Source organism: Rhinoraja longicauda, chromosome 3, assembly GCF_053455715.1.
Source record: "Rhinoraja longicauda isolate Sanriku21f chromosome 3, sRhiLon1.1, whole genome shotgun sequence".
Classification (NCBI taxonomy): Eukaryota; Metazoa; Chordata; class Chondrichthyes; order Rajiformes; family Arhynchobatidae; genus Rhinoraja; species Rhinoraja longicauda.
In genome coordinates, this window is record NC_135955.1 from 36,923,020 (window position 1) to 37,044,915 (window position 121,896).

A 121,896-nucleotide genomic window follows, 5' to 3' on the forward strand; every position below is an offset into this window, starting at 1 on the left:
ATTCTGCACAGTGCAGGCCAAAGGGTTTGTTCCTGTACTGTTCTATGTTTTTCAGGTTACAGTACCTTCATCTCAGTGCCATCCAAATTAGACACACCAATACAATGAAGTTTTCCATCTGCCCAAAACAGTTTCCAATCAAGCAGGTCAAGTGTCAAGCTTGTTGGCCATCCAAGACCTTCCTCGATGATTACTTTTCTGTTTGTTCCATCCATACCTGCTCTCTCAATGTGCGGTTTGCTCCCAATCTCAGACCAGTACATTAATCTATACATAGAAATAAATAGTTACATAAAGTGATTATTCATTAAAACACTTCATTTAAATCTTTTCATTTCCAGAAGTTAGTGACCAAAAGTTGATCGGCATATACCAAAGGAAAGATCAATCATTGAGTAATCTGAGTGATTACTTCAGTGATCATCCTGGCAACTTTAATGGAATGAAGACCCCTACCCCTTCCTTTCAGGCAGCAAATAACTGTTCTACACTGGAGTGGTGGGACCAGGTATCTCTTATCCCATTAGGATGTTACAATCGTCAACCACCCTGCCATAGTCCAGTTCTATTTGCAGAAGCCAATTAACCTACAAACCTGCAGGTCTCTGGGATGTTGGCGAAAACCCAGGTGGTCACAGGAATAACGTACAAATGGCACCCGCAATCAGGATCTAACCTGGGCCTCTGGTGCTGTAAGGCAGCAATACTACCACTGTGCCTCTGCCACCTTTTGCATCCACTCACTCCTCAATGGAAGCAATTTAGAGGCCAATGAACCTACAAACCTGTAAGTCTTTGAGCTGTGGGAGGAACCCGAGCACGCAGAGGAAACCCATGTAGACATAGGAGGAATAAGCAAACTTCACACAGCAGCCGAGATCAAATCTGGCACTCTGGCATTGAGGCAGCAGGTCTACTAGCTGCACCACTATCACTGTGCCACCCCAAATGAGACAAAAGACAAGATAAAAGATGAGATGAGCACAAAGTAGCCATGGATCGAATTTCATTTGTTATGTTCCTAGACAGTGTCCTCATCAGCCACCTCTATTTTTGACATCACCAGTAAGCAACCTAGTACCAAACTTTAAGACTATGCTAGTCCTCCAATCATGGAGCTCTTTTAATACCAAACTCTACAAGACCTTCTGCCAGTCCTCCAGTCAGTAGGCTGTTTTAGCACATTTACCACAATCAAGAACTAGCTACCAAAAGATCCCCAGCTTTTCAGATCCACTGATCAAAATTTCATAAATGTCAACATTTCATAAATGTCAACATAGATGTCAATCTCTGAACTTAATTACCACTATATTTATAGCCAGTTTTTGTGAAAGAGTTCTAGCCATTGAATTTGCTTGGTAGTGACTGTTCTCCCTAGGGTTTTCTTGATGCAACTGGAAGTGTCAGTTGAATATGCATTGTTTTTTAGTAATCCAGTTTAAACTTCCAGAGAACAGAATTTCCAATCCCATTTCAAATTTAGCACTTACCCACTCAGTGGCTGCAAAACTAAAGAGCAAGGTTGATCTATACCAGTGTCAATGACAACCACACGTTCTTCGATTTCATGCCATGTGGAGTTCAAGCTCACTGCCAGAATACGACCAGCAGCTCCTTCAGTCCAGTAAAGATTTCTGCCCACCCAGTCCACAGCTAAACATTCAGACTGGATTCCTGTAGAGTTGGGGGTTAAACAACTTCAATCGCAGGATTAAAAAATCAAATTCATGAATTCTGTTAAGGTTAGTTTAAGTTTAGTTTAAGTTTAGACTTACAGCGTCGAAACAGGCCCTTCGTCCCACCGAGTCCTCACCCACCCGCACACTTACACTATCCTACACACACTAGGGACAATTTAACATTTACACCAAGCCAATTAACCTTCAAACACCTACATCTTGTGCGGAAGGAAACTGAAAGTCTTGGAGAAAACCCATGCAGGTTATGGGGAGAATGTACAAACGCCGTACAGACAAGCACCTGTAGTCAGGATCGAACCTGGGTCTCTGTAGCTGCATAGGTGCAAGGAAAAATGAGGGGGTGGTGTTTGCAGTTTGAATTCTCCAGTCTTGGGTAACTAATGTTCATACCATTCATTTTTAAATGACTCACAGAACAAGGTGCTGTTCCTCCATTTTACAAGTGGCCTCACTCCAACAATGGACATGGCCCAGGCCAGAAAGGTCAGTATGGGAATGGTTCGCAACCAAGAAATCCAGCACGCCTTACAGACCTCATCTATCATATGCTGGCTCCCTACAGTATACAATTCTTTCAAATAATCACCTTCTTCATCTTAAATAATGATGTCTGCCACCATTCTGAGGGGTAGAATTCTTTAGAGATCTGTTGCATAAAAGTTGTTGAAGCTGATTATAACAAGCTAAAGATAAACAATGTCTGCTGGAGAAGGGAACAGTTAAAAGAAAGGCCACTGAAGCATAGTGATTTTTTGCTAATGTTATTTGATGCAAATATTTCCAATTACTTTTGCAAAAAAATGAGAATAGTTCAATGTTGCACTATAACACAGCTTGACATTAAATTATAGAGCTCAAGATAACTAAGAGTACTCGTTGCAAACTAACCTTTGATCAGCATCCCCTGATCGTTCTGGTCCATTTTCATCCAGTTTATACTTTCAGAATAAGTGTCAGACCAAAAAATTACTTGTTCCTTCCAATCATAATCCAGAGGGAACATGATGCTCTTTGCAACAGCAGAAATAATGTCCTTTTTACCACTGTGTAACCTATACAAAAGGACATCGTGGTAATCAGAAGCAAGAAGAACTGGCTCAGCACCTACAAGTGAAAGCAAATTGTTAAGTTAGCCATTAATTTTGATCTTGCATGGAAGTGATTAGAATATTCCACTAGCTCCAATTATTCATTAAACTACCAAAATAAGTTAAATTGCACTATTACAGCTTTGTAATAGGCAAACTACAGCCATTGCATTGTATGAACAGCTCCAACCTTTCACTTTAGAGTGTCTCTATTACAGCAGTCATGTACCATTGGCATGAAACAATAGGGCACGACAGAAGAATGGGAGAAATTTGATCATTCAACTTAAAAACATTTAGTTTCAGTATAACAAATCACAATTAAAAAAATCAGACCTCAATATAAAGGGAAATTGCTCCAAGATTGAGATGTGATCAACAACATTGCTGCTGCTTATTGTAATTTTATAAAGTATATTGAGAGTTAATAGAAGCCGACCTAAACTGGCCCTTAGACCATTGGGTGAAGCATCAGGATCAATCCCCAACTATTCACAGAGTCATCTGAGGGAAACAATCAATATTTCCATGTTTGTGATTAAATTGAAGTGGGTGTGCAAGCATATGCGAGGTCTTCAAGGGGAAGCAGGCAACTGAACATATGGACAACAAAACAGCATACGGAGGAAAATGGAACAAAGTGAATTTATGTACTTGTGCCAGGTGTTATATAAAATGGAGATTTTGGGAAGTGTAGATGCATTGGTACTCGTGTACAAGTCTACATTAACATGCAGATGTTGCAGACAGTACAGAGTTATGATATCTTACAATTATAGTAGTTAATTGCCAAAATTCCCTCAAAATTGACAAGTTGCACAGGGCCTTGGTGAGAATACTTTATATACAAGGAATGCAGTGACAGTTCAGACTGGTTCCTATGATAGCTTGCCTGTAGACATAAAATGCTGGAGTAACTCAATAGGCCAGGCAGCATTTCTGAAGAGATGGAATGGGTGACGTTTTGGGTTGAGACCCTTCTTCAGACTGATGTCAGGGGAGGGGGCAGGACAAAGATAGAATGTAGTCAGACAGAAAGACTAGTGGAGAACTGGGAAGGGGAGGGGATAGACAGGAAAAGCAGGGACTATCTGAAGTTAGAGAAGTCAATGTTCATACCACTGGGGTGTAAACTACCCAAGCGAAATATGAGATGCTGTTCCTCCAATTTGTGAGGTGCTGGGCCTTTCTGACAATGGAGGCCCAGGACAGAAAGGTCAGATTGGGAATGGGAGGGGGAGTTGAAGTGCTGAGCCACCGGGAGATCAGGTAGGTTAAGACAGACTGAGTGGAGGTGTTCAGCAAAACGATCGCTGAGCCTGCGCTTGGTCTTGCCGTAGTTTGTCTGTAATTGACAACACATCTATTCAATGGTGATGTCACTGGAAATACAACATTCTTCAAGAGTTTACAGAAAACTTATTATCTGCTTTGCTACTGCACAAACGATGACAAAGTAAACTACTGTTATGAGGATGGTCTTACCTGTTACTTTACAGCTCTTTCCATCATTGTTTAGTAGATAATGAGGGTAACAGCTGCAGCTGTAGGTTCCATTCTTATTTACACACATTTGGCTGCAAGGTCTGGTTGCTAGTTCTTTACATTCATCAATATCAACACAGGTGTGTGAGTCAGGCATGAGTTTAAAACCATTTGCACAGCCACAGCTCTGCAATAAAAAGTTACTCTTGGATCAGATGTCCTTCTGCAGCAAGTTTCAAATTATCAGGATAATGTTCTCCACAATCTTCAAGCATAATGGCTGGCTTGGTAAACAAGTGCTTTGAGGCTTGGGAGTGGGTAAAAACTGCGTGTGTATTCAATCGAGTACAAAGATGAACCCAATTGCCTTCTAAGATATCAGCATTGGTTTGTACTAAGATAGTGAAAATATTTGTTTGCACACTATCCAGTTAAATTGTACTGATTATACACAAGTATAATAAAGTCATTCACAAGTACATCAGGTAGTGCAGAGAGAAAATTTCCAGAATGCAAAATAGTATTGCAGCATTGTGGCATTACAGTTTACAGAGTAAAAAGACCAAGGTCTGCAGTGAGTTCGGTTGGAAGATGGTTATGGGAGGGCTTTTTTACTAGACTGATAAAAGGAAAGTTGTTATTGAATCTGGTGGTATGCGCTTCTATGCTTTTATATCTTCCGACAGGAGACGAAAGGTGAAACTGGAGTGAAGTCATGTTGGCTGCTTTTCAAGGTAGTGCAAGTGTCAATGGAATGGGGAGGCTGGACTGTATGATGGACAGGGCTATATATATCCACAAGTTTGCAATTTTAGATTCTTGGAAAGAGGTGATGGCAAGTTCCTGAACCTCAAGTCCGGAGAGTCCTCACTAATGTTGGGCACAATTTGGCACTCTGGAATATTTTGCATTGCTGAACTTTCACATGGCTTGATTTAACTCCTGCACAGTACAATTTTAATAGCATGCAAACAAATCTTCGCTATCTTGGTACATATGACATAAGGCAATTGGTTGATCCTCAAATACTCACCTGCATGTGTACACAATGGAATACATTGTTTCCCTTTCTTCTCCCTCCCCCCCCCCCCCCCCCACTGCTCCCAAGCCTCAAACATTTAAACTGAAACCAGTGTATTTCACCACAAAATGATTGTATGAAACTTGGAGAAACTAACAACTGGTGCCCCACGCATCTGCTTCTCTTCCCTTTTGTCACCCTCCACCTGTGATAGAGGCCACCATTTGGGAGGTACAGTTCAAAACAATTTCAGAGTGAAATATCTACTTTTGTCTAGTGGGTCCCAATAAACAATATTAACATCCTTCACCATTCCATTGGCCAAATTTCACATGGAATTCAGCCAATAAGAAGTCTTGCACCCAGTTTTACAGCTGCTCAAATCTGGAATTTGATTAGAATCCCTTTTTGCATGGAAGGGATAATAATTTCCAATTTGGAAACTAGGAAGTGCAAATACTTTTAGATGCTGGGGATTGGAGGAAATCACAAATTAGTTTAAAATCTCTTTACAATTAAAATAATTTTGTTCTGGATATTTTAGCAGTGGGTGAAGTGCATACACACCAATATTCTACTGCCCCAGAAAACACCTAATATGAATGATTGAAGACAAGGGAAACATTTTGCCACGTATTCCCCTTCCACCCTTTCCCCTTTCACAATGTGCTCAGAACAAACTGAAGACAAGGTTGGTGTCACCTTCCAACTACTCAAGCATCAGACAGAAAACAGATCAGGTAGAAACTCAGAAGTATACCCCAACTACAATACATTTATCAAGTTTTTCCATAGTCTCCATGTTTTCAGAAACTTACCGGCCCCTTCGGTGTGTTGTAACATATATTAGTACAGTTTATGCATTCTTGCAAGTTACAATCTCCACCCTCATCGGAAATATCTGAACAGTCAGGGTTTCCATTGCAAACCAAATTCATGTTGATACACTCCAATGAGGTACATTTTAGCTCGGAACTCTGGCATTGTCTTGGCTGGCCTTTTTTGCAGGGAGGGAGCAAGAGGGAAGAATTATTTAAAGTTCAAGCTTAATCACCAAGCAATAAAACTAAACTCCTCTGGATTAGAAAAGTCCACATGGGTTAAAACTCACATGTTGTCTCATCACTACCATCCTTGCAGTCTTTCAGCCCATCACAATACCAAAAGTTAGGAATACACTGAGTATTAGTGCACATCCATTGAAATTCCCTGCACTGGATTTCTGAAGATTCACAACTCTAGAAAATAGTTTCAGCAACTTAATGTTGGCAGTGGAGTTTTGGCATTAATCAATTCTGATTCATTAAAACAAAGTTGATATTTGGCAAATAAAGACTGAACCAACTCAAATCCAGAATAATAAATGCTGAATGAACTCAACAGGTGAATGGATTGGATGCAGAGCCTGATGATGTGAAAGACAAGAACCAAAGGAAGTTTAATGCTCTTTGGCCTGCAGGGGGAGCGGTCAGGAGAGATACGTGGGAAATGGTGGAAATACATGCAAGGGCTCCATCTATGGAAGAGGGGAAGTCATTCTTAAAGAGAAGGCAGTTCAGAAGCTCCAGGGCAGAAGCTCTCGTCTTGAGAACAGGTGTGCGAGAGCAGAAAGCAACCAAAACCCAACCAATTCCTCACTAACCACTTGTCAGTACTCAACTTTCAATTTTTCTCCACTTTTGCAGATCAAAGGCACTCCTAGATCCCAACTACACAGCCTTCTGTTGGCCACACTGAACAGTCTTATTCTGCACACCTTCCCCTCAGCTCTGTTACATTCCCAACTGCAGAGATGCTTCCTGCACTTAAACTGTCTCCTCTAAATTATTCTTTACACCCAACATATGTTCTGCTATCTCCAACAGGAGATAATTGCTAGTCACAGCTTTCTTCCTTCCCAATGCCCCATTTCTTCCCTTCCCCCAGCCTCTTTCTGCTGGGACTTTAAACTGCCTTTACATTGACTAAACAAAATTTAGTTTAGAAATACAGCGTGGAAACAGCCTTTCAGCCCAACAGGTCTGCACTGGCCCATATCTGAAGGGTCGACCCGAAACGCCACCCATTCCTATTCTCCAGGGGTGCTGCCTGTCCTGCTGAATTATTCCAACTTTGTGTCCATCTGCACTGACCCATGATCAGCAATACACTAGTTAGACACTCGTGATAATTTACAGCAGCCAATTAACCTACAAATCTTTGAAACTAAGCACCCGGAGAAAACCCATGTGGTCACAGGGAGAATGTCCAAACAGCACCCATAGCCAGGTTTGAACCTGGGTCTCTGGCACTGTAAGGCAGCAACTCTGCTACTGTGCCACCTCACTGCATCCAGGTTGTGATCGTTTTGGAGCATTGGCTGCAATGGCTAGCAAGCTCTCTGCTGCATGTTATTTTAACTCTCCTTCACACACTCACCAAGTTTGTAGAGCTCAGAAGATTAAAATTTTTGTTTCAGGGTGCAAAAGCCTCTAGTGGTTCGTGAATGGCAGGCATTAGTGGAACAGAAGTATTTAAGGCATGTGGGGTAATTTAGATAGGTGCTGAGATTTGGGCTCACGCAGTTTCAGCATGGAGGTTGAGTTTTCCCCTTAACTTAGTGCAGTCAGGATGACAGTTACGGCAATGGTGTGTTTTCCATGCAGAATGCAGAGATTGGGGAACCATCATGCCCTTGGTGACTCCACCAGTGGGGAAGTGTCCAGCTGTAGCTCTGAGTCCGCATGCAGCAACTAGAGCTGGATGAAGCCAGGATCATGCAGGATGCTGACAGCATCACAGATAGGACTTTTAGTGTGGTGGTATATACCCAAGATGCTGACAGAAAATAGCTGGGTGAAAACTAGGAAAAGTCAAGGGAGTGGGCAGAGCTTTGGAATCCCTGCGGCTAATCCCCTCAAACTCTATTTTGGATCCTGTTAGAGGATAACTCTAGAGGAGAAAGCAGGGCTTGGAGGCACAGCAGGGGAATTGCTTCTGCTGACCAAAAAGCCCCATCTACATTAGTATTGTGCATGCATGTGTTTTAGAAGGGGCGAGCACCAATTTTGACAATTAGACAGGAGCTTGCAAAAGTTGATTGGAGTCAGCTGTTTGCAGGCATAGAATGTAATGAACATAAGATTGGTAATCACAAGTCTACAACTCTGCTACTAAGATTGCTTGGTTGCTCCCACATCTACAAACTCATGGAAACACCAAATTCAAGTTGCAACTTTTCTTCAAAAAGCCATTATGCTATTTTACATTTGAGTTATTACAACATTGAACTATACCTGCTCGTCCATTCCATCTCCACAGTCCACATAATCATCACACCACCACTCCTTTATTATGCATTCTTTGCTGACAGGACACATTTTCTCTTCAGGTTTACAGATAACTTTCTTTGGTTTGACACAATTGCGCTCATCTGATTTATCCCTGCAGTCATACTTCAAATCACAGTGGAAAGCTAAAGAAATACATTGACCATCATCACACGTGAAGTCATCGTTGCTGCACCCTGTAGAGAAAAAAAATAGGTCACTTTCATGTGCAATAGAAGATGAGGATTTGCAAAGGAAGCCCACATCTGTGGATATTTTTGTGCAAAAAGCCATGTATTTGGATTTCAAAATATTTTTGACAATCAACTTTATATCCAAATATTGGAACAGGTAGTTTGAAAACAGTTTACCAATTTTGAAATGCGATTTTGCAAGTAATCCATTGACCATTCAGCCCACTCCTTTAAGCAATACAATATGCAAATCAGGTCACATGGTTTGACCTCATCTTCCAATGGCAATAAGCAGTTGAGGTAGTCTCATCACCCAAATACCATTTAACTCGGCCATTACATTAACAATCATAGATGGCAATTAGCTGGCTACTACAAATTAGAGATACACCCACATTGACAAAATAATTTTCTGGCAAGAGATTAGCATGGAGACAAAAGATGGTCGGCAATGCACTGGGAGGGGATGGGGCAGAGAAGCAATAGGAGAAAAGTGGGGGAAAGGGTGTGACTGAGCAGCCAATTTTAACAGCTTTCAGTGTCAAATGCACCTTAGTATTCCAGCAACTTTCACATATAATTGCAGTGTACAAACCACTACATGGTCTGCAAATTAGATATAGGGAAATGTCAATTTTGAAACAGATACAATGAAAACCTGAAACAATGCAGAGGAAAGTATTAACAGCTTGCTTTTGAAGTTAGCTTCTGCTTGGAGTCAACTGTTAAAATTTATCATCCAATTAGTCATGTTGTTGATCCCTTATCTTGCACTTAATTGGAGATGAAGCATCGGCTGCTAATGAATATGAGAGCAAGGTCGAAAAGGTACAGCAAATTGATTTACACAAAAAATTGCGCCATTGCCAGCAAGTGGAAAATGTATATAGTTAGCATGCCAATTAAAATGAAAGTAAAAAGCCCCTTCACTGGAATTAGACCCACATGTGTGCATAGTAATTTAAAGTCAGTCTCAGCAAGAACCAAAAATTAAACCAGTTTCAGCCAGGAATGGTATTAACTAAAAGTAAAAGGAACTGCAGAAGCTAGTTTACAGAAAATGTGCTGGAGTAGCAGAGGGTAGGCAGCATCTCAGGAGAACATGGATAGGCAATGTTTCAGGCATAACCTAAAATGTTGCCTATCCATGTTCTCCTGAGATGCTGCTTGACCAACTGAGCTACTCCAGCACTTTAAAAGTGGAACAAACCATGATTAATCAAGATCAAATTATATTAACAAATGTGTCATGTTAGTTAAGACCAAGATTGCTCAATGTTGTCAAATTATAATTTTATGAGAGAAGCCAATTTAATTCCAAGCGAGTATCTGCAGATAACCATTAAATCCAGATTAAATTGCTGGGTTTGAATCCCGATCAGTTGGTTTCCAGTAAAGGACAATCACAAAACAGAAAGCGAGAAAAGCAGAACTCAAAATTTGAACACCCAGAAACAGTGACAAGTCCTGGGAATAGAGAAAGCAGGAGAGAATGAATGCAAGACAATTCAAACTTGGAATTTCCTTGAGAACATTGTTATTCCTGTGAATTAGCAAGGAAATGCAAATGTTTGGTTTACAAAAGACAAATTACTGGTATAATTCAGCAGGTCAGGCAGGATTTCTGGAGAACATGATTCAGTAATGTTTTGGTTCTGGACCCTTTGGACAGATTTGGGGGGCTGAGAGGGGCATGACAATTCCTGTATAGGAGACAGGGGAGGTGGTTGTTGATAAGCAGATGGTTGGACAAAATCCAGAGATAAAAGGCAAAAAGGTGTGAGATAAGGATAGAAGAGTAAATGTGGAGAACAGGCAAGTGTGTTAAAGGGGAACCGGTTGGGCCTCTGCTTCAGGAAGAATGCTCTGCAGCACACTCCATCTGCTCTCATTCACTCACGGATCAATAATCCTCATACAGTTTACCCCAAAGTCACCCATAGTCAGCATGTCGAAAGCAAAGTACCGTATTCCAAGAGTATATTCCAAGAGTTTTCTTCAATTATTACTAGCTTCTCATAATTACCTGCAAGGTTACTCAGGAGTAGATTTGTATGGTGTCGGGGTCCAATTTGTATGCAAAATAAGAGTCTGCCAGATCCTCTGCTGCTGAAACCACAGCTAGTCAAGTTCAGAATAGCAAGTGCATGTGGTCCATTAATTTGTTCCATGGCAAGAGTCAAATATTAATGCACACAGCACAATTTAGGGTGAAGAAACTTACTCTAGATTTTTGCAGTTCACTTGCGATTATAAAAGGCATATCCACAGCCTGGTAGCTGGTGGGATAATACAGTGTGTCTAGCTGTTAAATAGTTGACATCTTACCACATTCATGTTCATCAGTCTTATCATTACAATCTTCACTGCCATCACATATCCAGTCGGATGGAATACATCTCTGGTGATTGTCACACCAGAGACCACACGAGTCAGATTCTTCAAAACAATTAATTTCATCAGATTTATCTTGACATTGAGCAACACCATCACAGCGTAGATGACCTTGAATACAAGTGGTCCCTTCTTGGCATTTATATGCATCTAGAGGAAAGAAAGTCAATATTCCATAAACATTAGAATAAGGAATAATGGATTACCATGGTTCCAGGAAGATCTTGTTTGGGGAAAGTACCAGGGATTGATGGCAACTGACCAGAAAGCAGGTGTCAAAGTTGTAAAAATTCAAAGCAGAGTAAACATTTCAGATCGTAGCTATGATACACCACTTCAAATCTCCCAAGCAAAGCAGTTTCTCCTCAATACTCAAGCCAAGCCCTGCAAATCATTTTACAGGCAGGCGAGCACAACCCTAGACTTGCCAGACTAAATATTGATACCATTTTCCCCAGCCAATAGGAAATATTATGCAAACCATAGGTTCAGCTCAACTCCCAGCATGTTGGTCACAAGTGATGGAATAATTGTAGTAATAGCTAGAGATTAAGACTGGGCAAGATAAAGTGTAGGAAGGAACTGCAGATGTTGGTTTACACTGAAGATTGTATCTAGATGGGTACTTGAGTAGCTAAGGCACAAAAAAACTGTAGACCAATTGCTGGCAAATAGACAAGCATAGATGGGTACTTAGTTGACATGAGAATGGTAGACCAAAGACCTGTTCTTGTTTAGTTCAGAGAAACAGCATAGAAACCAGCCTATCGACCCAGAGTTCATGCTCAGCATCTATTACCCGTTCACAGTAGTTCTGTAGTATCCCACTTTCACATCCACTCCTTACACATTGGAGACGATTTACAGCATCCAATTAGTCTTCAAAGCTACATATTTTTTGGATGTGGAAGAAAGCCTATGTGGTCATAGCGAGAACATGCAAACTCCACACAGACAGCACAGAGGTCAGAATTGAACCCAGGTCTCAGGGCAGTGATGCAACAGCTCTACCAGCTGTGCTCTATGACAATAAAATGCTGGAGTGTTCTTAAAATTGGTCACACTGTGCAGCTTATGGCCTTTTCATAAATCTGCAATTGGGTTATTTCAATGAAGGTATATGAACAGATACCTGGTTCGTCACACACTTCAGAACAGTCCATCTCATCAGACCCATCAAGACAGTCTTTATCACCATCACACAGGTATTCAAAGCTGACACATTCCTTTCCATCTTTACAAAGGAAGAATGTTCGATCACACTCCAGCGTAGACTCAGAGTCCTGCTGGACCTCCCACGTTTCTACAGTACAGACCAAACAAGGCAATGATCATATGCTTCCAAGCTCAAATTGTGGTTATATAATTAATATGAACAACATTTTGAAAGCAAAAATATAAGGAAATTGTTACTAAATGCAAGAGAAGAGGTCAATTTTAAAAGGGGATATGCCAGCCACTATGGACATCCCACAAAGGAAGCTGGACCCTCCAATTGAGTGGTCCCATCTGCACCAGAGGTTTCACTTTCTGGACACAAGTCCAAGGGCAAATTATATTACTTTGACCATGGGAACAATTAGAACAGACGTTTTGTCTACTATTCTTTTACATCCCATCCTGGATGATTCAACACATCTAATTAAATACTGGAGACTACAAAATGGTCCCACAAATTTTCTATCTTTGCTGGATGCCATTCCCCAAATAGTGGCAGGTTGTTTTAACTCTAGTTCATTATCTCTGCACTGTTTCCAAGTCTAAATTGCCTAATAAAATGGAGGCTCATTTCAACCTAAAATTAAAGTTACTTTTCCAGAAAGATTTGCCCACCTATAACTTCAGCTCATATGTACATTTCCCAACCCACATACCAGACTTCCAACATTTGTTCCTCCATTATCTAGGTACCAAATCTAGGTATTGCTGCCCAATCACTGCTCTCTTTTACAGCAACCTTCCCACTTGCATTTCATTGCTTGGATCTTCTAAAATTGCTCCATCTCTGTAGGTCCCCTTTAGCTCATGTTGATTCTTCAGTTAAAGATCACCCACCTCCCTGTTGCTTAGTTTTTTTTAGTTTTTTTTTTTTTTTAAGTACAAGGCAACAGGGAGGTAGGTAGCCTTTCCCACATCATTGATATGTTAAGACAGGTTTTTGCCATTAACCACAACTGTAAACATACTTTAAGAGTCCAGTTAACTAAATGCTTTCCATTTTAACTGGGAAATGGAAAGTCCTTTTTCACATGAAATAGATAATCCAGGGAATTATAGGTTAATGAGTCTCATATTAATGTTGGGGAAGCTATTGAATTTATTCCCATTTGGAAGGGAATGGTTCATTCAGGAAAGGTCAGCATGGCATTGGAGGCAGCAGGTCATATCAAAAGATAGAGTTTATTTGAGGAGGTGACCAAGGTAATTGAGGGCAGGGATATGGATGTTCACTGTAGAGGATGTTATTCAGGCCCAAGTTATGTGACTAGTGGCATTCCGCAGGGATAGAGTCAGAGTGCACAGAAACTGGCCCTTCAGCCCATGTCAACTAAGATGCCCCATCCACACTAGACCCACACCCTCTAAACCTGTCCAAATGCCTTTAAATACTTTTATAGTACCAGCCTCAGCTAACTGGCAGTTCATTCCATATATCCACCATCTTCCAAGGGATAAAATTACCCCTCAAGTTCACAATAATCTTGCCCCTCTCACCTTAAACCCATGTCTTCTGGTTCTTGATTACCCTACTCTGGGTGAAAGACTGCATTCGCACTACCTATTCTCCCCATGATTTTGAGGGGGCATACTTCTAAGATCACCACTCATACTCCTAAGCTCCAAGGCATACAGTCCTAGCCTGGCCAAACTCTTCCTATAACTGAGGTCCTCAAGTCCTGGAAACATGCTCGTAAATCTTCTTTGCACTCTTTCCAGATCAACATCCCTCCATTGCAGGGTGGCCAAAACTAAACAAAACACCAAATGCATCCTCAACAACATCTTGCACATTAACATAACATTCCAATATACTCAATATTGTGACTGATGAAGGCCAATGCACCAAACGTCTTCTTGGCCATCTTAATTACCCGTGTGTCATTTTCAAGGAACATGTACCCGAATTCCTGGATACATCTGCTCTACTTGTTGGTAAGGTTACAAATGACACTAAGATTGCTGGAGTTGCAGATAGCGATGGAGTTTACTCCAAGCAAATGCGAGACATTGCACTTTGGGAAGTCCAATACTAGGGGAAGTATACAGTTAATGGCAAAACCCTTAACAGCTTTGAAGTACAGAATGATCCAGATTCATAGCTCCTGATAAGTGACAAAGGAAGTAGATAGAGTGGTAAAAGCAGCTTATGGTATGCTCAGAATATACAGTACAAGAGTTAGGAAGTCATGATGCAAATTTATAGGCTTTCCGTTAGACCATATTTGGTTTATTGAGCGCATTTCTGGTCATCCCATTACAGGACAAATGGAGCCTTGAGAGCAGGTGGTTTTCCATAACACTGTCCATATTAGTTATATTGAAAGATTAGACAAACTTGGATGGTTTCCAGTAATAGAGATCAAGGCAAGTCCTGATAGAAGTATATAAAAAGACAAGAACAATAAACATTCAGAACCTTTTACCCAGGGTGGAAAAGTCAAAGGCTAGAGGGCATAGCTTTAAAGGTGAGAGAGGAAAAGTTTAAAGATGTGCAGAGCAAAAGTTTTTAAGTGATGGTGCCCAGCTTCCATTGTCAGGTGCGGTAGTGGAGGCAGATAAGTGGCCGTGTGGATTTTAAATAGGTACAGAGAGATGTAGAGAATGGAGGGATCATGCCGACAGATGAGATATTCTCATGTTCAACACAGACATTGTGAACCAATGGACTTGTTCCTGTGCTGTTTCATGTTCTCAAATTAACATCCACCAGTGCTCAAATCTCCTACAATCAGGTACACCTCAAAGCTATCACTAAGCCTTTTGCACACCAGGGGATTTGGCACAGAAGTGAGACTTTGGCAGAATATGATGGCACCATTGTAAATACAGTGGTGGCACCATGATGGCACCATTGTAAATACAGTGTCAGGGAATAAGAAATGGGATTCAATGTGCAGAAATCACTGCAAGTGGCAGAGAAAACATGACAGTTGCAAAGCACATGGGCTTCAGAATGGATATCAAAGTAGGGAAATTGCAACATATTTGCAACATAGGTTAAACCATTAACCTAATTCTAATCACTGCACTTTAAGGAAATTGGCATTTGAGAGTATAAGGGAAATTTAACAGCATTATTCAAGTATTTTAGTTTTTAGTTGAAAAGCTGGTCTCCTGAGAACAAATAAGTCAAGGCAAACTTAATAGATATGTACAAATTATGACAAGTTTGGACAAAATGGCTAGCAAGCCAATCTTGGGAAGTCCATAAAAGCTCACCCAGGCAACACAATTCTTGTGATTTGTTTGTTTCATACTCTGGACACACGACACGTTAATTGCAGTATCCACAGCATTGTTGGGGTTTTTTGGTGAACAAGTCGTTCCATCACCCCTGCAAAGGTTTATAATGTCTTCCTCTAGCTCCAGGCCGTTATTTCAAAACAGCAGCCACTCTCGACCTCACAGAAGCCGGATTCTGACTACTGACCCCATGTGAGACTGCCAACATTAACCAGACACACGAGGAATATCGTTACAGTTTCTCGTTTTCCTATGCGGTTCCTGGACAAAGTCAAAGTTTCCAGCCAGCTTCATGAAACTCACCGCACAGTTCATCACTTCCGTCTGGACAGTCTCCTTTGCCATCGCACAGCCAAGAGAGCGGGGCGCAGCCGCTCCCACAGGGGAACTGGCCAAATAACCGGCACCGGTCCGGGCCTACCGGGAGAGTGGAGTTTAACGCAGGTAAACCAAAGAACAATAGACCACTTTGTCCCGCCCCCCTGACATCAGTCTGAAGAAGGGTCTCGGCCCGAAACGTCACCCATTCCTTCTCTCCCGAGATGCTGCCTGACCTGCTGAGTTACTCCAGCATTTTGTGAATAAATCGATTTGTATCAGCATCTGCAGTTATTTTCTTAGACCACGTAGTAATATTGGATGCGTTAGAATAAAAGCTACCAGAAATAAAATACCCTCCCTCCCTTTAGCAACCACCTCTTCCAAACTGTCAACCCCATCGAGAACCTTCCAACGAAAACCAATGGCTGCGCAAACGGGGGTACTGGCTGTTACACGCTGATAACAAACATCACAGTGACTTACCTACAACAGCACTTTCAGCAAGAATCAAATAGTTCGTAAATATCCCGAGGAGCAGCCGCTTCAAAATGCACCACCCCATTCTTTTTTTTAAACCGGTACCGCGGTTACTGAAAAACTAGTTCAAACGTCCCTCCAGCTCATACATATAGGCCCAGTCATTGGCGCCAATTAGCGTGGAAATCAGCCATTTGTCATATTCACGGAACGCCTTGTAAAACAATTAACGCCAATTAAATGTCATCCCTTTATCTCCTACCTTCCACGTTGAATAATCACCGACAAGTGAACACCGGGTAACTTGAAAACAGTGTTATGTTCCGATTTCACGGTCAGTTAAAGACAGGCCCCCAACCCCAATTGAAACCAAGGTTATTATAATCACGCATAATGAGATTATGCCAGGTATGTGGGTATACCCCAACATAATGTAACTGAATAGTGACATATATAATAAACTGAAACTACAATTAAATCATAAATTACCTCAAAGAATGTAAATTTAATTAAGCCATATTTAATGGCTTAAATGAAAATTTAATTAAGCCATAAATAAACTTCGAGAAAGTGGTTTCACCAATTTTTGATGCACTGAACTGTTATTGCTCAGACTTTGAATGCCCGTATTTTTCACCTGCAAAGAAGTTGGACAAAATAAAGTCAGCCATGATCACATTGAATGGCGGTGCTGACTTGAAGGGACGAATGGCCAACTCCTGCACCTATTGTCTATTGTCTATTGTTTAAACTAGCCCTGATAACTATGCCTCACTGTGACAATGGAGGAGACCTAGGACCGAAATGTGTAGGAAGGAACTGCAGATGCTGGTTTAAACCGAAGATAGACCTAAATGTTGGAGAAACTCAGCAGATCAGGCAGCATCTCTGGAGAGAAGGAATGAGTGACGTTTCGGGTCAAGGCCTTTCTTCAGACTGGGTCTCAAACGGAAACATCACCCATTCCTTCTCTCCAGAGTTGCTGCCTGTCCCACTGAGTTACTCCAGCTTTTTGTGCCAACCTAGGACATAAAGGTCTGTGTGGGAATGGGAAGGAGAATTAGTGTTTAGCGACCGGGAGATCAGCTCACCACCAATTTACTTGGACCATATTTGACACCTCCCTCCTTTTTCTTGATCTCACAGTCTCCAACACAGAAAATAGACTATCGACTGATGTCTATTACAAACCCACTGACTCCTACAACTATCTTGACTCCACTTTTTCTCACCCTGCTTCCTGCAAAGACTCTATCCCTTACTCCCAATTCCTCCGTCTATGCCGCATCTAGGCACAAATTGAGGTGTTCCATACCAGGACATCCGAGATGTCCTCATTCTTTAGGGAACAGCAGTTCCCCATTCCTAATATAGATGAGGCCCTCACTTGTGTCTCCTTGGAGCCCCGCAGCACCGCCCTTGGTCCCCCTCCCCCTAATCGCAACAGAGACATAGTCCCCATCGTCCTTTCCTTTCATCCCGTCAGCCGTTGCACGCAAAACATAATCCTCCGAAATTTTCGCCACCTCCAACGGGATCCCAACACGGGTCACATCTTACCATCTCCATGTTCTGCCTTCCGCAGAGATCGTTCCCTCCGCAACTCCCTGGTTAACTCATCCCTTCCCACCCAAACCATCCCCTCCCCAGGTATCTTCCCCTGCAACCGCAGAAGATGCAACACCTGTTCCTATACCTCCTCCCTCGACTCTATCCAGGCCTTTCAGGTTAGGCAGTTCACTTGCACCTCCTCCAACCTCATCTACTGTATCCATTGTTCAAGATGTGGACTCATACATCGGCGAGACCAATCGTAGACTGGGTAATTGTTTCGCTGAACTCCTTATTTCTCAGTCCATCTGAACCCACCTGATCTCCCGATTGCTAAACACTTTAATTCTCCTTCCCATTCCCACACAGACCTTTCTGTCCTCGGTCTCCTCCATTGTCAGAGTGAGGCTAAATGCAAATTGGAGGAACAGCATCTCATATTTTGCTTGGGCAGCTTACAGCCCAGTGGTATGAATATTGATTTCTCTCACTTCAGGTAGCCCCGGCATTCCCTCTCTCTCTATCCCTCCCCCACACAAGTCACACTAGCTTCTCATTTTCACCCTACAAACAGCTAACAATGGCCTGTTTCCTTTATCATCGTTACTTTTTTTGCATATCTTTCATTCACTGTTCTTTCTCTACATCTTAGTCTATAAGGGTCTCGACCCGAAACGTCACCCATTCCTTCTCTCCCGAGATGCTGCCTGACCTGCTGAGTTACTCCAGCATTTTGTGAATAAATCGATTTCTCATTTCCCTTATCTGAAGAAGGATCTCAACCTAAAAAGTCACCCATTCCTTCTCTCCAGAGATGCTGAGTTACTCCAGCTATTTGTGTCTATCTTCGGTTTAAACCAACATCTGCAGTTCCTTCCTACACACTGCGTTCTCAGCCCCCTTCTTTACTCTTTGTACACCCATGACTGTGCAGCAATGTACAAATCTAATTCAATTTACAAATTCGCAGACGACACCACCATTGTGGACCGGATATCAAATAATGACAAGTACAGGATTGAGAACCTCGTGACCTGGTGTGGAGACAATAATCTTTCCCTCAATGTCAGCAAGACAAAGGAGATTGTGATCGACTCCAGGAAGTGATGTGGTACACATACCCCAGTTTGTATTGATGGTGCCGAAACAGAGATGGTTGAAAACTTCAAATTCCTTGGAATCAATATCACCAACAACTTCTCCTGGACCACCCATATTGAAGCAACAAACAAGAAAGCACACCAACGCCTCTACTTCCTTAGAAGGCTTAGTTTGGCATATCCCCTACAACACTCACCGACCTCTACAGATGCACCATAGAAAGCATTTTATCAGGATGCATCACAGCTTGGTTTGGGAACAGCTCCATTCAAGAGATTGCAGCGAATTGTGGACGCAGCCCAGACCATCATTAGAAGAATGTGGTTGGACCTTATTGAAACGTACAGAATAGTAAAAGGCTTGGATAGAGTGGATATGGAGAGGATGTTTCCACTAGTGGGAGAGTCTAGGACTAGAGGTCACAGCCTCAGAATTAAAGGACGTTCTTTTAGGAAGATGAGGAGGAATTTCTTTAGTCAGAGGGTGGTGAATCTGTGGAATTCTTTGCTGCAGAAGGCTGTGGAGGCCAAGTCAGTGGATATATTTAAGGCAGAGATAGATAGATTCTTGTTTAGTACAGGTATGTAGGTTAATTGGCTGGGTAAATGTAAAAATTGTCCCTAGTGGGTGTAGGATAGTGTTAATGTACGGGGATCGCTGGGCGGCACGGACTTGGTGGGCCGAAAAGGCCTGTTTCCGGCTGTATATATATGATGATGATATGATATGATGATAGGTGTCAGAGGTTATGGGAAGGCAAGAGAATGGGGTTAGGAGGGAGAGATAGATCAGCCATGATTGAATGGCGGAGTAGACTTGATGGGCCAAATGGCCTAATTCTGCTCCTATCACTTATGATTTTATGATCACACAAACCAACCTCTCTTCTATTGACTCCATTTATACTTCAAGATGTCTCGGCAAGGCCAGCAGCATAATCAAGGACGAGTCGCACCCTGGCCACTCCCACTTCTCCCCTCTCCCATCAGGCAAAAGGTATAGAAGTGTGAAAAAGCACACCTACAGATGAGAGGACTTTCCTTCCAGGTGTTATCAGGCAATTGAATCATCCTACCACAACCAGAGGGCAGTGCTGAACTACTATCTACCTCTGATGACCCTCGGACTATCCTTGATCGGACTTGATGGCTTTCCTTGAACTAAACGTTATTCCCTTATCATGTATCTATACACTGTAAATGCATTGATTGTAATCATGTACAGTATTGTCTTTCTGCTGACTGGTTAGCACGCAATAAAAAGCTTTTCACTGTACCTCGGTACACGTGACAATAAATTAAACTGAAACTGAACTGAGTGTGTAAGAAGGAACTGCAAATGCTGGTTTATACCGAAGATAGCCACAAAAAGCTGGAGTAACTCCAGAGGTACAGGTAGCATCTCTAGAGAGAAGGAATGGGTGATGTTTCGGGTCGAGATTCTTCTTCAGCTTTTTGTGAAACTGAACTGAACTGGTTTTAGGTAACACTGATACCGTGAAAGCTGCTACATAAATATAAGTATTTACAGTAGGATCTTCATCGGTTGGGGAAGTGGGCAGAGGAATGGTTAATGGAGCTTAATGCAGATAAATGTGACCTGTTGCATCTTGGGAACTCTCACCAGGGATGACCTTCATAGTAACTGGTGGGGCACAAGGGAGTGTTGTAGAGCCGAGGGAACTAGGAGTGCAGGTACATAGATACTTGTAAGTGTCGTCGCAGGTAGAGAAGGTGGTCAAGAAGGCTTTTGGCACATTGACCTTCATCAGTCAGCATTTTCCATTTTGGTCACCCTATTGTCAGAAAGATGTTGTTAAGCTGGAAAGAGGGCAGAGAAAATTTACAAGGATGTTGCCAGGACTTGAGGATCTGAGCTACAGGGAGAGGTTGGGCTAGCTAGGGATCATAGGAGGAAGAGAGATGATCTTAAAGTGTATAAGATCGTGGGGGAAATAGAAAGGGTGGATGCACAGTCTCTTACCCAGCGTAGGGGAATCGAGAACCAGATGATGTAGGCTGAAGGTGAGAGTGGAAAGACTTAATAGGAACCTAAGGGGCAACATTTTCAGACTGAGGGTGGTGGATATATGAAATGAGGTGCTGGTGGAGGTAGTGGAAGCAGAAGCTATAACAACATTTAAAAGACATTTGGACAGGTACACGGATAGGAAAGGTTTAGAGGGATATTTGCCAAACGTAGGCAGGTGGGACTAGTGTAGATGGGTCATCTTGTTTGGCATGGGGCCTGTTTACCTGCTGTATGACTCTATGACTATCACTCTATTTGGAGTATTGCGTGCAGTTTTGATCTCCCCATAATAGGAAATATGTGGAGAGGGTGTAGAGGAGGTTTACTAGAATGCTGCCTGGATTAGAGGGTTTCAGCAATCTGGAGTGGTTGGGTAGACTTGGATTGTTTTCTCTGCTACTTTGTAGTTTGAGGGGTGATTTGATAGCAGTATATAAAATTATGAGAGGCATTTAGGGCGGTACAGCGGTAGAGCTGTTGCCTCACAGCGCCAGAGACCTGGGTTCGATCCTGACCTTGGGTGCTAGCTGTGTGGAGTTGTATGCTCTCCTTGTGACCATGTGTGTTTTCTCCAGAGGGCTCCAGTTTCTTCCCACATTCTAAAGATGTGCAGATTTATAAGTAAATTGACTTCTATAAATTACCCGTAGTGTGGAGGATGCGAAAGAGGAATAACATAGAACTAGTATATAGAAACATAGAAAATAGGTGCAGGAGTAGGCCATTCGGCCCTTCGAGCCTACACCGCCATTCAATATGATCATGGCTGATCATCCAACTCAGTATTCTGTACCTGCCTTCTCTCCATACCCCCTGATCCCTTTAGCCACAAGGGCCACATCTAGCTCCCTCTTAAATATAGCCAATGAACTGGCCTCAACTACCTTCTGTGGCAGAGAATTCCACAGATTCACCACTCTGTGTGAAATAAAAAAGGTTTTCATCTCGGTCCTAAAAGACTTCCCCCTTATCCTTAAACTGTGACCCCTTGTTCTGGACTTCCCCAACATCGGGAACAATCTTCCTGCATCTAGCCTGTCCAACCCCTTTAGAATTTTGTAAGTTTCTATAAGATCCCCCCTCAATCTTCTAAATTCTAGCGAGTACAAGCCGAGTCTATCCAGTCTTTCTTCATATGAAAGTCCTGCCATCCCAGGAATCAATCTGGTGAACCTTCTCTGTACTCCCTCTATGGCAAGAATGTCTTTCCTCAGATTAGGAGACCAAAACTGTACGCAATACTCCAGGTGTGGTCTCACCAATGCCCTGTACAACTGCAGCAGAACCTCCCTGCTCCTATACTCAAATCCCCTCGCTATGAATGCCAACATACCATTCGCTTTCTTCACTGCCTGCTGCACCTGCATGCCTACTTTCAATGACTGGTGTACCACGACACCCAGGTCTCGTTGCATCTCCCCTATTCCTAATCGGCTACCATTCAGATAATAGTCTGCTTTTCTGTTCTTGCCACCAAAGTGGATAACCTCACATTTATCCACATTATACTGCATCTGCCATGCATTTGCCCACTCACCTAACCTATCCAAGTCACCTTGCAGCCTCCTAGCATCTTCCTCACAGCTAACACTGCCCCCCAGCTTCGTGTCATCCGCAAACTTGGAGATGTTGCATTCAATTCCTTCGTCCAAATCATTAATATATATTGTAAATAGCTGAGGTCCCAGCACTGAGCCTTGCGGTACCCCACTAGTCACTGCCTGACATTCTGAAAAGGACCCGTTTATTCCTACTCTTTGCTTCCTGTCTGCCAGCCAGTTCTCTATCCACATCAATACTGAACCCACAATACCGTGTGCTTTAATTTTGCATACTAATCTCTTATGTGGGACCTTGTCGAAAGCCTTCTGGAAGTCCAGATATAAGGGTGAGCGATGCTCAGCGTGGACTCATTGGGCCAAAGGATCGGTTTCCTTTCTGTATCTCTGAAACTAAAACTGAGCATAGATTTTCAGACCTAGGCAATGAGTGATGTATGGAGAGTGAAGAAGCTGAAATTGTTCTTCTTAAAACAAAGAGAGATTTAGTACAGATATACTACATTATAAGGGTTTGGATGGAGTAATTTTCATTATCTGTTGTTTGGCATCTAGAGGGAAAAATAATTGTTGAAGATGACTTGAGGAAAACCTTTTTCATGGCATATATTTGAATGCATTGGCTGAAAGGCTGGTTATTAACAACTTTCAAAGGTAAATGGATTTACTCGGCCTTTCGGAGATCTGCCTTGCGGATGACCATACTGCTGGAAGTCCCATTCGTAACAAGGATAGAGTCCCCATTCGTAACAAGGATAGAGTTCCCCTTGTCCTCACTTTCCACCCCATCAGCCAGCGTATACAACAAATTATCCTCCAACATTTCCGTCACCTCCAACGGGATCCCACTACTGGCCACATTTTCCCATCTCCTCCCCTTTCTGCTTTCTGCAGAGACCGTTCCTTCCGTAACTCCCTGCTCCACTCGTCCCTCCCTACCCAAACCACCCCCTCCCCAGGCACTTTATCATGCAACCGCAGGAGATGCAACACCTGTCCCTTTACCTCCCCCCTCGACTCCATCCATGAACCCAAACAGTCTTTCCAGGTGAGACAGAGGTTCACCTGCACCTCCTCCAACCTCATCTATTGTATCCGCTGTTCCAGATGTCAACTTCTCTGCATCAGCGAGACCAAACGCAGGCTCGGCGATCGTTTCGTTCAACACCTTCGCTCAGTTCGTCTTAACCAACCTGATCTCCCAGTGGCCGAGCACTTCAACTCCTCCTCCCACTTCCAGTCTGACCTTAATGTCATGGGCCTCCTCCAGTGTCATAGTGAGGCCCACCGGAAATTGGAGAAACAGCACCTCATTTCGCTTGGGCAGCTTACAGCCCAGCGGTATGAACATTGACTTCTCTATCTTTAGATAGCTCCTCTGTCCGTCTCTTCCCCTCCCCCTTCCCAGATCTCCCACTGTCTTCCTGTCTCCACCTATATCCTTTCTTTGTCCCGGCCCCCCTGACATCAGTCTGAAGAAGGGTCTCGACCTGAAACTTCACCCATTCCTTCTCCCCAGAGATGCTGGATGACCCGCTGAGTTACTCCAGCATTTTGTGATACCTTCGATTTGTACCAGCATCTGCACAATTTCCTACACTACTGCTGGAAGTAATCTCCTAATCCCAGCTGACTCCAGCAAGCGGTTGTGACTCCTTTTTATCCTGTACAAGCTCTCAGCACCCATCAACCACCTAACCCACATCCATCATCGTACATGCAATAGGAGGGTTTGTACAGAGAGTTGGAAGGCTTGTAATTCTAGGAACATTCCACTCCAGGCATTTGTCAACATTTACAGGATCTTTATATTACCATATACTGAACAAGCTGGTTATCATTGGAGGTATGGAACAAGGACAAATGCAAGCTCCAATTCAGAAAGAGTATTAATGTCTTCAATGGTAAAAAAAATGAAAACGCAAAGCAATTGCAGATATTTAAGATGAGCAACATCTAAAATCCACCCATGCTGCAGATATTGTTGAGTTACAATCTATATGAAGAAGTATTCAGAGAACTCTCCATGACAACTGAGCTTATACAAGATTGTATCGGATATATTAAATAAAAACATGTACATGGATAAGAAAGGTTTAGAGGGATATGGGTCAGGTGTGGGCAAATGGGACGAGCTTAGATGGGGCATCTTGTTTGGCATAGGCAAATTGGGCCGAAGCGCCTGTTTCAATGCTGTTTGATTCTATGACTCTACAGAAACAGGATTTACTCATTATCCATCTGAATGTTTCTGCTCTATATGAACTCCCTCCTTCATTTCCTCCTCTAAATCTATCAGCACAGCACATCAGTTCCTTCTCAATCAGAAGTAGTAGGGGTCCGGATCCTGAGGTTTGTGGGAGGCTGAAAATCAATACAGAAGTCAACGACATTAAGATCAGTGGACAGGATAGGCATTAGCATGGCAGGGAACGAGGAAAGACAGTTGAATTAAATTGCATTTGTTTCAATGTACTTGCCAGGTAACGTGTATGAACTCAGAACGTGGATAGAGGCATGTGCCCGGCACATTGTAGTCATTACAGAAATCTGGGTAAGGGAGGGAAAGGATTAGCAGATTAATGTTTCAGAGTATAGCTACAAGCGAGGTGGAAGTATGGGTTATAGAGGAGCGGGAGCACAATAACAACATTTGAAAGACATTTGAACAAGTACATGGATAGGAAAGGTTTAGAGGGATACAGGCCAGGAGTGGGCAAATAGAGTCATAGAGTGATACAGTGTGGAAACAGGCCCTTCAGCCCAACTTGCCCACACCAGCCAACATGTCCCAGCTACACTCGTCCTTCCTACCTGCATTTGGTCCATATCCCTCCAAACCTGTCCTATCCATGGACCTGTCCAGATGTATCTTATACGTTGCAATAGTCCCAGCCTCAACTACCTCCTCTGGCGGCTCGTTCCATACACTTACCACCCTTTGTGTGAAAAAGTTACCCCTCAGATTCCTATTAAATCATTTCCCCTTCACCTTAAACCTATGTCCTCTGGTCCTCGATTCCCCCACTCTGGGCAAGAGACTCTGTGCATCTAATAAGACTCACTTGCTTGACTTGGTCAACATGGATGAGATGGGCTGGAAGACCTGTTTCTGTGCTGTATGACTGTAGGACTCTAGGACGTTGTTCAGTGACCGTAATTGTGCTTTTTTGTTACTGTAGAACAATTCTTTAGATTGTATAAGAAGATAACTGCAGATGCTGGTACAAATCGAAGGTATTTATTCACAAAATGCTGGAGTAACTCAGCAGGTCAGGCAGCATCTCGGGAGAGAAGGAATGGGTGACGTTTCGGGTCGAGACCCTTCTTCAGACTGATGTCAGGGGGGCAGGGTAAAGGAAGGATATTGGTGGAGACAGGAAGATAGAGGGAGATCTGGGAAGGAGGAGGGGACGGGAGGAACAGAGGAACTATCTAAAGTTGAAAATTCTTTAGATTGATCAGACTTCAACTTTTGACCTCTCATCAGATACTTTGAGATGCAGCAGTAATCTTCCATTCTGTATATTGTTACTTCACTACAGCTTGGGAATGGCATTTTGGGGAAATGCTGACTTGTGGAAGCAAGCAGAGGCTTGCTGGTTTCTTATTTTCAGAAGAGTGAGTTGCTGACATGGGCCTCTGAGGCATTGCTGCAAATGATTTCCCTGATCTGGATACCATGGTGATTTTGTTTTTAAAAGCAGAACAAACCACTGAGGTTCATCAGTTTTTGCTGGCTCAATCCTCTTGTAGCTGCTCCCATGACTGGGATTGACCTGTTTTTTGCTCTTTATGCATAATTTTTCCTTTGCTGGGACGGTATATCTTATAAATTGGAAGGGCAGCGAAAGCCAAGAATATAATAGAATCTATTCACATCTGACGTACCTTGTGCATGTGACACCGTGAAGCTATCTGCAATATACCAGGTAAGTTATGTGCAGACACAAACGACTGCAGATGGTTGAATTCTTAAGCAAAAAACTAAGTACTGGAGGGACTCACCAGGTCAGGCAGTATCTGTGAAAGGAAATGAACTGACAATATTTCAGATTGGGATCCTCCTTCAGACAGTGGTAGTTGTTGGTTGTGGAGGCTGGTGGAGTGAATGGTGAGGACAAGGGGAACTCTATCCGTCTTGTTGGGGGGTGGGGGGGTGGTTGGGGTGGTGGGGGGGGGGGGGGGGGTGGGGGGGGGGGTAGGTGGGGGGGGGGGGGGGAGAACTGTGAGGATGCAGGAAAATATGGGCAAGGGCTCCATCCACAACAGCAAATTCATGTTTACTGAAGAAAGATAATATCTCAGATATCCTGGAGCAGAAAGCCTCATCTTGAGAGCAATGCAAAAACAGAGTAAGAGATGGGGTCCTTGCAAGAGATGGTGTCCGTCCACTGATTCTGAAGGATTGTGACCCAAATCGTTGTCTGTCCATTTCCTTCTCCAGATACTACCTGACCCACTGAGTTTCTTCAGCACTCAGTATTTTTTTGCTTTAGATAAATTATGCGTTATCAGTAATTGTAATGGGTCAGCGAAAATTGAAAAAAAACCCGCTGAAATTAGAAATCTGAAGCAAAAACTTAAAATGTTGGAAATGTTCAACTTGTCAGGCAGTAGCTATGGAAAGGGAAACAGAGTTAATGTTTTAGGTTCAAGGCCAGCTGAGTTATTTTACCATTTCTGTCGCAATGGGCTAATGAGTTATTTGGGGTTCAAAGTGCCTCCAAGAGGGCCATGTTCAGTGTTTGGGTTAGGAAAGGGCAACTTGATATTTGATATTTGATATTTTGATAGGCAGGTTGAGAGAGCGGGCAACTTTGTTGACTTTTTCTTGATGTGCAAATGAAGAACATATGTCAAAGGTATGTTCACCTCATTTACTCTATCAGCGATGCTGGTGCACGTGTATTAGAGTCATAGAGTGATAACAGTGTACATTCTCCCTGTGACCGCGCGAGTTTTCTCCGGGTACTCCGGTTTCCTCCCACACTCCAAAGATGTGCAGGTTTGTGGGTTCATTGGTTTTGGTAAAATTGTAAATTGTCCTTAGTGTGTAGGATTGTGTTAGTGTACAGGGTGATCGATAGTTGGTGTGGACACGGTGGGCCGAAGGGCCTGTTTTCGCACTGTATCTCTAAAGTCTGAAGACTAAAGTAAACAACAATCTTAAACGTAATCACCAGACCATAACTAGTAATCTGCCACATTCAGAAAAGGCAAACAATAAATGATCTTAACCCCATGTGTCATGTGACAGAAAGAGAGTACAAATAGATCAACATAAACACATCTTGACTTTGCTGTTGTGAGTTAATACCAACCACAGCTTAGCATCTTCTACAGATCTGATGGCAAGTGATCTTCTGCAATTTTCCTATTGCCAGGATTCAATGTACTTAATCATTGCAAGTGTGTACATCTCTGTCCCACTGAAGAGTGTTATAAATTGGCCACACACAAGACTGCTCTTCGTAGAAATCAGCTGGACTGAAGGTTTTGTACTCATATACCTATAGTTCAAAAATTACATCCAGTATGGAAAAGGCATCTTAAAAAAAACTTTTACATGTTCTGTGTATCTTTGTCGCCAGCTCTATCTTATGTTCCTCCAGCTCCTTTATATCACCAGTTTTGTCCCCTGTGCCTCCGGCTCTATCATTTGTACTTCCAGTACCTTTAAATCGCCAGCTGGTGCCAAATGCCCGTAGCTCTATTTGTCTGATGATTTTGCTTTTAAATCCTGTGTTACTTTAAATGCTAAATCAATTCATTTCTTTAAAGACTGCTTGATTCACGGAGCAATTATTTTGCTGTTGTTGTGATCTTGGACAGCAAATAATAGTGTTTGCTGTCCAACAGGAAGATGGCACAGATGAATGTGTGGCTGAGAAATTAGTGCAGGCGCAGGAAATCATATTTTTGGAATATTGGGATCCCTTCTGGAGCAGAGGTGACCTGTACAAGAGAGATGGGTTGCACCTGAACTGGAGGGGAACCAATATCCTGGCAGGCAGATTTGCTTGTACTACGCAGGTGGGTTTAAATTAGAACAAAACAGGACTGAGGCAGGTGTGGGGCCAGAAGTCGGTATAGATGGTGATGAAGAACGTTCAATGGACAGGATGGGCAGGAGCACGTCAGGGAGTGAGGAAGGACTGCTGCATGGAATTTCACCTATTTCAATGCAAAAGGCCTGATGGGTAAGGAGGGTAATCTCAGGGCGTGGATAGTTGGTGCAACTGAGATATTATAGCTATTGCGGAAACCTGCCTAAGAGAGGGACAGGAAAGGTAGCTTAAAGTTCCAGGATATAGGTGCTACTAGGAGAGATAGACATGGGGATAGAAGAGGAGGGGGTGTTGCTTTATTAATCAAGAGAATGTCACAGCAGTAGTCCGAGATTACATTACTAATGGTTTGTCCAGGAAAGCTTTATGGGGGACGGGGGACGGACTGAGAAATAAAAAGGGGATAATCACCATGTTGAGAATGTACTACTGGCCCCCAAATAGACAACAAGAAAGAGAAGAGCAAATATGCCAGGAGATTCTCAGAGGACTAATAGAGTGTCATTGTTGGGGATTTTAAATTCCCCTATATAGACTGGACGGTCATAGTGCAAAAGGTTTAGATAGGCTGGAATTTGTCAAATGTGTTCAGGAATGTTTCTCAGGAAATATGTGGAGATCCCCACAAGGGAGAGGGCAAAGCTTGATCGACTCGTCAGGAATTGGAAAGGACAAGTGACTGATGTGTTGGATCAAGTGGATGTGGAGAGGATGTTTCCACTAGGGGGGAGTCTAGGACTAGAGATTATAGCCTCAGAATTAAAGGATTTTCTTTTAGGAAGGAGATGAAGATAAATGTATTTAGTCAAAGGGTGGTGAATCTGTGGAATTCTTTGCCACAGAAGACTGAGGAGGCCTAGTCAGTGGATATTTTTAAGGGACAGATAGATAGATTCTTGATTGGTACATGTGTCAGAGGTTATGAGGAGAAGGCAGGAGAATGGGGTTAGGAAGGAGAGATAGATCAGCCATGATTGAATGGCAGAGTAGACTTGATGGGCTGAAAGGCCTAATTCTACTCCTATTCCTTATGGCCTTATGTGTTCCTGGGTGAGCCTTTTGGGACCAGCGACACTGTTCTATTAGCTTGAAGATGGTTATTGATAAAGACGAGGCGAGCCCACACGATAATATTCTGAATTGGGGCAAGGCCAGCTTTGACGGTATTAGACAGGAACTAGCTCAAGTTGATTGAAGTAGGTGGTTTGCTGGCGAAGGAATGTCTGGAAGCTTTTAAAATTGGAATGACTCACTTTCAGAGCATACCCTGTATGTTCCTGTTAGAGTGAAGGGCAAGGTTGATTGGTTTAAGGACAGGTAGTCTCTGTGGTTTTAGCATGGCATTTGATATGGTTCCACATGGTAAACTGTTCTGAAAGGTTAGATTGCATGGGATCCAAAGAGCTAGCTGACTGGAGGCCTTTGACTAATGGTGTGGCTCAGGGATCAGTGCTGGGCCCTTTGCCATTTGTGGTTTATATCAACAATTTGGATGAGGATGCATGCAGTTCTGGTTGCCCCATTATGGGAAAGATGTGGAGGCTTTGGATAGAATGCAGAGGAGGTTTACCAAATTTCTGCCTGGATTAGAATGTTTCAGCTTCAAAGAGAGGTTGGGTAGACCTGGATTGTTTTCTCTAGAACTTTGGAGGTTGATGGGAGACGATAGAATATATGAGAGGCATAGATAGGGTAGACAGTCAAAACCTTTTTCCTGGGGTGGAAAAAATCCAACACTAGTTGCATGGTGAGTTGCGGGGGCCTGGAACGCATTGTCAGGGATGATGGCAGAGGCAGATATGATAGTGAGGGTTTTAGTTGGGCACATGGAAGTGAAGGGAATAGAGGGATGTTGATCATGTACAGGCAGATGAGATAAGTTTAACTAGGCATTATGAACGGCACGAACTTCGTGGTCCAAAGGCCCTGATCCTCTTTGATGTCCCTCGGACAATCCTTGACCAGACTTTGCTGGCTTTACCTTGCACTAAACGTTATTCCCTTATCATGTATCTATACACTGGAAATGGATTGATTGTCATCATGCGTTATCTTTCTGCTGACTGGTTAGCACGCATCAAAAAGCTTTTCACTGTACCTTGGTACATGTGATAATAAACTAAACTGAACTGATCATGTGTTGTGTAAGAAGGAACTGCAGATGCTGGTTTAAACCAAAGATAGACACAAAAAGCTGGAGTAACTCAGCGGGCCAGGCAGCATCTCTGGAGAGAAGGAATGGGTGCCCTTCTCTCCAGAGATGCTGCCAGTCCCGCTGAGTTACTCCAGCTTTTTGTGTCTACGATCATGTGTTGTACTGTTCCATGTTCTTTGTTCTATGTACAAGGCAGGATGAGTAAGTTTGTAGCTGATACTAAGGTGGGTGGTATTGAAGATAGCGAAGATGGCTATCAAAGATTACAGCAGGATCTTGATCAGTTGGGCAAGTGGGCTAAGGAATGGTTAATGCAATTTAATGGAGATAAGTGTGAGGTGTTACATTTTAGGAAGTCAAACGGGGGCAGGGTCTTCACAGTGAATGGTAGGGCTCTTGGGAGTGTTGCAGAACAGAGGGAATGAGGAGTGCAGGTACATAGTTCCTTGAAAGTGACGTCACATGGTGGTCAAGAAGCATTTCAGCACATTGACCTTCATCAGTCAGGGTTTTGAGTATAGAAGTTGGGATGTAATGTCACAGCTGTCCAAGACACTGGTGAGGCCACATGTGGAGTATTGTATTCAGTCTTGGTCACCCTGCTATAGGAAAGATATTGTTAAGCTGGAAAGAGTGCTGTGAAAATCTACGAGGACATGAGGCCATGAGCAGAGGTTGAACAGGCTAGGACATTCCTTGAATCGCAGGAGGATGTGTAAAGATCATGAGGGGGGGGGGTAGATAAGGTAGATCCAGAGTAGGGGAATCAAGAACCAGCAGACATAGGTTTCAGGTAAGAAGGGAAAGATTTAATAGGAATCTGAGGCGCAACATTTTCACACAGGGGGTGGTGGGTATATGGAATGAGCTGCCAGAGGAGAAGTTGAAGCAGGTACTATAAAAACATTTCTGAGACATTTTATTCATGTACAAGGATTGGAAAGGTTTAGTTGGATATGGGCCAAACATGGGCAGGTGGGACGAGTGTAGGTGGGGCAACTTGGTTGGCTTGGGCTAGTTGGGCTGAAGGGCCTGTCTGTGCTGTATTACCTACGACTTAATGACTCTATGATCAATAGTAATAACAGATTCAGCAATGCAAAGCTGCGTTGCAAAGTTTATCCAAGGATCATCTTTCACTTAGAGGTTCTGTGTAGTCCGATACAATTTCAAGTAGATGTGAGAGAATTAAAGACTCATGGTCATGTAGCATAGAAACTGGCCTTTCAACCCACCATCTACAGTAATCACATTTACTGGCACTTGGTTGACGGCCTTCTATGCCCTGGCAATTCATGTGCTTGTCCAGATTTTAAAAAATGCAGTGAGAATACCTATCTCCATAACCTTCTCAGATCCCGCTTACCGTCTGGGTATCCTGAGATACTCAAATCCTCAAATATTCCTTGATCTCCTTGTTTTAGACATCTTTGATATGAGGGAACGTTTCTCACTCTCCACTGTATCCATGGCTGACTAGATTTTGTATATCTCAATCAGCTGCTTCCTCCAGCCTCTCCACTCCCAAGGTATACAAACCCAGCCTCTCCTCACAACAGAAATGTCTTGTCACAGGTGACGGCCTGGTGAATCTCCTCTGCATCCTTCCTTTCATATGGCAAGCAGAATGGGAGGGCAATAGAGCAGAGATTATGACACTGACAGGAGAATGTCAGCTCAATAGATATTGCCTGTCAGACATACTCTCTGGTAATTTAAAGAACTGGTACAGCTGCAATGCACACACTGTAGAAACCAATGTTGCTTCAAATGATAGACTCCAAATGCTGGAGTAATTCAGCGGGTCAGGCAGCATCTCTGGATAAAAGGAATAGGTTCCTTTTTGAGGTCGGTACCCTTCAGACTGAGTGTTAGGGAAGAGAGAAGCTAGAGGAATGAAAAGGTACAAAGAACTTTCACGATGCATCAAATGATGTGCTCTTGTGCAGAATGTAGAAGAGAAGTAAGAAGTAGGCGAGGCCCAAATATTTGAGGTAGATGCAGGAGAGGCAGCCTTTGCAAATGATTCCCTGGTTACAACTAAACAGACACAGGAAAGTGGGTCCTGGTGCTTGTGGACTCTTTCCAAATGGTTGACATTAGGATTAACTCAGAGTTTGGATTGAAATTGGTAATAATTTACTGCTTATTAGCCCAAAGAACTGGTGTTTAGAATGTTTTTTTAAACCATATCTTTGTTCAGGTACGAGGAGACCATGGGTACCAGCGCTAGTACCAACCAGCAATCAGCATCACCTGTCCAAGCACAACCCGAGAAGGATGTCAAACAACCTGTTGCTGACAGTCACTCTGAGGTTATCAACACCCCGGCAGGGTTGGCCAAATCCTTTGTCACCAACAAAGTGGCACGTGTTGTGATAACGTGAGTAAAAGCATCAGTAACCGTGTGGATTTCCTTTGGGTGCTTGGTTTCCTCCCAACATAAGGGAGTTGCGGAGGGAGCGGTCCCTGCGGATGGCGGAAAAGGGTAGAGATGAGAAGACATGATGAGTGGTGGGATCCCTTAGGAGGTGATGGAAATGTCAGAGATGTGTTAGATGTGGAAGCTGGTGGGGTGAAAGGTGAGGACCTGGGGAACTCTGTCCTTTTTGCATCTGGGGGAAGGGGGAGTGAGAGCAGAACTACAGGGAACAGAAGAGACATGTGTTAAGAACTCATTTGTGACAGAAAGGAGAACCCACGTTCCCTGAAGAATGAAGACATCTTGGATGTCCTGTTATTGGACTCCTCATCTTGGAAGCAGATGCAACAGGGACGAATGAATTGAGAGTAAGGCAATATCCATTAATGTATCTGAATGCACAGATGTTTCTTGAAATATCATTGCATTCACTGCTCATGATCCCAATAATACAGGAGAAAACAAATGAAGTAAGGCTCTATTGACCATTTGTTTGCTCCAGTGTCAGCCATTGGTCTAATAAAGCAACAATTCTGTGATTACGTCCGTTCAGAAGTACCCTCATGTCTCCTGGAACTTACATTTGGAATTAATCAGAAAATGTTGTAAGCTACACATATCCAGCAAGGGAGGCAATGTCTGGGATGGGAGAAACAAATTTGATGTTACTAGTTCTGCTTTAGTTAGCTTTACACATTTATGTATGGTTTCCTCGCACAAGGCTTCTATTTTGTCTTAAAATATTTCTATGAAGATTGCCTACTAATCAGATATTGTTGCATAATTGAAAAGAACTACTATATAAGCAAACATAATTGTTTATCTCAGAAAAAGGTCATCAGGTTATGTCATGTGATAGGAGCAGAATTAGGCCATTCGGCCCATCGTCTACTCCGCCATTCAATCATGGCTGTTTTATTCCTCCTAACCCCATTCTCCTGCCTTCTCCCTATAACCTTTGACACTAATCAAGAATCTAATCAAGAATCTATCTATCTCTGCCTTAAACATATCCATTGACTTAGCCTGCACAGCCTTCATATGTTACAGTAAAAGCTACCGTAAGGTTCCCGGGATGTGCCACGGAGCAGAACGACCGGTGGGCCGCGCCACCGAGAATAAAGAGGGACCCTGTGGGGGGCCACTGAGAATAAAGAGGGACCTGGCAGGCTGCACTGCCAAGAACAAGGAGGGGCCCAGTATAGGGCCACTGAGAGGAAAGAGGGGCTCAGTAGAGGGCCACTGAAAACAAAGAAGGACCCAGTGGGGGGGCCGCTGAGAACAAAGAGGGACCTGGCATGCGGTGGCTGGCCTGATTCACTGCTACGAGATGATAAGACTGTACTGAGATCTTCTGAAACTTTGTTGGCGCCGGAAACATGGCAACTCTTTGTTTACAGCCTAGGTGAAGTCTGCTGTATGATTTTACTCGATTGTATGCAACAAAAAAAGAATTTCACTCCCTTGGTACATGTGACCATAAAGTATCATTAATTCATTGAATCATTGAAGTGCAATGAACCCAAATTAATTAATTCAAATATAAGGTTGTTGCCATTCTGTTATTGCACAACTTATTATTTTTGTGCACAAAGCCTCCAGCAACACTTGGGGACTCTCCCTGGCATAGATAGGGTGGCTCTGGAAGACACAGAAAGCAGCAGGAATCAGGCCCAGCCAGAAAGGTTTTCTACCAGGTCAGCGATTGACAAGAAGTAGCCATTGCTCTCAGCTGGTTGTGCAGTCCTGGAGGCCTTCAGCTGCACAACCAGCTGAGGGCATTGGCTACTTCTTGTCAATCGCTGACCTGGTAGAAAACTTTTCTGGCTGGGCCTGATTCCTGCTGCTGAATTCTCATGTTTTTTGCTTGATTCTAAGGCACAATCTGAAGGAAGAATTTCAAGTTCACGATAACTTTCTTCAGGCCCACTACGTCATTGGCAGCATGAATGACAGTTTACCCGAGCATTACCTCGTGCAGGTAAGTCATTTCCTTTTCTGAAACTTGTTTCAGCATGAGGCTATTAATATGTATCATCTAAAAAGTGCATTTTGAAAAAGACACCATGTTGTGTTTGAAGCTCCAACTGATAGTTCTGAAAACAATTAAGCACAAACATGTCCATAAACAGAAGCCAAAACATTTATTTGGAAAACTGAACAACAGACTGGTTCCCCCAAGATTCTGCACAGAACGCCACAGGAGATCCTTTTTCCCTGTGGCTATCAAACTGTACGACTCCTCCCCCTTCTGTCATGGGGGTAAACTGACTGACTCCCCTTCCCCCTCCCCCCCTCCTCCCCAATCTTTGCATTTCCCCAATACTGGACTTCCCACTCGTCACTTTAACTTCATGTTTCATGTATCTTGTTGTGTTTTATGACTGTTGGCAAACTAATTTCCCTCCTGAGATAAATAAAATTCTATCGTATCGTATTGTGTTATCATATCGTAAAAACATTGTGAAAATCACCCTCTCTGCAATCAGGCAAATGCCCATCAGGAAATTTGAATCCTAATTTGCCCAGGAATTTTGTTCTTTTCATTTTGCCATTGTGAGTAGGAGGCACAATGTGTTAGCAGGTGGTAGAGGTCATAGAGCCACTGCCTCCATGCACTGGACTCCTGGGTTCAATCCACACATCGGGTACATGTGGAGGTTGCATGTTCTCTCTGTGACTGCATGGGCTTCCTCCCACATCCCAAGCGTTCGTATTAATATAGGATTGGTGTAAATGGGTGGATGATGGTCAGCACAGGTCTGAAAGACCTGTTATTTAGCTACATCTTTGACTCTGTGACATCAATGGAAATACAACTTTTATTTTTTAATCTAGTTTATTGTCACATGTACTGAGGTACTGTGAAAAGCTTTCATTGCGTGCTAACCAGTTACCGGAAAAATAATACGTGGTGACAATCAAGCCATCCATAGTGTACATATCTGCATAATAAGGGAATGACGTTAGTGCAAGATAAAGTCCATTTGTCCGATTAAAGTTAATCCAAGGGTCTCCAATGAGGTAAATAGTAGCTCAGGACTGCTCTTTAGTTGTTAGTAGGAAGATTCAGTTGCCTAATAATGGTGGGAAGACACTGGCCCGTTTTTACGCTTCTATACCTCTTGCCCTAGAGGAAAGCGGAGAAGAAGGAGTGACCAGGGTGAGACTTGTCCTTGACAATTCCACAATTCTCTACAATTCCTTATGGTCTTGGATGGCACTGATTCCAAACCATGCTGTGATACATCCTGATAAAATGCTTTCTGCAGCACATTTGTAGAAGTTGGTGAGAGTTGTTGGGGACATGCCAAACCTCCTAAACCTTTGAAGGAAGTAGAGGCATTGGTGTGTTTTCTTGGCCATTGCTTCAATATGGGTGGTCCAGGACAAGTTGCTGGTGATATTTACTCCTAGAGATTTGAAGCATTCAACCATTTCTATTTCGGCATAGTGAATACAAACTGGGGTATGTATACCGCTTCGCTTCCTGAAGTCGATCACCAGCTCCTTTGTCTTGCAGACATTGAGAGAATGTTTGTTGTCTCGACACCAGGTCACGAGGTTCTCAATCTCCTTCGTTTCATCATTATTTGATATCTGGCCCACAATGTTGGCATTGTCTGCGAATTTGTGGGGAATACCAAAAGTCCACAAATAAATAATATTTATTTCCCATTGAGCTAATTGAATGTATAATTGGAAATTCATAAGCTCACCCAATTATTTTTTGTTCCTTTAATGATAGAGATCTAACAATCCTTTCATGTTGTAGCCATTAATTTGACAGTGAACAATTCCGTGAGTGATATCTACTGATACAATATTTCATTCTACATTCCTTCAGGGGAAATACTTTATGATTAATGATCTCGGTGACAAAATGGACATCCTTCTCACTCTGAATAAATACGGAGCACCCAATTTTCGACAGGTTCAACTCGGCTACCCAGTATATGGCATGGGGCAAGCAACAATGAATGGCTTTCACATGGTATTACAAAAACTAAAGGAGGAAGGAAATCAGGTGAGAAATGTGTTTAGTGCTGACTAATGATTCGCACTCTTGCGGTAGATAGAAGGAAACAATATCATATATGTTTAGTTTAATTTAGAAATACAACTTCGAAACGTCCTTCGGTCCATCAAGTCCACGCTGACCATCGAGATGTGAATCTAACCCATTCACATTAAATCTATGTTATGCCACTTTCACTCCCACTCCCAGCACATTAGGGTAACTGGGTCTCTAATGCTGTGAGGCAGCAGCTCTACCAGTTACTCCACTGTGCTGCATGTTGAGGAGTTTGGTATGTTGCCAGCCTTTCAAAGTACATGGCTGCAATAGGTTAGCTGTGGTGGAATTTCTAGCAGACAGTTAGCAGTGCTGCCAACCTTCTCATGTCTGTCTCATGTAGCAGCGAGTCCAGCCACCAAACTGAAGTCTGAGTGCTATCTCGTTCTTGCCCAGAGATTCCATCACTTGTCTCAACATGTGTCTTAATTTATTTTTATCTGCCACATCTCTCCATTTCATCAGGTGCTAGTAAAAGTTGAAGATGTTCCTGAGAACCTTTACATAGAACACAGAAGAGCACAGCACAAGAACAGGTTCTTCAGTTCATGATGTCAGTGCCAAACATGATGCCAAGGCCATCTCTTATTCTAACTAATCCATATTCCTCCCTACTCTGTGTATCCATATGGCTAACCAAAAGCGTAAATGCCACTATCATATCTGCTTCATTCACCAACCCTGCCAGCATGTTCTAGGCACTCACCACCCTCTGTGTAAAAAGGTTGCCCCAAACATCTCCTTTAAGCTTTATCCCTCTCACCTTAAAGCTATTCCCTCTAGTATTTGATTTTTCCATCCTTGGAAAAAGGTTCTGACTGTCTACCCTGTAACTAATACCCCCAAATCGAAGTAACATTCTGGTAAACCTCCTCTGCACCTTTTCCAAAGTGTTCACATCTTTCCTATTATGGGGAAACCAAATCTGCATGTAATATACCAAATATGACCTAACCAATGTCCTATAAAGCTGCATCATGACATCCTGAGTCTTATACTTCATGCCCTGACCAGTGAAGGCAAGCATACCACATGCCATCTTTACCACTCTATCCACTTGTGTTGCCAATTTCAGGGTGTTATGGATATGGACTCCATTGTCCCTCTGTATATCAATGTCATTGAGGGTCATGCATATAGCATATTTTCCCCTTAAATTTGACCTCCCAAAATGGAACACCTCACACTTGCTCGGATCAAACTCCATTTCATGTTTCTCTGCAAAATTTCTGCTGCTGATCTATATCCCGCTGTGTACTTTGACAGCTTTCCTCATACTTTCCTCACAGATTCCTCACAGATTTAGCTTTTAGGGCTCAAGGAATCAAGGGATTTGGGGAAAAAACAGGAATAGAGAACTGATTTTAGATGATCAGCCATGCTCATATTAAATGGTGGCTCGAAGGAGTGAATGGCCTACTCCTGCACCTATTTTTCTATGTTTTTAGTCCGCAACCCTCAGTAATCTCGTTGTCATCTACAAACTTAATAACCAACCCATCTGCATTTATGGCCAAGTCATTTATATATATCACAAAGAGCAGAGGTCCCAGCACAGATCCCTGCAGAACTCCTTCAGTCAAATACAATCTCCAGCATGAAGTGACTCCTTGAACATTGCGAATTAACTAATTATATGGCAGGTATATTTTCAGAAATTGGAAGAAGATAAATATGAGTGGTCAGAAGGAGGAGATACAACAAAATTTACTTTTAATTATGAGGATATCACAGGCATCCTTTTTTTGTACAGAGAGTGGTGCATCACTGAAACATGCTGCCGGGGTGATGGTGGAGGCAGATGATGGCATTTAAGATGCTTTTAGATAGATACATGGAGATGCAGAAAATGGAGGCATAAGGATCACGTGAAGGCACAGGAGATTAGTTTAACCTGACATCATGTTCGGTACGGACATTGCAGGCCAAAGGGCCTGTTACTGTGCTGTACTGTTCTATGTTCATTCTTAATTTAAAAAAATTAAGGAAAAGATTCAAGGAGGAACAACCAGAAACCTGGTCTGGAAGGTTACTTTTAAGGAAAAGGAAACTAGGGATTTATGACAGTGTAGGAAAATAACTGCAGATGCTGGTACAAATCGAAGGTATTTATTCACAAAATGCTGGAGTAACTCAGCAGGTCAGGCAGCATCTCAGGAGAGAAGGAATGGGTGACGTTTCGGGTCAAGACCCTTCTTCAGACTGATGTCAGGGGGGCGGGACAAAGGAAGGATATAGGTGGAGACAGGAAGATAGAGGGAGAACTGGGATGGGGAGGGGAAGAGAGGGGCAGAGGAACTATCTAAAGTTGGAGAAGTCAATGTTCATACTGCTGGGCTGCAAGCTGCCCAAGCGAAATATGAGGTGCCGTTCCTCCAATTTCCGGTGGGCCTCACTATGGCACTGGAGGAGGCCCATGACAGACTGGGAGTGGGAGGAGGAGTTGAAGTGCTCAGCCACTGGGAGATCAGGTTGGTTAAGGCGGACTGAGCGAAGGTGTTGAGCGAAACGATCGCTGAGCCTGCGTTTGGTTTAGCCGATGTAAAGAAGTTGACATCTAGAGCAGCGGATACAATAGATGAGGGTGGAGGATGTGCAGGTGAACCTCTGTCTCACCTGGAAAGACTGTGTAGGAGCCATTTTGCAGTTATTAGTTATTTTTGCTTATTAATATCACTACCTTGTATTCTGCTGTAGTTTGGACACTATAGAGTTAATGCAATGCTTACGTATGGGCTGGGCGGAGCCAGATTACGGGCAGTTGGGTACGTGCTGGCTTAGTGGGTGAGCTGGGAGGTGCTGACAGAGGGTCAGCTAGAAGCTCCGCCAAAAGATTTATCAGCCATGATGTAATCGCCTGTAAGTTTTATTAACTAGAAGATTAATACAAACTGTGTCGAAGTTATATCTGGCAATTCGTAACGATCGCATAGACTGTGGTAAGATATGGAATTTTACCTAGCAATTAATAACCAGTCGATGACAAGAGATATGCCAATATGCTTATTGCACCTTCAAATAAAGAAGACTAACTATTAAACGTCTGGGAGGATCTCTGTTATTAGTTGTTCGAGTTATTACGCTTATCGCTGACCCGGTCTATGCAAGTGGCAGCTTGGGAGCTAATTGAGATAGACGAGAAGCTGGCCGCTACAGACTGTTTGGGTCCTTGGATGGAGTTGAGGGGGGAGGTAAAGGGACAGGTGTTGCATCTCCTGCGGTTGCCGGGGAAAGTGCCCGGGGATGGGGTGGTTTGGGTAGGAAGGGACGAGTGGACCAGGGATTTACGGAGGGAACGGTCTCTGCGGAACGCAGAAAGGGGAGGGGATGGGAAGATGTGGCCAGTAGTGGGGTCCTGTTGGAGGTGACGGAAATGTTGGAGGATGATTTGTTGGATATGCTGGCTGATGGGGTGGATGGTGAGAACGAGGGGGATTCTGTCCTTGTTATGAATGGGGGGAGGGGGAGCAAGAGCAGAGCTGTGGGATATAGAAGAGGCCCTAGTGAGAGCCTCATCTATAATGGAAGAGCGGAAGCCCCGTTTCCTGAAGAATGAGGACATCTCTGATGCCCTAGTGTGAAACACCTCATCCCGGGCGCAGATGCAGCGTAGTCGGAGGAATTGGGAGTAGGGGATAGACTTTTTGCAGGAGACAGGGTGGGAAGAAGTGTAGTCCAGATAGCTGTGCGAGTCAGTGGGTTTATAGTAGATGTCAGTCACTAGTCTGTCTCCTGTGATGGAGATGGTGAGGTCCAGAAACGGTAGGGAGATGTCGGAGATAGTCGGATATTTAAGAGCAGGATGGAAATTGGTAGTGAAGTGTATGAAGTCAGTGAGTTCTGCATGGGTACAAGAGGTAGCACCAATGCAGTCGTTGATGTAGCGGAGGTAGAGTTCGGGGATGGGGCCAGTGTACGTCCGGATCAGGGATTGTTCGACATACCCGACAAAGAGGCAGGCATAGCTATGGGCCCATGCGAGTGCCCATAGCTACGCCTCTTGTTTGGAGGAAGTGGGAGGAGTCAAAGGAGAAGTTGTTAAGGGTAAGAACCAGCTCTGCTAGGCTCTGTTAGTAGATGGGGATTGGCTGGTTCTACAGTCAAGGAAGAAATGAAGGGCTTCAAGACCATCCTTGTGGGGGATGGAAGTGTAGAGTGACTGGACATCCATGGTAAAGATGAGGGAGTGGGGGCCTGGAAACCGGAAGTTATTGAGGAGACGGAGAGCATGTGAGGTGTCTTGGACGTAGGTGGGGAGGGATTTGACCGGGGGGATAGGATGGAGTCGAGGTAGGTAGAAATAACTGTCCCGGCAGACCCATTGTTTCTACCTGTTCATGTCCCACCGTACTTATTTCCACCTACCTCGACTCCATCCTATCCCCCCTAGTGTGTGTAGGATAGTGTTAGTGTGCAGGAATTGCTGGACGGCGCGGACCCAGTGGGCATCAGGGTATCTCTAAACTAAACTAAACTAAAATAGCTTTACTAATGATGAAGTTCCACAACGTCCAAGAAATGTGACTTCATATCCGGAAGAAGTTATGAGAAGAATTGTTCAACATTAATCATCCACTATGACTGGAATTAAGTTCTCAGCTAATTTATTGGCAGCTGTGAGCATTCAGTAATGGCCGTGGGCCTCACAATGTCAGGAAGAGAGCTCAGTTTATGTTATTTACCTTCGGATATTTTAAAATGCTGTGATTCTTGACATTATATCAACAGACTGTAACACCCTGATCAAAAGATCTGCCACCAGCAATGATGATTGATACAAGGAGTAAAATACAGCAATTAGCAGTTAGATGGAGCTGTTAACAAAGAAGAGCATCTCAATGCAGTTCACGGGAACAATATCAGACATTGAAGTGCACAGAGATATTAGCATAAATGTTTAAAAGAGGTTATATCTGAGTGGAATAAGTAGAAATTCTGCATTCTTTAAAAGAAACTTTGAGCAGATTCTTGAATATTATTTCCCTAGGGAATTTCTTCCAATGACAGAACTTAGAATAGAGTGTCTGTTGCAAGAGTCATTAGTTATTGGTAATATTGCTTTCTGTGTTAGTCCATGAGTGTAGTGTCATTATTAACCACATACTAACTGGCATCCAGAGGATGAGGTGATAAGGTTATTGACAAATTGGGTAATTGACAATTTTGGGGGCCTGGAACACATTGCCAGGGGAGGCGGATACGATAGTGGCATTTAATAGGCTTTTGGATAGGCACATGGAAATGTAAGGAATAGTGGGATATGGAGCATTTGCAGGCAGAAAGAATCAGTTCAGCTAGACATCATGTTCGACATAAACAATCTGGGCCAAAGGGTCCATTCTTGTGCTGTACTGTTCTATGTTTTATGTTCTAAAAGAGCAAAGAAGAGATGGAGAGGCTTTTTCAAATGTAGCCATGATCATATTAACAGGCTCAAGGGACCAAGTCACTTATTGCTGTTCCTAATGTTGATGATTGTAACTTGCACTGATCTGGAAAGAGGGCTGGTAAAAGATATGATGATAACTTTGATTAACTTTTATAGCAGAAAATAGTTCTCAGCATTGTAGCGCAGCAGTATCATAGATAAAATCCAATGTCCACAATGGGGTAGAGGTGAATTGGACAGTACCCTAGCTTGTGGAAGGACCGTTCAGAAACTTGATAACAGAGGCAAAGAAGATGTTCCTGAGTCTGGTTTTGTGGGCATTTAAGCTTTTGTAACTTCTGCCAGATGGGAGCAGGGAGAAGAAGGAATGACCAGAGTGGGTCAAGTTTTTGATTATGCTGGCTGCTTTTCTGAGGCAATGTGAAGTGTATTTCGAGTTAATGGTTGGAAGTTTGGTCTGCGTAATGGACTGGGCCACATCGACAACTCTCTGAGTAGTTGTTGGTAGCAAATGGGAGGAACTGACAGAGGTGTGTGAAGAGTAATTGGGACCAATGTAAGATTAATATAGAAATGGGCACTTGATGGTTTCTGTGCTACAGAATTCTATCTTTACCCATGAAATGATTGGTTATGCCTATCTCACTTGATAAAATGTAAAATTTATGACGTCTGTAGTTATTTTTGATTTTCATGAATTGTCTTATGTTTGAAATCTGACCATTTATCTAAAACGTGTTTTGCCACAATCTCAATTTAATAGGAAATCATATACTTCAATGTGCGTGAGGAGCCTGTCATTTTTCTTCATCAAGATGATGACTTTATCCCTTACACCCCACGTGATCGCAATGACCTTCAAGAAAACCTCTATAACCTGACTTCGAGAGATCAGGTGGAAAATCTGGAATTAATTATTAAAAAGGAGGTATATGAATTTACAGAGTTTTACAAATGACACTTGTTACCTATTACACAGCTGTACTAGAGGACAGAGGATCTAGGGAGATAGAGGAACTGAAAGAAATTTGCATTAGGCGAGAAATAGTATTGGGTAGACTGATGGGACTGAAGGTTGATAAATCCCCAGGGCCTGATGGTCTGCATCACAGGGTACTCAGGGAGGTGGCTCTAAAAATAGTGGTGATCATTTTCCAATGTTCAATGGATTCAGGATCAGTTCCTGTGGATTGGAGGATCGCTAGTGTTATCCCACTGTTCAAGAAAGGAGCAAGAGAGAAAACAGGGAATTACAGACCAGTTAGCCTGACATCGGTGGTGGGGAAGATGCTGGAGTCAATTATTAAAGAGGTAATAACGGTGCATTTGGATAGCAGTAAAAGGATAAGTCTAAGTCAGCATGGATTTATGAAAGGGAAATCATGCTTGACTAATCTTCTGGAATTTTTTGAGGATATGACAAGTAAAATGGATGAAGGGGAGCCAGTGGATGTAGTGCATCTAGACTTTCCGAAAGCCTTTGATAAGATCCTGCACGGGTGAGCAAAATAAGAACACATAGTATTGGGGGTAGAGTGTTGACATGGATAGAGAATTGGTTGGCAGATAGGAAGCAAAGAGTAGGAGTAAACGGGTCCTTTTCAGAATGGCAGGCAGTGGCGAGTGGAGTGCCGCAAGGCTCGGTGTTGGGGCCGCAACTATTTACCATATATATTAATGATTTGGATGAAGGAATTAGAAGTAACTCTAGCAAGTTTGCAGATGACACAAAGCTGGATAGCAGTGTGAACTGCGAAGAGGATGTTAGGCGGTTGTAGGGTGACCTGGACAGGTTGAGTGAGTGGGCAGATGCATGGCAGATGCAGTATAATGTAGATAAATGTGAGGTTATCCACTTTGGTGGCAAAAATAAGGAGGAAGATTATTATCTCAATGGTGTCAGGTTAGGTAAGGGGGAAGTGCAGCTGGACCTGGGTGTCCTTGTACACCAGTCACTGAAAGTTGGCGTGCAGGTACAGCAGGCAGTGAAGAAAGCTAATGGCATGTTGGCTTTCATAATGAGAGGATTTCAATATAGGAATAAAGAGGTTCTTCTGCAGTTGTATAAGGGCCTGGTAAGACCTGGAGTATTGTGTACAGTTTTGGTCTCCTAATTTGAGGAAGGACATCCTTGTAATTGAGGCAGTGCAGTGTAGGTTCACGAGATTGATCCCTGAGATGGCGGGACTGTTATATGAGGAAAGATTGAAAAGACTAGGCTTGTATTCACTGGAGTTTAGAAGGATGAGAGGGCATCTTATAGAGACATATAAAATTATAAAAGGACTGGACAAGCTAGATGCAGGAAAAATGTTCCCAATGTTGGGCGAGTCCAGAACCAGGGGCCACAGTCTTAGTTTTAAATGGCCTCCCCTTTATTCTAAGGTGAGAAGGAACTTTTTCACCCAGAGAGTTGTGAATTTGTGGAATTCTCTGCCACAGAGGGCAGTGGAGGCCAAATCATTGGATGAATTTAAGAGAGAGTTAGATCTGAGAGCTCTGGGGGCTAGTGGAATCAAGGGATATGGGGAGAAGTTGGGCACAGGTTACTGATTGTGGATGATCAGCCATGATCACTATGAATGGCGGTGCTGGCTCAAAGGGCCGAATGGCCTCCTCCTGCACCTGTTTTCTATGTTTCTATTGAAATAGAATGACCAGTTCATATATATGAGTAAAATAGTCAGTTGACTTTGCATTGGGTACAAATAAACAAACATGCTGTCAGCAAAGTTTGGTGAGGTGCTTTGTAAATCTTTGCCTCTTATGGATCTCTTTAGATTTTAGATTTAGAGATACAGCGTGGAAACAAGCCCTTCGGCTCACCGAGTCCGCGACGCCCAGCGATCCCCGCACATTAACACTATCCTACACACACTAGGGACAATTTTTACATTTTACCCAGCCAATTAACCTACATACCTGTACGTCTTTGGAGTGTGGGAGGAAACCGAAGATCTCGGAGAAAACCCACGCAGGTCACGGGGAGAACGTACAAACTCCGTACAGACGGCGCCCGTAGTCAGGATCGAACCTGAGTCTCCGGCGCTGCATTCGCTGTAAGGCAGCAACTCTGCCGCTACGCCACCGTGCTGCCCAACTTTCAGTTGCAGTGGCAGACATCTGCTGAATGATTACTTGGTTCAAACACTGATGATCACTGGGCAGGGACATTTTTCGTTGCCCATACATAATTGTCATCAAGCAGCCAATTTGATTTACATAGAACATACAGTGCAGGAGCAGTCCCTTTGTCCCACGATGTCTGTGCCAGACATGATGCCAAGCCCAACCTATATTTGCCTGTACATAATTAATATCCTATCATTCTTCCCTGTATATCCATGTGTCTGTCCAAAAGTCTCTGATATCCCACTGTCATATCTGCCTCCACCACCAATGCGTTCCAAGCACTCACCTTCCTCTGTGTGGAAAAACCCGCCTCACACATTTCCTTTAACCTTTACACCTCTTACCTTAATACCATCTAGTATTTGATTTTTCCATCCTGGAAAAATGTTCTGTTCTATCTATGCCTCTCATAATTTTATATACTTCTATCAGGTCTCCCCTCAACCTACAGCATTTCAGAGAAACACAATCCAAGTCTGTCTAACTTATACCCCCTAAACCAGACTTCATTCGGGTAAACCTCCTCTGCAGCTTTTCCAAAACCTCCATATCCTTCCTCCAATGAGGCAACCAGAACTACATGCAATTCTCCAAATGTGGCTTAACCAAAGTCCTTCAAAGCTACATCATGGGTTCCTATTCTTAAAGCCCCAATCTCTGAAATCAAGCATATCGTATGCCTTCTTTATCACTGTATCTACTTGTGCTGCCACTTTCAGGGAGCTGTAGACTTGGACCCAAAGATCCATCTGCAACTAAATGCTGTTAAGGGTCTTGCGAATTTTATATTACAGTAATTGTATATTTTCCCCTTACATTCGACCTCCCAAAATACAACACCTCCATTGCTTAAATAAACTCCATCCGCCATTTCTTCTCCCATTTCAGTAGCTGATCCATATCCCACTATAAACTTTGACAGCCTTTGATAGAGTCTGCAACCCCCGCAACCTTAGTGTCATTTGCACACTTGCAGGCCATGCAGAGGCACCTGATACAAGGAATATTGCAGCATTGTTACATACAGTGCATTCAGAAAGTATTTAGCCCCTTCACCTTTTCCACATTTTGTTATGTTACAGCCTTATTTTAAAATGGATTAAATTCTTTTTTTTTAATCATCAACCTACACACAATACCCCAGAATGAAGAAGCGAAAATAGTTGTTTAGAAATGTTTGCAAAGTAATTCAAAATAAATAACTGAAATAAAACATTTACATAAGTATTCAGACCCTTTGGTATGACACTCAAAATCGTGCTTAGGTTCATCCTGTTTCCATTGATTATCCTTGGGATGTTTCTACAACTTGATTGGAGTCCACCAGTGGTAAATTAAATTGATTGGACATGAATTGGAAAGGCACACACCTGTCTATATAAGGTCCCACAGTTGACAGTGCATGTCAGAGCAAAAACCAAGATGTGAAGACGAAGGAATTGTCCTTAGACCTCCGAGACAGGATTGTGTCGAGACACAGATCTGGGGAAGGGTGTAAAACAATTTCTGCAGCATTGCAGGTCCTGAATAGCACAGTGGCCTCCATCATTCTTAAATGGAAGAACTGTGGAACCACCAGGACTTTTCATAGAGCTGGCCGCCCGTCCAAACTGAGCAATTGGGGGAGAAGGGCCTTGGTCAGGGAGATGACCAAGAACCCGATGGTCACTCTGACAGAGCACCGGAGTTCCTCTGAAGATGGGAAAATCTTCCAGAACGACAACTATAATCTGCAACACCACCAAACAGGCCTTTATGGTAAAGTGGCCAGATGGAAGCCACTCAGTAAAAGGCACATGACAGCCTGCTTGGAGTTTGCCAAAAGGCACATAAAGGACTCTCAGACCATGAGAAACAAGATTCTCTGGTCTGATGAAACGAAGATTGAACTCTTTGGCCTGAATGCCAAGCGTCATGTCTGGAGGAAACCAGGCACCGCTCATCACCTGGCCAATACCATACCTATGGTGAAGCATGGTGGCGGCAGCATCATGCTGTGGGGATGTTTTTCAATGGCAGGAACTGGGAGACTAGTCAGGATTGAGGGAAAGATGAACGGAGAGGTCCAGAGAGATCCTTGATGAAAACCTGCTCCAGAGTGTTCTGGACCTCAGACTGGGGCGGAGGTTCACCTCCCAACAGGACAATGACCCTAAGCACACAGCCAAGACAACGCAGGAGTGGCTTCGTGACGTCTGTGAATGTTCTTGAGTGGCCCAGCCAGAGCCGGGACTTGAACCCGATTGAACATCTCTGGAGGGACCTGAAAATAGCTGTGGATCGATGCTCCCCATCCAACCTGACAGAGCTTGAGGATCTGCAGAGAAGAATGGGAGAAATGACCCAAATACAGGTGTGCCAAGCTTGTAGCATAATACCCAAGAAGACGAGGCTGCAATCGCTGCTAAAGGTGCCTCAACAAAGTACTGAGTAAAGGGTCCGAATACTTATGTAAATGTGGTATTTCAGTTATTTCTTTTTAATTACTTTGCAAAAATTTCTAAACACATGTTTTCGCTTTTTTATTATGGGTTATTGTGTGTAGATTGATGATAAAAAATGAATTTAATCCATTTTAAAATAAGGCTGTAACGTAACAAAATGTGGAAAAACTGAAGGGGTCTGAATACTTTCTGAATGCACTGTATGCTGTCACTGAGTGGTTAGCCTCACCCCACGCCCAAAGGTTTGTTGATATCAGAGTGCATTGCACATCTGAAGCAACTGCATATCAGATATAATCAGAAGTATTCACCATTTGGGCCAGTTAATGTACTCCCCCCAGATGCCTTACGGCTAAAATATGAGAAGGTCTTCCTTTCATATTTTGACTGTCATAGCAAGTGGAAAGGTCAGATAATGATTCAGAACCTGGGAAAGACAGGCATTTGTGGGATCTGAAAGTTGAGGAAAAATCAATTACTTCCTTCCACAATAAAACTGAAGAGGAAGTCTAGATAATTGGCCTACATTTGATTGAATAATTGAGTTGGCATGATTACTGATGTCAAACAGAAACAAGTTTTAATAGTGAGCCAGTGCTGCAGGATTATCACAACAATTTACAAATATAAATTGACAACCTGTTCATAAGGGATTGGGGGAAAAGGCATGAAGGATAGAGCATTGAAGTTATTCCACTGAACTGGTACATTTATTTTAATATTTGAATCTGAGATCCTATAAGCTGATAAAATGGTATAGTGTTTAAGTATCCTTCACAAGCTCAATTATTCATTAAAGGTCTTTCTCAAGGACGATTATAGCTATAAAACCATGCATGCTTGACAAGGGTCATTTGGGCATTTATGCATTTAGCTCAGAGTAGAGAATATCTCTCAATTTACACTTCAGTGGATGATGATGATATTGTGCTTGTTGCATTTGGAGAAATGTTCAATTAAATTGGGATAACTGTGTTGAATGTCTCAAAGCGAGATTTAGCCTCAGGCTGATTACTTGCTTATGACAGTAGTGAGAAATAAACCTGATGTGTATATGTTAAGTAGAAGCCCAGAGATCTAAACTGAAATATTCTGCTACTGCAGAAAGGTACCATAAGAATCTATTGCTCAATATTTGACTTACTCCATCGATGTGGAATATTGACCAGATAAGCATGTCAGGGAATTCAGATACTGAGATTACATACATCCAAGATGCAAGATGACCTCCTTCAGTCAGTTGAAACCAATCTAGAAGGGTTGCAGGTAAATTCAGTGTTGTCACAGTGTTGTGCAGGAAAGAACAGGAGACTGAAGTTGCTAAATTATAGGCACCCTAAACCTGTGCACGGCCAAAATGATGGACAAAGCAGCAAGGATGATAACCTGGTTGTATAGTGTGTTTGATGAGGCACTGTGTGTGCTATGTGGATGTATTAAGATTTGACCTCTCATATGAGAGAATAGTGACCAGTGCATTCTGGACAAGGACAGCACTTACTTCAGAATCACCCTTACCATCGCAATGACCAAGTAAGCAAAAATGGATCACAGCCGAGCACATCCTTTGCATACTTTGAATGGATATTTCTGTCGGTAAATGTTCTTAACCTCTTGGAAAAAGCCACTTCTTGAACCTTCAATTAAACTACAGAGCATCTTGATGAACTTGAATGATCAATGGGGCTTCTGCACTAAATCAAAACTATTTCCCTGAAACTGTTGGCATTGAGGTGTGATCTGCTAAGCCCCAGTTTCTCCAAAAGGCTATGTTAAAAGATAACAGAAACAGAGTCATTTGACAAATTAAAAACCCCATCTGCGAGAAAACTTTCAGGTTAAAACTTAAGGTTGATGTTGAACCCTGGCAGCATCCAAATTTAATGCAATGATTTAATCAATAAAGCAGGAGGTATCCTTCAACTGTTGTTACAGCAAACCTGAAATAAAAGCTCCTGACGCTGAAGAAACCTCCAGCAGAGCCACTAAGGAAATGAAACGTCTGTCCATAGCACCTCACCACTGTGGTCAAATCAATGATTTTGAATTTTTGTATTAAATCACATGTTAATTGTTTCTGCTCTCAGTTATGTAAATGTGGATGGTATTTCTGTTTTAATTTTGTTATACCAATAAAGGGAATATATCAGTCTGCATTGTCTTGTACCAAAGGGGATCTGAAGGCCACGAGGAGCCTGCCAAGTCCTAATAATTGTTTCCTTTCCGTTGCATTTAGCTGCTGGATTTTGCTGTTTTGAGCAACAAAACTTATTTTGTTTATCACGGCACGGAGCAATTTGTTGCTAAGCCTCTCCCAAAGAAAATTGAGAATGTGGAAGACGTTCGTATTTCAGAAGAGGTCTACAGAGGCCATGTCTTTACAATGCCATACTTCAGGTACTTTTATTAATGCGAGTTTTAAAATAGTGGCTTGGATTCCTTCCAAACATTGACCACAATTCCCTCTTTCAATTGGCCAATCAGCTATCAATTTCAGTGAAATGTCCTTTATCAAAATAGTTGCAAACCTGTTTGAACATTTTGAGGAGGTAACAAAACTGATTGATGAGGGTTGGGCAGTAGATGTTGGCTACATCAACATTAGTAAGACATTTGATGAGGTTCCCCATGATAGGCTGATCCAGAAGTTTAAAATGTATGGGATCCCTGGTGACTTGGTTCTGCCTGCTTCTATGCCATATGACTCTCTGACTTGCTTGAGTTCCCAGCTAAAAGTGGTTTGATCAAGCTGCCCTCAAAGACTTGCGGACATAATCTCTGGTGATGCTCATGTTGGGAGATCTGGACTGTCAAATAACTTTCCTTTTGTATGAAATCTTAAACCTCAGCTCTGCTTGCCCTTTTAAGTTTTTCAGAGGAATGACGAAGATCCAGGACAATATGAGCACAGAGTTCCCCTTGGAAACTCAGCTACTTTTCCTTTTCTCATCACCAAAATTCAGAGCAATTTCTTGCTGCTGCATTTGGAACTTTGCTGAGCACAAAATGGTGGTGCAACTATTAATTTTAAATAAACTATTAGCACGTCAGTTACGAAAAATGGAAGGGGAAAAAATAATTCATAAAGTTAGAACAGAGACAGGAGAATTATTAAAAATGCCCAAGGACATAAATGATAGATTTCTCCAATATTATCAGAGCCTTTATTCAACTAAAACCGTAGCACAATCAGAAGGAATAGCAGACTTTTTAAAAAAATGTAATTTAAAAGGTTTAGATTCAAATGATAGAGAAGTATTAGAAAGGGAGATTACGACAAAGGATATTGAGGAGTCTATTGGTTCTTTAAAAAATGGTAAAGCAGTAGGACCAGATGGTTTAGGCTCCGAATTTTATAAAAAATTTTATGATTTGCTTAGCCCACGTTTACATAGACTGTATGAGTATATATATACTCAACAGAAACTTCCAGACACTCTAAATGAATCTATAATAACACTTATTCCTAAAGCTGATAAAGATCCGGAAGACCCGGGATCATACAGAGCAATTGCACTTTTAAATACAGATCAAAAAATTTTAACTAAAATACTAGCGTATAGATTAAGTACAGTGATGAATAAATTAATACACCCTGACCAAACAGGCTTCATTCAGAAACGATACTCATACTATAATCTAAGAAGATTATTTAATATTATATATTCCAAGAGAATTATTAATGAAGATCTAGCAATAATCTCACTTGATGCTGAAAAAGCATTTGATCAGGTTGAATGGTCTTATTTATTTTCGGTGATGGAAAATATGCAGCTAGGGGAGAAATTCTGTACATGGATAAAACTGTTATATACAAATCCCACGGCCAGAATATCTACAAACCAAAGGTTGTCATCGAAATTTAGCCTATCTAGAGGCTGTAGACAAGGATGCCCGTTATCCCCATTATTATTTGCGCTTGCTATTGAGCCACTGGCAGAAAGAGTTAGGGGGCATCCGGAAATACATGGATATAACACAAAGGACACAGTGAATAAAATTTCTCTATACGCAGATGACGTATTAATTTACATTACAAAACCAGAAATTAGTATTCCAAACTTATTAAAGCTAATAACCCAATTTGGTTCACTTTCAGGATACAGAATAAATTGGAATAAAAGCGAAATTATGCCAATAAGGGAACATAATAAACAGATAATACAACAATTTCCATTTAAAATAGTAAATGAAAAATTTAAATATCTAGGTAGCTATGTAACTAAGATATATACATCATTATTTAAAGCAAATTTCCCCCCATTACTGAACAAACTACATAAGAATATTCAATATTGGAAAACACTCCCTATCTCAATGGTTGGCAAAATTAATGCCATAAAAATGATTTTTTTACCGCAAATATTATACCTTTTTCAGACAATTCCGATATATCTGACAAAAAACTTTAAAAAAAAATTGGACTCTATTGTTAATGATTTTATCTGGGATTATAAGAATCATAGGATAAACAAAAGACACTTGTGTAAATCAAAAATAAATGGAGGCCTGGCTTTACCCAATTTTTTGTTTTATTTCTGGGCAGTTAATATTAAAAATATGAATTTCTGGTTGGAAGAAATAGATCATCAACCAGACTGGTTAAAAATGGAAAAGGAAGATTGTTTACCTTTTGATATTGGTTCGATATTATTTGCTACGTCTAAATTAAACAAAAAAATTTATAGGGAAAACCCTATAATATTTAGTGCTATACGAATTTGGAAACAATTAAAAAAGACATTAAAATTAGATAATTTATCACTTTTTCTTCCAATTGTGAATAATCCTTTGTTTAAGCCTTCATGGGTAGACGGGGGTTTTACACAATGGAAGGATTATGGAATTAAAAATATGGGACAACTTTATAAGGAAGGCACCTTTCTGACATTTCAGGAGTTGCAACAGACTTATGGTCTTCGTGGAAATGATTATTTCAGATATCTTCAACTTAGAGATTATGTAAAATCGAACTCCCAAAATTTTCGAATTAGAAATTCAGAAATTCTTGATGAATGTTGGAACAAACATCCTAATACAGAAAAATTAATATCTTATATATATAATATCTTATTAGACAGTGACATTCCCTCCACGGACTTATACAGACAAAAATGGGAAAAAGAATTAAACCAAGTAATAACGAAAGATACTTGGGAAGAAAGTTTGCAACATATACATCAGTGTTCACTAAACGCCAGACATTCTCTAATACAATTTAAAGTAATACATAGGTTACACTATTCAAAAACAAAACTACATAAAATTTTCCAACATATCTCACCTAAATGTGATAAATGTCAACATTTAGAAGCTACATTATTTCATATGTTTGCAAACTGTATAAAAATTAAAAAATTCTGGGTAAATATTTTTAGCATAATATCTAAAGTAACCAGCACACAATTGGACCCAGATCCAAAATTAATTATACTCGGAATATTAGAATTAAATCAAACATTTAGAACAACACAAAGAAACTTTATTAATTATAGTTTAATAACAGGAAAAAAATTAATTCTAAAATTTTGGAAAGGCACTACGGCCCCCACAATCAAAATGTGGATTATAGAAATGACGGAGACCTTAAACGTGGAAAGAATCAGATTTTCCCTGTTGGACAAACAGGAATTATTCATTGGAACATGGTCTCCTTTTATTGATTACTTAAAGGGTCAGAATACACTCCACCTGCATGTGGATAAATAGCTTCCTGTCAGCTCGCAGCCAGAGAGTCAGAGTGGGCCATCACACATCCACGGCCCTCAGCCTCAGTACCGGCTCTCCACAGGGCTGCGTGCTGAGCCCCCTGCTCTACACCATCTATACACATGACTGCACCCCCGCCCACCACAGCAACACCATTGTCAAATTTGCGGATGACACTACGGTGGTGGGACTCATCACCGGGGGGGACGAGTACGCCTACCGGGATGAGGCGGAGCAGCTGACAGTGTGGTGTGGAGAAAATAACCTGCTCCTCAACACCTTAAAGACAAAGGAAATAATAATAGACTTCAGAAAGAATAAAACGGACATGGTACCATTAACTATCAGAGGGGACTGTGTGGAGAGGGTGGCGGATTTCCGCTTCCTGGGAATCCATATTGAGGAGGACCTGACGTGGAGCGTGAACACCTCTGCGCTGCTGAAAAAGGTCCAGCAGAGACTGCACTTCCTGAGGGTGCTCAGGAAGAATAACATCACTCAGAGACTGCTGTTGTCCTTTTATCGGTGCTACATTGAGAGCATCCTAACATACTGTGTATGCGTATGGTACACCAGCTGCACAGCGGCTCAGAGGAAAGCGCTCCAGAGGGCCATTGACAACGCCCAGAGGATTGTCGGCTGCCCTCTACTTACCTTGGAGGACTTACACAGTTCCCGCTGCATCAAAAAATCCCAGAGTATTATAAAGGACATTTCCCACCCCGGACACTCCCTGTTTGAACTGTTACCGTCAGGCAGACGGTACAGATCTACAAGGACAAGGACAAACAGACTTAAAAATAGTTTTTACCCCACTGCTATAAAGGCACTAAATGTAGCCGCCAAGGAACGCAGGGGCGATACATAATAAGAGACTGTGAAATCGACAGAAGGATGTAGGGTTGGGTGTTTATGCGTGCTATTTTCATGATATTTATTTTAGTTGTTTATCTTTTTTAAAATATTTTACCTTGTATGTATCGTTAGCTTTTAGAAATGTTTGAATGGTGCACTGACTGGCTGACATTTTTACAATTTCGTTGTACATGGCTCATGTTACAATGACAATAAAGGAACTATTCTAGTTCAGCACAGGAACCTGACTAGCACTCGGACTAAAGAATGGATGAAATGCTATACTTTGAAATGTACGAATATATCTCGAATGAAGTTTTTGTTATTTTAATAAATTTTTCCATTCTTCTTTAACTAACTTTTTCCTTATCTTTTTTTTTTTTTTTTTTTTTTTTTTTCTTTTTTTTTTTTCTTCTCTCTCTTTTCTTTCTTTACTTCATCTATTTCTTTAGTTCTATCTAGTTTAAAAAAAAAAAAAAAAGGGGCAAAAGGTATTGGAGACAATATAATAATAATTGACAATATTATCAATTTAAAATTGTATGACTGTAAAGATGTAAACAGGTTATGTACCTATCTCCAATAAAAATTTATCTTATAAAAATTTTTTAAAAAAAATAAACAGAGCATTACAATATGTTTAAATTCAATCTCGTTTTGGCACACAGAAAACAGCATGTGCCAGAATGTAGTTCATTGGATGAATAATAAATAGAAACAGATTGTTGGGTGGACCCAGCAGGCAGGCAGCATTAGTGGAAAGAGAAACAGACTATGTCCCAGGTTGAAAACCCTTTGTCAGAACTTTGTAAGATAGAAAACAAGATAGTTACAAACTGGAGAGAAGGTGGAGGGAGAAGGGATAGGACGAAGTGAATATCTCTGACAGGGTATGGTCAGGGTTGCCAAAAGTGGGCATGTTAGATTAATAACCTGCAATGCTTGCTGTTTCTCAGGTATAAACGACTACCTCTGCCTGTTGCTGCCACTCTGGAAGAAGCAGACTTTGATTCCTTCATTAGTACTGTCAAGGTAATTTCTCGGAATATGAGAGGTGTAACTGATTCCCAAGTGTGAAGAGGTAAATGTATCTCATGCCACTGGTACAAAGAGGATAGAAATTTGCCAGATGTTGAAAGATTAAATCGCACCACATGTTTGTTTTCAAAATATTTAAAAACTGCAACAGATGTTTCAGCCTGAAAGGGAGATTAAAAGCCTACATGATGTTGTAGGTGGTAAAAGGATTGATATCCGTCCAGATGTACCTGGCAGAAGGAGACTGAAACCAATCTGCAGACTGAAATGTGAAATCTCACCAGTTGTCCTAGGATGTAAGAAAGGAAACTGTTCAAAATGTTGCTGACTGAAAAAGTTGGTGTTACCAGCTGCTCCAAACTGAAAGAGATTGATGTTCAGGTGCTTTGGAAATGTGGATCACCAGGTAATTTACCTTCTGTGAGGTAGAAAAAATTCAGGAGAGCTACTGATATTGAAATCCAAAAATGCAATTTGCCTGACATGTTTTTTTATCCCAAAAGAATAATATCAGTATTAAAAAGTTATTTCAGCACAGCAAGAGAGGAGGAGAAAGTTAAGGATGTGATCAATAGAGGCATGTTTAAATGCAGCAGCATAAATTGCCAATGTGAACACCATTCTCACTGTATACATGAGAGTTGTATCACTGTATACAACTCTCGTGTATTCTCTGTGGTCCGGAATGTAACTGAATACAAATCAGGAGCACACTGTCTCAATGACATTATAATTGCAGTTTCGCCTCTGCCTGATTGAGAAAGTCAGTGTACCTGATGCCCAGAATAATGAAGAGGCTTTAAACATTTAGTAAGCTCTTTACAGCCTTCCTATATCCTTCCTTTGTCCCGCCCCCCTGACATCAGTCTGAAGAAGGGTCTCGACCTGAAACGTCGCCCATTCCTTCTCTCCCGAGATGCTACCTGACCTGCTGAGTTACTCCAGCATTTTGTGAATAAATCGATTTGTACCAGCATCTGCAGTTATTTTCTTATATTATATAACCTTTGGCACATTCACTTTGAGTCTTATTACTAATTCTGACTTTGGCATATGTGGTACAACAGAATATTATTGTGATATCATTTAAATACCTCTCGATTTTAATTTCTACTTGACCAAGTGGGCCCAAACCTCTCCTGCATTGGTGCTGCCCCCCCCCCCCCCACCTCATGTTTGTTCCTTTTCCTGCAAACAACCTGCTCCAATCAACTTGTGTAAGTTCCTGCCTAATGCCATCAAAGTTGCGTGCAGGTCTGGTCTCCACATTGCAGGAATGCTGCAATTATACTGTGGAAGGAATGCAGAGGAGATTCACCAGGAAATTGCCTGGATTGAAGAGTTTATGAGGAGAGATTGGATAGGCTGGGCTTGTTTTCCTTAGGGTGAAGGGCCTTCATTGGTGATCTGTTATAAGGGGCATAGTTAGAATAGAGAGTCAGAATCTTTTTTTCTGAGGGTAGGTGTATCAAAAACATGGGCACAGGGTTACAGAGAGCGGAAGGAGTTTTAAAGGGGATCTAATGAGAACATTTTTCTCTTTTACCATCAGAGAGTGATTGATGTCAGGAACTCACTGCGGAGGAGCTGGTGGATCAGATACAATTTTTACATTTTATATGAGATACTTAGACAGGCGCTTGACTAGAAAAGGGATAGAGGGGTACAGACTTAAACTGAGCAAATACAATTAGTATTGATGAGCAAATGTTTTGCCATGGACACTTTGGGTTGAAAGACCCGTTAGTGTACAACTCAATGATTTTTAGTAGGGTTCAAAGAGCTTACACTAGCAAAATGGGATGAATGGCCTTAATCTGGTTGTAATATTCTGTCATTTTAAAATAACAGAATTTTATTTATGATAATTAAGGTGGCTCATTAATTTAAATGGGCTCTGTGCTCCACTAAAACACTGATTTAAAAAAAAAAATACATGCTATGTATTTTTGGAGCTTAATTTACCAATTGATAACTAACTGATCTCAGTTTGAATGAATAGGTGGCCTCTGGAGGTTTGGCCCTTGTATTAAACGATGCACGTTCAACCCATGTTACGTATACAGCAGGCAAATTTATCACTTGCAAGCTTTGGCACTGTTCAATCTTATCCCCTGTTACGATTTTCCAGGACAGTCCAAACATGATTTTCAGGACCAGTCCTAAACCACCTCCTGCTCTACTCTTTAGTTGTCAAACAGGAGTTGGACGTTCCAATCTTGGAATGATAATAGGTGCGCTGATCATTGCACACAGGACGCAATTTCCTCCGATAAAAAGGTAAGACATTTGAAACAACTCAAAATGATATCCAAGCCAGGAAGTGATGATGTTTCTGTTCATGTTAATCAAAGGTCACAAAGCTTTTGGAACATCATCAACAAAGCAGGACAAGAACAGTAAGTACAAACATTTTTTTGAATTGGAGAAGAGATCTTTCCTGCCAAAATTCTCCTAAATATAATACTACCCAGAGAAGAGACTTGACTCAAACGCCAGGCATCTATTGAGTTCCCAATATTGTCCAACCACAATTAAACCCACAGCCCAAACAAGAATTTGCATTTCAGACGTGTAAATGGCTAAGTCGAAGAATAAGGTGAACTTTTTTATTTTGTGAGATACAAGGAACTGCAGATGCTGGTGTACAAAAAAGACACATAGTGCTGGAGTAAATCAGCAGGTCAGGCAGCATCTATGGGTTAACATGGAGAGGTGGCATTTCAGATCGGGACCCTTCAGACTAATTGTGGTGGGTGGGGAGAAAGCTGAGAGGATGGCAGGACAAAGCCCAGTAAGTGGAATTAGGTGGTGTATCTGTGTGTCTCTGTGGAAAGCAGAAAGAGGTGGAGCTGGGAAGATGTGACCCGTAGTGGGATCCCGTTGGAGGTGGCGAAAGTGTTGGAGAATTATATGCTCCAACACTTTCGCCACAGCATATAATCCTCCAACACTTTCTCCACCTCCAACGGGATCCCACTAGTGGCACATCTTCCCATCTCCACTCCTTTCAGCTTTCCGTAGAGACCGTTCCCTCTGCAACTCCCTGGTCAACTCGTCCCTTCCCACCCAAACCACCCCCTCCTCAGGTACTTTCCCCTGCAACTGCAGGAGATGCATCACCTGTCCCTTTACCTCCCCCCTCGAATCCATCCAAGGACCCCGACAGTCTTTTCAGGTATGGCAGAGGTTCACTTGCACCTTCTCCAACCTCATCTACTGTATCCGCTGTTCCAGGTGTCAACTTCTGTACATCGGCGAGACCAAGCGCAGGCTCGGCGATCGTTTTGCTGAACACCTCCGCTCAGTCCGCCTTAACCTACCTGATCTCCTGGTTGCTCAGCACTTTAACACCCCCTCCCATTTCCAACCTGACCTTTCTATCCTGGGCCTCCTCTATTATCAGAGTGACGCCCAGCACAAATTGGAGGAACAGCACGTCATATTTTGCTTTGGTAGCTTACACCCCAACGGTATGAATATTGACTTCTCTAACTTCAAATAGCCCTTGCATTCCCACTCTCTCCATCCCCTTCCCCTTCCCAGTTCTCCCACCAGTCTTACTGTCTCTGACTGCATTCTATCTCTGTCCCACCTACTCCCCTGACATCAGTCTGAAGAAGGGTCTCGACCCGAAACGTCACTCATTCTTTCTCTCCAGAGATGCTGCCTGTCTCTCTGAGTTACTCTAGCATTTTGTGTCTACCTTCGATTTAAACCAGCATCTGCAGTTCTTTCCTACACATTTCATTATTGTTTGATCTCAACTGTGAAAATGTAATTATTTAAATTTAAAAATAAACAAAATAATAGGAATAAAATTAAATAATATAAGAAACAAAATAATGATAATAATGAATTTAATTATTTTATTACATGGCTAATAATGTCCAACAGAGAATTTTATTGAGCAGCCATTGTAAATTCATAACAAATGATTAATTGTTCAGGAATATTTAATAATCAGATGCATTTTTATATATGTAGATCTGAGGAAGAAAATATTTCTCGTCCAGAAAAGCAGTATCAGCTTGTTGAAAAATATATCACCTCCTTTCCCAATGGCCAGAGAATTGTTGAGGAAGTGAGTACTATGCCCTGTGTACTTTTTGTGAGATTACTTCATATTCTGTATCATAGGATAAATCTTATATGTTCCATCACCTTGGGAGGTTCAAATATACTCTTATTCCCCTTCCTACTTTCTCAGCTCAAATAAAAAATGAACTAAAGTTATTATTTAACAAATAATCAATGTTTGCAAACTGAAATTCAATCAGGAATAGATCGGATAAACGCACAGTCTTTTGCCGAGAGTAGAGGAATTGAGAACCAGTGGGCATAGGTTTAAGGTGAGGGGAGAAAGATTTGATGGGAACCTGAGGGATAACTTTTTTACACAAGGGTGGTGGGTGCATGGAACGAGCTGCCAGAGGAGATAGCTGAGGCAGGTACTATTGTAATATTTACTGTAAGAAACATTTAGACAGGTACGTGGATAGGATAGGTTTAGAGGGATATGGGCCAAACACAGGCAGGTGGGACTAGTATAGATGGGGCATGATGGTTGGCAAGGGCAAGTTGGGCTAAAGGGTCTGTTTCCATGCTGTATGACTCTATGACTCTATGACTTTAAATCTCCCTCTGAGTTGTGTTTCAATGCTACAAAGGCATTTACCTTCCCCAAGAAGCTGGTCTAAACTAGCATTAAAATATAGAACATACAACATAGAACAGTACAGCACAGGAATGATCCCTTGAGCTCACAATGTTTGTGCTGAACATAATGCCAAATTAAATTAATCTCATCTGCCTGTACATGAACCAAATCCACCTATTCCTTGCACATCTGTGTGCCTATCTAAAAGCCTCTTAAAAACCCCTATTGTATCTGCCTCCACCGTCATTTCTGGCAATGTGTTCCAGGCCCCCATCGCTTTCTGTGTAAAAAAATAAATTAAAAAAATAATTTAAAAAATTTAAAAACCGTGCCCCACACATCTTCATTAAACTTTTCCCTCTCACTTTATAGTTTGTGCACTAGTGTTGGACATTTCCATGGTTCAGACTGTTTGTCCCATCTATGCCTCCCATAAATGTATATACCTCTATCAAGCTTCCCCTCAACATCCAATATTCCAGAGAAAACAATCCACGTTTATCCAACTTCTCCTTGTAGCTGAAATCCTGTAATCCGGGCAGCATTCAGGTAAACCTCCTCTGCACCCTCTCCAAAGCCTCCACATCCTTCCTAAAATGGGGCAACCAGAAGGAATACTTCAAATGTGGTCCAACCAAAGTTGGAGAGAGCTGCATGATAACTACCTGACTCTTATACTTAATGCCCCAGCAATGAAGGCAAGCATACCATATGCCTTCTTTACTACCCTATGTACTTGTGCTGCCACCTTCTGTGAGCTATGAAAGTGGACTCCAAGATCCCTCTGCACATTAATCAGTTGCACGAATGTTAACACTGAAGCAAGCTTAATACCCAATTCCATGTCTGATTCCTGACATCTATGCTTCCCATCTCTTTATTGGGGAATCTCTGCCCAATCTTAAAAGATCAGTAAGGTTTTATACTCTCTAGGCACAAAAATAATGATAGGTGCTTAAATAGAGTAAAATAGATCAAGTTCTGTGCCTGCAAAGAATGAGGCGAAGACACACAGATGAAGTGAGGTGGGTAGGGGGAATGAGGAAGGGATGGAGTGGTTATGCTGGTGTGGGGAGCCATGTTCTCAGCTTCCTGCTGCATTTTTCTCTTCATAAGATGCCTATTTTCCATGTGTTTATAAAATCTGTAATTAGGGCTCATGGCTGGGTTTGGCTTCTACTGGAGGAGGATTTGGATACTTGTATATTTGGGCAAGGGCTTTGTTGTTTCAGTGTTGTTTGAACTATTCCAGCGAACATTGGACAGATGTTGGGGCACCCGCCTCTTGATATTCTCGGATTTAAAAATCCACACACAGGCTAGAACCAATACAATATCTTTATTGTCATTGTACAAGTACAACGAAATTTAGAATGCCACTTCCATATCGATGCTATAAAATATATAAATAAATCACGGCGAGAACAAAAACAACAAGGGGGGGGGGCGAAGGGAAACAAGGTAAAGTGCAAAAAAGATTCATGCAGGGGTCAGTCAAGCCAGATGACCCTGGTGGCAGAGACAGATCATGGTGGGCTCTCAGCAGGTCCAATTCAGAGCAGCTATAGCTCTAGGGATAAAGCTGTTCCTTAGTCTGGAGGTGAGGGCGTAGAAGGCCTTGTAACGTCTGCCAGATGGAAGTAGTTCAAACAGACGGTGGCATGGGGTTGTGGAGTCCTTGTAGATGCTGGTGGCTTTCCTGAGGCAGCGTCGATGTCCTCCAGGGCTGGTAGCAGTGTCCCAATGATCCTCTGCGCTCTGCTGAAGACCTGCTGAAGAGCTTTCCTATCCGCTGCCGTGCAGCTGAGATACCACACATAGATGCCATATGTCAGTATGCTCTCTGTGGTGCAGTGGTAGAAGGTCATTAGTAACTGTTGGGGCAGACCAACCTTTTTTAGCTTTCTCAGGAAAAACAGCCGTTGCAGTGCTTTCTTGACTAGCACAGCGGTATTGGTGGACCATGTGAGGTCCTCTGAGATGTGTGTGCCCAGAAACCTGAAGCTGGACACTCTCACCACTTCGTCCCTGTGATGAGGACTGGAGCGTATTCCGCACTCTGTGACCTTCTAAAGTTGATAATTAGCTCCTTGGTTTTTGATGTGTTTAGGGACAGGTAGTTCTCTGAGCACCAGCTCGCCAGGTTCTGCACCTCCTCTCTGTAGGCTGATTCATCGCAGTTGGAGATCGGCCCGATCACCGTTGTGTCATCCGCAAATTTGACGATGGTGTTGGTGGCGAATGCAGGGACACAGTCATGTGTGAAGAGGGAGTACAGGATGGGGCTCAATACACAACCCTGTGGTGTGCCTGTACAGAGTGGTAGTGGAGGACAGGTGGAGGCCCATTTTCACTGCCTGAGGGCATTCCATCAGGAAATTCAGGATCCAGTTGCATATAGACGAGCTGAGGCCTAGCTGGTGGAGTTTGGAAGTGAGCTTGGTGGGGATGACAGTATTGAAGTCTGTAAATAGCATCCTCACATATGTGCCCTGACTCTCCAGGTGAGTCAGGACGGTATGAAGAGCCAGAGAGATGGCGTCCTCTGTGGATCTATTTGTTCTGTGGAGAGGAGTGGGAGAGTCTTCCTTCAATATTAAAGACAACATATGTTCCAATGCAAATTCAATGTAATAACTGTCAAAAGAGTTTCTTATTTAAATTTGCAGGTGAATAGCATAGTGAATATCTGTTCAGAAACGCCCAATCTGAAGGAGCACATTTTTCTTTACAAAGATGAAGTCCTGAAATCTGCTGAAGGGTATCAGAAACCGGTAAGTTTTTATGCATTTCTTGGACTTCAAATTATGCACTCCAAACAAGTTGGTGAGATCATTTAAAAAATAATTGGGAATGGAATCTAATCCTTGGTGAATTGTTAAGTTTTAAATTCGTGGTCACAAAACACAAGCACTGAAAAATTGAAGGGGATGGGAAGCCGAATTAAGGAAATCTTGAGTTCAAATCAGAAAGACGCTCTCATGCTAAATAATAGAAAGTATCTTGCTCTGTAATATTGACAAATTTAATGTTTGTCTTTAATTGCCTTGCACTACTCAGCAAAAGGATTCAAGAGAAACATCAATCAGCAAATCCTTTCAGTCCCTTCAAAGGTACTTCTACCTCATTGCTTTCAACAGCTATCTTCATGAACAGGTTTGAAACTTTAATACCCATGTGAAATTTACTGTATGTTATTTGTACAAAACTGAAAATCCAGATTAATTCACAAACAAAAGACACAGTGGGCAACAACTCATCTTGCTTGATATTGGGTGGCATTATGAAGGAGAATGGCAGAAAGCAGGATTGAGAGATAAATTTGGAACCATTCATTTCAACTTGTAAAATGGTAGTGTGTTGTGCACCCACATTTTTCCAAGTGCCCCAAATGAGTGAGGTTCTGTTTTGGGCTGGGGAAGGAAAGTAATTTATAAAGTACTTTTCATGAAACCCACTGAAATGCTGTACCAACCTGTTAAAATGCTTTACTTTTGAAATTAAAATCAGAAAATGCTGGAAATACTTAATAGTTCAAGGAGTATCGACGAAGAGAGAGAAACAAATAATATTATGGGTCAATGGTCTTTCATCAGCATGAAGACAAATTTGAGATGAAACATATTTTAGGTTGCTTCAAAAAGGAATCCTTTCTCATCCTGAATGTTCAAGTTGTTGAACCAGGACATGAAATAACCAGTCAGCGCACTCGCTACTGTACACGTATAGAAGTTCAATAGAATATTAACATACCGAATCTCCTCAAATGTCTAAGCAAGTGGAGATGTTGATGAGCTTTCTTTGTGATTGCATCAATGTGTTGGGCCCAGGACAGATCTTCAGAGATATGCACAGCTAGAAACATAAACCATAATAAGGACAGTACAGGAACAGGCCCTGTGGCACACAATGTCTGTGTGGAACATGATGCAAAGTTAAACTATTCTGATATTCTGATCTGCCTGCACATGATCCATATTCCTCCATTTCCTGCATACCCATGTGCCTATCTAATAGTCTCTTGAATGTCACTATTGTGTTTGCCTCGATCACCATCCTAACAAGAGGTTTCAAGCCCCAACCACTCTGCCCAAAAAATCCTACCCTCGGCTTTAAACTTTGCTCATTTCCTCATAAAGCCATGCCCTCTAATCTTAGATATTTCCAACCCAAGAAAAAGGTTCTGACTGTCTACCATATCTATGCCACTCATAATTGTCTATCGGGTCTCTCCACCATCTCCAGCATTCCAAAGAAAATATTTCTTCCAAAGATAGGGCTCAGAAGAGGTTTATATTCTTCCTGTAATGGGGCAACTAGTATTGCACACAATACTCCAAATGCAGCGTATTCGCAGTCTTATAGTGCTGCATCATGACTTCCTGACTCATATACCCAATGCCCTGACAAATGATCTCAAGCATACCATATGCCTTCTTTTGCTATCTCTTGCTATCCACTTTGCTGCCGTAACACTGTAAATTTCCCCGTGTGGGACGAATAAAGGAATATATTATTATTATTATTATTATTTATCACTTTATCTACTTGTGTGCCGCTTTCTGTGATCTAGGTTCATAAGTCATTGGAGCAGAAGTAGGCCATTCGGCCCATCACGTCTACTCCGCCATTCAATCATGGTCAGACCACATTTGGAGTATTGTAAGCAGTTTTGGGCCCCATATTTCCACCTCTAATTTGCTGGTGTTGGAGAGGATGCAAATTATCCCAAGAATGATTGGGTTATCATATGATGAGCGTTTGATGGCATTGGGCCTGTACTCGCTGGAGTTTAGAAGGATGAGGGGGTGGACCTAATTGAAAATTACCGAATTGTGAAAGGCTTAGATAGAGTGGATATGGAGAGGATGTTTCCACTAGTGGGAGAGTCTAGGATCAGAAGCCATAGGCTCAGAATAAAATGACATACCTTTAGAAAAGAGGTGAGGAGGAATTTCTTAGTCAGGGGGTGGTGAATCTGTGTAATTCATTGCACAGACAGCTGTAGAGGCCAAGTTGGAGATTGACAGATTCTTGATTAGCAAGGGTGTCTGGGGTTTAGGGGAGAAGGCAGGAGGATGGGGTTTAGGGGGAAAGATAGACCAGCCATGATTGAATGGCAGAGTAGACTTAGTGGGCTGAATGGCCTAATTGTGATCCTATAACTTATATACATAACACCCTTGCCAATCTGTGGACTTGGACTCCAAAACCCTTCTGCATATCAATCTTGTTAATTGTCTTGCCATCAACCATATAACCTCTCCTTACATTCGACCTTTCAAGGTACAACACCTCGCACTTGCGAGGATTAAAATCGATGTGTCATTTCTCCTCCATTTCTGAAGTTGATCTACATCCTGCTGTATACTTCGACAGGCTTCCTCACTGTCTGCAACTTCAGAAATCTTGGTGTTGCATGCAAACCTGCCAACCAATTCATCTACATTTACCTCCAAGTCATTTCTATATCTCAAAGACCACAGAGGTCCCAGCATAGACCCCTGTGGAACTCCACTGGTAATAGAACTCCAGCCAGAATAATGTCCTTCCAAAGGAATCCTTTGTCCTCTAGGAGTAAGCCAATTCTGAATCCAAATGGCCGTCACCATGACTACTGTGCATCTTAATCTTCTGGATCAGCCTATCATGGGGCCAAATGACTTGCTAAAATCCACTTAGAAACATTGCCTTATAAAAATGGATTTGTATCTGAAACTGTTGACTCTCTCCGCCACCGTCCCGCCAATGATCCTCAGCTTTTCACTCCTGAATTCGACAATCAACTTGTCGATCTTGCTGATGTTAAGAGCAAGATTTTTGTTCCTGCACCATTCAATCAGATTATCAATCTCTCTCCTGCACTCTGACTCATCATTGCCCATAACTCTTCAGCAAAGGCGTTTCATCAGTGAATTTAAAGAAGTCATTGGAACTGTGTCTGACTACACAGTCATGGGCATAGAGAATAAAGTAGGGGACTGAGCATGCAGCCTTGAGGTACTCCTGTATTGATGGCTATTGAGGAAGCAGTGTTGCCAATTCGCATTGATTGTGGCCTGCCAGTGAGGAAGTGGGGATTCAATTACATAGGGATAGAACATAGAACATATTGTGGCAGTAGCTGTATTGTTGTGGGTCCAGATACTTAATGAGGTAAGAGTTGACACACATCATAACCAACCTCTCAAAGCAACTCATCACCAATAATTACAGTGGGATTCTGATTGGCAAGGTAAGCCAGGAAATGGCAAATTCAATTTAATTCAGATAAGTGTGAGGAGTTTTATTTTTGGAAGTCAAACCAGGGTAGAATGGTAGGTAGACATTCGGGGCAAGAGGAGTGTTGTAGAACAGAGGCACCTTGGAGTGCATGTAGATAGTTCCCTGAACGTAATGTCACGGGTAAACAGTTGTTGAAAGAGGCTATTGGCACATTGGCCTTCATCAGTCAGTGCATTGATGTGGTGATGTGATATTGCAGTTGAATATGATGTTGCTGAGGCCATACTTGGAGTATTATGTTCAGTTTTGATCACTTGCTTGGAAAGATGCCAATAATCTGGAAGGAGGGCTTAAAAGATTTACGAGGATGCTCCCAGAACTTAAGCGACTAATTTATAGGCAGGGTATTCAAGATGGCTGCGCTGCCATGCGGCTGCGGCTCGCCGGCAGTCTGTTTGTCCCTTTTTCTTTTTTTGTCTATGTGTTAGTGTTAGATGTATGTAGTAGTTTATTTTTAGCTGTAATTTAACCTTTCTTTTAAAAAAATCTCTTCCTGGACGGAGATGCGACCCTTTTCCAAGTCGTATCTCCGTGGCGCTGCGGCCTAACACCGTGGAGTGGGCGGCCTCCAGCTGGGATAGATCCTGAGGGCTCCAGTCGCAGGGCCAGGACTTACCATCTTGTAGCTGGCCGACTTTCGGAGACTGCAGCTTTACCTCCGGAGGCTCGACCACGGGCCCTGTGGACTATAACATCGGGAGCTCGCCGGTCCCTGGCTGGCGACCGGCTCCAGCCGTGGCGGCTTCGACCACCCCGTCGGAGGGCTTGATCGACCTGCTTGCATGGCCGTGGCCCGGCGCGGCTCGGCCGCGGGGCCTTCCATCGCCTGGCGCGGCTCGGCCGCGGCGCCTTCCATCGCCCGGCGCGGCTCGGCCGCGGGACTTTTCATTGCCCTGCACGGCTCGGCCGCGGGACCTTCCATCTCCTTGCGGGTCGGGAGCCTCGGTCGCCTCGGCAGAAGTCGAACTATCTGTCCGTGGGAGAAGCATGGGGGAAGAGAGAAGAAATTTTCTTGCCTTCCATCACAGTGAGGGGGTGTCTGGAGGAGTCACTGTGATGAATGTTTGTTAAAATGGTGTATCTTGTGTCTTTTACTCTGTACTGTTGTGGCTGCGTGGCAAATGATTTTTGTTCAATTCATTTTGAATGACAATAAAGGTAATTCAGATTCAGAATTCAGATTCAGGTTGGGCAGGCTTGCTTTTATTCCAAGGAGCATAGGAGATTGCGAGGGTGATCTTACAGAGGTGTATCATCATAACCATAATCATACTTTATTAGCCAAGTATGTTTTACAACATATGAGGAATTTCATTTGCCATAGTCATAACAATAAAAAGCAACAGGACACACAAAATACATTTAAACATTTTAACATGAACATCCACCACAGTGACTCCTCCGCACTCCTCACTATCTTGCTAAGCAGCCAGTTCACAACTTCACACATTTTGTCCTTAAGAGCACTGACAATGAAATCGACTTTTATGTCACTTTCCCAAAAGATTAATTGAGATTGGACTTTCATGACTTTCTCTTTTAGAATGAGAATACTGACTTTTATTTTCATGAACACAAAGCAGGAGCAGGTTGCCTAGATGCTCATGCCTGCCCCACCAATCAGGAAGATCATGTATAAATACCACCAATCAGGAAGATCATGTATGATCCGCTAACACCTCAATTCCTCAGTTTCTGGATGCTCCAAGTACAATTTAGTTACTGATTAATCAATACGTATTTTCTTGTTCTCACCACTATTTTGCATATAGAAATGATATTAGCAAAACTTATAACATATGTTCCCCTTTTCAAACAATCAATATAATAAAACCTCTGCATAGGAAGGAACTGCAGATGCTGGTTTAAACCGAAGATAGACACAAAAAGCTAGAGTAACTTGGCAGGACAAGCAGCATCTCTGGAGGGAAGGAATAGGTGACATTTCGGATCAAGACCCTTCAGGTTCTTCGCTCTCCCCAGCAGGAGGGGGCAGTGGGGTGGGGGGTGGTATAGAATGTGGGACTAATGTGGGATTAGTGTAAGTGGGTGGTTAATGGTTGGCACATGCTCGGTGGGCCAGAGGGCTTATTTCCGTGCTGTGACTTTCTGACTAACAACGCGGGCAGTTCAGAATGGGGAGGGGCTGTTTATCTTCTAAACATCAATTGCCTCCCCATATCCCTTTTGATCACCCATTTTAGTGTTGTAAATTAGTTCCAATGGTAAATGCCAAAACAATGGTATATTTGGATGTGAAAGGTATTTTTGTAAAATTTGTATCCAACCTGTCGTTTTCCATTCCCAGTACCCGTTGGCCTTCTCAGTCATGTTCAGTACCTGGATACGAAGGAAACCTTTCTTCTATAGGCTTTTGAGTGCTATGTTCAGATTTGAGATGAAGACACCTGATAAACCTCTCACTCAGCGCCTTTGTGTTCTTGTAAGTTCATCAAAACCATTAAAAATAAAATTGTTCTTTCAAGTTGTACAATTTAATGATTTGAGCAACTTGAGCATAATTTTGCAACATATTTTACCATTAGTATTTGTGCTGATTTTGGACATCATTTATATTTGTTCTCAGTACAGATAGGTTTTTAAAATTTTGTGTGCTTTTATTCAATATAAGTTAATATTGGCAACAACAGTGGTTTGAGGTTTGATTACCATAATTACATTTTGGTGCATGGTCCCAATTGTGATGTGAGTTGCACCAATAACCATAAAATCAAGGATCGTAATGTGCAGCAGAATATTGAAAGGGAGGCAAGCTCTAGTGGGGGTGACCATGTTGAGAAGGCCCATTTGAGGTCAAAGTACTGTGTGCAGAGGCTTTGATGGGAGAGGCTCTAGTGAGGAGACTGAGTGTTGACTACTTACGATAAGGCAAGGTAAGCTGATGCTTAAACCTCAAGGTAGAAACGGCATTCCGCAGTTTTTGGAGTGTGGGAGGAAACCGAAGATCTTGGAGAAAACCCACGTGGTCACGGGGAGAATGGGCAAACTCCATACAGACAGCATCCGTAGTCAGGATCGAACCAGGGTCTCTGGTGCTGCAAGCACTGTAAGGCAGCAACTCTACCATTGCACCACTGTGCGAGCCTGTGTACAATGGTTGTGAGACTTTCAGCAGTACGTATGTGAGGGCACTGAACAGTTTGCAAATGTTCTAATGATCAGTCAATAGCAGTGAATACCTGTCATCTGTATTCACTAAGGAGTGGACATTGTAGAGTAGGAGATCAGGAAGTGATATTCAAAAGTATATTTTTCCCTGCTGATAGAAAACACAATGTAAATCTAACCTCTCTGCAGCATCTCATTCTCCTTATAACCCACAGTGGGCCGATGAGTACCTGGACCTTGATGAAATGAGTAGTCGAAGACAAATGAAAGTGGCAAACTACAGAAAAGTTTCCAAAATGCCTGTATGTGGAATTGCACAACCAAATCCAGAGGTCAGCAGAGTCATTTATGTTATTATGTAAAAAAATACATTCTTTATTAAACACTCTCAGTTGCTGCTGTTACACTATCGTTACAATTGTTTGTGTGCTATCCAGTCCAGTCATACTGAGTTCCAATCCCGCTGAGTTACTCCAGCATTTTGTGCCAATCATACTAAACATGAGTAGAATCATGGCATACAAAAGTGCAACTATAATGCAAAGAACCAAATGGCAAGAGTGCAGAAAATTGTGTGACAACATTATGGCATTACAGCTAAAGAGAATACGTCCAAGGTCCTCCATGACATAGGTTCGAACATCAGGACTACACCCTAGCTTAGGGAGGCCTGTTCAGCAGTCTGACAACAGCAGGGTAGAAGCTGTTCCTGAATCTGGTGGTACAATATTTTAAAGACTTGGATGTGAATGTAGGAGATGTAATTATGTATTTATGGGAGACACAAAAATTGGTGGTGTCGTGAATCATGAGAAAAATTGGCTCGGGCTACAGCAGGAGATAGATCAAATGGAAAGTTGGGCTGAGTATTGGGCAATGGTGGCTGTAGCATTTGTTGCAAGCTTAGATGGATTTAACAGTAAGTTAAGATAAGGCAGCATGATGAAGTGAGAAGTAAAAATAAAACTCTTGATTGCAGGGATTGCTGCGGATCCTGTCCTACCTGACCGATGATACCAGGAAGTTTACTAGGGTGCTGTGTCTGAACCTGAGAGGGGAAACAGTGCTGGAAGCAGATGGACAAATGTATTCACTCAGGGAAGTCAACAATCTCCAGCAGGAGCTCATCATCCCTGCTACAACAGTGGAACAACTGGAGGTGCGTGTCCTTTTTTGTAAAGTAAATGGTGATTTAAAAAAAAAAAAATCCTTATAGATCCTAATAAGAGGGTTTGCTACTTGTAAACAGGTTAGAAAACAGGTTCTTTAATCTTTTCTAACCTTCACTGTTCTAAGGAGAAGAACCTAATTTCTTCTTGTCTTTCTACAATATTTATTGAACAATACACCCGAGTACCCTCCCTAATTATGAAGACGTCTACACTTCAGTAACAGTATACGGCTAGCATTCATTTTTGAAACCATAGATCTCTTTCGGTCTCTCTCCTGTTCAGTTCAATATCATTCATTCATTAAATTAGTCCCTCAGTTCCTCCAAGATATTCACTCATCTGCCATGTTTCTACCGAGTTGTGAACTTTGTCGGTGTCATTCACTAAGATCTCGCTGACTTTCATAGTCTCCAGGGTAAGAACCTACTGTTTTCAGGAATTCTTTTTAAGGAGTTGTTCTCTGTCTCTGATGAGCAAAGGCCTTAAGGTTAGATAAACAATATCAAGTTTTGTGATGTGTGATCATTAATCTGATATGACTCGATGTTTATCTAAAACTACCTCATTAGCTTGGCTGCAGAACACAAATTCAGCCACTCTGAATTGACTCATTCAATCTCACTGAGTCGGAAGGAACTGTAGATGTGTAGGAAAGAACTGCAGATGCTGGTTTAAATTGAAGATAGATACAAAATGCTGGAGTAACTCAGCGGGACAGGCAGCATCTCTGGAGAGAAGGAATGGATGATGTTTTGGGTTGAGACCCTTCAGACTGGTTCACACCAGTCTGAAGAAGGGTTCAGACCAGTCTGCAGAAGGGTCTCGACCCGCAACGTCACCCATTCCTTTCCAGAGATGCTGCCTGTCCCGCTGAGTTACTCCAGCTTTTTGTGTCTATCTTCCATTCAATCTCACTGGTGTATAAATCATAATTATGAGTAGTGATTTCTCATTCAGATCTTAGTGAATGACACCGACAAAGTTAGCGCATGGAAACAGATCCTTTGGCCCACTGAGTCTATGTTGATCATTGGTCATCCATTCACACTAGTTCTACGTTATCGCACTTTTGCATCCACTCCCTGCACACTAGTGGCCGTTTACAGAAGCCAATGAACCTACAAATCGTATATCTTTGGATGTGGGGGAAACGGAAGCACCCGGAGGAAACTCACTCAGCCACAGGGAGAAAGTGCAAACTCCACATACGCAGCGCCCAAGGTCAGGATTGAACCCAGGTCTCTAACGTTGTGAGGCTGCAGGTCTACTAGCTACAACACTGTGGATGTGGAAGCAATCATCTTTTGATGGTCATGAGAACCATGACTTCTAATGTACATGGAAATAAAGTGGTTACCAGGATGGGTGGATGCATTGTAATAATGTAGACCTGATAATAAGTTGAAAACCTATTCCATGATCTTGTAGCTTGGGCTTCAAAGAAGAAATTTGTTGCTTTTTGTAACTCACCTAGTTAGTGGTGGACTTTAGGAGGAGAGGAACACCCCTGTCTCCATCAAGAGTGTGGATGTGCAGTTTACCAAGGAGTACAAGTACCTTGGAGTTTACCTGGACAGTAAACTGGACTAGGCCAGGAATGTTGAGGCACTGTATAAGAAGGGACAGAGCCATCTGTACTTTGTGAGGAGGCTCTGCTCTTTTAATGTCTGCAGTAAGATACTGCAGATGTTCTATCAATCGGTGGTGGCCAGTGCCATCTTCTTCGCTGTCGTGTGCTGGGGTAGCAGGGCGAAGGCCACGGACACCAACAGAATTAACAAGCTCATCAGGAAGGCTGAATCTGTCCTGTTGTGGAGTTGGATTCACTGGAGATGGTTTTGGAGGGGAGGAAGCTACTCAAATTGCGGAGCATCTTGTACAATGCAGTTCACCTCCTCCATGACACACTGGTCAACCTGAGGTGTACCTTCTGCAACAGACTGGTTCCACCAAGATACAGCACAGAACGCCACAGGAGTTCTTTTTTCCCCCCTGTGGCTATCAATCTGTACAAATGCTCCCCCTTCCATCGTGGGGTTGACTGACTCCCCTTCAATAGACAATAGACAATAGACAATAGACAATAGGTGCAGGAGTAGGCCATTCAGCCCTTTGAGCCAGCACCGCCATTCAATGCGATCATGGCTGATCACTCTCAATCAGTACCCCGTTCCTGCCTTCTCCCCATACCCCCTCACTCCGCTATCCTTAAGAGCTCTATCCAGCTCTCTCTTGAAAGCATCTAACGAACTGGCCTCCACTGCCTTCTGAGGCAGAGAATTCCACACCTTCACCACTCTCTGACTGAAAAAGTTCTTCCTCATCTCTGTTCTAAATGGCCTACCCCTTATTCTTAAACTGTGGCCCCTTGTTCTGGACTCCCCCAACATTGGGAACATGTTTCCTGCCTCTAATGTGTCCAATCCCCTAATTATCTTATATGTTTCAATAAGATCCCCCCTGATCCTTCTAAATTCCAGTGTATACAATCCTAATTGCTCCAGCCTTTCAACATACGACAGTCCCGCCATTCCGGGAATTAACCTAGTGAACCTACGCTGCACGCCCTCAATAGCAAGAATATCCTTCCTCAAATTTGGAGACCAAAACTGCACACAGTACTCCAGGTGCGGTCTCACCAGGGCCCGGTACAACTGTAGAAGGTCCTCTTTGCTCCTATACTCAACTCCTCTTGTTATGAAGGCCAACATTCCATTGGCTTTCTTCACTGCCTGCTGTACTTGCATGCTTCCTTTCAGTGACTGATGCACTAGGACACCCAGATCTCGTTGAACATCCCCTCTTCCTAACTTGACACCATTCAGATAATAATCTGCCTTTCTATTCTTACTTCCAAAGTGAATAACCTCACACTTATCTACATTAAACTGCATCTGCCATGTATCCGCCCACTCACACAACCTGTCCAAGTCACCCTGCAGCCTTATTGCATCTTCCTCACAATTCACACTACCCCCCAGCTTAGTATCATCTGCAAATTTGCTAATGGTACTTTTAATCCCTTCATCTAAGTCATTAATGTATATCGTAAATAGCTGGGGTCCCAGCACCGAACCTTGCGGTACCCCACTGGTCACTGCCTGCCATTCCGAAAGGGACCCATTTATCCCCACTCTTTGCTTTCTGTCTGTCAACCAATTTTCTATCCATGTCAGTACCCTACCCCCAATACCATGTGCTCTAATTTTGCCCACTAATCTCCTATGTGGGACCTTGTCGAAGGCTTTCTGAAAGTCGAGGTACACCACATCCACTGACTCTCCCCTGTCAATTTTCCTAGTTACATCCTCAAAAAATTCCAGTAGATTTGTAAAGCATGATTTCCCCTTCGTAAATCCATGCTGACTCGGAATGATCCTGTTACTGCTATCCAAATGCTCAGCAATTTCGTCTTTTATAATTGACTCCAGCAAAACTTCCCCACCACTGATGTCAGACTAACTGGTCTATAATTACCCGTTTTCTCTCTCCCTCCTTTCTTAAAAAGTGGGATAACATTTGCTATCCTCCAATCCACAGGAACTGATCCTGAATCTATAGAACATTGAAAAATGATCTCCAATGCTTCCACTATTTCTAGAGCCACCTCCTTAAGTCCCCCTCCACCCCCCCCCCCCCCAACTCCCCAATCTTTGAACATCCCCAATCCTGGACTTTCGTGTATCTTGTTGTGTTTATCCTGACTTCTGGCAGACCATTTTCCCTTCTGGGATGAATAAAGTTCTATCGTATCGTCTCATGTTGAATAGAGGCTTCAAATTTGGATTTTGTGTGTTACAGGAAATTGAGGTGGCTTCCAAAATGGACCTGTTGAGCTCCAAGACCCCTGTAGAGACATGGCAAGAGGAAACAAAGGAGATGAAACAGTTCAACTCATGTATGACTCTGAAGGAGGTTTACAGCCAAGCAGCCATACTATATCCCCAGTTGCAGAATCAACGCATTCCAATTCCGGATTGTGCAGCTCCCACAGAAGAGGTATTTTGCCATGGTTTATGGGGAAATGCGGATCCTCGTTCTGTTTTCAGGTGCTAGCTTTATTACCCAAACAAGATAAAGGAGAAAGGGTATGCAGTCATCTAATATCTCAGCCCCTGGGCATTGGAAAGACATTCTCAGCCAAAGGGCACAGTCAGTTAGTGATCACCACCATATAAGAAGGGAAATTAGAGTCAAAAGAGAGGAGTCAAGAGTGTTCTATTGTCACATATCCCAATAGAAAAATGAAATTCTGACTTGCTGCAGCACGACAGAATATGTAAACATAGTACACTGTAAACAATATAATAAACGAGAGAAAAAAAAGTTCAGTGTGTATATCTTCACAGACTCACAAGTACACAGATATATACTGTGTGTGTATATATATATATATATATATATATATATATATATATACCTACGCACACATGTGCACACAAAAAACAAATAATAGTAATGTAATAATACTAATAGTCTATTGTGGTTCAGAGCTTATTTGAGGTTGTAGTGTTTAATAGCCTGATGGCTGTAGGGAAGAAGCTGTTCCTGAACCTGGACGTTAGTTTTCAGGCTCTTGTACTTTCTTCCCGATGGCAGGGCTGAAATGAATGTGTGGCCAGGATGGTGTGGGTATCTGATGCTGGCTGCCTTTTTGAGGCAGTGACTCCGATAAATCACTTTGGTGGTGGGGAGGTCAGAGCCGGCGTTAGACTGGGCAGTGTTCACAACTTTACAGTCTTTTTCGCTCCTGGATGTTCAAGTTGCCAAATCAGGCCATGATCCAACCAGTCAATATGCTCTCTACTGTATACCTGTAGAAGTTCATGAGAATCCTCTCTGACATACCGAATCTCCATAATCTTCTCAGGAAGTCGAGGCGTTGACGTGCTTCTTTTATAATTGCATCAGAGTGCTGGGTCCAGGAAAGATCTTAGGAAATATGCACACCCAGGATTTTGAGGTTTTTGACTCTGTCCACCATCGTCCCTTAACATAAACAGGATTGTGGGTCCTCATCATTCCTCTTCCAAAGTCCACAATCAGTTCATTGGTTTTACTGATATTGAGAGCCAGGTTGGTGTGCTGGCACCAATTGGTCAATCGGTCGATCTCACTTCTATACTCTGACTCTTCACCATCTGTAATTCGTCCAACAACGGTGGTGTCATCGGCAAACTTGAAGATGGAGTTTGCACTGTGTCCGGCTACACATTCATAAGTATAGAGTGAGTAGAGCAGGGGGCTTAGCACGCTGCCTTGAGGTGCTCCTGTACTGATTGTTAATGAGAAAGAAATATTTCTGCCAATTTGAACAGACTATGGTCTGTGGATGAGTAAGTCGTGGATCCAATTGCAGAGGGATGCGCAGAGACCCAGTTTCGTGAACTTGGTAACCAGCATGGAGGGGATGATGGTATTGAATGCCAAGCTGTAGTCTATAAACACCAGCCTGAAGTAAGTGTTTTTATTGTCCAAGTGGTCCAGTGCGGAGTGGAGTGCCAGTGAGATCGCATCCTCCGTTTACCTGTGGTGACGGTAGGTGAACTGTAGTGGGTGGAGGTTCTTGTTGAGGTAGGACTTGATATGCACCATAACCAACCTCTCAAAACACTTCATCACCACAGACATTAGTGCCACTGGTCGATAGTTGTTGAGGCACATCAACTTATTCTTCTTGGACTGGTATTATTGATGCCCTCTTTAAGCAGGTGGGAACCTCAGACCTCAGTAATGAGAGGTTGAAAATGTCTGCAGAAACTCCAGCCAGTTGGTCTGCACAGGTTCTGAGAACTCGACTGGGTGTACCATTGGGGTCAGGCGCTTTCCGAGGGGTTCACCCCCCTGAAGAATCTTCTGACGTCGGCCTCTGTGACTGTGACTGTAATACCATCAGGGCATATAGGGGTTCGGGAGGCACATCAGTGTTCTCCCTATCAAAGCGTGCGTAGAACGCATTGAGCTCGTCAGGGAGTGATGCTTTGCTGTTACTTGAGCTGCCTCCTGGTTTTGCCTTGTAGGAGGTGATGGCATTCAAACCCTGCCACAGTTGTCGAACATCCGCCTCATCCTCCAGCTTTGAGCGGAAGTCCCTTTTGGCCTTTTTGATGGCCTTGTCAAGGTTGTATCTGGACTTCTTATAGACCTCTGCGTTACCAGCCCTGAATGCCTAGGATCTGGTCCTCAGAAGAATGCGGATCTCCTGGTTCATCCAAGGCTTCTGGTTAGGAAACACTCGGAAGGTTTTTGTAGGAACACAGTCCTCCACACATTTCCTTCTGAAGTCTGTAACGACTGTGGCGTATTTGTTCATCATTTTATACACCTCTATATGATCATAGCTCCCTATGCTCTAAATTTTGTCTGGCTGGTATATTTTTAAAACTGTTGACCCTGCAGAAGTTGGATACATGTGTGGTTAATGACTGTATTGAAACATCCCCTTCCCATCCCTTTGACAATGTGCAGTATATAAATGTAACTCATTGGACAGCAGTCTGCTTTTAATTGCAGTGTCTCAACAGGGAAGTGCTCCTCATGGTCCCACCAAAATAAACAATGGGTCTCCAATGGAGCCCTCCCCATCACTGGCCTTGTCAATTGGGTCGAACTCTGGACTCCGATGGCAAGTTCCTCTTGTTCACATCAATTGCCTAGGATTTGCTTGGAAGGCGTATTGGTGCCCAAGCAGAGAAGGCCAAAAATTACATTTCTTCATGGTGGGGTGTGATTGTTAATTTGTTTATGTCTAGGTAGTTATCTCCCATTGTGGGTTAAAATTTAGGCTTGAAACATTAAATGCCCTCTTCCAGGCAAACTCTGAGAAGTGAAGCAAAATATTATAATCACATTTGATTATCGGTCTGATATTTTCCAATTGTCTTTGTATCGGCAGGAATTTGATGTTTTCGTTAATGTCGTGAGGTCAAATTTAATCGCAGATCAAAATACAGTGATTGTATTAAATTGTCACGATGGTAAAGGGAGGACCACAGCTGGCATGGTCATCTCCCTGCTTCTGGTCTGGCACATTAAAGTAAGTTAAAAGTTTCCACAGGACCAGTTTAGATTTGTCTATTTAAAATATTATTTCATTTGCTTTAGGTAATTGTTTGGAAGAGAATAGCAATACAGCTCTCAGTGCCTTTCTGTTTTTCAGTGAAGTCTTGCTGGTAACTTTCCTTTGAAATTATAACTCATGGTGAAGCAGAGTATAAAAACATATACATATGGGGGGGAGGAATAGACAATGAGAAACAGAAGTCTCACTGAAGAAACCATCAGGGGAAAAAAATCCTGTAAAGTGTTCCCGATTTCAGTATCTCCAGCTTCAAAAAAACATTGGGCCTGTAATTGCCATAGGGTTTAGTTTGGAGAAATTTTATTAATGTGATGTTCCATTGCACTTGTAGCAACTGTACATTACTAGAAGCATGGGATATTTTTGCCTCACTAAGTCTGAGAAATAGCTGTTAGTTCCAATTGTTTCTCAGTTTCTGAGGTGATAGCCTTTGGTTAATAACATATCATTTGATGCAAAGGCTGAGGGTTCACATTTTGCTCCGCACTAGCCTGACCTCTAGTGCAGCAATGAAGAAGTGTTGCACATTTAGAATGCTGAGTGATTTATTTAATGTATACTCAATGCAAAACAACCTATCATACTATTTGAAGATGAGTTCCAATTAATTTCTATCTGTGCAAAATGAAAACCAAGTATTACTGGTAACCTAAAATCAAAGGAGGTAGCAGAAGACATAAAGCAGGTTATGCCTGCACATGGAATGAGAATTGGAACTTATGTTTCAGGTCACCATTCATTACACTTTCCCAAAGGGGCTTATAGTCTCACTTTTCACATTTAAGGGTCTTTTAAACAGTGAGAGTGTCCAAATGTTTGAAAAACCTTCTGTATTTCCTCTAAGTTTCCTTTTAACACTTCCAATGATATTCTTCACACCAATGACTCATCCATTTGTTGCCTTTGTGGACTTAATGTCGTACTTGAACTTGAAGATTGTACTTGAAAAGTGAATGTTTTTATCATATAATGTTGCTTATCTTCAGTTGCTGGACTCTCCTTACAGGGCTTCCCAGAACCTATTGTGGAGGATATGGTGAGCATTCCCGATGCCAAGTATACAAAGGGCGAGTTTGAGGTAAGAAACAATTATGAGCAGGAGCGTGAAAGTCTTTAAGGAAGTACACATACAAATGCGTTCTGATCAATTTTCATCCCTAGTGTTAGGCTCATCAAAATTACCTGTGGTATTGCATGTAATTCTAGAGAAACTAAGGTAACTTTTGATCTCGCTGCAGTATTTGGCACTTTTAACCATGCCGTGGATAAATATTCTACTGGGTGTAACATCAGGAGTGATGCATTGAGACACTGGATCATTGTATCCAAAAGAGGTTTTAATTTATTTGTCTGGCAGCACAATTAAAGTGTATACATTATTAAATATTTAAGCTGTTGGTCTAGACAAAGTCTACCTCTGAAATTATTACATGGTAGCAAAGCAGACTTGCCACGTGACCTGCCTGACCATTAGGATCATGCTGTGAGCACACACATGGATATGGGTAGCAGAGTGTGTTCAAGCTTAAAGATGCACGGCACCAGAGGACAACAGAACAATCCTGCTAAACAGGAGAGGAGATACACTGAACAATGATGATGTGTTCATCATTGTCAAACACCACAGGCTGGTCAAACACTGGCAAATGTTAAAGCAGCATAGTTGTGGTGAAGTGGGCTGTAATTTGCAACTTTGATTGACAAAATTAGGCAGGTGGAACTAATGCTGTTTAGTCATCCACACTGACTAAATCCTACTGCAGTATCAGTCACTGTGTTAGTGTGGGTTTAGTTTAGTCTAGAGATATTGCGCAGGCACAGGCCCTTCAGCCCACCGAGTCCATGCCAACCAGTGATCCCAGCACACTAACACTATTCTACACACACTAGGGACAATTTACAATTATACTGAGCCAATTAGTCTACAAACCTGTACATCTTTGGAGTGTGGGAGGAAACTGGAGATCCCGGAGAAAACCCATGCAGGTCACAGGGAGAACATACAAACTCCGTACAGACAGCACCCGTAGTCAGGATCAAACCTGCATCTCTGGAGTTGTAAGGCAGCAACTCTACCACTGCAATACCGTGCCACCGTCGGATTTACACCATATGACCAATTTTCTTGTTTTAAATTATATATGAATGCTGGCTCGATGGGCCGAATGGCCTACTCCTGCACCTATTTTTAATGTTTCTATGTTAACAGTTTATAAATGTCCGAATGCCAGTGAATTAAAGATTTCTTCAGACTTTGACAGAAACTGAAGTTTTTCTCTAAGCATTGCATTCAGTCAGAGGCTATCGGAGCTCGGGGGTTTGGTGGGGGCTCTGCACAACTCACCACTTACCACTGTTTACTCTGCCATGCTGGACATCTTCAGCAACTTAGTCCGCAGGATAGTATTGGTGTGTAAAGAGCATACATGGCGAATTAAGATGGTGGAAATCAAAAAACAACTGGAAATGCTGGAAATTTAAAATGAAAACAGATGGACCTAATGTTTTTATTATCAAAGGTGATGGGCCTGGGAATTCAACGAAATTTTTCAGTGCTGTGGCAAGAGTAAACTTTTTTCCACAGACTCTATTTGGAAGGGTAACCGACAAGGAATGTGCAGGAATTTTAACAGGATTGCGTTGAGCATATTGAATACATTTTAAAAAATACATCAAAAAGGATTGTTGTATTTAAATTTAAAGGATTGTTGTATTGTTGTAAATAAGTCTTTGGGGAAATCTCCACGTGAAAACCTCGATCCTTGAAAGTGACACCGCAGGTAAATGTCATGCAGAGGAGATTCACCAGGATGTTGCCTGTGATGGAGTGTTTCGGTTGTGAGGAGAGACTGTAGACTATGTCTCTTTACCCTGGAACAGAGAAGGTTAAGATGGGACTTGACAGAGGTATGCAAAATTATGAGCAGTAATAGATTGAGTATAGTGGAGGAAACTTTTCCTAACATCAAAGGACACAAATTTGGTTAAGGGGTAAGAGATTTAGAGGGGACCCGAGGAATGCCATTTTCACCCCGTGAGTGGTGTACCTGGAATATGCTGCCAAGGAGAGTGGTGGAGACAGTCACTGACACCATTTCAAAAGTGTTGAGATGAGCACTTGAAAAGCTTGGGGATAGGTTATGGCCCAAGTGCTGTAAAATGGGATTTATATGGATGAATGCACTGTTTCTATGCAATATACGCTTTGACTCTAAAACTGGAATACTCAATTCAACCACGCAAGCTTTCTCTTCCATTTAGTTAGATAAAGATTTATTTATGCTTAATTTCACATCACCATCTGCTCTATATTGTTTTGGTATGCCTTCCTAATAAAAATTCTGTCCATCTAATCCTTGCGTTTCAGTTGAACCAGCCTTTACAGATTATTGAGGGAGGTCATAAATGTTAATATTATGTATTTTCGATCTTCATTCTCACCAGAGTGAATATTTTCAGTATCCATTTCTATACTCAATGATCTCATCTTTTCTCACTCTTGCATTTATTTGGGCTGAGTTTATAAACATTGAAAGCGTGTGGAGGATAGTTTTCTTTTGGTTCCTTATAGGAGTTGTTAGGTCCAAGATGCAACACTCAACTGCCCTGAAGTCGCGGTGAACACAAAATAGCAGAGTAATGAAGAAACAACACTGTTAAATCCAAATACTCGCCTTTACTTATTGCTGCATATCTCATTGAATCTTGCAGTCATAGAAATGTGTGGCTAGAAAAGAAGGCCATTCATTCAATTATGTCAAAGTTGAATATCTTTTGGAATCATTTAGATGAATAAGTCAAGAAAGGTTAAGAAAAATGCATCTCATCTACACCGGTGCAGGCTTCTTACAAATATAATGAAAATGAAAAAATGAGTATTCTACTTTTAGAATCAAAGTGTACAGCATATTTATCATAAAAATGTATAAAGAAACTGAACCAAATTAACACGATTATTTGGAGGTTCAAAGATGTGTGTGAATATAATAATAATAATAATAATAATAATAATAATAATAATATTCATTTATTGTCATTGCAACGAGTACAACGAAATTAAAAAATAGCCAATCCTGACGGTGCGTACAAACATATATGCAATAAATGCAAAAACAAATAAACACAATTATATTAAGTACAAGATTTTTTAACAGTGTTGCCTAGTGCAGAAGGTAGTGTTCAGTTCTCGTATGGCCCTGGGGTAAAAACTGTTCTTAAGTCTGTTTGTTCGGGATTTGATCGACCTGAAACGTCGACCAGAGGGCAGATGAACAAACAGACGGTGGCCGGGGTGGGATGGATCTTTTATTATTTTGCCTGCTCTACTGAGGCAGCGTAGGCTGAACAGGTGCTCCAGGGAGGGCAGTGAGCAGCCGATGATCTTCTGGGCCGTCGTGATGACCCTCTGAAGGGCCTTCCTGTCCTTTTCTGAGCAGCTGGCATACCATGTGGTTATACAGTATGCCAGCACACTCTCGATGGAGCAGCGATAGAAGGACATCATGAGCTCCTGCAGGTTGGTTTTCCTGAGGATCCTCAGGAAGTGGAGTCTCTGCTGTGCCTTCTTTACTGTGGTGATGGTGTTGGTAGACCAGGTAAGATCCTCTGCGATGTGCGTACCCAGGAACCTGAAAGCGGGTACCCTTTCCACACAGACCCCATTGATGTAGAGTGGGTCGTATTCTACACTGGTTTTCCTGAAGTCAATTATAAGTTCCTTTGTTTTGGAGGAGTTCAGGACAAGATTGTTCACTGAACACCATGCTGCCAGCCTTTGGATTTCATCCCTATAGGCTGTCTCATCTCCTCCTGAGATGAGTCCAACCACAGTCGTGTCATCCGCGAACTTGATGATGGTGTTGGTGGGATGGGTGGGGGCGCAGTCGTGAGTGTAGAGGGAGTAAAGGATGGGGCTCAACACACAGCCCTGTGGTGAGCCGGTGCTCAGTGTAATGGTGGAGGAGAGGTGAGGGCCTATTTTGACGGTCTGGGGGCGGTTGGTCAGGAAGTCCTTGATCCATTGGCAGATGGTTTGGGAAAATCCAAGGTCAGAAAGTTTGGTGACCAGTCTGCTCGGGATGACCGTGTTAAAGGCAGAGCTGAAGTCAAGGAAGAGCATCCTCACATAGCACCCCTGGTGTTCAAGGTGGGTCAGTGCAGTGTGAAGAGCAGTGTCGATGGCATCCCCTGTAGACCTATTTGCTCTGTAGGCAAACTGGTATGGGTCGAAGGTGGGTGGGAGGCTGGCTTTGATGTGCTGCAGGACCAGTCTCTCGAAGCACTTTGTGATGACCGGTGTGAGTGCTACCGGACGGTAGTCGTTAAGGTCGCTGATGACAGACTTTTTCGGCAGTGGGATGATTGTGGCGGACTTCAGGCAGGGAGGGATGGTGGATTTTAAAAGGGACAGGTTGAAGATTTTTGTGAAGACCTCAGATAATTGGTCTGCACATTCCCTCAGCACTCTGCCCGTCACACCATCGGGGCCTGCAGCTTTCCTGGGATTCACTGCTCTGAGCACGCGCTTAACATCATACTCCTGCACAGTGAAGGTGTTGCTGTCAGGTGCTGGAGAGGGTGTTATGTCTGCCACTGCAGCTTTCACCTCGAAACGAACAAAGAAACAGTTAAGTTCCTCTGCCAGCGATGCGTCGCCGTTGGCAGTCGTGCGGTTGCTGGTCTTGTAGTTGGTGATGTGCTGGATGCCTTGCCATATCCGCCGTGGGTCATTGTTGGTAAAGTGGTCCTCAATCTTCCTCTTGTAGGACGCTTTGGCATCCTTGATGCCTCTCTTCAGGTTGGTTCTAGCAGCACTGTATAGAGCTCTATCACTAGACCTGAAGGCGGTGTTACGGTCCTTGAGGAGAGACCTGACATCCTTTGTCATCCAGGGCTTCTGATTGGGATACAACCGGATACGTTTGTCGACGGTGACATTGTCAATACAGTTTTGGATGTAGCAGAGTACAGTTGATGTATACTCCTCCAAGTCCTGATCCTCAAAAATATCCCAGTTGGTCCTTTCGAAGCAATCCTGCAGCTGCGAGGAAGCTCCTTCAGGCCATGTCTTAACAGTCTTTATGGTGACTGGAGCTTTCCTCCTGAAAGTTTCAGTGTATGCTGGAGTTAAGAATATGGACAGGTGATCTGACTGCCCCAGGTGTGGTAGTGGTGCTGACCTGAAACCCTTCTTAATATTTGAATAAACCTTGTCTAGTGTGTTTTTCCCCCTGGTAGCACATCTTATGTGTTGTTCAAGTTTCGGGAGAACTGACTTTAGGTCTGCATGATTGAAGTCCCCGGCTATGATGTTGGCTGCTTCTGGATATGTGCTCTGTTGTGAGTTTATTGCACCGAGCAGGTAGCCTAAAGCTGTGCTAGCGTTAGCATTCGGTGGGATGTAGACTGCTGTTACTATAACCCCTGTAAATTCACGAGGAAGGTAAAAAGGCCTGCATTTAACTGTTAGGAACTCCAGATCAGGAGAACAATGGCTATCCATGATTTGGATGTTAGTGCACCAGTTGTTGTGCACGTAAATGCATAAACCCCCCCCCCCCCCTTGCTCTTACCGGAGTCGATGTTTCTGTCCCAACGAAACGCTGTACGCCCGGCTAGCTCAATGGCTCCGTCTGGGATAAGTGGATGAAGCCATGTCTCTGTTACTAAGAGAATGCAACAGTCCTCCACGAGTTTGTTTGCTGATATCTGTAGTTTTAGTTCGTCCATTTTGTTGATGATGGATCTGGCGTTGGTGAGAAACATGCTGGGTAGCGGTGGTTTGTGTGGCTGTCTCTTTAGCTTGGCAAGTATACCGGACCGGCGTCCTCGCTTTTGCTTCCTGTTTCTCCTCCGCCTGCGACGCCTGTTCGCGCCGACAACTATCCACGGAGAGCCCGGTGTCCTGGCTATCTCTTCCGGTATATTTCGCGGGTGTGGAAATTCGCGCATAAGGTCCCGATTGCACTGGAATCCTATGATCAGATCCTTGCGGTTGTAAGTAGGATTTGCCTGATTTGCCTGATTTGCATGACTAAAATTGACTAACAGACATAACACAGATAACACACATAAAACGCACCGAAAGGGAGAGCTGTGAGCCGCTGCGTCCGTGCGCGCCGCCATCTTGACATATAAAATGTTGAATCATATTCTGTGGAAGTTTGTGCTGGACAGCTACTTTTTGTCCTTTGAAAGGAATTTGTTTAATGCTTGGGCGCAGCAGGATCATGTTCCAAGTATTGACCAAAGGATACTATGAATCCATGAGGAATTATGAGCAGTGCCTTCATAATTAGGATAGACAAGCAGTCGAAATGTAATGTTAGAACAAAGACTGAAGATGATTCCCAAAGCTTCCTTTTATTGCACCTCTGTTTACTTGTCTCGCAGGCAGTTCTCAGTCTGGTACGTATTCTTCCAAATGGTGATGAAATGAAAAAGGATGTGGACAGAGCTCTTGACGCAGTGAGTGATTCAATGACTCCAATGATGCACCACTTGAGGGAACTCATCCTCAACACCTACAAGAAGGTAATCATCATTTCTGTTTTCAAAAAGAGCTGCATTTATCATTCGAAGATAGACTCAAAATGCTGGAGTAACTCAGTGGGACAGGCAGCATCTCTGGAGAGAAGGAATGGGTGACGTTTCGGGTTGAAACCCTTCTTCCTTCTCTCCAGAGACGTTGCCTGTCCCGCTGAGTTACTCCAGCATTTTGTGTCTATATTTGGTTTAAACCATCATTTGGATTTCCTTTCTATGCATTTATCGCTCATTGGATGATTAATACATATTTACTTTCATTCACTATTATACCGACAATTTATTCAATGCACCTATTTGGGTTAATGTTCACTTTGATTGGCATTGAAACTGGTCACATGGCTGGCAGCATTTGGATAGTCTTCTATCACTGGGTCTCCAAACCACCACCTGTCCCATATAATAGAAAGTTAAGTATGTAACTGGAGGCGTCAGAATCAGAGGACCTCGACACCACTGACATGGGTGGTCCACTGTGACACAAAAGCCTGTAGATGCTGAAATTTTGAGCAAAATACAAATTGCTGCAGGAGCTCAGCAGGTCAGGCTGGTCGTGACAACATATTTATCGATTGCTACAGTAAAAGAAAAATGCTTGATTGCTAATTTTAGACAATAGACAATAAACAATAGGTGCAGGAGGAGGCCATTCGGCCCTTTGAGCCAGCACCACCATTCAATGTGATTATGGCTGATCATTCTCAATCAGTACCCCGTTCCTGCCTTCTCCCCATACCCCCTGACTCCTTAAGAGCTCTATCTAGCTCTCTCTTGAATGCATTCAGAGAATCAGAGAATTTTACATGGAATGCAAAGTGTCTATTGGGCAAAATAAAGAAAAGGATTACTTCAGCAATGTTCAGCCAATGTCGAGCAAAAGATCCACTCTCTGGAACTCAAACATTATTATATTTTCATTGTGCAAGCGACCCAGGCATTATGGCCGTTGGCAATACAGACTGTGCTCTAGGCATCCAACTCCATCATAACACGGTGTTCACCTGTAATAATGCAGTTTCCAGCCAAATACTGTAAGTGTGCCCACAGCAGAGGCAATTTTAAGAAGGAGATTAAGGGGAGAGAGTTGTTTCCAGACTGCACCAGAGACCTGGGTTCGATACTGACTACGGGTGCTATCTGCACGATGTTTGTACATTCTCCTCCCAGTTTCACTTTGATTTTGAGGCAGGCTTGTTCGAAGATCCTCCCAAAGGTCAGGCAATTAGGAAAGTAATTATTCTCTAAAACTGAAGCAAATAGTGTGCACTGCTTCTTCCATTACTTTTACTATCTGAGAATCCGCAGACACATTCATGGAATTATGACATCTATTTACCTTCGAAAAAGAATAATCTAAAGACTTTCTCATACTTTCATATTTTCTTACAACATGGAAGGAGGCCATTCACCCCATCAAATCTGTGCAGGCTCTCAGAGAAATCCCATTTTCCCATTAATTTCTCTATCAGATGCCTATCAAACTCCACCTCCACCACTCTCCTACACTGGGGGAAATTTTTACAGGAGCCAACTAACCTCCCAACCAGCATGCATTTGGAAGTGGGAGGAAACTGGAGCACCAGGAGAAATGTAATCACAGGGAGGGCGTGCAATCTCGACACGGATAATACAGGATGTCAGGAATGAACGTAGAGCACTGGAGCTGTGAAACAGCAGTGACACAAACTTCCAGAGAGGACAAAAGAACAAAACTCCTGGAAATGCCTTCAATTGCATTAAGGGTGGGATAGGGAGACTGCATCTTTGTTATTGGAAAGTTTGAGATGGCCTGAATGATCTTATAATTTTGTACCTTGACAATCATCTCCACTTTCCCATATCTTAAGAGGTCGAATTGCAATGAAAAATGCATTTATTATCTTGCTCTCGTTGAACTCCTGTGTGTATTATTTTTGCTAAGCCTTACGAATACTGAACAATGCTGAACAGAGCTTGTTGTGAGATGGCAAGGTGCTGATGGGATCTATTGATTGCAGCAAGCCTTTGTAGCCATCCAGTTTATACTGTGATGACCATCTTGCTTGATCTTGTTAGATTCTAAACTGCCTGAACTTGATTGTGAAAGAAAGTCCTCCAAGAATTACATAAAGTGTTCCCTTGTTCAACATTCCCAGCTGTGAAGTCCTTTTAACAATGCAGAAGGCTTAATAGATTAGGTAAATCATGCGATCGTCTCAGGATGAAAGGCTGGAAAAATGTTAGATATGCACCACACAATGTTGCACTGAAGGTACAATTACACTGAGATAGTCTTCCGGGAGACTAGTTGCATTTTAAGCATTTCTTACTTTATAGTGCAATGAACAAAAACAATAATGCAATTTTCTTGTACCTCATTGGTAACCCTCAGTCTATTCTTGATCGGACTTTGCTGGCTTTGCCTTGCACTAAACGTTATTCCTTTACCATGTATCTATACCTTGAAAATGGCTCGATTGTAATCATGTATTGTCTTTCTGCTGACTGGATATCATGCAACAAAAGCTTTTCACTGTACCTAGGTACACGTGACAATAAACTAAACTAGACTAAATCCTGATTCTATTATCTACAGCATAGTTGAGACTGAGCGCAGTGTTGTTAGCTTTTCTCAAACTAAATGCCAGCTAATTTAGGAAGATGAGTATTTTTATGTGTCATTTATGATCTACCAAATGGCAAAGGACTTTATAGCCATTTGTTTTGCAATTTAGGGACTACTGTAACACTGGAGCCCAACCAGGGAACTTGTGTACACAAATACCCCACATGTCGTGATCTGTTAGCAAGCAAATAATATGTATTAGTAATGTTATTGGAAGGATTGATTCTACATTTCTTCACTTAATATCATGGAATATGTTTTAACCAACTCCATTACAGATGGAGCAATATTTTAACTTCCCAACCAAAAGCTATGTCTCTGTTGGAGTAGTATTTTTTCAGTACTTTCCGAGAATGCTACTCAAGGTTATCTCTGGTGTAGGACATCAAAAATGTGTCACGGAACCACCAGCTGTGCCGCAATTGACAAACAAAGATCCAATGGTGAGGTGAACCCCAGCAAATGTGTTCCATGGTGGAGGCAGATACTCAGTTCTTTGGAGAACCACAGCCTACTCTCCTTCCACACACTCAATCAGCACTCTTGCTTATTCCCACAGCTAACAGGGTTTGATTGTTCCGCTGAGATATACCACCTTCAGCTGGGGCATTTACAGACAGGGCTTCTATTTTGCTTTTTGACTGCTTTTCACTTTGGTATACCCAGTGAAGCTAGAGCAGCACCAATAGCTAAAGCTCTTTTGGATGGTCAACTTGAGGACTGGGTTAGGTGGTTAGTCGGATCATGGTTGCATTGTGGATGGAGGGAATTCATCAGTGAGTTATTATCTGAAATTGTCGGTACTTACTTGTAACACCCAGATCTACACCTTTCTCGATGCATTAGGATTAGTGTTGTGCATCTGTCACCTGTCCCCTTTCTTTGCACAAATACCATACATTTTCACTTACTCTGGGTTACATTGAAGCAAGTTGATAGTTCTGTGGAGGCACTGTGAACTTCACTGATGAAAAACTATAATCAAGTCAATAAAACTTCTGATCATAGCATTCCTTTCAATTCATAAGTGCTATTGCCAGTGGTAATCATGAACCAGTTATGGGGACAGCATATTTTCTCATTACTGCCACAGGGTGGGTGGGTAGAAAGATTATATGGACCACCACAGATGAAAACGTAACCTTCCCAGCCAGTATACCAGCTGTAGGCCTTCTTAACCTGGCGCCCATTATCACAAAGAAACTGTTGCTATAGAAGGCTTGGTCTTTTATAAAGCTAAAGGACCATGTTGATGCAAAGGTAGACACAAAATGCTGGAGACCCTTCAGTCTCGACCTGAAATGTCACCCATTCGTTCTCTCCCGAGATGCTGCCTGACCTGCTGAGTTACTCCAGCATTTTATGTCTACATTTGATTTAACCCAGCATCTGCAGTTTTTTTTCTACACATGTTGATGTAAAGGATAACTCTTGCCTGAGGGGAAATTAATTGCTCGATCCTTTTACCATCATCCTTTAGAAGGCACTACCTTCTAGCTAACTAGCAAGCTGTGCGTCTATGACCTTCTTGATTACAATATGCAAGATATGTTGTGAATGCCACTTGATGGATGTTGAAATGCCCTGGATATGTATAGTTTAGGACAACGGTAACCTTTGTGGCAGAGCAGGATTGTATAAGAATTTGTGTATGCCGAGGTACAGATTTTACAGATGAGGCTGCAGAAAAGTTACCGTCTATTGGGTCAAAAAGGTACCAACCTTCATAAATATGAGAATATAATTACACAAAATAGACAAACAGTCCATAACAAATGACGCAGAGTGGCTAAGAAGAAACAAGGCAGCTCAGTCTTGGCAGCTCACTGCTGTGGTCTCATATATTTTGGTCACCTTTTGAAACTGGATAAGGAATTGTTTCCATTTCACAGAGCTGTCTGTGTCCTTCTCCTGTGGGTTTCATTGTTGACTTTATGGCAGGAATGGCTTCCAAACTAATCACTAAATTTGATGCAGCCCTCACTTTCCCCTTCTGTTTGTAAGAAGACACGTCTTGAGGTGGACTTCTCTTAGCCCTGGTGTCTACCCGAGGATGCTGGCCTCCGCGTTTATGAATCATCTTATTTTCAAAAGGGCAGTTAATTAAACAAGAGTGTGAAAGGCACCAGGCTCAATACTTTATTAATTCTCCTCTTCTTATGCCTAAGCCTGGTTTCTTTTCCTGTTCCACTGATGACTCATGGAAAGAATTTCATACAGTACTTCTCAGCACCTGGTCAACACACAAAAAAGCTGGTCAACACACAATAGCTAGAACTTTTTTTCCCAGTGCGGAATTGTGAAATACTTTAAGGAGAGAGAGGAGGTTTATAGGAAATTCACACAGAAAGATTTTTTACACAAACTTATAGGTGTATGAAATGCCTGCAAAGGAAGTGATGAAAACAGATATGGGAGTCATGCTCAAGACGCATTTAGACACAATAATAGGCAGAGAATGGAGATATAAAGATGATGTGCAGACAGATATTCAGTTTAACTTGCATCACCATCTCCACAGACATTGTGGGACAAAGGGCCTGTTCTGTGTTGAACTGTTCGATGTAATCCAATCTTCATGGAAGTGTGGCAACAGGAACAGGTTTTCTCACAAACAAGCACACCAGGACCAAATGACTTTGAAAATGTTATCAATTATAAACCTTTTCACTTGATTACTATAAGACAATTTCTTACAATATCATTCAGTTCAGATAAGTTCAGATATCAAAGATAAATCAACTTGTTACATTATTAATGTTAAGCATAGGTACAAGCAGGTTATACAACATCCCTTAGAAATTGGAAATACATCAGTATCATTGAAAATGAATTAGTTCTTGTAATGACTTTCCAGGGTCATTTTACACAGGTAGACAATGTCCTGAAGTAATTAATGCTGAATAATCCTTGTAATCATTGTGTGTCTTTTACATCAGTAGGTGGCAATATTGTGCTACCCACTCCTTTCCCATTCAAAAGTGTGTGGTATTATGAAGAAAGAAACAGAACTTTGCATGGTTATAGATGTTGCACCTTACTAGAATACTAACAACTTGTTACATACTGAAATGAAACCGAGCCTTATTGGTTTGAAATTACATTCAGAGGTTTCTGAAATTGCAATAACCTGACATTTCCTTGAAAACATGACTTTCAAAAGGTCTAATAGATTATTTTACATTGGATATATTCTCATCATACAAAGATACTAATCTTACCTGTGTTGTCAACTATATTCCCATCATGGATGAACTATTCTATACCATGATTTTACAGTATTAGGAACTTTTCAAAGAAATCAGTACCTCTTCACAGCATTAAATGCAAACAATTAACTTAATAGAGATGAGCATCCCTGACAACAACTTTGTGGCATACCTTTCCATCTGCAGGAACAATTACTTCCTGGTAGGTGTGTAGATTCAAGTTTAAGTTCTTTTAGAGTCATAGTTATAAAATCATAGAGTCATACAGTATTGAAACAGGCCCTTCGGCCCAACTTGCCCACATCGACCAACATGTCCCGTCTACACTAGTCCTACTTGCCTGCGTTTGGCCCATACCTCCTTTGGAAGCTCGTTCCATATACCCTCCACCCTTTGCATGAAAAAGTTATCCCTCAGATTCTTATAAAATCTTTCCCCTTCACCTGAAACGCTGGTTCTCGATTCCCCCACTCCGGGAAGAGATTCTGTGCGCCTGCCTGAGCTATTCCTCTCATGATTTTATACACCTCTATACGATCATCCCTCAGCATCCTGTGTTCCAGGGAATAAAGTCCCAGCCTGCTCAACCTCCCCTTATAGCTCAGACCCTCAAATCCTGAAAACATCCTTGTAAATCCTATCTGCATCCTTTGCAGATGAAACCGAGTAGGACCGAGATGAGAAAACATTTCTTCACACAGAGAGTGGTGAGTCTGTGGAATTCTCTGCCACAGAAGGTAGTTGAGGCCAGTTCATTGGCTATATTTAAGAGGGAGTTAGATGTGGCCCTTTTTGTTAAAGGGATCAGGGGGTATGGAGAGAAGGCAGGTACAGGCTACTGAGCTGGATGATCAGCCATGATCATATTGAATGGCAGTGCAGGCTCGAAGGGCCGAATGGCCTACTCCTGCACCTATTTTCTATGTTTCTATGTTTCTATGTTTCCAACTTAACAACATCTTTCCTGTAATATGGTGCCCAGAACTGAACACAATACTCTAAATGCAGCCTCACCAACGTCTTATGTAACGGCAATATGACTTCCCAACTTTTGTACTCAATACTCTGACTGATGAAGGCTAATGTGCCAAAAGCCTTTCTGACCACCCCATCTACATGTGACGCCACCTTCAAGGAACTATGTATCTGCACTCCAAGGTAGTCACAAAAAGCTGGAGTTTTCAAATACACAGGACGTGATGTTAAAATCCAAAGTGCCAAATGTGAACTTGCTCCCGGTGGTGATGGGAGGCTTATGCACTCACCCATGCTCCTCCGATGTTGAGAAAGGCTAGGCAGACACGTCATTGGGGTTATCAAGTGGGCACCTACTTTCGTCAACGTTTCGCTGACTGGGCCCAGGACGTCTCCAGTAGGCTCAGCGGTGCATTCTGGCTTCCCAGAACCACCCCCCTCTGCATCTGCCTAGCCGGCTTATTTGGGAGACCAGATGGGGTCTTTCTCCTTCAGCCAGAGCCACTGGCTACTCCACTCTGCCACTTGATGTTTCCTTGATGGCCTGGCGTAAGGCTTGTCCATTGATCCCCGGGTCCTTCATCAGTCTTACAATTGATGTTGCCACGAATCCTCGACATCCAACTTCTACCGGGTTAGATCTTTGCTCTCCAGCCCCGCTGTTCTGCCTCCGCTGCAAGCTCTGTATATCGCAATTTCTTTCTTTCGAAGACTTCCTGCACAGCATCCTCTCAAGGGACTGTGAGCTCCACAAGGTACACCGTGTGCTGAGAGTTGGACCAGAGGACAAGATCAGGCCTCATGTTGGTGATGGCTCTCTCTGATGGAACCGTAAGCCGTTGGTCCACGTCCACCAGCATCTGCCAATCCCGGGCTGCCTCCAGCTGTCCAAACCTGGTTCTTGGTGGAATTTTCCGTTGCCTTTGTTCCCCCTCCCGAACAAAGGTAATTGGCGTAACTGGGTTGGTTGTTCTGGGCGGCAGGGCACTGTTGGTTGTTCTCCTGCTTTCCAGAGTCGCTGCCAGGCATTTGAGCACTTGATTATATCTCCAGGTGTATCGTCCTTAGGAGAGGCTCACTTTACACCCAGTGAGGATGTGCTTAAGTGTGGCTGGTGTTGAACACAGGGGGCATGATGGATCTTCTCCCAGCCATTGGTTGAGATTTTTTGGGCTAGGAAGGAAATCATAGGTTGCCCGAATGAGGAAACTTATCCTGCTCGCCTCCATCTCCCACATGTCCTTCCATGCTGATCTTCCGGTTTTCCACACTCTCCCATCTCATCCACTGGCCCTGTTTAGCTTGCGACACAACCTTGGCACACCTACTCGACTCCTCCTGTTGGCGGACTTTGGCCGCGACCAACTTCCGGCGCTCCAGTGAGGATGCCTTGTTCCGGCAAGGTCGCTTTCTGCCAAGCCCCAAGCCACTTCCGTGTTGGACTTGCCCTACCATGTCGTCGTGGTGGAGAGCAGATTTTGCCTGCTGTGTCGCATTCTTAGCCGTCCACTTTCCTGTAACTCAGCGGGACAGGCAGAATCTCTGGACAGAAGGAATGGGTGACGTTTCGGGTCGAGACCCTTCTTCAGAAGAAGTTTGAGTTACTCCAGCTTTTTGTGTCTACCTTTGATTTAAACCAGCATCTGCAGTTCTTTCCTACACATTTTTATTTGCACTCCAATATCCCTCTGTTCTTCAAAGATTTTCCTCATCTGTCCTAAATGGCCTCCCCCTTATTCTTAAACTGTGGCCCCTGGTTCTGGACTCTCCCAACATCGAGAACATTTTTCCTGCATCTAGCCTGTCCAATTTTTCCTGCATCTAGCCTGTCCCTTAATAATTTTATATGTTTCTATAAGATCCCCTCTCATCCTTCTAAATTCCAGTGAATATAAGCCCAGTCGATCCATTCTTTCATCATATGTCAGTCCCGCCTTTCGGGGAATTAACCTGATGAACTTACGTTGCACTCCCTCACCAGCTAGAGTGCGGTCCTAACCTCCTATGTACCTCATTGGAGACTTTTAATTGTACTTTATCAGACCTTATCTTCACTAAATTTTGTACCCTTTATCATTTATCTGTACACTGTGATAGCATGCAACAAAAGCTTTTCATTGTACATTAGGAAACTAATGTACAATGTACAATAATGTACAAAGGAAACTAATTTTCAGACCAGCAGCTGAATGATATATTTTGCTTCACATTGGAAACATTGTCCTTTATTTCAGATTTACTTCAGATTCTGAATCATCCTTATAATTTACAGCAACCTTGAACTACTTTTCTGAGTGAGGTCCTGTACTGAGGTTGTTTTTTATGAGGCACAGTAGTTTACTTTGGATCTATATTCACTGAAGTCAGCAAATGTTTTTACACATGAAAATTAATCCGACAGATGTTGTCTATGTTGATAATGGTCAATGGTTCGGCTGTGATGAGAATTTGCTGTGATGCGGAAATAAAAAATATATTTGGTACCGTTAAATAGTTGAGATCTGAAGCAGAAAACCTGCTTTGTTGTAAAAGGAGGTCAGCAAATTCTCTGAAGTTAATTTATAATTGAATCAGTCCGATTAAGCCCCACTATTCTACAACTATTTAAGGCGAGATGCTTCTATTTCTGTTTCATGTGCTGCTCCTGCAGTATAAATCTACTTCCACTAACCAGGAAATCACATTTGTGTTCACCTGTTCAGATGGCTTCTTCTTTGACCCAGTGCCGATGTAGGTAAACACTATCAGCACAATAAATAGTCCCTAAAACTGGATTCAACCATATAATTCTAGTTAAAAGCTGACAAATAAAATAAATGTCTAAATTTGCCATAATACCCACATTGGTCAATTACTGATTGTACCACTTGTTCTCATGAAATAAAATGTACAAATAATTTCAGTTGAAGACCAAGATATAAGTTTCACTTGGCATGTGGACGGGTGCCCTCTCTACTCTAATCCACAATGGAGATGATGATGCTGATGGGTCAGCTAGCCAGGTGGTGACTTCACAAGATATGCTAATCAATTGGCAGTTGTGCTAACATAACTCAAGTAAGTATTGGAGGTAATTGCTGTAAAGATCACTTGGTGCAAAAAGTGTTCTCTATCATTAACTAGTGCAATGATATCTCCAGTCCTTTAGGATTGTCCTAAAAAATGTCTTTGCCCTAACCAGCTTTGCCACCAACAACTCCATCCCGGTGTAGTTTAGTTTTCCTTAGTTTAGAGATACAGCACGGAAACGGCCCCTTCGGCCCACCGAGTCGGCGCCGACCAGCGATCTGCATACACTTGTACTGTCCTACACACTAGGGACAATTTACAATCTTTACTGACAATCTTTAACCTACAAACGTTGGAGTGTGGCAGGAAACCACAGCACCCGGGGAATACCCACACAGTCACGGCGAGAACGTACAAACTCCATACAGGCAGTACCCGTGGTCAGGATTAAACATAGGTCTCTGGTGCTGAAAGGCAGCAACTCTACTGCTGTGCCACCGTGCCACCCTTTCAGGGTGCACAACACATCTTCCATAAGCTCCTCACATGGTTCAGAAGTCTGTAATTGTGGAAAGCCGCCTGACTAAAACAGAAGGTGTACTCTGGCAATGAGAGGAAAGGGAAATATGAGCTTGTGGATATAATGTGCCAGACTTGGCAAGAGTGAGCACGAAGGCTGTGAGCTGAGGCACTCCATAGATGGGAGGTCATCATCTGGACACAGCTTTAATGATATCATCTTTAGATGCCCTCACTCTCAGGTGGACAGAAACCATCCCATGGTGGGGAGATTTCTTGGTGACCCGACCAATAGTTGTCCTTCAAGCACCTGGTCATTATCACATTGCTTTTCACGGGAGTTTTCTGTGTGCAGATTGCCAGCTACGATTCCTCTCTTACAAAAATAACCATGCTGCAGAAATACCTCATTAACTGGGATTGCAAAAGGCATCAAAAAGCGCTGGTTTGTTCTTAGTCTTTTTTAACCTGTTATTTTGGTCTAAAGATTTCAGTGGTTGAAAAGCTGTGCTGCCCGGGGATTATTGCTTGTATGGTGCAAACCTGCAAAAAACAACATTACAACACACACAATGTGCAAAATGTGAGACGCAGGGACAACAGTTGCTGGTTTTGAAAAAAGATACAAAGTACTGGAGTAACTCAGCGGGTCAGGCAGCATCTCTGGAGAATATGGATAAGTGGCGTTTCAGGTTAGGATTCTTCTTCAGACTGATAATAATAGGGGGTTAATGCTGGAAGTGAGGTGGGGGAGCAACAATGCTTGGCAAGTAATGGGCGGATACAGGTACTGGCAAATGGTCAGACAAAGGCCCGAGATGAAAAGACAAAAGGTAGTGTGCATATCGGTGGAAGGGGGCGGGAAGAAGGGGAAAGGGAGAAATGGGTGCGCATCCGGGGGGGGGGGGGGAAACAGGGAAGAGAGGGGGCAAATAAAAGGAGATGGGTTGTTACCTAAAATCAGAGAATTCAATGTTCATATCATTGGGTTGTAAGCTATCCAAGATGGTAGCAATATGATGTGCTGCTTTTCCAATTTTCCTTGTTTTTTTGCCTCTGTGATCTTCACCATGGTGGGACTCTTTTGCATGAGAACCATTGTTTGTTGTACCAAGGTCATTTTGGGGCAGATTTGCCTTTGAATTATGTGGAACATGGCCAATATATTTGGACATGAATCTGGATGCCCAGGGCAGAAATGTTGATTGAGTTCACAAAAACACGAGAAAGAAGCCAAAACAAATTTGCCAAAAGGAAAATCAAACTATTCTGAAGGATTCTATTCTGAACACATTCTTTAACGGCAGGGAGCGCAGGGGGATGCGGGCTAATCTTTTAGAGGTGTTTAAGATCATGAGGGGACTAGATAAGGTAGTTGCACAGAGTCTTTTACCCAGAGGAGGGCAAGCAAGAACAAGAGGACATTGGTTTAAGGTAAGAGGGGAAAGATTTAATATGAACCTGAGGGGTAACATTCTCACACAGAGAGCGGTGGGTATATGGAATGATCTGCCAGAGGGGGTTGTTGAGTCAGGTACTATAGTAACATTTCAAAGACATTTGGACAAGTACATGGATAGGAAAGGTTTAGAGGGATATGGGCCAAACGCAGGTAAGTGGGACGAGCGTAGATGTGACATCTTAGTCAGAATGGACAATTTGGGCCAAAAGACCTGTTTCCATGCTGTGGAAACTTCAATTTCCATGACTCCATGGCTGATACACAGGTGAATGCCAGGTCGAGATGCATTCTTTAAATAATGTAGGCGAATGCCTAAATGCTGTTGTAAAAGCCTCCTCCTATAGTCCATGTCCAGGGTCCACACCATTCATGTGTTGTGTAAACTTTACAGGAAAGATGCTGATGTTGGTAAAACAGATGCATGTTTGAACATTGATTCATTGATATATGTTACTGATGTCATTTCAAATAATTATTTGTTATCTTTATTTCAGTCAAAAGGGGCAAAGGATAAAGATACTGCCGAAAGCTTGCACTTGTGTAGTCTACAATACCTAGAGAGGTACATGTACCTCATTCTTTTTGACACTTATCTACACTTAGAGAAACCAGGAAAATGGGAAAGAACCTTCAAAGATTGGATGACGGAGGTATGAGATCAAAACTCAGCATTATTTCAGATGACCTTAAAGCGATTATTTGGTGTGATTTTTTGTGTTACATTGTATGAAATCCTATGACAAAGATTTCAAAATGACAATGTTTTTCCAAATGGCATTTGTGGTATTTGATATTCCATTTGTTGCTAGTTTGAAATAGCACTGCACATGACAATGCTTTCTTAAAGAAGATAAGAAGCACATTGTGGATTGCCGAGGGTCCAAATGAGATGTATCATGGATAGCCAAGGGAAACATGGATGAAAATTGCAGGGGCTTTGACCATGATAGTTCAACCATCCAGATCTACAGGATCAGTGCCTGAGGACTTAAGAATTGTAAATATTATCTTTCTTCAAAGAAGGGTGTAAGAAGTAATAACTTGAGAAATTCCAGGCCAACCAGTTTAACCTTGTTTAGAAATATAGTCAAGAAAAGAGTTAGCAGTCTTCTGGACAAAAGTGGTTCTACTCGGGAAAGCTAGTCTAGATTTGTTAAAGGCAAATCATGTTTAACTAATGGGGGAGTTATTTGATGCAAGTAACAGATAGGATTAACGAGGAAAACACAATTGATTTTGTGTACATGGACTTTTAAAAGGGTTCTCTTAAAATGATGCATAATTGGTTTGTCATAAAATTGTAAACCTTTTGAAAGGGCTTTAGCTGGGTAGACAAAAATTCAAAGGTCTTTTTTTATTGTCACATGTACCAATTAAGACACAGTGATATGCGAATTACCATACAGCCATACGAAAAAAAAGCAACAAGACGCACAACTACATTAAAGTAAACATAAACATCCACCACAGCGGAATCCCCTCATTCCTCACTGTGATGGAAGGTAAAAAGTCCAGCTTCTTCCTCTTTATTTCTCCCGCGGTCGGGGCAGTCCAGCCATCTGTCGGGGCGATCAAAGCTCCCGCAACCGGTGGTCGAAGCTCCTGCGTTGGGGAGATCGAAACTCCCGCATCAGGACGGTCGAAACTCCCGCGGCTTGGAGTTCCCGATGTCGGTCTCTGACCAGAGACCGCGGGCTCCGTGATGTTAAGTCCGCAAGCACCCATGGTTGGAGCTCCGAGGTCGATCCCTGGCAAAGGGATCGCGGGCTTTGCGATGTTAAAGTCCCCTAGGCACCCACGGTGGAGCTCTCGAAATCGGTCTCCAGCAAAGGCCGCCAATCCTCGATGTTCGGCTGCAGTGCGGACGGAAATATGGAAACAAAATCGCATCTCTGTCGAGGTAAGAGATTAGAAAAAGTTTCCCCCAATCCCCCCACCCCACCGAAAACAAGCTAAAGAACACTAAAATTATACATTTAACACATACTATTTAAACACAAAGAAGGAAAGGACAGACTGTTGGCAAGGCAGCCATTGACAAAGTATTAGGAAATAGTAGTAGAGAATAGTTCTTTATCTGATCAAAAATTTATATTTAAAAACGTATGTGGGGTCTTAGACAATATAAGTACAGGCATAGATAGAGTACAAAGACCACCAGACTGATATCTGCCTTAGTTGCCTTGGCAACATCTCCTGTTAGTTGTACAAGGCGTTGGTGAGGCTGCACTTGGAGTATTGTGTTCAGTTTTGCTCACCCTACTATAGAAAAGATACCATTAAGCTGGAAAGAGTTCAGAGAAGATTTACGAGGATGTCGCCAGGAATTAAGGGCCTGAGGTACAATGAGAAGTTGAACAAGCAAAGACTTTATTCTTTTGCGCGCTGGATGCTGAGGAGTGATCTTCCAGAGGTGTATAAAATGATGAGGGCTTTAGATGGGGTGAATGCACAGAGTATTTTTTCCAGGGTAGGGAAATCAAGATCTAGATGGACTAGGTTTAAGGTAAGAGGAGGAATATTCAGTTTAGTGTAGTGGCCTGGATACAGTCAGAATAAAGCTAGACACCAGGCAGGTTTCAAGGGATCTTTAAAGCTGATAACTTGCATCCATGCACCACGAGTTCCACCAAAGGGATGAACAGTAAAGCCCCTGAGGAGAAACCCCATAGCCTTGGGCAGTCCCTTGTCCCTGTCCATCTAGTGCTGAGGGGGATGACCCAAGGAGTGGCCTAATCCCCATGGACTGCCACATTAGTTTAGTTTAGAAATATAGCATGGAAACAGGCCCTTCAGTCCACCGAGTCCACGCCGACCATCGATCACCTCTACGCTATGTTATCTAACTTTCGCATCCTACACACTAGGGGGAATTTATTGAAGTCAGTTAACTTACGAACCCGCACATCTTTGGAATGTGGGAGAAAGCCCAAATGGTTACAGGGGGGGACATACAAACTCTGCACAGACAGCACCAGTCGTCTGAATCAGACCTGGGCCTCTAACACTATGAGGCAGCACTCTATCGCTGCATCACTGTGCCACCCTTTAATAGGAATCTCAAGGGTAACTTGCCACTGAAATGATTTGACCTAAACCTTTCTGCCTTCAACTGCTGACCAAGATGCCCCATCTAAGCTAGTTCCATTTGCCCAAGTTTGGCCCTTGTAGAGTCATAGTCTTACAGCGTAGAAACAGGCCTTTCGGCCCAACTTGCCCACATTGGTCAACATGTCTCATCTACACTAGACCCACCTGCCTGTGTTTGCCCCATATCCCTCTAAAAATTTCCTACCCAGGGGAGTGAGACTGTCTGGTTGCTCGCCTTGGAGCAGCACAGCCTAATGGGACAAATAGCCTACTTTTGCACTGCAACATTTCTTCCTCTCTAAAATTAAGACCATCCATGTTGGTATCTTTCCCATGATCTTACTTTCCTTCTCTGTACTTGGCCTGATCGGCAATACCCCATCAAATCCACCTTGATCCTGAGCTACTTTATAGTTTCTACTTCCCTTATACCAGCTGCATTTAGTTTCGTTTTGTAGTTTCGAGATACAGTGCGGAAACAGGCCCTTCAGCCCACCGTGTCTGCACCGACCAGCAATCCCCGCACATTAACACTATCTTACCTACACACACTGGGGACAATTTACACTTATACCAAGCCAATTCACCTCCAAACCTGTATGTCCTTGGAGTGTGGGAGGAAACCAACGATCTCGGAGAAAACCCAAGCGGTCATAGGGAGAACATACAAACTCTGTACAGACAGCACCCGTATTTGGGATCGAACCAGGGTCTCCGGTGCTGCAAGCGCTGTAAGGCAGCAACTCTACCGCTGCGCCACCGTGCCGCCCCTTGGCGTTTTATGGAACTTGATTGATGGAATTGGAGAATTCTCAAAATTTCTCTAAACAACAGATCTTGTACATTCATTTCAGTATGAAGATAATGTCTCATGTGAAAGACTGCATCTTTGATGTACTATATCTTAAGGTAAAAGCCCTCAGCTTGTCCCAAAGTGCTTTGTAACCAGTGAAGTCTGTGGTCTCGTGTAGGAATTGCAGCAGCCAACTTGCAACAGCGTTCCCGTAAATATCTATCTTTGGAAAAATTAAAAAAGATGTGACCATGTGTGTAGTGGGCAGTGATCACTCCCTGCCTCGATCTCGAATCTCACTGGTCCCAGATGGTGGAGCTGTTTTACATCCTGGTAATCAGCTGTCAAATCTCACACAGGACACAATGGCTTTTGGATAAGATGGAGCAATGAGAGTGACCAGTGTGGGCAACAGCACTGAGATAGTAAATGGGAGGGAGGCTGGAAGCACTGTATTCTTTGAGTGGAACCACATTTCTAGACCAGTGAATTTGATACAAATGTAAATTCATAAAATTCTGCCACCATCTGCTCCCTCTTTTCCAGTGGTAGGTAGCCATCTTTATTTTCAGTCAGAAAGTACAGATGATAGCAATTATTAGACAGGGCAAATGAAAGATGTTTAAACTTCTGGACATGTCTTACGACTGCAAACAAAAGCCTTGTGCATTATATTAAACACCTGTTAGCTGCTGACAATCTTTGCCGTCAGGCTTTAAACGGTGGCTGTCTTCTGGCAAACAGATTAACATGTCAGCAGCTCATGAAAGTTAGGCATGACTTTTAGCTAAGATTATTAAACAAAGTTTGGAAAGATGTGATTGTAAAAGGATTTACAATTGATGTTTTCATACCCAGCTATTGAGTCCCATTAGTCCGATCAAATATGTCTTTTGACATTACACTGTATCTTTCATGAGCTTCTGCAAATGATTTTACAAGAAAATTCCACAATATAAGCAGCTGAGTTTTAGCTACCATACATTAATCTTTACTGTCAGGTGGCAGTGAGACTAAACATTGACTGGATGTAAGATGTACAGCATGCTTTGCAGAGTGCACTTTCAAGGGAACGTTCAAGAGTGAACTGTGAAGAGGATGCTATGAGGGTGACTTGGACAGGTTGGGTGAGTGGGCGGATGCATGGCAGATGCAGTACAATGTGGATAAATGAGAGGTTATCCACTTTGGTGGCACGAACCAGAAGGCAGATTATTATCTGAATGGTGTCAGGTTAGAAAAAGGGGAAATACAATGAGACCTGGGTGTCCTTGTACATCAGTCACTGAAAGTAAGCATGCAGGTACAACAGGCAGTGAAGAAAGCTAATGGCATGTTGGCCTTCATAACGAGAGGAGTTGAGTATAGGAGCAAAGTGGTCCTTCTGCAGTTATACAGGGCCCTGGTGAAACCACACCTGGAATACTGTGTGCTGTTTTGGTCTCCTACATTGAGGAAGGACATTCTTGCTATTGAGGGAGTGCAGCGTAGGTTCTCGAGGTTAATTCCAGGAATGGCGAGAATATGATGAAAGACTGGAGTGACTAGGCTTGTATTCACTGGAAATTAGAAGGATGAGAGGGGATCTTATAGAAAAATATAAAATTATTAAGGAATTGGACATGATAGATGCAGGAAACATGTTCCTGATATTGGGGGAGTCCAGAACCAGGGGCCGCAGTTTAAGAATAAGGGGTAGGCCATTTGGAAATTAAATGAGGAAAAACATTTTTACACAGAGAATTGTGAATTTGTGGAATTCTCTGAAGGCAACAACAGAAGGCAATGGAGGCCGATTCACTGGATGCAGTCAAAAGCAAGTTAGATAGAGCTCTTAGGGCTACCAGAATCAAGGGGTATGGGGAGAAGGCAGGAACAGGGTACTGATTGTGGATGATCAGCCATGATCAAATTGAATGGCGGTGCTGGCTCGAAGGGCCGAATGGCCTACTCTTGCACCTATTGTCTATGTATCTATGTAAATCATTCTAAAATGTTTCATTCCATTTTTTCTTCATTCTCCAGATATTGCCATTGTTGATTGGCACAATGTTTATTGCCTCATATCATTCACAATGTATTTTTTTCTTCAACCATGGTATTGTACTTCTCCACCTCCTTGGTCATAGAGTTACGCAGCAAAGAAAGAAAGAAAAGGAAGAATTCTAGCAGCCCAACTCAGCCATACCAACCTTGGTGTCTTCCTGGGCAGGTCCCATCTGCCCGCATTTGGCCCATATCCCTCTAAACCATTCCTAACCACAACCTGTCCAACTGTCTTTTAAACATTGTGAGTGTAACTTTGCCATTACCATTTCTTCTAGCAGCTCATTTTATTTACCGACAACCCCTGTATGAAAAAGTTGCCTCTCAGGTCCCCTTTAAATCTTTTCCTTCTCACTTTAAATCTATGCCTTCTAGTTTTAGACTCAGCCAGACTGTGAACATCCACTCTATCAATAGCCCTAATCATTTTATAAACCTCTATAAGGTCACCTTTCAGCAACCCCTCACCCTCAGCCCCTTCAGGGCAAACCGTCCTAACCTAATCAGCGTATCGTTACAAGGCCTCCAATCACTTTAATATCCTTGCCATTATTTTCTGCATCCTCTGTAGTTTAATTGCATCCTTCTTGCAGTCTGGCAACCAAAACTGCACACAATATTCTGGTTGTGTCTATAACTAAGTCCGATGCAGCTGCAACATAACAGCCCTATGCATGACTAAGGAAAGCAAGCATGCAAGACACATTCTTCACCACCTTATCCACCTCTGTTGCATCTTTCAGGGAACTATGTACTTGTACCACCAGGTCTCTCTTTAGAGGGTAGTAATAGATTTCAGCAACAGCGTTGATAAGATTCCAGATGGTAGACTGCACTGGAAGTTTAGACAGTGTGGGATCCAGGGAGAGTTAGCAAACTGGATACAGAATTTTCTTAATGTTAGGGGGCAGATGGTGGTAGTGGAAAGTTGTTTTTTGTACTGGAGGCCTGTGACTAATTTGACAGATGGACAGGTGGAAATCATTGATTGTGGGGTGACACAATGGCACAGCAGTAGAGTTGCTGCCTCACGGCGCCAGAGACCTGGATTCGATCCTGACTATGGGTGCTGGCTGTGTGGAATTTGTATGTTTTTCCTTGGACCATGTGAGATTTTTCCGGGTGCTTCGGTTTCCGTCCACATTCCAAAGACGTGCAGGTATGTAGGTTAATTGGCTTCTGTAAAATTCTCCCAAGTGTGTGGCATAGATGTAGTGTATGGGTGAGAGGACGCTGGCGTTGTTTATTCGCCGCTTCTCCGTTAGGATAGTTTGTCTGTTTGTTTTTATGTTATGATTGTTTATGTAAAGCGCTTTGAGCTTCTGGAAAGGCGCTATATAAAATAAATGCTTATTATTATTATTATTATTATTGTTGGTCAGCGCAGACTCGGAGGGCTGAAGGGCCATTTTCAACATGGTATCTCTAAACTTTAAACTAAATTAACAAGGATTTTAGGGCACCCTCCCTCCCTTCCCTCACGGCGGTCCTCCATGCTCTCGTCGACCGCGGGTCGACCCGCGAGGCATCGCCGCCGAGGCCTCACCGCTGTCGACGCCCCACTTCACGCTTCTGTGGTGTCGACCCGGGCCCTAGCTGTGGGCTCCATCGGTCGCTTCGACCGACCTGGACTTCTACCCGCGAGGCCCTGGCCGGGCCCCATACCGGGCTTCTGCGTGGCGAACCTTCTATCAACCCTCCGGCCACATTCCCAGTCAACAGCTGCAGCCCGTCGGGAAGTTAAGACACAGAATGCTGGAGAAACTCAGCGGGATCTCTGGAGCAAAGGAATGGGTGATGTTTTTGATCGAGACCTTTCTTCAGACCAGAGGTGCTGGAGCAGCGCTGCGGTGAGCTCCGGCAGCACTGCACCCCTGGTGAGGGGGTGGGTGGGGTGGGGTGGGTGAGGGTCTGTGACTCAGGGTTGGCGGTTGGACAGTGATGCGCTGGCTGCCCATTGGTCCGCGCAGCCCCGCCACCAACACATTCTAACGCGGCGTTGGCAACACATTCTAACAGCGACGGTTGGGGAGTGGCGCGTGCACCACTCGATAGCGCGGGGCCTGTAGCAAATGTTAATCCGGCCCTGGTCATGCCACTTTTGCATCAACTCCCTACACACGGGTATTTACAGTGCCAATTACCGTACAATTCCTCATGTCTTTGTGCTGTTAAAAAACTATTTGGACAAGTACATAGACAAGCTAGGACATTATTCCTTGGACCTCAGGAGGATGAGGAATATTCTTATAGAGGCGTATCAGATTGTGAGGGGAATAGATAGGGTAGATGTACAGTCTTTTACCCAGAGCAGGATAATCAAGAATCAGAGGACATAGGGTTAAGATGAGAGGGGTAAGATTTAATAGGGACCTGAGGGGCAACTTTTTCACACAGAGATGTTGGGTATATGGAACGAACTGCCAGGGGGAATAGTTGAGGCAGGTACTATGATAATATTTCAAAGACATTTGGGCAGGTACATGGTTTAGAGGGATATGGGCCAAATATGGGCAGATGGGACTAGTGTAGATGGGGTATCTTGGTTGACACGGGCAAGTTGGGCCGAAGGGCCTGCTTCCATGCTGAATAACTAACTGAATATAAATTTTCAGATTCAGCATGCTACGACATTCAAACTCACTAAATTATCGATCTGAATCTATGTATTTCTCGTCTAATAATACAAGCAATATTCCACTGTACCAACATTCTAACATTATATAGGTTACCCTCCATTAGATAGGTCTGCATATCAAAGTGAAAGTGGATAAAGCGAATGTGTACAAAAGCCCACAAGTAATAATGATTCAATTGGTGTGAGTCACAGAGCAGCAAAGCAAAATACAGTGTATGGTGGTCAGGATATATTAAACTTGAAAAGGCACAAAATGCTGGAATAACTCAGTGGGTCAGATAGCATCGTTGGAGAACACTGAGACGATGTTTCGGGTTGGGATCCTTCTTTTGACTCAATCTAAAGAAGGGCTATGATCCGAAACGACACCTACTCCTTTTCTCTAGAGATGTGCCTGACCCGCTGAGTTATCCCAGCAATATGTGTCTTTTTTGGTAAACCAGCATCTGCAATTTCTTGTATCTAAATATTTAACCGTATTGTGTTAGAGAACTCTAGCTTAAACTGAGATTCCCTTCAACCTTGCTAAATGAGCAGTAAACCCTTATGCCTCACCCCTATTCTATTATATCTATATTCTCTAGGTTTTAGAAGAATGAAAAGTAATTTCATTGCAGCATGCAAAATTCAAGGGCTGGACCAGGCAGATGCAAGAATAATGTTCATCTGGCTGGGGAGTCTAGAACTAGGGGTCGCATGAAGGTAGGGATTGATCATTCAGGACAGAGGTGAGAAGGGATTTCTTCAGCCAGCAGCTAGTGATTCTGTGAAATTCTCTAGCTAAAGGAGCTGTGGACGTTGGGGATCTATGGGAAAGCAGTTTTGAATAATAGGGGAATGGGAAATTCTAGGATATGAATTTAATACAGGAAAATAGTGCTGAGGTCAAAGATCAGCCGTGAATTTATTGAATGATAAGGGGCTGAATGCTCTTTTCCTGCTTCTATTTCTTACATACTTAGTTCTAACTCCCAAATCTTAACCACTAACCTCTCTAACCACTGACCATAAGTGAAACTCCTACATTAGCCACTATTATTCACCACTGACTGGACCACTAACAATAAATTAAAAAACTAACACTAACTTGACATCCTAATTAATAATAATAATAATATTCATTTATTGTCATTGCAACGAGTACAACGAAATTAAAAAATAGCCAATCCTGACGGTGCGTACAAACATATATGCAATAAATGCAAAAACAAATAAATACATAAATACAATTAAATACAATTATATTAAGTACAAGATTTTTTAACGGTGTTGCCTAGTGCAAAGCTAGTGTTCAGTTCTCGTATGGCCCTGGGGTAAAAACTGTTCTTAAGTCTGTTTGTTCGGGATTTGATCGACCTGAAACGTCGACCAGAGGGCAGATGAACAAACAGACGGTGGCCGGGGTGGGATGGATCTTTTATTATTTTGCCTGCTCTACTGAGGCAGCGTAGGCTGAACAGGTGCTCCAGGGAGGGCAGTGAGCAGCCGATGATCTTCTGGGCCGTCGTGATGACCCTCTGAAGGGCCTTCCTGTCCTTTTCTGAGCAGCTGGCATACCATGTGGTTATACAGTATGCCAGCACACTCTCGATGGAGCAGCGATAGAAGGACAACATGAGCTTCTCCTGCAGGTTGGTTTTCCTGAGGATCCTCAGGAAGTGGAGTCTCTGCTGTGCCTTCTTTACTGTGGTGATGGTGTTGGTAGACCAGGTAAGATCCTCTGCGATGTGCGTACCCAGGAACCTGAAAGCTGGTACCCTTTCCACACAGACCCCATTGATGTAGAGTGGGTCGTAATCTCCACTGGTTTTTCTAAAGTCAATTATAAGTTCCTTTGTTTTGGAGGAGTTCAGGACCAGATTGTTCACTGAACACCATGCTGCCAGCCTTTGGATTTCATCCCTATAGGCTGTCTCATCTCCTTCTGAGATGAGTCCAACCACAGTCGTGTCATCCGCGAACTTGATGATGGTGTTGGTGGGATGGGTGGTGTTCAAGGTGGGTCAGTGCAGTGTGAAGAGCAGTGTCGATGGCATCCCCTGTAGACCTATTTGCTCTGTAGGCAAACTGGTGTGGGTCGAAGGTGGGTGGGAGGCTGGCTTTGATGTGCTGCAGGACCAGTCTCTCGAAGCACTTTGTGATGACCGGTGTGAGTGCTACCGGACGGTAGTCGTTAAGACCGCTGATGACAGACTTTTTCGGCAGTGGGATGATTATGGCGGACTTCAGGCAGGGAGGGATGGTGGATTTTAAAAGGGACAGGTTGAAGATTTTTGTGAAGACCTCAGATAATTGGTCTGCACATTCCCTCAGCACTCTGCCCGTCACACCATCGGGGCCTGCAGCTTTCCTGGGATTCACTGCTCTGAGCACGCGCTTAACATCATACTCCTGCACAGTGAAGGTGTTGCTGTCAGGTGCTGGAGAGGGTGTTATGTCTGCCACTGTAGCTTTCACCTCGAAACGAGCAAAGAAACAGTTAAGTTCCTCTGCCAGCGAGGCGTCGCCGTCGGCAGTCGTGCGGTTGCTGGTCTTGTAGTTGGTGATGTGCTGGATGCCTTGCCATACCCGCCGTGGGTCATTGTTGGAAAAGTGGTCCTCAATCTTCCTCTTGTAGGACGCTTGGCATCCTTGATGCCTCTCTTCAGGTTGGTTCTAGCAGCACTGTATAGAGCTCTATCACTAGACCTGAAGGCGGTGTTACGGTCCTTGAGGAGAGACCTGACATCCTTTGTCATCCAGGGTTTTTGATTGGGATACAACCGGATGCGTTTGTCGACGGTGACATTGTCAACACAGTTTTGGATGTAGCAAAGTACAGTTGATGTGTACTCCTCCAAGTCCTGATCCTCAAAAATATCCCAGTTGGTCCTTTCGAAGCAATCCTGCAGCTGCGAGGAAGCTCCTTCAGGCCATGTCTTAACAGTCTTTATGGTGACTGGAGCTTTCCTCCTGAGTGGGGTGTATGCTGGAGTTAGGAATATGGACAGGTGATCTGACTGCCCCAGGTGTGGTAGTGGTGCTGACCTGAAACCCTTCTTAATATTTGAGTAAACCTTGTCTAGTGTGTTTTTCCCCCTGGTAGCACATCTTATGTGTTGTTCAAGTTTCGGGAGAACTGACTTTAGGTCTGCATGGTTGAAGTCCCCGGCTATGATGTGGGCTGCTTCTGGATATGTGCTCTGTTGTGAGTTTATTGCACCGAGCAGGTAGCCTAAAGCTGTGCTAGCGTTAGCATTCGGTGGGATGTAGACTGCTGTTACTATAACCCCTGTAAATTCGCGAGGAAGGTAAAAAGGCCTGCATTTAACTGTTAGGGACTCCAGATCAGGAGAACAGTGGCTGTCTATGATTTAGATGTTAGTGCACCAGCTGTTGTGCACGTAAATGCATAACCCCCCCCCCTTGCTCTTACCGGAGTCGATGTTTCTGTCCCAATGAAACGCTGTACGCCCGGCTAGCTCAATGGCTCCGTCTGGGATAAGTGGATGAAGCCATGTCTCTGTTACTAAGAGAATGCAACAGTCCTCCACGAGTTTGTTTGCTGATATCTGTAGTTTTAGTTCGTCCATTTTGTTGATGATGGATCTGGCGTTGGTGAGAAACATGCTGGGTAGCGGTGGTTTGTGTGGCTGTCTCTTTAGCTTGGCAAGTATACCGGACCGGCATCCTCGCTTTTGCTTCCTGTTTCTCCTCCGCCTGCGACGCCTGTTCGCGCCGACAACTATCCACGGAGCGCCCGGTGTCCTGGCTATCTCTTCCGGTATATTTCGCGGGTTTGGAAATTCGCGCACAAGGTCCCGATTGCACTGGAATCCTATGATCAGAAGATCCTTTCGGTTGTAGGTAGGATTTGCCTGATTTTCCTGATTTTCCTGACTAAAATTGACTAACAGACATAACACAGATAACACACATAAAACGCACCGAAAGGGAGAGCTGTGAGCCGCTGCGTCCGTGCGCGCCGCCATCACCGCCGCCTTTACCTTGATTTTCCATCTAATCCCACCATTTAAATGTTAATCCCAAATCACTAATTTAAAATGATATGATGATATGTAAATAGTCTCTTCAATAACTACTTGTAATAGAGCCGGATACCTGGGAATGTGACGAGAGTAGATAATTAGGATTAAGTTTGCCAATATCCATGACGGCATAATCACCCAATTACTTTCCCTTGCTGTGTAAGTTTCCACAGTTTTTCTTATTATATTTTTATCTTCCAAAACTGATTTAATTATTGACACGCTATCGAATGAAATTTGTTTGTTAAACTACAATCAATGGCGATTAGCTAAGCTACTGAATGTGTGAATTACAAAAAAATGTTGGAAGCTGGACAAAAAGTTGTGCAATTTAGGGTTGTGAGAAGTGTTCGGTTGTGTGAGGACGTTTACATGTTTGGCTAAAGATGATACGATGTGAATACATGAAATAGGGTGCATAATCAAGTTATTGCTTGCCATGTTGGAGGAAGATGAAAATTCCATAGTTTAAAGGATTATAATTGTTTGGGTTCCATAAAGAGCACACATAAAGTGCTGAGTAACTCAGCGGCAACACAGGCAGCATCTCTGGAGTGCCAGGATGGGTAATGTTTTGTGTTGGGACCCTTCTCCAGACTGATTGTGGTGGGGTGTGTGAGAAAGCTGGAAATGAAGAGGGGTTGGCCAAGCCTGGTGAGTTACTGTATAAATGAAAGATTCAATGCTCGTACAGTTAGGTTGTGGACTACCCAAGAAGAAAATGAGATGCTATTCCTCTAGTTTGCATGTGAGCTCACTCTGACAATGGCGGAGGCCCAGAACAGAAAGATCAGCATGGGAAGGGCAGTTAAAATGGTTAGCAACCAGAAAATCCAGTAGGAGTTGGCAGACCGAACGCAAGTGTTCAGCGAAACAGTCGCTGAGTTTATGCTTGATCTCACCGACGTAAGGGAGGCCACATCGGGATGCAGTAGATGAAGTTAGAGGAGGTGCATTTTGAACCTCTGTCTCTCCTGGAAGGACAGCAGTCGGAACAGCACCTCATTTTTCGCTTCGGAAGCTTACAACCTAACAGTATGATCATCAAATTCTACAATTTTAGGTAAATCACGTAAAAACCGTAACCCTGATTCCCCCATTTCCTATCCCCCTCTTTTCCATGTGCCCCACCTGGATGCACACCTGTATTTCACCAGCCCCCTCCCCCTATCGGTCAAAATCTTCACATTTGCCGTTGATGGAGAAGGAATACACCAGGTCGATCAGGCCCCTGCAATGTGCTGTAAGAGCTTCATGACCATGAATGAATGTTTCCATCCAACAACATATCAATATGGTCCGAAGAAGGGTCTCGACCCGAAACTTCACCCAATCCTTCTCTCCAGAGATGCTGCCTCTCCTGCTGAGTTACTCCAGCTTTTTGTGTCTACCTTCGGTTTAAACCAGCATCTGCAGTTCCTTCCGACACATATAAATATGGTCACATGAACTTTATCTTCCAGTGTCCATGGTATATCAGCTCTCTTCAGATAAGTCATGTGGATAGGATTGAAGCAGATGCTAGCCATGTTGCAGTTTTCATCTTTTTGTGAAATGAATATGGCTTTAAATCTGCTTTTGCTTGCTTCAAGAATTGTCTGTAGGGTTGTGAAAGGACTTTTTAGTCATAGTAATACAGTGTGGAAACAGGACTTTTGGCCCAACTTGCCCACACCAACCAACATTCCAATCTACACTAGTCCCACCTGCCTGCATTTGGCCCATAACCCTCTGAACCTGTCCTATCCATGTACCTGTCTAATTGCTTCTTAAATATTGTGATAATCCCTGCCTCAACTACTTCCTCCAGCAGCTCGTTCCATACACCCACCACCCTTTGTGTGAAAAAGTCACCCCTCAAACTCCTATAAAAAAAATTCTCATGGTTTTTAGTTTGGTTTAGTTTATTATTATCACATGTACCGAGGTACAAGGAAAAGTTTTTTGTTGCGTGCTATCCTGTCAATGAAAACACCATACTATGGCGAGTCTGGAGGCTCGTTCTTTGTTGAAGAAGTTTATTGCGACCACAATATTCGATCACAAAGTTTACATAACGAGATCACAGACAACCATTAAAACTAACTCTTCTCTTCGTAGAAATCTCTCAACTGGCTCCTTTAGGCGCCAAAGCCGCACGTGACCATACTGTCCAATCAGCGATCTCACTCCCCGGACCAATCCCTACGGTCGCACCCACACGTGACCTTGCTGGCCAATCTGAGGGTTCAACATCTAGGACCACTCTCTATGGTCGCTACAATACATGATTACAACCAATCTGTCCACAGTGCAGAGATATAGGATAGGGCACGTACGTGAGGATGCTATTCATTGACTATAGCTCTGCCTTCAACACGGTCATCCCCACCAGGCTCATCACCAAACTCCACCAGCTAGGCCTCAGCTCGTCGTTATGCGACTGGATCCTGGACTTCCTGCTGGAGCGACCGCAGGCAGTGAGAATGGGCCCGCACCTGTCCTCCACTATCACCCTGAGTACCGGCACACCAAAGGGCTGTGTTCTGAGCCCCATGCTCTACTCCCTCTTCACACACGACTGTGTTCCTGCATTTGACACCAACACCATTGTCAAGTTTGCAGACGGCACAACGGTGATCGGGCTGATCACCAACGGTGATGAAACAAAATACAGAGCGGAGGTGCAGAACCTGGCGGACTGGTGCTCTGATAACAACCTGTCCCTAAATACCACCAAGACCAAGGAGCTGATCATCAACTTCCATAGGTCGCACAACGGGGAATACGCCCCGATCTTCATCAACGGGGACTGTGCGGAGTGTCCAGCTTCAAGTTTCTGGGCACTCACATTTCGGAGGACCTAACATGGTCCAATAACACTGCTGCGCTGGTCAAGAAGGCACAGCAACAACTGTTCTACCTAAGAACACTGAAGAAGTCTGGTCTACCCCAACAGCTGCTGACGACATTCTACCGCTGCACCATAGAGAGCATCCTAACACATGGCATCCCTGTGTGGTACCTCAGCTGCACGGTGGCAGAGAGGAAAGCTCTTCAGCGGGTAGTCCATAGAGCTCAGAGGACCATTGGAACACAGCTACCAGCCTTGGAGGGCATCTACAACACACGATGCCTCAGAAAAGCCACCAGCCTCCACAAAGACTCTTCACACCCCTGCAACAGTCTGTTCGAACTTCTACCATCGGGCAGACGATACAAGGCCTTCTACGACCGCACATCCAGACTCAGGAACAGCTTCATCCCCAGGGCCATAGCTGCTATGAACCGGTCCTGCTGAGCCGGATGGTCACATCGCACAGTGATCCGGCACAGATCTACTTGCACTTTATTCTGTTTTCAAACTGTTACAATTTGTTTCATTGGGTTGTTTAAATTAATACTGACTAGCTAATTAAATTATTGTATCGTATGGGAGGTGCATTCCCAATCTCGTTGTACCCCTGTACAATGACAATAAAGATATATTGTATTGTATTGTATTGTAAAGGCATTATGTTTAGTGCAAGATAAAGTCTGTTAAAGATAGTCCAAAGGTCTCCAATGTGGTAGATGAGAGGTCAGAACTGTACTCTAGATGATGAGAGGACAGTTCAGTTGCCTGGAAACAGCTCGGAAGAAACTGCCTCTGAATCTGGAGGTGTGCGTTTTCAAACTTTGGTACAACTCTGCAATTTCTTGCTGTTTTGGATGAAGCTGTTCCCAAACCATTCTGTGATGCATCCTGATAAAATGCTTCTACGGTGAATCTGTAGAGGTTCGTAATGGTTGTTTGGGGCAATGCTTTGATGTGGCTGGTCCAGGACAAATTGCTGATGAAACTTCTTACTAAGAACTTGAAACTTTTGACCACCTCTACTTTGGCACAATCAAAGTCTACCAGGATGTGTGTACTGCTTCACTTTGTGAAATTAATCACAATCTCCCTTGTCTGTCGACATTGAGGGAGAAGTTATTGGGAGAGTTCATTGTCTTGGCACCAGGTTACGAGATTCTCAATCTCCTTCTTGTATTCGGTCTCGTCATCATTTGATATCCAGCCCACTACGGTGGTGTCGTCTGCTAACTTATAAATTGAGTTGGATTGGTATTTGCTTGCACAGTCATGAGTGTATAAGGAGTAATGTAGGGTGCTGAGAATACATCCTTGGGGGACACCAGTGTTGAGGATTATTGTAGAGGATGATTTATCACTTATCCTCACTGATTGTGGTCTGTTGGTCAGGAAGTTGAGGATCCACTTGCAGAGGGGAGTGCTGACTCCAATTTCCATGAGTTTGGAGATGAGCTTGGTTGGGATAATGGTATTGAAAGCAAAGCTGTAGTCTGTAGTTTTCCAGTTATGTTTGAACTGTCTTCGTGAGCTACCAACCAGTCTTCAGTTACCTGATATGGATTAGCATCGGAAAAGCAACAGTCCCCACATCAAACCCTATACCCTGATCACCAATTCCATGGATCGCCGGAGGTTGCAGGGAGCCCTGATGGTTGTCTATGAAATTACGAGAGGCATTGATAGGATAGACAGTCAGAACCTTTTTCCCAGGATGGAAAAATCAAATATCAGAGGGTATAGGTTTGAGATGAGAGGGGCAAAATCTAAAGATGTTCGGGCAAATCTTTTACACAGGGTGATGAGTGCTTGGACTGCGTTGCCGTGGGTGGTGGTTGAGGCAGATACGATAGTGGCATATAAAAAGCTCTTAGTAGGTGTACGGATATGCAAGGAAAGAAGGGATATGGATTATGTTCAGGCAGATAAGAGTTGGTATTGACATCATGTTCGCACAGACATTGTGGACCAAGGGGCCTGTCCTTGTGCTTTACTGTTCTATGTTCTATGTTCCTTGAGGCTGAACACACATTAGCATTCACCACAATGGCATTCTGACTGACTCCACTACAACACTGTCAACTTTCACCTTGATGATTTAATCAGTCTCAACAGCTACATCACAACATCTGCTACTGAAGTCTTCATAATGCTGTGTTAATTTTGCTTGGTTATTTAATTGCCTACCTTGCTGTTCTCAAAGTTGAGCTCATTCAGCAATTTGTGTACAGATTCTGCATAAGTTCTTTAGTTCTATTTTGTTGTAGTTGCTCCATTTTTGTCTCATCTTGCCTTAAAGGATGCCAGAGAAATATATGAGGAAAGGATGATATACTTTAATACAAGGTCTTAGTTTAACAATCCTTACACTGGTATCTTAATAGTCGATTATGTGGTTAACTGTCTGAATGGTGTTTGTAAAAACCTGCTCAATTTAGCTGCTCATATAAAACAAGAAATATTGATGCTTGAGTGCAGAGGATGCCCTGAGGTTAAGAGCAAGGCAATATATGTTGCAACTTTTTAGTTTCTTTCATTGCTATTTTTGGGTCCCTGCTGTGTGCATAATGGCTGCCACAATTCCCTACCAAACAGCAGTAAGTACACTTCAAAAGTACTTCAGATTTGTTTTCTGCGTCAGATGTGGAGTTGAAGTGGAATGACTATGTAGAATTTTCAATAGGCTACACATTGCTATCATCACATGTTATTTGAAGTCTGATGAATGAATTCTGATCAAATTTCTTGGTCTGACTGAGAGCCCCATTGTGAGGGTTGATGTGTGTGTGGGTTTGGTTACTGCTGGAGTCTGTTAGTTTAAAAGCTTTGAATATGTTCAGTGCAGTCCCTTCAGTTTTTGAATCTTGGTGCTCTAAAACTAAAATGATTTAGATGAAGCCAGTTCATATATTTTGTCTCCTTTCAACATCAAACATTCTTCAAAGAGTATATCTTGAAAAAAACCCTACAGATTCTACAGAATCAAGCAGTTCATGGTTACTCTGTGATGTGTGAAAATAGGGTCCAAAGGCAGAAAAATAAGATCATGAATCATGGAGGTGAGGCTTGAATTTAAGGTGGATATTCCAAGAAATTATTTTGCATGTCGATTTGGAGCATTCTAGTTTTGATCTGTAATATAAACGTACAGGAATAAGAAGAATACCTACTATTAAATGGGATTGTTATCCTGTGTACTTCATTTGAAGTGTTGTTACTGTTGTGTAGTTAGAATACACAGTTGCAAATTATACGCTGCAAGGTGTTCACAAATCTCAAATAAAGAAATGAGCCGAAATACATCTGCTTTGGCGGTTTTGGTGGTGGACAAAGAGAAAACTCCCCAGTTTACATTTGGGATTTTGTTTTGTCTGCCCGAGTGGGCAGAATGTGCCATGGTTGGTGCTTCATCCAGAAGAAATATCTCTTGCAGCACAGCACTGCACTAGTGCCAGCTGGATTGTGTGCTCAAGTCTCTGGAGGAGGATTTAAACTCTTGTCCTCCCCTAGGGTTTCTGAATCAAAAGTGAGAGCCTTCCATCAACTTAAAGCTAACATTAAGAAGTGGCCTGTAGGGGCTATAAAATGGAAGTCTGATCTATAACATCGAAAGGCTCTCAATAAATAAACCAAACTCCTTATGCCTGACACTTTGAGTGATAATATTCTTGGTCATCACCAATATTGAATGTACTGCATCTTTAAGAAACCAGGAATTTCTTGGCAGTAGACAAATCTGTTCAACACTGCTCATTTATGATCAGGCCTGATTTCAGACAGTCTGCTTTCAGGAAAATTTACCCTGGCAACCAGTGAAAGAGAGGCTGGGTGGGTTTTCACAGCTAAAGTAAAGAAACATATTTTGCCGTCTAATTTTTACTGGGTTTAGACACCATTTCAGTCATAGTTTATTTGAACTGTATATCACTTTCATCCATGACAAAGTACACTTATGTACCGAGCAGCAGTTCTCACACAAACAGCAGGCGCATGGAGCTTAGTTCATACATTCAGGGCCTCACGGTATTATATATCAGTCTCTCATTTTACAACCTGTGAAGGCAAGCTAGAACCATCCTTGAGGCTGGAAATGTCCATGACCTACTCACATAAAATATGTTTCATATTTCTTGCTTTTAACAATGAGTATTTCCCCAGATTGTGACTTAGAAAACTTGTCATATTTGGCACTTATCAGGGTGATCAGCTGCTATTTGTCTAATGTCATGGATGTTTGCAGTGGTTAGCTCTCAAAATGTCATTACAGATTGAATTGTGTTATTTTTTAATGTTGATAAGTGTTGTGCAAATTTCATTCTGTCTGGAAAAAGGTTCAGATGCTTCGTGTTTATTTGGAATTTGCACACCATCTGCGTGGCATGAGAAAGTGTACTGTATCCAAGATACAGGAAGCTTTGTTGCTAAACTGATTTATGTTTAAAACTTAAGCAGTTCTGCGTTGTGTGTGAAAAGCAAATGCAACATTACTTTGCCTGTTATTCTAGGCAATCCAAAGGGAAGCTGGCACCTGATGCCTTGGAAATGCTGGTTACCACTTTAATGATCCCCTGTGAAAGATAAAAGCTTGCAATGGCATCACTTTCTCTGACCCCCATGACTACAGCTATTTATTTTTGTTTTTGTAATCTGGGTGACTTTGGCAAGGCCAACGTTTATTGTCTATCCTTAATTGCTCTCAAGCAGGTGGGGATTGAGTGACCATCTTGAACTGTTATAATCCGTCTCTTAAAGGTGAAGATTCAGCTGTCTGCTTGATATACTAATGGATATTAAATTATATTTCCTCATTGAAGAAAGGGATTAACTGTCAGCTCTAATAAAGCAATCTAGACCCAACATTATAGTGCCATTGAGCAAAACACAAAGTGCAGAGGAATAATGGATCAGGCAGCATCCACGGAGGGAATAGACAGGCAATGTTGTGAGATAGGGCACTTCTTCTGAAGAATTCCAGCATCTGCAATTCCGAGTGCCTCCATTATAGTGCCATTGAGGTGTTCCAGGATTTAGACTCGGTTGTGATAGCTTGGCAATATATTTACAAGTCAGGATGGCGTGAGACATGAAGGGAATCTGCTTGTGCTGACTTATACTCACTACCCTTGTCTTTCTTGATGATGGAGGTGGTGGATTTGGGAGATGCTGTCAGGTGGCCTTGGTGCATGCTTTTTGGAGATATACATGATAAAACAGCAGGTGGTGGAGGTAATACATGTTCAGCTCTGATATCAGATGAGTTCTTCAGTGGGGGTCTCTTGAAATCTTTAGGGTCCTTCTGCTTCCTTTCAGGGCCCACCTGTCTGGTTGAGACTTTACTCCCTTGCACTTACTCCCTCTTTCGGAGGACAGGTTTGATGGTTTGGTGAAGCCTCACCCAAAATGGTGGGCTAAATTTACCCCAAAATGGATGAAGTGGTGAATCTGTGGAATTCTTTGCCACAGAAGTCTGTGGAGGCAAAGTCCACAATGGGGTTAGGAGGGAGAGATAGATCAGCCATGATTGAATGGCGGAGTAGACTTGATGGGCCAAATGGCCTAATTTTACTCATATTCCTTATGACCTTATGATGAATCTACCTCCTAACTTTCTTTCCCTTATTTGTGTCTTACAGGTGGCAGCTCCTGCAGGTGTGTTTGAAATCCTGGACAAATTGGGATTCCCGGAGTTTGAGGACCCAGGATGTACCCCGATGTGCAGGATGCGTAACCGATGGCAAAAGCAGCGAGGGTACAAGGTCCCCATCTTTGGTGACATGATTTAATAATTTGCAACAAAGCAGACTAAAATTGCTCCCCACCTCGTCTCTCAATGTCAGAATAATCTTTGGACACGAAATTCAGTTCTGACAGGGATCTAGTTCAAGTTCTGAGAGAGGGATTACTTTAATAGAGTGAGCTAGATCCAACGCTGTAGTATTAGAGTTTCCTCTGCAACCTAAATCTAGATACATCCAAATTAGTAATGTGACCTTTGGGCATGTGAGTTACATCATATCTTGTAAACAAATGTATTTTTGCCCATAATACTGAAAACACCTGTCTCTTAAAGACTCTCTCCTCCTACTGCTCTTGTTCAGGAGGGTGTCTTCACATCCCAAGCAATTTTGGGTGCACTGGGGAAAGCGAATTATTTTTCTGGATCTATTATTTGTAGCTGTAAATTGTGTTGAGCATTTTTTTCTTGTCAATTGATCGTCAGAGATTCTGATCTATAGTTTGTTTTTTTAGCTGTATATTTATAGCTTCATTATAGATCCATTTAAAATTAAAACAAAGATAGACACAAAAAGCTGGAGTAACTCAGCAGGACAGGCAGCATCTCTGGAGAGAAGAAATGGGTGACATTTCAGGTCGAGACCCTTACTCCAGCTTTTTGTGTCTACCTTTGGTTTAAACCAACATCTGCAGTTACTTCCTATACAAAATTAAAACAATTTCAGTTGCTGGATCTGTAACATATTGGCATGACGGTGAAATGAGTTGAAGCTTACATCTTAAGGTCAGAGATTTATTTACCATTCCTTTGCCCTGATTAGTTTTTCTGATTATTTCTGTTTTAAACTCAGGCATGGTTCAATGAGATTGAGTGGATATTTGTACACGCTGGGTGCATTTATCGTCCATGCTTCTAGAAAATGTGCAAAGCTAGAATATGTTTGGATTTAGGCACGGATATATTAAGCTAGGCTACTGATTTTAACTTATGTTTATCCTGTATCTGATGTCAACTGCCTGTGTTCCATGGTATAGTTTGGCATCCATGTTGTTCCATGCTTTTATATCTGTAAAGATTGATATGAAGTGACATATAAATGCTCAACTTGTTTAGAATTGTATCAGCAAATAAATAAAAAATGGTAATATCTCTGCAAAATCATGGAGTCATTCCCAAAGAATGTTTATGCTGTATTATGGTATTAGTATTATTATTGTCATGCCTGCTGAAATACCATGGAAAACTTTGTTTGCATGCTCTCCTATCAAATCATACCACACATAAGTACAATCAAGCCATACACAAGCACAAGTTAATGCAAAGAAAACAAATAACAAGAGTGCAGAATACAATGTTATAGTTTTACAGCAGTCAGGAAAGTGCAGATAAAAAAAGTGTAAAAGCTGCAATGAGGTAGGTTGGGAGATCAGGACAAAACCCTTCAGCTTTTCACCAGTCTGTTTAATAGTCTGATAAGAGCAGGGAATAAGCAGCTCCTGCTTCTGGTGGTATGTGCTTTAAGCTTTTGTATCTTATGCCCAATGAGAATAGGGCAAAGAGGGAATGGCTGGGGTGCAAGCGGCTCTTCATTATGTTGGCTGCATTTCCAAGGCAGCATGAAGCATGGATGGAGGCGATCGAGGCTGCAATGGAGGCTGGTTTGTTTGAGGGACTGGGACTGCATCCACAACTCTCCAATTTCTAGTGGTTTTAAGCAGAGCAGTTGTCCATCCAAGTTGTGATGCATCATAATAGGAAACCTTTTTTTAACGCATCTATCGAAATTGCAAAGAGTTGTTGGAGACTTGCTGAATTTCCTTAGACTTCTGAGGAGGTAGAGCCTAGGTATTATTATGGTTAGACAAGGACAAATTATTTGTGATATTTACATTGAGGATCATGTAATTCCCAATTATCTCCACTTCAGCACCACTGATGCTGACTGGGATACATCGTCTCTTTTTCCAGTTAACGATTAGCTCTGTCATTTTGCTGACATTAATGGAGAGGTTGTTGTCTTACCACCATTACTAAGCTCTTTATCCTTCCTGCACGCCACTTTGTCATTGATTGATATCCAGCCCTCTACGATGGAGTCATCTGCAATGTTGTAAATGGAGTTAGAGCAGAATGTGGCTGTAGTTATGTGTGTACAGGGAGCTCAGTAAGGGGCTGAGAATGCATCATTGCAGGGCGCAGGTGTTGAGAATTATCGTGGAGGATGTTTTGGCATCTATCTTTACTGATTATCTTCTAGGATTCAGTTGCAGGGGAGTTGGAGATGAACTTGGTAAGAATTATGATGTTGAAGGCACAGTAGTAGTAAATAAATAGGAGTCTGGAGTAGGTGTCCTTGTTATCCAGATGGTTCAGAACATAGTAGAATTAGGCCATTTGGCCCATCAAGTTACTCCACCATTCAATCATGGCTAATTCTCTCCCTCCTCACCCCATTCTCCTGCCTTCTCCCCATAACTCATCAGGGATGAGTGCAGGGCCATGGAGATGGAGTCTGCCATGGACCTGTTGTGATGGTAGGTGAATGGCAGTGGATCAAGGCCATGTGTGGGAGGATGGAGTTAATGTGCACCATGACCAGCCGTTTGAAGCACGTCATGCGGCTGGATGTCAAAGCAGGAAATAAAGAAAGACAGTTTGAAGGGAGGAAGATGGAAAGCAAACATTTACAGACTAGGTTACTTAATATCCATCATAGGAAAATTGTTAGAAGCTATGTTAGAAGTGTGCTAGAGTCGGAAAATCAAGGTGCTCCAGCAACGTCAATATGGTTTTGTGGTAGGGAAAACCATTTGGTTAGTCAATTTAATGAAATTGTTTTAGAAGTAATATGCACTGAGAATAATGGGAAATATTCTGAACATATATTTCCAAAAGGAGTCAATGAGTAATTGTGGAGAATAAAAGCTGAAATAGCAGCTGGTAACAACTTGATTAACGTTGAAAAGAGAGTATGCATAAATGGGTCTTTTTGGAAGGCAAGATGTCACAAGTGATGTGCCACAGGGACCAATGTTGTCCTCCAGTTCCTACAATTTATATAAATGACTTGCATGAAGAGACTGAAGATATGGA

At 42.7% G+C, this 121,896-nt stretch overlaps 1 protein-coding gene across 1 annotated transcript; it reads left to right on the forward strand.

Moving 5' to 3' along the window:
• Positions 1 to 30,127: 30,127 nt before the first annotated feature.
• Positions 30,128 to 118,849, forward strand: LOC144592239 (paladin-like). Its single transcript, XM_078396771.1, has 17 exons — positions 30,128 to 30,147; positions 33,127 to 33,306; positions 35,224 to 35,326; positions 37,193 to 37,372; positions 43,573 to 43,737; positions 50,622 to 50,782; positions 55,906 to 55,981; positions 58,119 to 58,267; positions 59,975 to 60,071; positions 63,317 to 63,421; positions 71,041 to 71,220; positions 75,035 to 75,232; positions 78,129 to 78,269; positions 79,321 to 79,392; positions 85,707 to 85,847; positions 98,133 to 98,288; positions 118,700 to 118,849. Exons 1-17 carry the CDS (start codon positions 30,128 to 30,130, stop codon positions 118,847 to 118,849), a joined length of 2,274 nt encoding a protein of 757 aa, XP_078252897.1.
• Positions 118,850 to 121,896: the final 3,047 nt, after the last annotated feature.

Bases quoted from the DNA above. Each gene is read 5' to 3' on its own strand.
- LOC144592239 (XM_078396771.1), top strand. From the start codon at position 30,128: ATGGTAAACTGTTCTGAAAG. The intron at 30,148-33,126 runs GTTAGATTGCAT...ATCTTTGTTCAG, and splicing joins ATGGTAAACTGTTCTGAAAG to GTACGAGGAGACCATGGGTA. The intron at 79,393-85,706 runs GTAAGAAACAAT...CTTGTCTCGCAG, and splicing joins ATACAAAGGGCGAGTTTGAG to GCAGTTCTCAGTCTGGTACG.